The sequence below is a fragment of the Urocitellus parryii genome, unplaced genomic scaffold, assembly GCF_045843805.1.
Source record: "Urocitellus parryii isolate mUroPar1 unplaced genomic scaffold, mUroPar1.hap1 Scaffold_87, whole genome shotgun sequence".
In the NCBI taxonomy this organism is placed as follows: domain Eukaryota; kingdom Metazoa; phylum Chordata; class Mammalia; order Rodentia; family Sciuridae; genus Urocitellus; species Urocitellus parryii.
In genome coordinates, this window is record NW_027554208.1 from 486,875 (window position 1) to 631,053 (window position 144,179).

The window sequence follows — 144,179 nt, forward strand, 5'->3', positions numbered from 1 at the left end:
TATCCTTAAAAGGTGGAGTGAGGTTCTGGTATATGGTTGGAATAGTTTTGATGACAGCATAAGTTTTAGAGAGTTTTAAGAGAATACATAGACAATAGTCCCCTCTGACCATTAAATAGTGCTCCCTTAAGAAATTAAAGACATGTCCAAAGTCAAATAATTATATATAGGAATTTCTGGGGGAAAAATTATAATATATATATATATATATATTTTTTTTTTTTTGCCAGAACCCCCCACTCCCTTTCTCTTTGTGTATGTGTGAGTTGGCGTGTAATTTTAGTATTGAAGAAAATTGATGGCAACCATATGATACACACACACACACACACACACACACACACACACACGTATATATCAGTATAAGACAGAAAGAATATATGATGTCTGAGATTTATGAGAGCTGAATAGAACCTAATTCCCAGTGAAGTAAAAGTTTTGTTGGATATGATTTCCTTTTATGTCTCACAGTTACAGTTTTATGATGGTTCTAGTATAAGAAGACACCTCTTGTTTCATATGAGAATGAAATTTTCCCATCAACATTGGCCTGGGAGTGGATTTAGTTTCTGCTTCAAGATGAGTTGTCATGTTGAGTGATCTTGTAAATGTCAGACACTACATTTTGGATGAGGAAAATAATAGGCCATCTAGATGTCTCCAAAATACATGTGGAAATATAGAACATGCTACTTGCTTCCAATCGGCTCTTCAATTTTAGGGGCTTTAAATCGTGAGACTTTAAGCTCTTCAATTAGTGGAATTCTTGGTAAGTTGGAGTAGATTTACTGTCTTTTCTGGTTCTGGTTATGCTGTTACAGATTTAGGAACCAACCTCAAAATTTAGACATGTCCTACAGTTGACTTCATTTGCCTGGGAGGTTTTGTCATCCACATGTGCTTCCACGTTAAATATGTTTAACCCCCTTGACAATAGCAAAGCTTCTAAGAGATTAGACTATGTTTTCCATTTTTAATTGGTGGTGGTGGCCCCCAATTTCCTTCAGTCTAAAACCACGAATTTTCCCCCAGACACATCTACTCTCTGTGTGGATGTTTGACTCTTTGTAAAGAGCAGGCCTTTGTGAGAGTCCAAACTTTTGCGATCTGAGCTGACTTTCTAAAAGGTAAAGGTCTATACTCTACAAAGTTTTGAAAATTGTAATGGCATATCATGCCTGGAATTTTTTTCTGAGATGCAGCAATAGGAACTATTAATAAAGAGAGTGAGTGAGGTCAGAGAGGATTGAAGCTTGAGTGCTGTAATGCAATCATGAAATTGTCCTTCAATTGGAATAGGGAGGACAGTGGCAGGATTGTGATTCTGGCAGCACTTTGTGAAGGTAGGAGGAGAGTGCAGAAAAAAATAATAAGATATGGGACTAGTTCTTTATATATCCCAGAGAAAAATGCTCTAGCTGAGGTGCAGGTGGCCAGATTTTCTTCCATTGTGTAGGCTCTCTGTTCACGTTCATTATTATTTCCTTTGTAGTGAAAAAGTTTTTTAGATTGATTTCATACCATTTGTTGATTCTTGATTTTACTTCTTTTACTTTAGAAGTCTTGTTGAGGAAGTCAGTTCCTAGGCCAACATGATAGAGATTTGGGCCTACATTTTCTTCTATTAGGCACAGGGTCTCTGGTCTAATGCCTAAGTCATTGATCCACTTTGTGTTGACTTATGCAGGGTGAGAGATAGTCATTTAATTTCATTTTGCTACACATGGATTTCCAATTTTCACAGTACAATTTGTTGAAGAGGCTGTCTTTTCTCTAATATATGTTTTTGGTACCTTTATCTAGTATAACTGTATTTATGGTGTTTGTCTCTGTGTTTTCTGTTCTGTACCATTGTTGTGCGTGACTATTTTGGTGCCTGTACGATGCCATTTTTGCTACCATTGCTCTGTAGTGTAGTTTAAAGTCTGGTATTGTGATGCCTCCTGCTTCACTCTTTTTGCTATGGATTGCTTTGACTATTCTAGGTCTCTTATTTTTCCAAATGAATTTCATGACTCCTTTTTCTATTTCTATGAAGAATGTCTTTGGGATTTTTAATAGCAACTGCATTAAATATGTATAGTGTTTTTGGTAGTATGGCCATTTTGACAATGTTAATTCTTCCTATCCAAGAAAATGGGAGATCTTTGCATCTTCTAAGGTCTTCTTCAAGTTCTTTAGCATTCTGTAGTTTTCATTTAAAGTTCTTTTACCTCTTTTGTAAAGTTGATTCCCAAGTATTTTATTTTCTTTTGAGGTTACTGTGAATGGGATTGCTTTCCTATAGTACCATTTGATTCATCATTGATATATAGGATCACAGTTGATTTATGTATGTTAATTTTATATCCACAATTCAATTAACAATGAGCAAAGGAACTGAACACGTCTTTACATAACAAGAAATACAATTAGTCAAAAAGTATATGAAAACCTGTTCAACATCTCTAAGCAGTTAGAGAAATGCAAATTAAAACTATACTGAGATTTCATCTCACCTCAGTCAGAATGGTGATTATAAAGACTACAAGCAACAATAAATGTTGGCAAGGATGTAGGGGAAAAGGTATACTCATACATTGTTGTGGAACTGCAAATTGGTGCAGTCACTCTGGAGAGCAGTATGGAGAATCCTCAGAAAATGTGAAATGGAGCCACCATTGGCTCAGTTATCCCACTCCTTGTTTTATACCCAAAAGATTCAAAATCATCGTGCCATAGTGATGCAGCCATATCAGTGTTTATAGCAGCTCAATTCACAATAGCTAAACTATGGAACCAGGCTTGATGCCCTTCAACAAATGAATGGACCTAGAAAATGTAGTAATCATAAATAATGAAATACTACTCAGTCATAAGGAGAAATTAAATTATGACATTTGTTAGTAAATGGATGGGACTGGAAAATTTTATGCTAAGTGAAGTAAGGGAAACAAAAAAAGCCAAAGGCCAAATATTTTCTCTGATATGCAGATGCTAACTCACAATAAGTGTGGGGTGGTTTGGGGAAGAATAGAAGTGCTTTGGATTATACAAAGGTGAATGAAGGGAAGGGAGAGGGAATTTGAACAGGAAAGATAGTAAAATGAATTGGACCTTACTTTCCTATGTGTATACATGAATACATGACCAATGTAATTCCATGCCATGTTCAACCAAAATAATGGGAAGTTAAACTCCATATATGTATAATATGTCAAAATGCATCCTATTGTTATTTATAACTAATAATAATAAGAAGAACAACAACAACAAAAAGAGATGGAATTAAAAATGCTGACTCTTTTTTCATTAGAAGAGTCAGAACTGCATGAGATAAATATAGGTTCAAGGTAGGACCTAACACCACATCAGATCTGCCTCAAACCAATATTGTAGGTGCTCCTACTGCTTGTTAATAGGGGACAGCTTAAACTTTAATATGTAGTATGAGACTAAAGTACCCCATTGCCTCTGATTTTCACTGTTTTGGAGATAAGATGCCTAAGTTATATTCTTCTATTTCATGAACAAATGGGATGGAGAAGGAAAAGTAAGAAGTGTCTAAAGTGGGAAAAAATGGAATCTCTTAGGGGTTGCAAATACTGTTACAGAAGCAGTCCCATGTAGAGGTTCAGGTAGTCTCTTTAGTAACATCATGTGAAGGGAAGTTATCACACATAAGAATTCACTTTCTACAATAGCTACACATCCCAGAAAGTCCCAAACTATCTCTTGGTTTCCTGGCAGGAGATAGGAATGTTTTGGATAAAATTTGGGGATAAGTTTTTTCATCAGAGGAAATATTATGGCTTAAATATTTCACTTGAGTTCAAGAGAACAAAGCTTTATCTCTTGAGAATAAGAGTCTCAGCCAAGACTTTTAAAATATCTGGGTATCTTTTAGAGAAATACTGAATATCACAAACCAAAGAAAGAAGACCTCTATATATTGTATGTATTGAGGGCTAGATTGCAAAGGAAGATCAAAGTTTTTAGGTATATATCTAGTATTTGGATAGAATAAGTTGGGGCTTCTTTGGGACATAATAATCCAAGCATATGAATAATTTAGTAAAGTTGGATAAGTCCTAGGAGTTAGGCCCATTTAGGCTATATTAGAGAGTCAGAACACAAGTTACAACAGTAAAATGAGTGGTGTTTGAGGGTTTGGAAGGAAGGGTGGTATTGGGGTTTGGGATCAAAAAGAATCTAGGAATTATATAGTAATTTATGGATTGTAAGTTCTGGGCTAGCCCACGACCCATGCTGGCTTCATGAAAGAAGGTTTGAATTGTGAGAAACCAATAGGGAGTTAAAGAGACAAGACTCTGATTACCTTTAAATCCAGCTCCACGACAGCTCTTCCCAGCTCCAGCCTCAAGCCACCGAATGTGGTAGTGAGGTTTACTGAAGAGGCTATGGAGAGATAGAACACTCCAGGGAGTGGACTTTTATTGGGGAACAAAAAATCTGGGGAAAATCCCATCCAATGAAGATTAAGGGGGGCAGCATCCCAAGGTTAGGGGCTACAATTGGGTCTTCAGGGCAGTGGCCAGACACGCCTCTGCACAGACAAGCCCTGGGACCTGCAGAAGGGTGGGGAAATCTCTGACACAGCTGTGTCTAAGCACCTCTCACCCAGCCAGAGAAGTAACTCAAATCACGTGCGAGGATGGCCTCCCACATTCTGGATTAATTAGTAACTCTTTGTGGACTTTTTGTTTTCTCGTTTGTAGGAAAATTGGGTTGTTTAGGGGTGGGGATGAGAGATAAAATTAATGAGTCCTCTGACAAGGAGTCCTTTAATAATAGGTTTGAGAACTTCCTCTTCCATTGGTTCAAGCTTTTGAAACAATTAAGAGGGCAAACTGGAGTTTATCTTCATATCAAGGGTACTCTATTTCATATTAGGTCTTACATCTATCTGTCCCATAGCCCAAAGTGAGCAAGGAATGTGATGAAAGATTTTTTAAATTTATTTATTTATTCTAATTTGTTCCACATGACAGCAGAATTCATTTCAATTCATAGTACATATATGGAGCAAAATTTTTCATTTCTATGGTTGTATACAAGGTAGAGTGACACCATTCATGTCTTCATACATATACCTAGGGTAATGATGTTCATCTCATTCCACCATCTTTTCTACCCCCATGACCCCTGCCTTCCTCTCCCTCCCTTTTTCCCTATCCAAAGTTCCTCCATTCCTCCCATACTTCCCCCAACCCCCATATGAATCAGCCTCCACTTATCAGGGAAAATATCAGGCCATTTGTTTTTGAGATTGGCTTGCTTCACTTAGCATGATATTCTCCAACTCCATCAATTTACCTGAAAATGCCATGATTTTATTCTCTTTTAATGCTGAATAATATTTCATTGGATATATATATATATATATATATATATATATATATATATATATATCACCATTTCTTTATCCATTCATCTATTGAAGGGCATCTAAGTTGGTTCCACAGTTAAACTATTAGAAATTTTGCTACTATAAACATTGATATGGCTGTGTCAATATAGTATGTTGTTTTTAAGTCCTTTGGGTATAAACCAAGGAGTGGGATAGCTGGGTCAAATGGTGGTTCCATTCCACTTTTTCTAAGAAATCTCCATAATGTTTTCCAGAGTGGTTGCCCAAATTTGCATTCCCACCAGCAATGTATGAGTGTTCCTTTCCCCCCACATCCTCACTAAAACTAATTGTTGCTTGTATTTTTAATAAATGCCATTCTGACTGGGGTGAGATGAAATCTTAGAGTAGTTTTGATTTGCATTCCTCTAATTGCTAGAAATGTTGACCATTTTTTATTATATTTGTTGATCAATTGCATTTCTTCTTCTGAGAAGTGTCTTTTCAATTCCTTGGCCCATTTATTGATTGGGTCATTTAATTTTTTGGTGTTAAGTTTTTTGAGTTCTTTATATATCCTGGAGATTAGTGCTGTATCTGATGTGCATGCGGGAAAGATTTTCTCCCATTCTATAGGCTCCCTTTGCACATTATTTATTGTTTCTTTTGCTGAGAAGAAGTTTTTTAGTTTGAATTCATCCCATCTATTGATCTTTGATTTTATTTCTTGTGCTTTAAAGTCATGTTAAGGAAGCCAGTTCCTAAGCAGATATGATGAAAATTTAGGCCTACATTTTATTTTATTAGGTACATAATCCCTGATCTAATTCCTAGGTTCTTGATCTAATTTGAGTTGAATTTTGTGCATGGTGATAGAGAGATTTAATTTTATTTTGCTGCACATGGATTTTAAGGTTTTTTTTTAAAATCAACATTTGTTGAAGAGGCTATCTTTTCTCCAAAATATGTTTTTGGTGTCTTTGTCTAGTATGAGATAACTGTATTTATGTGGGTTTGTCTCTGTGTCCTCTATTCTGTTCCATTGATTCACAAGTCTATTTTGGTGCCAATACCATGCAGTTTTTGTTACTAGTTCTCTATAGTATAGTTTAAAGTCTGGTATTGTGATGCTACCCGCTTCACTCTTCTTGATGAGGATTGCTTTATCTATTCTGCATCTCTTATTTTTTCCAGATGAATTTCATGATTGCTTTTTCTATTTCTATGAGGAATGTCATTGGAATTTTGATTAGAATTGCGTTAAATTTGTATAGTGCTTTTGGTAGCATAATCGTTTTGACAATATTAATTCTGCCTATTCAAGAACAAGGAAGATAATTCCATCTTCTAAGGTCTTCTTTAATTTTTTTTTTTTAGTGTTCTGTAATTTTCACTGAGGCTATTGTATAGGGTAGTTTTCCTAGTTTATTTCAGAGAATCTGTCACTGATGTACAGAAATGCATTGGGGTTATTGGTGTTGATTTTATATCCTGCTACTTTGCTGAATTCATTTAGTAGTTCTAAAAGTTTTCTGGTGGAATTTTTCAGATCAAAGTATAGAATCATGTTGCCAGCAAATAGTGATAGTTATAGTTCTTCTTTTCCTATCTATATCCCTTTAATTTCTTTTGTCTAATTGCTCTGGCTACAGTTTCAAGAACTATGTTAAATAGAAGTGGTGAAAGACGAGATCCCTGTCTTGTTGGTGTAGATCAATTTTTCTCCATTTAGAATGATGTTGGCCTTGGGCTCAGCATAAATAGCTTTTATAATGTTGAGCTACGTTCCTAATATCTCTAGTTTTTCTGGTGTTTTGAACATGAAGGAGTGCTGTATTTTGTCAAATATTTTTTTCTCCATTTACTGAGATGATCATATGATTCTTTAAGTCCATTGATGTTATGAATTACGTTTATTGATTTCTGTATGTTGAAACAAACTTGCATCCCTGGATGAGCCCCACTTGATTGTGGTGCACTATCTTTTTTAATATGTTTTATATGTGATTTGCCAGGACTTATTGAGAATTTCTGCATCAATGTTCACTACAGATATTGGTCTGAAGATTTCTTTCCTTGATATACTGTTGTCTGGTTTGGAATCTGGGTGATATTGGCCTCATAGAATGATTTTGGAAGTGTTCCCTCATTTTCTATTTCATGGAATATTTTGATGAGTATTGGCATTAGTTCTTCTTTGAAGGTCTTGTAGAACTCAGTTGTGAATCCATCTCATTGTTGGCTTTTCTTGGTTGATAGGCTTTTGATGGTGTCTTCTTTCATTACTTGAAATTGATCTGTTTAACTTGTGTATATCATGATGATTCAGTTTGGATGAATTATATGACTATAGAAATTTGTCAATGTCTTCCATATTTTCTATTTTATTGGAGTACAAAATTTTCAAAATAGTTTCTAATTATCTTCTGTATTTCTGCAGTGTCTCTATATTTCCTCTTTCATAATATTTCCTTTTTCATCATGGATTTTAGTAATTTTAGTTTTCTCTCTCCTTCTCTTTGTTATTGTGGCTAAGGGTTTATCAATTTTATGTATTTTTTCAAAGAACCATCTTTTCTTTTTGTCATTTTTTAATTGTTTCTTTTGTTTCAACTTCAGTGATTTCAGCTCTCACTTTAATTATTTCCTGTCTTCTACTATGTTTGGTGCTGATATGTTCTTCTCTTTCTAGGGCTTTGAGTTAATGTTAGGTCATTTATTTGTTGACTTTTTTTCTTTTCAGGAATTAACTCTATGCAATGAACTTTCCTCTTAGTACTGTCTTCATAGTGTCCCAGAGATTTTGATATGTTGTATCTGTGTTCTCATTTACCTCTAAGAATTTTTTAAATTTCTCTTTGATGTCTTCTGAAATCCATTGTTCATTCAATAGCAATAATATGCTATAATATATGGTCTATTTTTTGAGAAGAATCCATGTGCTGCTGAAAAGAAAGTATATTTACATGCTGATGGATGAAATATTCTATATATGTATGTTAATTCTAAATTATTAATTGTATTATTGAGTTCTGTAGTTTTTTTGTTTAGTTTTGATTTGGAAAATCTATTCAGTAGTGAAAGATGTGTTTCAAAGTCATGCAGTATTATTGTGTTGTGGTCTATTTGACTTTTGAAATTGAGAAGAGTTTGTTTGATGAACATAGATGCACTATTATTTGTGGCATATATATTTGAAGTTGTTATGTCTTGTTAATGTATGGCTGCCTTAAGCAGTATGAAATATCCCTTTTGGTTAACTTTGGCTTGAAGTATACTTTATTTAATATGAGGATGGAAACCTGTGCTTGTTTCTGCAGTTCATGTGAGTGGTATGTCTTTTCCTATGAAAGGAGTCTCTGGAAGGCAGAATATTGTTGGGTTTGTTCTTCTTGTTGTTGTTGTTGTTATCCTATATGTCTTTTGATTTATGAGTTTAGGCCATTAACATTCAGGATTATTATTGAGACATCATTTGTATTCCCAGTCATTTTTGTTTATTTTATTTTTTATTTTTTTTAAAGAGAGAGTGAGAGACAGAGATAGAGATAGAGAGACAGAATTTTTTTTTAATCTTTATTTTTTAGTTTTCGGCGGGCACAACATCTTTGTTTGTATGTGGAACCCAGGCCGCACGCATGCCAGGCAAGCGCACTACCATTTGAGCCACATCCCCAGCCCCATTTTTGTTTATTTTTTATTTTTAACTTGACTTGGTTTCTTCTTTGATTTGTTTTTCCTTTAGTGTAATACATACCTTTGCTGATTTTCATTTTTGTTTTTCATCACCTCCTCATGGAATATTCTGCTGAGGATATTCTCTAGTGCATGCTTTTTTAGTTGTTAATCATTTTAATTTTTATCATGGAAGGTTTTTATTTCATTAACAAATCTAAAACTTAATTTTGCTGGATATAAGATTATTGGTTGGCATCCATTTTTTTTTCAGATATTGCTATATGCTATTCCAGGCTTTTCTAGCTTTGAGGGACTGGGTTGAGAAATCTGCAGAGATCCTAATTGGTTTTCCCTATATATAATCTGATTCCATTCTATGGTGGCTTTTAAAATTCTCTCCTTATTTTCTATGTTAGGCATTTTCATTATAATATGCCTTGGTGTAGATCTGTTGTGATTTCATGCATTTGGTGTCTTGTAAGCCTCTTGTATTTGATTTTCCAATTTATTTTTCATGTATGAAAAACTTTCTTATATTATTTTATTGTTCATTCCTTTGGTTCGTAACTGTATGCCTTCCTCTATCCCAATAATTCTTAAATTTGGTCTTTTCATGTTAGCCCATAATTTTTGAATATTATGCTCATGGTTTCTTACAACTTCATTGTGTGGTCAACTTTATTTTCAAGATTATATATTTAGTCTTCATTGTCTGAAATTCTGTCTTCCAAGTGATCTAATCTCTTGGTGATGCTTTCTGTTGAGTTTTTAATTTAGTTTATTGTTTCCTTCACTTCACAGATTTCTGTTTGTTTATTTGGTTTTCAGAATCTCTATCTCCTTATTGAAGTAATCATCTGCTTCTTATATTTGTTTATGTAGCTCTTTATTGAAATGATCTTTTGCTGCCTGTGTTTGTTCTCTGATATCATTCTTTAAATCACAGAACATTTGAACTATGTAAATCCTGAACTCGTTCTCTGACATTTCTTCTGCTTTGTTGGCCATGGATTCTAATAATATAGTACCTTGGTTCATTTGGGTAATTTCTTGCTTTTTTTTCCCCATGGTGTTCATGTGTCTTCTCTTCTAGCACTTTGGATCTGAGGTGTTACAGTTTTTACCCTATAAGACTATAGTCTTTGCAGAGTTCCAATAACTCTCCTTTAAGGGGGAGATGGATATCAATAGATTCCAATAAAAACAATATATAACTATAAATCAAATAGCTCCTATTAAGATGTTTACAGTTTTGTCACATTATAAGAAATGGTGAGTTCAATTATTATCTACAATATAAAGAGTAGGTTTGCAAAGGGTCTACTATTTCTGATGGTGGACAAAGAGAAAATTTGGGGTGGAGTGAAGGATATGTAAAGAAGGTAGGAGGTGAGGATATAGAATTATTTGATCTTAGAAAGTGTGAAAGAGGAATAAAAAGAAATTGGCTAGTGGCCAGAGAAAAGAGAGAAAGAGATTTGAGGGAGACAAGTAATGGGAAAATAATAGAATACAACAAACAAACAAACATAAAAATTAAGAAAAATTAAAAATGTTAAAGTAGAAGATGAAAGGATATATAAAACAACTGTAATATACTATTCAGACATCCCAGTCCTCAGTAGCCTAATGCATGAAAAGTACTAAGTTTCATAAATGTTGAGGACGTGAGGGTAGAAAAAGAGAGAGAAAAGAAAATATATCTTGAAGGAAAATTAAAGGATTGTTTCTGTTGGAGTTTGGTATCTTTTCTGTTTCTCTTCTCCTCTAGTAGGTGGGGTTGTCTATTGTTTGCTGGTATCTCCACCCTCAGGGTGGTGAAGGTTATTAGGGTGGGAGGGTTGGTTTGGGGGCAGAGCTCTTGGAAGTTGAGTTGTAGTTCCCTGATGAAAGACTGTACCCCAAGGATCTCCCATGGGGCCTGCTCCTGTGATGTGGGTGCCTGGTCTTATTTCCTTATATTACCTGTAGAGTTCACAATTCCCGGTATCTAATTTAGTCTCTAAACTGTATCTCACTTAACTCTTCTCTTCCTACTTCCCAGTCTGGGACCTCTCTCTCCAGAGGACATGTGGGCTGTGCTCTGGGGCCTGGCACCTGTTGTGAAGAACTGTTTTATATTGAGCAGATCAGGACCCGGCTTTGTGAGCTACATAGCTGTGCCAGGTTAGTGGCTGCAGGGGAGAGGGGGATGTTGGGGGACTATAGGTACCTTCATATTGCTTCTAAGCCCCTGCTGGTGTCCCCAGGCTGGAAGGGAGTTGCCCCAACTAAAGAGGGTAATGGTGTTAGAAAGGATAACCCAAATTGGCAACAAAAGTGTCCCAAGATAGAGTTGGCTGCTTTCAGAGATGGGGTGTGGTGGCAATCCAGGTGGTGGTGCTGGGTGTCTTGTTCAGAGATGCACTCAGTGGCATGCAGTGTTGTGGCTAGAGGCAGTCTCCAGACCTGTTTGGTGTCTCCAGGTGTAGGCTAGCTTGTTAAAGGGACTATGGCAATGGTTGCAGTGTCCCAAGATGGAGGTGACTAGAGGAGCCTCATGCTGGTAGATGGGGTTTCATATAGGACTGGGAGCTGGGGGTCCTGTGTGAACGAGCAGCCAGAGATCCTGTGCAGATTTTGAGGCCAGGGGACCTATGTGGACACAGCAGACACAAATGAAAAAAGGGAATTGGAAATGGGAAAATCATGTAAGATGTGTAACCTCAACAGTGCATTCCGCTGTTTAGAGGAGTTTTAAATCCCTGAAATCAAGGGCTCCCTTGAGATACACCAATTTCAGGAGATCTTGAGAAACCCAGAAACCCAGGGAGGTGTTTGCAGAAAACTAGTTTTCCCACTGCTCAGATCCCTGGTCATGGAGTGAGGAATGAAACCTCTCTAACCCGCTATCTTAGATGTCCATGGTGAAAGATTTTGAATGAAGGATTTCCAAGGGATTGAGCAGCTATGAAAAGGATAAGAAGGTGGAAGTGAGTTTTCAAAGCTGTTCTGGGTTGAAAACAAGTCAGAGTCATGGATTTCAGGATTTGTTCCTTTTTGGGGGGTGAGGTACCAGGATTGAACTCAGGCACTCAACCATGGAGCCACATCCTCAACACTCTTTTGTACTTTATTTAGAAACAGGGTCTCACTGAGTTACTTAGCACTTCGCTTCTGCTGAGACTGGCTTTGAACTCACAATCCTCCTGTCTCCATCTCCCAAGCTGCTGGGATGACAGACATGTGCCAATGGGCAGGCAGAATTTTTCTTAAGGTGAAGATGAAACATTAAAATTTCAATGAGAAAGTACCTCTCTAATAGATTAATTGGGTTGTATAACTTAATAAAATGCCATGTTGGTCATCAGAATTTCCAAAAGATGCAGAAAGGGATTTGGAAATGAGATGGTCAAGTAAGATGTATAACCTCGACAGACAGTGTATTCCACTGTTTAGTGGGGTTTAAATCTCTGGAATCAAGGGTTCTCTTGAGGTAAGCCAATTTCAGGAGATCTGGAGAAACACAGAAACCCAGGGAGGTGTTTGTGGTTTCACATAATGCTTCATGAGATTTTTGCCATTTTAAAATTTCAGCATTTTGGGAGGTGCTGAGCTGAGTGGATGTCACAGCAGCAGAGTATAGCATCAGCAGGGGGAGAGGAGATAAATGCCAGGGGAGTGAGAGTTGTACATGGGTTTTAGGCTAGTTTTCAGAAAACCATAGAGGCCTCATGAAAGAACAAAAACAATTCCTACTTACCACACAAATGCTGGTAAGACAGTATGCCTTAGAAATCATGTATTAATTCCGTACTCAGAGGGAACTAAGAAGACTTGCATGTTCCAAAGGCTTAGCTTAAACAGACAAGAACAGACATGATTCTTGTTTTTTTTTTTTTTTTAATTAAGCTAACCACTTATCATGCAACAACACACAAATGTCTGGAGCATCGTATTAGGAATTTTAACTCCTCACTGAGTTCTAAGTTTTTCAGCCAGGAAGGATACATGGAGTTAGGGAAGTGGTCATGAAATCCTCTGTATAGATGATGTGGCTCAAGGAGCATTTAGCACTTAGCCAGAGTCACAGCACTGTTGAGATAAGGAGAGACTTATTCAAAAAAGACAATTGCAATATGAGAATGTTCCAATCTGAGACATCTGCCCACATCTCAAAATCAAACAGAAAATGGCTATTCTTTTATAGGGAAGGGTACCCAGTTAGGGTAGAAACTTTGAGAGGAAATCAGGTGAGTGGGTGTGAACAGAGATCATAACAGAGGATTCCAGTAACTAGGAAGGGGAATATATCCTCTAGTCTTAGACTGGGAACAGAGCAGAATTCAGGGGTCTTTGGCAGGGAGAGAAGCTTATCGAAAATTTAATACAAGGCCATGTGGAAGAAATAGGCAACTGTGAACTCTTGGTCAGCAGTCATAGAGTAAAGGGAACCAAGAGATTAGTGACTATAATTCCTTTAAATTGGAAAAAAAAAAGAGAGAAAAGCTAAGAAAAAGGGGACAAAGTTTGTGACTTTACCACCTCATATGATTAGTTCAAAACAACTATATATAATTGAATCAAGAAATGGGAAGGGAATGAGAGTAAAGAATCATAGCAATCAAGAAGTATTCTGGAAGGTAAAATTATAATTACCGAGTGCTAGTTTACAAATTAAGTTCATCTTTACTTTCATAAAGTCCTGAAAAACACATATTTTATTGAAAAAATATCTGTGCAGAGGAAATAAGACCAATATAGGAATGTCAATAACAAGAAAACTATTGACATGTATTGAGAGTCAGTGGATCACTCATGAGATACAAAGTTGAGAAAATAATGAATTATGTTCCCAAGGAAGCAGCTAATCTAATATCTTTTTTAAAATATGGTGATGGAGTTTTTCAAAGAGAGTTCTAAATGTTCTGAAGGAAGAAAAATAGACAATTCTTGGATTCAGGGAATGTTTTACAGATGTGATGAAAGAAGGACAGTTTTTAATTACAAATGGAAATTTTTTTAAAATTATTTATTTATTTATTTATTTAATTGGTACTGGGGATTGGTACTGAGCCACATCCCCAGCCCTTTTTAATATTTTATTTAGAAGCAGGGTCTTACTGAGTTGACAGGGCCCTTGCCAGTTGCTGAGGCTGGCTTTTGAACTCATGATCCTCCTGCCTCAGCTTCCCAAGCCACTGGGATTACAGGTGTAATTCCCTTTAAAAGGGAATTTTGATAAGAGAAAAGAAGTAGGAATAAAGTTGAGTCTACATTCAAGAAAAAAGATTTTTATCTATTTATTTTAGGCATTGAAAAATCACTTAAGCAATTTTTTGTTTGTTTTTACTTTTTATTATTATCCAACAAAATGCAGAGAAGTAATCAGAGAATTACGCTTGTCACCAAAATTATTTCTTTTTCAAAAATAATTCCGTTCATTCCCAGCTAGATTCCTTGATGGCCCTGTGGATACTTGGTTATTTACACATGGATGCTCCACAAGTGCTCAAGATGAGGCTAGTCTTCACAGTTCTACCATGCTCTTTTTTTTAATCTAAGGTTTCTCACTTTACAGAGAATTTCAAGGATTCCAGTTCATGTGATAATGAACCTACCAATAAGTATAATTCTGAACCCAAAATACAGTTCCCATGAAAAAATTTTACACTATAGAAATGATTGCAATTTCACTACATATACCCAAGGGTTAAATCTATTACAAGTACCTATACAGCATTTCACAGAGGGCATGAAATTCTGTGAATGGGGCTTCCATAAATAAGGCCTAGTGGATCCCTCAAAAAGCATATTTTTTCTTCATCCTTTTACTATATCTATATATCCATACTATCAATAATTATTAATAAATATTACTAAATTTGGGTAAAAATAAAATGAAATCCTTCTTCCATGTTGTCTTAAGTGCAGAATGTGGTACCTTGTCTTTAAATGTTATTTTTCTTTTAGCCCATTTCTATAGTTTTTGCCTCTGTAGTCTTTCCTTTCTCAAAAGAGCACTTTAAAAATTAGTTATACTTCTGTAAATATGATTTAGACTCCTTAGGGAGAAAGCACTAGGAAAATGGAACATGTAGTACATTTATTCAGTAAATTGTTACATCAAATCATAATCTAGACAGATGTTTATTGAGTTTGCATAGTACAGAAACCATAAACATATCATCCTAAAATGAAATCTTATAAAAACAATTTAGGACTAAATTGGCCACCATTAATATTACCTTTTTAAAGCTGCTATACTACCTTTAAGCAAGTAGTGTCCATTTATATTTGCAATTCCAATTACATCACTTAGATTAAATTGCCTATAACTTAATGTTGTTATATTAGTGATTTTCCATAAAACATATGATACAGTGATATTCCTTCCCACTCACAAACACACTTACTACAACTTTCCAGCTTTAAAAATATTTCCAATTTATGATATCTGACTATAAACAGAGAGCTCTCTTTCTCCTCAAATTGAAATTATAGAAGAAATTTAAATATGTACTGTGTTATTAAAGAACTGTGAATATTATCATGACAAAACCACAGGCATGAGAATATCTTCCTAAAATTCATGGAATCATATAGACCATAAAACAAATTGAGCTGGTTTATTAGCAGCTTTTGTTTACCGAATACCTCAGAATAAATACACTTGTATCCATAGCAGTGACTGGAATAACTCAGGGTCTGATGCAGGAAGTTGACAATAAAAAATAAAGTGGGACAGAAATTACTAGGTTAACTAAATAAATGTGGAGTAATTTTTCAGTCCCTCCTCTAGACTTGCAGGGCTAATGCTTTAGGTTACTGCTAAAGAGATAGTTGAAATGGGAGATGTTGCTGACAAAGAAGAAGTGCATTGCCTTACAGGAACTCATGTAACCTAAACCACTGTCAAAGCAAAGAAACCCCATGGCCACAATATTATCTCATTAGGAGAAAATTTGCTTAGCTATACATATATGTATGTGGATATCATAGGAATCTATATTTGTCCTCAAAGAAAAAAAAATCATCCACAGATGAATAAACACAATTACATTATCAGTAATAATTAAATTAAATGGTTACTTACAAATATGAATAATTTGCCAATATAGCTAGGGAATGTATATGTAAATATATGTGTATATTTACATCTGATTAAACAATCAGCTCAAATAAAAACATATTTCATATTATTCTTGACTTATGAGATGAAAAATATAATATTTTACTTCTGTTTTTTAAAAAAACACACAACTTTTTAAACTTTTCAGAAAATGAGATTTCAATTTAATTTTTCCTAGGGCAACAAATTATGAATATAACCAATGCAAATTATAGGCTTTTTGTTAGTACTCAAAAATTACCCATAAAACAAAGAAATAATCGCCATATTTGGGTTTTGTCACAAGAGTCTTGTTAGAAATAACTTCAGCAAAATAGCTTTATGCAAAGGCAGGAATAATTTCTTGCTTTTTGTCTTGCTAAAATTTCTTTCAGGAGGAGATAGAACACCCTGTAGCTTTTAAAGCCACAAAAGTGCTGGGATTCCATTAGTGACCAATGAGTCAAACAAAATATAACTAAGACTCAAAGCCCAAATTATGGATCGACAAGGGAAAAATCAGTCTACAAGCAAATGGATTATAGAGATGAACTGTTTTATGTACACAGCTTTCAAAAGCCTTGGTAAAGACTTAAATAGGAAGATGGTATTCTTATGAGGATTAATTTTAAGCTTCAACCTCATCATTGAATATTCAAACAGAGTCTTTTATCATAAGACTATTTTTTGGATCAGTTTTAGATTCAAAGTAAAACTGCAATATAGTTAAAAGATAAATATCCTATATTCCCTACCCTCCCCCCATGCAGAGCTTTCCCTATTATAAGCATCCCCCACCAGAATATCATTTTATAAACCTTTTTAACTTGATAACAGGAAATGGAAAAAGCTAAGTTTTTCTACATTATATTTAGGATTCGATTTTTGAAGGATATTTTGCTTCTCTTCCTGAAAAGAAGTTAGAAATCAGAAATAGGGAAAGAATCAGAGAAGAAACAGCTAATGAAATGCTGAGATATATAACAGGAAGCTAAATCCTAATGATAGAAATTGTCATAAGATTTCCTAAAAACTGGAATACTTCCTAGTAAAAAAACTGTTGTTTCTTGCTTAGGTAAAAATCATTTTAATGATGAAGACTATTGAAATTATGGTCCTCTGGGTTTTCTCGGCTCTGCTGCCTATGTACTATGTGACTTTAAGAAAGTTTTTAACTTCTTTCTCCTTAGTTCCTTCAACTGCAAAGTAGTAGTGATACAAGGACCTACTTCATAAAGTTGTAAGGACTAAGTAAGCTGATACATTCTAAAATAGAAAACCAGAGCCTCTAAATATTTGGAAGACATCAATACTACTAATATTTCCATATTTTCTGTTGAAGTAAGCTTACAGATTCAAGCACATTTTTAGATGGTTGATTTCAGGGATACTTTGTAGTCACTTTGGTGAAGCATTTAATCTTCCATTGGTATCACTAGTGAGAGGGAAGATTCTCAGTCTCTGATTATTTTTGATGCCTCAATCATTTAGTGGCTGTTGTTCTTAGATTCATATAGACCATGGGTTTGTAACAGGAAGTTCATTCTGTATCCCTACATTAAACTTTAAGGGTTATCGCATAACTATTGTGTATTGACTCAACAGAATGAGTACAGCTATGTGATTCTCAGTCAAAATCCCACTCATATTTGGAATCAAAATTGTTCTCATAGTGTGGGGGAGAGTGAAGAAGTAGAGAATGGTGATGAAAGGCAAACAATCAATGGGCACAATGTACAGTTGCTTAGGAAGAATAATTCCATTTTCTTATGATACAGTAGGATGAAAACAGTTAATACTAATGCATCGTATATCTCAAAATGGCCAGAAGAGAAGATCCTGAATGCAGTCAACATGAAGAAATGTAAAAGTTTAAAGTGACAGGTATGCCAGTTAAGATGATTTGATATATATAAACTGAAACTTTATATTTTACACTATAAATATGTGTACCTGTCAATCAAAAAAAAAAATCCAGGCCTGAAATTTTCACACATGGCAAATTGAGAATTTGATATGGAAAGAGATAATTTGTGTCTTCCAGTTTTCTGTATTAAAGTATATTTCCAGAGGAAAATGAAAAAATGTAAAATTTTGCAGCACAGACATTTTCAAGAGTTGCTTTTTGTTGATGTCTGTTTATGTATAGAAGCATGACCCATCAGCAGTTTTGTATTGATTGTTCTGTTTTTTGCTGACAATGTCTGTGACTTAGCCAAAATGACTAAACGAATACATGCAGTAGAGATAGTTGACACTCAGCTAGATGTTTGTTTTTAAAAACATGTATGCTTTTTAAGATTTTTTTAGAGATAGTTTTGTCTGTTCTCTACCAATTTTAAAAGAGTGAGGAGAAAGTTAAATATGTAGTTAATAGTTATAATAATAATCATTCCGTAGAAGTTGCTTTTAGCATCCAAACCTTAAAATTACTGACTTTAGGGATAGCACTGGGAATATAGCTCACTATAAGAGCATCTGCCTAGAATGTATAAAGTCCTGACTTTGAACTCTAGCACCATTAAAAAAATAAAGAAAAAGAAAAAGGATACTGACATCTAAACTCTGATAAAGCCAAAATGTGTCATTATCTCCTACCTGACTTGAAGAATAATTATTATGTATTGATTAATATCCCAAGTACTAAAAAATGTAAACAAACCTTACCTACACCTTGAATTTTATGGCCTGGAAAGTTTGTATGTACTTATTTTTTTGTGAATTTTATGATGGATGGATGTATAGATAGATAAAACAGAACTAAAATAAATGAAACATTCAGGATGAAAAAGAAAATTAATGCAAAATGTATTCTGGAAAGATTTATTCACATACAAAAATTGAATCCCCAAGTTCAGTGCTTTGTATGGCATTTCACCCTGGTCCTTTCTATGTGTCATCTTGGAATAACCTCTAGAATATTGAACTCCTTGCATACAAATCTTTGAATGTTATTGTGGATGTTAAAAAACCTACTGTTAATTCTGGTCTAATGTTATGTTACCATTAAGTACTAAGTGTGATGTTGTGTACATTACTCTTGTAAAAAATGTAGGATCCAAACAAAGAAAATCCCTGAATTAAAACAAGTTTATGTGGGAGTACTAGGAGAGCAAAAGTTTAGAGCAAAACCAGTGCATAATTTTTGCTTTTTTCATTATATAAAATTGAATTTCTGATAGTTTTTCCTTAGGACACAACTAGAATATAGTTAGCCTGGAAAACATTTAAAGCACATATGGCCAAATGACCTGAAGTAATCAAGAAAGTATCTAATGGTATCTAGCCCTTACAAAATGACTATGTAAGAAATATTTAGCCTCATACAGTTATGAGGTATAAATCAGTTAAATATTCAAATACAAAGTCATTCTAGAAAATAATTTGGAAACATCTTATAAGGATACATACAACATTTGGCATAAGATCCAGTAATTACACTTCTGAGCATTTAGCATAGGAAAATAAAAACTTATGTTCACAGAAAAATCCACACATAAATGTCCTTAGAAGTTTTATTCGTAATAGCCAAATGGTGATAATGACCTAAATAGCCATCTACAAGTAACAGATAATCAATGGTATGTCCATACAGTAGAATACTCAGAACAGTATGCGGCCAATGGATGCCTGAAACCACAGATGGTACCAAGACCTTAACAAATTATGTTGTTCCCCTGCCTACACTGTAGCACTGCCACATCATATTAGAGTTAATCTGTTTTACCATGTTTTATACCCTAATGCTTCCTTTGTACCACTATTTTTGCACTTTGACACTACTACTAAAATGAAAGTTCTTTGAACACAAGCACTATAATATTATCACAATTAATCTTTTAATCAAGATAACAACTTAGTAATTAGTGAGCAAGTAGGATATACAGCATGGATACACTGGACACTGGGATGATTCACATCTGAGAGAGATGGAGGAGGACAGAAAAAGATATTATTACACTTCTCAGAATGGCATGCAATTTAAAATGAATGAATTGTTTATTTCTGGAATTTCTCATTTAATGGTTTGGATTGTGGTTGATGACAGGTAACTGAAATCATAGAAATCAAAGTGATGAATACTGTAATAAAAATAACAAATTATGGTTACATGTAAAAATGTGGATAGATCTCAAAGACACTGTGTTGACTGGAAAACCATTCAATCTTCAAAGCTTAAATACTCTATGATCCATTTCTTCAGTGTCCCTCAGGTGGCAGAATTAATAGTGATAGAAAACAAATTAGTAACTGCCCGGGAGTAAGGAGAAGAAAGTTACTATAGAGAAGTAACTCAAGGGAGTTATTTCCTGTTAAGTATCCTAATTGTGAGGGTACACAAATTGATACATGTGATAAAATATCATATAATTATATATCCTCCCTAACCAGGATTCACACAAAGTCTGCAGCTATGTCAGTATCAGTATACTAATGTACATTTCCCAGTTTTTATAATATGCTGTTGTAATGAAAGATGCTTATTATTGTGGGAAGGTGAATTAAAAGTACAAATGATCTCTTTATATAAATTTTAGTCTCTTGAAAGGATCGATTATTTGAAAATGAAAAGTATAAATATTTGAAATGTATCTACCCAAATAACTTTATCTTATAATAATGTGTCCGGGAACTCTTGTTTGTGGCTCTAGATTTTAGTATGAGTTGTTTTGTGACACAAGTTCTACTTTATGGCAATGAAACCAGGTCATAAGCATATGAATATTTCTATACTGTTCTATACTTCATGTGGAAGTGACAAATGTGGGTTAGAAGAGAGCAAATATTGAATAATGGCTGATGTTCTGCTCAGTTGCTCATACAATGAAACAGATACTTTGTAAAATGCTGGTGTGTGTGTGTGTGTGTGTATGTGTGTGTATATGTGTGCTTGTATCTGTCTAATCAACAAATATGTTGTGAAAATTAAATGAGATTACATATTTAAACTATTTTGCATATACTAAATAGCCATATGCATTCTCATTTTAAATGGAAGATTTATTTGCAATACAAAAAAATAATGTGTTATAAAGGAAGTGGAGCCCACTGAAATAATTTACCTCTACAAAATATCAAGTAGATTCTAGAGAAAACTTGTTCACTAAAAGAAGCCCTGTTTTGTTAGTTTTCTTTAAATTTGGTAGACTTCTCATTTATTACTTTCCTGAAAATCCTGGAAGCAGTACTGTTTCTCAGTGCAACCTTGAAGAAAGAAATACAAAAATAAGTGCAACTGCTAGGAAAAGAAAATATGTTCTTCTCTTGGAAAAATAATGACAGGCATTGTAATGCTATCCATTCACTCATTCAACGTTTATTTCTATAGTCGCTAGCCAATAGTCTAGACCCTGAAGTAATAGCAGTAAATAAAAACAAGATCTATTTCCTGCCCTCATGAGTTTTACACTCTTGGGGAACACATAATCAATAAAAAACGTCAATAAATAAAACTTAGTCATGTATTACATAATGACAGGGATATATTCTGAGACACACATCTTGAGGTGATTTCATCATTATAAAAACATCATAGAGGGTACTTGGACAAACTAAAGTGATCATAGTGTCAACAGGCTATCTAATTCTGTGGGACCAATTCATATATGCAGTCCGTCATTGATGGAAATATTGTTATGTGGCACATGAGTGTAAATGATACGTTTAATAATGATGATAAATGCAAATGAGAAAAGCAACCCAGGGCGGGGGAACAGAAATAATCTAAGAGGATAATGATTTTAGGATGTCAGAAAATCTTCTCTGAGAGAGTTACACTTGAGTTAAAATCTGAAGGATATATAGATAGAGAGTCCTGAAACACAGGTTCATCACAGAGATATCTAGGTACCTTGATTATGCAAAAGAAAGTTATTAGATTCACTATCATTTTATTTTTATATTTGTGATCTTATATTTTGTTACAGAATGACTAAACAATGAGGGGAGATTTTTTTTTCCAGAAAGCATACAATGTTCTTTCCTGTGGGTGCTGTTGGTTATGACAAAAAAAAATAATAATAATTGTGACAAGATTGATGTTCCGAAAGAATTTGCAATTTAATGGACTTACATTATTGACTAAAGAAGTACTAATAGTGAAACACTTCATAGAGAGTTTTAGTTGTCACATGTTAGACATTAAAAATATATTTGATCTTTTAATTTATGAGATACTTATTTACCTCAACTTTTTAAAAAATATGTTTTAAAGGTCAAACCATATCAATTTGTATAACTAATGCAGTTTTTTGTCCTTTTCCTGTTGTGTTTCCAAATTTAATACACAGACCCTGTTCCAAACATTTATGGATAAATGTTTAATGTAGTAGTATTAGTGCATAATATATTCCAGTTGCTTGCCAACATAACAATATTCTCATGACAAGAGTGAAGTCCCTTGGAAACATTAGACTGCCATTGTACTATCTGCATTTCAAAACACACTGAAAATTTACATGTGTATAAGATAAACTCATAAATGAACAACTTATACAACCATGCAAAAATAGGTTGCTCTTGAAGGACTGTAATAACTAGTAGTTGTATAAGTACATTTATATTGATGTTTGCTTTTAGTGTTGTTCTGTAGTTTTCCAGTATTGATTGAAATCTAACTAAAGCATATAAACCAGTGATATTTATGTTAATATTACATTATATTTAAACCTATTAATTGCTAAAACAATAAGTTTTAGAAGAAAGTTTAAATACAGTTTTGAGAGGTTACTTGAAATTTTTATCAAATCAAAATTTTCTGTTACTAGAATTTGGAATAAATAGTTAATTATCAGGAATCTGGAAATTCAACTGTGTTTTGATAGTCATTGTTATTGCCTGACATTTTTCCTATAGCTTCAAGTTCATGAAATTATACCTTTGGCTTTTAGGTAGACAATTGAATAATTTAATTGATCCAAAGCAAAACAGAAAATTCTTAAGTGAGTGCTTCAAAATTATAATTATTATATTAAAGTTAAGTTAATAGTTTGATTTTTATAATGATAAAAAGTGCTTAATCTATGAAACAATGTGCATATGTCTTTTGATTATTATGTCCTTTGATCATTCCCTGTTGTTTTTATGTATGAACAGTATACCTAGTTTCCTAATTAAATGCTACAGTTTGAAGACATAGTCTGTCTTTCCTACTCCTACATCTTTTAAAGTTTTATCACACTTGATCACCTTTGGTCTGTAAGAATTGCTTTTTAGATTATAAAAGCTAGAACTATATTCAATACTGTTACTAAAAAAAAAACAAACAAATTTAAATTACATTTACTCATTTGGCCTGAAATATATTGCTTTCTTGGGCTTTTGTCAGTAAAAATAACTCAAGTTATCAATTGTATGTAAATATACATTATGAATTACAGCTAAAATTTCTCTACATTTTATCTTTTGTTTTGAAATAATTTTGTTTTAACATATTTTTTTGTGCACAGATTCTACACTAGCTTTCACTTTATAGATAGGAAGCAAATTCAGACAGGTTACATTATTATTCAAATAAAGATGTTCCACATCTCCATCCGTTAATATGCACAGATTAGAAATGCTAAAATTAAATTATACACACACCCACACACACACTCCGACAGACTCACAGAAACACACTGGCAATGAAACAATCAACAAGTACATGAAAAAATGCTCACCATTGCTAGCAGTCAGAGAAATGCAAATCAAAACTACCCTAAGATACCATCTCACTCCAGTAAGACTGGCAGCCATTAGGAAGTCAAACAACAATAAGTGCTGGAGAGGATGCGGGGAAAAGGGCACTCTTGTTCATTGCTGGTGGGACTGCAAATTGGTGCAGCCAATTTGGAAAGCAGTATGGAGATTTCTTGGAAAGCTGGGAATGGAACCACCATTCGACCCAGCTATTCCCCTTCTCGGTCTATTCCCTAAAGCCCTAACAAGAGCATGCTACAGGGACACTGCTACATCGATGTTCATAGCAGCTCAATTCACGATAGCAAGACTGTGGAACCAGCCTAGATGCCCTTCAATAGATGAATGGATAAAAAAAATGTGGCATTTATATACTATGGAGTATTACTCTGCATTAAAAAATGACAAAATCATAGAATTTGGAGGGAAATGGATGGCATTAGAGCAGATTATGCTAAGTGAAGCTAGTCAATCTTTAAAAAACAAATACCAAATGACTCCTTTGATATAAGGGGAGTAAACAAGGACAGGGTAGGGACGAAGAGCTTGAGAAGAAGATTTACATTAAACAGGGATGAGAGGTGGGAGGGAAAGGGAGTGAGAAGGGAAATTGCATGGAAATGGAAGGCGATCCTCAGGGTTATACAAAATGTCATATAAGAGGAAAGGAGGGGTAAGACAAGATAATACAAATGGAAGAAATGATTTACAGTAGAAGGGGTAGAGAGAGAAAAGGGGAGGGGAGGGGAGGGGAGGGGAGGGGAGATAGTAGAGAATAGGACAGACAGCAGAATACATCAGACACTAGAAAGGCAATATGTCAATCAATGGAAGGGAAACTGATGTGATACAGCAATTTGTATACGGGGTAAAAGCGGGAGTTCATAATCCACGTAAATCAACCGTGTAATATGATGTATTAAGAACTATGTAATGTTATGAACGACCAATAAAAAAAAAATATACTGCAAAGGTGTATAGCAATGGGACTTCCAATTATTGCTGAGGGTAATACAAAATAGCATATAATTCTGTAGCAAAGTCAAGCTAACACTTAATATAGGGCTGAGCAATTCCATTTCCAGGTATTTGAAAAAACAAACAAAAAATATATTTTAGACAAGTACCTGAATGAAAATGCTTATAACTTTTTCTATTTGTCATTTCTCCAAATTAGATATAATCCAATTGTCTGACTCAAATGTCCTTAGCCCAGATGGTGGTACATAGATACAATGGAATACTACTCAGCAATAAAAAGGAGTGAACTATTGATACATAAAAATTGCATAAATCTTATGGTATTATGCTGAATGAAAAAAAGTGAGTACAAAAAGAGTACCTCAATGATTCCAGTTATATGCATTACCCAAAAGAAAAACTACAGAGATGGAGAGCATATTATTGACTGCTGCTAGGGAAAGATGCCACCATATAGAGAAAGCATGAAAGAATGTTTTGGAAAGATAAAACTCTTCTGTATGCTAAAATATCTTGGATATTATGGTGGCCACACAAATTTAGGCATATGTTAAAATTTAAAGAGATATATACATAAAGAAAAATCCAGTCAAAATGACTATGTACTAACAAAGAAATTAAATATATATGCACATATTTGCATGCATATGTATGTATCATACATATGTACATATGTACAAGATTATAATGCTAGTATTTAGTAAATTCAGGATTAATCATTGCTCTTGGATTCTGTGAATAGCTAAATTTACATGTAGGGAATTATTTGGGAACAAGTTGCACCTGTATGTAATGTGGACTTTGTATCTCATAAACCTCTAAAGAATGGAGTATGCAAAGGATAATGCTAGATATTCAATTAGTACACAGGTTCATGAAAAGAAAAAGTTTGCCAAAACATAAAATTAATAAAAATATACTTAAAGCCTGAGATGGTAAATAAACAGTCTATTATATTTTTCAGCAAGTTTCTTCTCCAAATAAGCTAGACAAAGATGAAAACAGTATGAGGTATATCAGTCATCACAACAACACTTACATGGGTATTATTTTATCTGAGAAAAGAAAAACTCATAGTACAGTGATCAAGAAAAGCAGAAAAGGAGGTCAGAGAAAATTATAGTTAAAATAAAACACATAGAGATATCTTGTCATTGAAATTTTTTCATTTTTTCCTTGCTCCCATGAATATCCTCAGTTGTCAAATGGATCTGGAAGACTTCTGTAACCATTTCTAAAGACAAGCATTTTCAACAGAAGCATTATATAAAGTCCATGAAAGAAAATTCCAAGCTTCTACTATTTTATTCTTTATGAATGTGACTTTAAGTGCAGCTAAGAATTTCATCTATGTGCAACATTAATGGGAAAATATCTACTTAAGAGAGATAATTAGATAAAAATGCATGCTTAAGAACCTGATTATTAGGCTCCCTACAGTTAATACAGAATTACATTTGGATGTTGCAATTGACTTAAATGTTCAGGGAAAAAAACAAAACCGGTTTCTGATGCTACTGACTTTCCCACTGCATTTTGTCTCTCATTAAATAAAAAAAAATTGTAGAAGGAGAAAAATAATGCAAGGAGTTAGGCTCAGCCTTTGACCTTTAGGAAAGTGTATCTAAAAATAGATTTGCATCACTACCAATAACTTGAAATAGCATGAAATAACTCTGCAGATCATGTTTGGTGAGTGGTTTAACAACTTTGCAGTTTAGTTTGCTCATCTGTACCAAGGGACACACAGTGTTAAATATTTCAGGCTCACAGCATGCTGGCTGCATGTTAAGCATTCGCAGTGTTCTGGTGAGGGAGGAATCACATTCTGTCCTCCTTTCCTACAACCCCTGTAATTTTTATCAGAAAATCCTATTGTCTTTTATTTCTAAACATATCTAGAATCTCACCATTTCTCACTCTTGAGCCATCTTTTCTTGAACTATCAGCATTTCTTACCTAGCTTCTCCTTGTGTTTGCCCTATTTGGGTTATTCTAGACATATAGCCAAAATGATCCCATCCAAATATAGATGATGTCACTCCAAATTCCAAATCTTGCCATGCATTCCCAGACTCTTTTGAATGAAGGTCAAATTCTTAATACAAACATTGTCAACGCGGATTAGTTATGAGTAGATAACACACACACACATACACATACACACACACACACACACACACACACACACACACACACATTATGTGTGTCTCTCCAAAGACAGCTTCTCAAATACCATTTTAAATTTTATAAAGAAATTGCTTAACCACAATTATTATTATCATTTTTATTATTATTTTATGTATTTATTTATTATATTTATTGTACCAGGGATTGCCCCAGGGGTGGTTACACATTGAGCCACATCCCCAGCACTCTTTTTTTTTCTTTGAGACAGGTTCTCCTTAAGTTGCTTAGGCCCTCCCTAAATTGCTGAGGCTGATTTTGAACTTTTGATTCTCCTGTCTCAGCCTACCAAGCCACTGGGAATACAGTTTTGCACCACTGTGCCAGACTCTTGCCTAAATTCTTGTAGGAAAAGGCATATATTTTTTATACAACAACAACAAAAAATGTGCAACATTCTGTAACGGACCTCTATATTCTTAAAAAGGACAAATAGCTAATGATATTCAAGCCAATTCTGCCTGTCATATTATGTCACTTGGTTTCACTTTATTATGTACATTACCAAGAAAGAGAGAAAATAAGCAAAATTTTCAATGCAAAAAAATAAAGGATGAGAGTTCAGGAGCCACATTTTATGAAAAATCTAGTATGAATCAGACTCTCAGAGTTATAGAATTTATAGAAAACTAGTTTTGCAGAGTATTTTTGAGAACACAGTATCTTTTTGTTATTTCTGTATATGTGTGGGTTCTCATTCTTTTTTATCATTGTCCTTTAAATATCTATTTAAATTTATGGACCATTAAATGTTGATTTTAGGAGCTATGGAATTAATATTAAGCTAAAAATTATAATAAAAAATAAAGATAGGTGCATTCATGCATTTTCCCTCCTAATGTATTTTTATTATGCACATAATATGTATTTTTAAAAGAATAATTGTGAGTCTACAGTAGATACAGGCCAAGGTAGACTTTTATAAAGCTATAATTCAATTTAAAAGGCTGTAATTAATCACATTTGATAGAATTTTTTTTGGTGATGAGTAAAGAGAATGAAGAATGTAATTTCTGTTTTGAATAGTTTTGCAGATAATAGTTTTTGTTGTAGCTGCTGCTTTTTAACAAATAATTATTCTCGAAGAAATGTGTTACCAACTACATGATGCATTTGCTCTCTCCTTAATGATATTATTTGTAATTGGGTTGGTGAGAACAGGGCTAGAGAGATGACAATTGTAGAAGTTAAAAGTGTGTCAACAAGAATCAGTATGAGCATCCTCATGAGCCAGGTCACAGAGACATGGGCAATTTGATGCTCAATTCATGGATATTTATATAAATGTGTCTGTCATTTAATGACTTTCTTAGAAAAAAACACAGCGTCTCCCCAAATACAGTTTATTTCCTTAACATGGGCCAAAAATAGTAATCTTCACTTCAAAATGTTGATAAGAGGATACAGATAATCAATGGGAAAAATTTGCCTATTATAAATAATATAGATTTTGTCTTTTTAAATATTACCAATTGTTTAAACAGATATGGATTGTTTTTACATTCAATCCCAATTCTGATTACAATACAATAATATAGAATACAAAAAATAAAATAATTAAAAATAAGGAAACTTTAACTGGTTATATTATATTTCAGTGCAGGAAATATATTTAAAGCAAGACATTGTAGTTAGGAAGTACTTTGGATGAAAACAAATAAAGAAACATCCTATCATGTATATGGAAGACACTGACTAGTCAAAGAAATCTTGAAAAAAAAATCTGGAAGTGTCATTATCCCTTATTTCAATATATACAACAGGGCTACTGTATCTAAAACAGAATGATTTGGACAACAAAGCCAACTCATAGACCGCTGGCATAGGACGGAGACAACAGAAATAAATCCATACATCTAAAACCAACTGATGTTCTACAAAGGTGCTAAAAATGTACACTGGAGAGACAATAAGTTATTCAGTAGATGATGCTGGGAGAAAAAAAAAATATATATATATATATTCATATGCAGAAGAATGAAATCTGACCCCTATCTCTTACCAATTGTAAAAATAAACTCAAAATGTATGAAGGACATAAATAAAACATAGAGGAAACATGAAAAATAGAGGAAAGGCTTCAAGATATTGTTATAAGCAATGATTTTTGGAGAATAGACTCTAAAAGCATGGAAACCATAACAAAATGATGGACAAGTGGCTTTCTATTAAACTTAGAGGATCCTTCACAGCAAATGAAGCTATCAGCAGGATGAAAACCACCTAGAGAAAGGGAGAAAACATTTGTAAACAATTCATCATTCAACGGAGGATTAATATCCATAATACATAAGGAATTCCAGCAACTCAATAGCTATAAAATAAAATAAAAATCTGATTAAAATGGGCAAGGGATCTGAATAGACATTTATTGAAAACAAAATAGTAATGGACAACTATAATGGAAAATTATTAGATGAAACAAATGCTCATTGTCCTTAGCTATAGGTAAAATGCAAATCAAAACCACAATTGAGCAATATTTCAGTCTATTCAGTCTATTTTTTTAAAAAAATTTAATTCATTTTGGTATCCAGTATTGAATCCAGGATTACTTTACGAGTGAGCTGCATTCCCAGCCCTATTTTTAAATTTTTGTTTTATTTTCTGTCTGGGGTTACATGTGTATGCCAACATGCCTGGCTATTAATTTTTTAAAAAGCAAAAAATAACAAATGTCAGCAAGGATTTGGAGGGAAAAATCTTATACACTTCTAGGGGGAATGTAATTAGTAGAGTCACCGAGGAAAACTATATGAAGTTTCTTCAAAGAACAAAATAGAGAACTAACATAGGACCCAACTTTTTCACTTGTGGATGCACATTTGAAGGAAACCAAGACAGTATTCAAAAAATAAATAGCTTAACTCCTATGTTTATTGCAGCTAAAATATGGAATAAACCAAAGTGTCCATCAATGAATGAGTGGATGAAGAAAGCCTGGTTCATTTATACATTCTGGAATATTAATCTTTTCTAAGAAAGAATGAAACCTGTCATTGTGGCAAAATTGATGAAACAGGAGGACATATCACGTTAAATGAAATAAGTCAAATACAGAAAGACAAATACCATATTTTTTTCCTCATATGTAGAAGCTCAAAAAAAAGTTTGATCTCAGAGTAGAAAAAAAATTGATCTCAAAGTAGAAAATAGTAGGATAGTAATTATCATAGGGTAAGAAGGACAGTGAGTAGGGTTATAGAGTAAGAGTAGATAATAGGTCTAAAATGATTTAGATAAGAGAAATAAATTCTGCTATTCTACAGAGCAGTAGGGTGACTATAGTTCACAATGCTCTATTATACATTTGATAAAGAAGTAGAAGAGAGGAGTTAGAAGACTACCAACATAAAGAGATAGCAAGGAGGTAGACATGTTAATTATTCTTGCTAGATCATTACATAATATTTATATTGAAATATGACACTATACTTCATAAAAAGGAATAATAAAAGTAATATGAATAAACAAGTAAATGAATAGGGACAAAGAAAATAATTAACTTCATAGAGATTTAAATTTTCAGGAGTTTGTAACTAATTAGTTCATTGCAAAGACAAAGAAATTTTCCCTTTTTAAAAAACTGACCAAAACCACTAAGACAATATGAAAATATTAAGGAAAACTATGGAATTCACTCTATATTTCATTAAATGCCAAATAAACAAACAAGGAACATTTTAGAAATATTTAAGTAATTTGGATACATCTTTAAATATTATTTTTACAAAAGTATTTAATCTGAATATTTTATCTTATTTCCTATGTGGTAATAATTATTATTTAACTTCTTATCTCAATAAAATTTCAAATTTCCCAGCATGCATACTTTCCAGTTAAAAATGTTAATAAGAAAAACAACATTAATCAGATTAGATACTGTCTTTCACAAGTAGCAAAGCAAAATAAACAAGTCTTACTAAGCATTCATATATAAGGCATACTAGGTTTCCAAGAGGATAAAATGGAAGGGAAAAAATATGAATTCTGCTACAAAGGGTAATATATAAGCGTGGGCTGTAATCTGAAAGCTCACAAAGTTTCATAAAGGACAGTTACTAAAGTCAGTCTTAAGAGAATAGACTGGCAGAGAGTGTGGTGAACACACATTCAGCTTGAGTGAATGGTAAAAATATATCTCAAAGGTAGAAAAATCGGGGTTTACTAAAATAGTAGTTGAATAAATGAATTAGGCTGGCTTTGTGACTTTGAGATGGTCAATGATTGGAGGTATACTGCAATAGCTCCCTCGAGACAAGATTGTTTGGACTGTAGAATGTCAGGTTTAAGTGCTTTAAAGTGATGCTGTTCTCAAAATTTGAAGTCACTTCAAAATTCTAAGGATTAAAGATTTATTGTAGTAACCATTAAAAAAAATGAAGTTGGTAATGTCATCTTCATTTTTGTCTTCCTTTATTTTTAATGTGAACAAGACACACCTAATATGGTAACAATAGTGGCACTAGCTGGAAAGAAAGAGAATATGCATGGGAGAATTCCTAAGGAAATACAGTCATTAGAACTCAGGAACTCGGAACACAGAATTACCCATTAATGAGTGGAAGTCCTCAAGTACAAGCAGTTTTGAGAATTGGGATATTAAGAAGATAGATAGTGTATCAGATAGGGGAGTTGGAGAATATTTTAATAACCTGTAGAACCTCAAATAGTAGAATATTAAAGTGGAAATATCGAGGAATTTCTGCAAATCCAGGAAATCAGATAGACTTTCCAGAAAGAGTCAAGTTGAAAGCTTAATGTAAGAGAACAGGTCACAGATGTGAGAGTCAAGGCTGTGGACCTCAGTAAGTCTCTAATGTAAAACTAAGGAGAATATTCCCAGAGGAAAACTTGGAGGATTTCTCTCATTTCTCATGGGAATCTGCAGAAAAAGGATTGAGTGGAGTTGCATATGAAATTTCAGGGAAGTAGTATTTTTAAAGAGAATAAATGACCAGTGTGCAACCTACTATAATAAATGTAAATATAATAAATGTAAATATAAATATAGTAAAATTGAAGAAACTTTAATGTTATTAATAACTATAATAAAATTAAATATCAAATAAAATAAAAGTAAAAATGTATGAGAAACAGGGAAAAAATGGATGAAGAATTAGAAGAACTCTGATAGGGGATTATATCTGGAGAAGTAAGAGTGCAAATGATGCATTATGAATTCTAGAATGTTTACAATTGAAGTCTTCAGTTAATCAGACAATACTTAAAATAATTTACATCCAGGCAGATATTAGAAATATCATGAAAGCTGGGCATGGTGGTGCACACCTGTGATCCCAGTAGCTCAGGAGGCTGAGATAGGAGGATCATAAGTTCAAAACTAGCCTCAGCAACCTAGCAAGACCCTAAGAACTCAATGAGTCCCTGTCTCCAAATAAAAATAAGCACCCTTGGATTCACTCCCCCCCTACCAAAAAAAGAAGAAGAAGAAGAAGAAGAAGAAGAAGAAGAAGAAGAAGAAGAAGAAGAAGAAGAAGAGAATAGCATGAACATGAAAACCTGGATTATACCCAGGAAGTGTGAAGGAGTGAGTGAAGGCTCTTGCTGCTGGATCTGAGTCATAGAGGGGACATAGAGAATGCCATGTTCTCTGAGAATCCTTGAGAGCAGAGCCACCTTCTACCTGCAAGACCAGGATGGACTAGGCTTCTCACAGCAAGTGCTGCTTCCAGAAATATAAATAGGCATCATCCTAAAGAAATGGAGGTGGATATGGGAATAAAGAAGGAGTTGGTATAGGCAGGCAATTCCCATGAGAGAAAAAGTTATCAAACAGCTGGAAAACAACACATCAGGGTGACTAAGAAGGAGACAATTGTGAGAAGTTTGGTGAGAAATCAGGATGATGATAAGAGATGAGGTGAAAAAGAAATTGTGGCCTTGCAAGTGCTGCTAAGAAATTATAACTTTCCCTTGAGTATAAGGAATAACAGGCCTCTAAGCAGAGGAATGATAATTATCCCAGTCAACAACAATATCCAACTTTCTATTTTGCAGTTTATGAAAAAAGAGAAAGAGCAAAATCAATTACCAATGGGGGGTCAACCATCTATGCTTATTTCTTCTCGTTTTGAAATTTCAAATGCCTTAAAGCATAGGAATTATGAACTTTATAAACATAATGAACCTCAAGTTCATGTTATTGTCTACTTTTAATTTAAAAAAAATGAGTTGTCTTTAAAGTTAAAATATAAACAACTTTATAACTGCTGGGATTATTGTTAATCCTACAAGGGACTTTATTTTTATAGCAGGCCCAAATCAGTATGACTCTGAGCCAGCCAATGGGAACAGAAAGGAATGTTGATTGAAAGAGAAGTCAGCACCTGCTGATGGCTTCCAATCAGTAAGATGCTAAAGTTAACTTTTCCCTGCCTCTGAAGATAGCATAATAATTTATCCAAGGCAGCAGACAAATTTCTATCCATCCACTAGACTATATCACAAATAAAAATTGATTGACTGTGGTACAAACTTACCAGTCACTTGGGGAATCACTTAACTATACAAGTATCTAACAAAAATAGCCGAAATAGCATTCTGTTTCCTATGTAATTATTTCATTTGCCACTGCTACAGAATTCTGAAAAAGCAACTTTAAATCTTACTGTATAACTAGAATAAATATATTAATGTACCTGCATTATGTATGTTTTTTTGATAACAGACAATATATGAATACCCATTAGTTTCAAGAATCACTGGCTGGGGAAATATATGGTATAAGAAAATAAAACCCAAACAAACAACTATATTTAAACTTACTGAAAGCTGGTTATTAGGGACATGGTTTCCTGAATTGAATTATCACATTTGGAATTCGTGACCCAAAACTGTTGCTTTTCTCAGTTGTGCAATTGACACCCACCAGCAGAGTGTATGTTGGGGGGAGAGATGCTTTCTTTAAGACTTGTTAATTTAACTTATGTAAATAATTGGCTTAAACATGAAGAGTGTAGAATTTTATCATTTGGATGGCTTTATTAACTGAAAAGTCAGGTGTCGAAATACTTTTAAATCCTGTTATTCTGTTCTCTGCTGGTGTAATGTGGGCAGATTCTCACTTGTTAATTATATTGTGTACAAAAAAGTAGAAAAACTCAATCAAAAGAAATAAAATAAACTCTCATTATTTCTTTGCAAGTAAGTATATATCTACAAAAATATATGGTCCTTGCTGTCACAAAACCAGCTTTGTCCTGGTCACAATACCACAGACACAAATTATTATGACAGAATTATTTCCTTTTCCAAGATACTGCTTTCTACTCTAAATAATCTTATTACTCTACCATTAAAACTAACCATTATGAAATTCTTACTTGAAGATAACTACCCAGAAACTCTCGAAAAATCAGAAAAACATTCATCCTTATAATTTCAGAAAGCAAATTTCCAAAATAATATATCAATTCTGTTTAATCTATAGCTTAAAATTGATATTTTTTAGATTATACATGATTGCAAATTCTACCTTTACCCTCTTTATCTTACTGTAAGAATGGTAAAGTGACCAACTTGATTTAAAACCACTGATTATCTCTAAAATTTATAATAATTTTTGCTTATGAGAAACTGTGGTATAGCAATAATATTTCATAGACCTGATTCTTTAAATATATTAGAGGTGTTACTTACATATCATTTAAGTATATTTTGTGCCTCCATCTTGGCTATGGATTTTAATCCCCCCAAGATGCTTCTAATATCCCTATTCTGATTTAGATTTATCAAATTAAATGTTGAATATCACTATACATGTTTATTAAACCATATGTATCACCTTATATCTCATTATCACCTGATTCTAATGTTCTTGAGAATCTTTAGGGCATTAAAAAAAGTGGATAAAAACACAGAATCGTACGTGAAGTACATAATTATGGTCCAGGGGTTTGGCTGTAGCTCACTGATAGAACACTTAGCTAGCATGTGTAGGCTCTGATTTCAATTATCAGTACTGAAAAAAATAAAATATGTTCATTCAGTAAGTGTTTTCATAAACAAATGAATGAGGACAAGTAAGCAGAGCATTCCTGGAAGATAGAGAACATATCCTGATTTTAAGTTGATATAAAGTGTCTTCAGAAAATAATTAAGATATGAACAAAAAATTCAATAAAATTAAAAGAAATAGGCATTTATGAATTAAGTGATGAAGAAATGGCAGGGACACAGAACTGGCAAATAGTCTGCAGCTCAGCTGTTGCTGATGAATGTGAGCAACTCCATTGCGGTCATCAATAAGGCTAACTCTTCCATGCAGACCTGAAATAGAGGCCAGGCCAGGTACATTCAAGACAAACAAGACATCCATCATGTTTCCAATACCCAGAGACTGAATATAAATAGTAACAACTGGAAAGAATTCAGTGTGGTATACTGTAAAATAAAATGGGTTGGACTTCTGATAAAAAGCATAAATTCTGCACACCAAAGAAAGCTATAGAACCATGCAAATGGAGAAGGGACCCCTGCACCCAGGAACCCTGACCTTCGAACACTGTCCACTCACCAAACCCAGCTTTATGAGTAAGTGGATTAGTTAGCAGCTGGAGAAGTGGTATGGGAAGAGAATTTTCCATGAAATTTCTTTTAAATTTCATGCTAAGACATAAGAAAGCTCCATATATGGAGGTAACCTTGTGAGTTAAGAAATAATTAACTGAGCTAAATTATAATACAATGTATGTTTATTTATTCTCGTTTTGAAATTTCAAATGCCTCAAAGCATAGGAATTATGTACTTTATAAACATACTGAACCTCAAGTTCATGTTATTGCTGCTCATAGATTGTAATTCTTTATAAACTATGTCTTTACATCCTCAATATATCTAATCATCACCGCTCAATACCCAATTCGGTCATTGAGAAATTGCACACGAAAGCTTATTTACTTAACAAATAAATTTCTATGTGTCAGAGACTGTACTAAACTCTGAACAAAAATTATCATCCAGAGAAACATGAGGCCTACTTTACTGAAGTTTAATGAGCATAATAGATATTTATTAGTCAAATATAGAATGATATAATTAGAATTTTTATTTGAAGTGATGGATAGTGAGTTCTGAGGGCTAAATCAAAAGATTCTGATCAAGTCTCAGAATCTGATCATGCCATTAAGGGGGAACTCACATATGAGTAGACGTTAAATTGAGGAAGGGATATAGTGGAGTGAAATTCAAGGCAGAGGGATGAACTGGCTAAATAGATTGAGACTGTAGGCAGCAATCTGGGTGTAATCCAGTGCAGGCAGTAAGGAGAAGAGTATTTGCAGAGGACACTGTGCCATCCTTCAGGAGGAGTATAGATCATAAAGGCTAAGCATTTTAAGCTTTAGCTCAAGTGACAGTTTTAAGCAGGGGTGTAACAAGACCGACTATAGCTGCACTTGAAGGTCATTTTCACTTCAGAGGCAAGTGGATTGGATAAGGAGGTCTTAGGACAGGGACATCAATTATATTGTCAATAGGAATGCTAAGAGATCACTAGGGTTCAATGATAATAAGTGTTATCTACACCCTTTTCTTCATTTCCCCAGACTTTTTAAACACTGAGTGACCTAAGTTTATATCTGGTAGCCTCTTCTTTATGAATATTTACTCCTAAATGAATTCCTCAAGTCTCATAGTTAAAATTAAAAAAAATACACATGTATATATTATCTAGATCCAGATTTTTCTCAAATTCCTATTCCCATATTGGACCCAACACTTGAACTCCAAAACTTATCTCCACTTTGATTTCTAGTAGGCACTTCAAATTTAGGATGCCCAATAATTCTTGATTGAAAACCCTCCATATTTTCTTTTCTTACAGTGTCTCCTACCTGCATAATTGGGAACCTCATTTTAAAGTTGCTCAAAATACTTTTGACAAATAGAATGCTTGACTACTCTTTTTTTCCCCTCCCAATGTATATCTAATTTATCAGTAAAAGTCATTCCCAGATGGCAAAATTCCCATTTTGCCATCTCCAATCTAACACCCTGGTCAAAGGCACTAATTTTTCTCACTTAGATTATAAGTTTCTTAAAGATTCTCAATTTGTGAAATTAAATCCCAACAAAAATCATTTTAAGTCATCTAATATTGTTTTCTGTTATCAAAACCAAAGCCAGTCAGTACCTTTACAATATTTTCAAATGGAATCTAATATCCTCTGCAGCAGATTATATTTCTAAATGTGGCTGGAACAAAATTACCATCCCGTATGCTTTTCAGCAGTGTCATATTAACACTCTCCCATTAAGATATCAAGTACAGGCCCCATATGTGTCACATGCCTGTAATACCAGAGATTCAGGAGTATCAAAAGTACCAGGCCAAGCAGGGCAATTTGTGGGTACTTTGTCCCAAGATTTAAAATAAAAATAGGTGGGGATGTATTTCAGTGATAGAGTCCACCCAGATCCAATCCCTAGTACAGATAAAGAAACCAAGGAAGGAAGGAAGGAAGGAAGGAGGGAGGGAGGGAGAGCAAAAGTAAGAGAGAAAGAAAAAGAGAGATTAAGAGATTGAGTTCATTTTTACACCAACTTGGCTCTGACTGACTCTGTGACTGCTTTGAGAGAGACAGAGAAAGATTATAGCAGAACTGATTCTATGCCAGCTCTAGACCTGGTCCTAACACCTTGCTATTTTTTTTTGTTTTTTTCCCTGCTTCTTCAAATGCTCAATTTTGAAACTCCTCTTATTTGGACAATCTCACTGAAGACCCAAGTCCTATCTTAGAACCTAAGTTCAATACACAGAAATAAGCCACATCTAAGCTCTTCTCTCTAACTACAAGCTCTTTCTCCAGACAGTTATCTCTACATCTGAATCTTACTCCCTTAGTTGATCTATTGAATTCACCTGTTTAAAGAAGTCGACCTTGACCATTTGAATAGAAGAAGAGAAATAGGGAAGAGTGAAGATGGCAGATTAGAGGAAGGATGCACTTCCCAGCAGATTCTTAGCAGAATACTGCTTCTCCTTGAGGTGAGTAACTCAGATTCAATATTGACAGTACAAGAAACCATAGAGACACAGAAAGTCAGGAACTTTGAACATAAGAAATAATATAAAAACCCAGAATTTTATATATATAAAATTTATATATATGATACATATATATAAATTAAATTGAATTATATTATATATAAATTGTATATAGACAAATATATGTGTGTATATATATTCGTGTATATATATGTGTGTGTGTATATATATATATATATATATATATATACATATATATAATCTGTGTGTGTGTATATATATACACACACACACACACACACATACATGCTTTGGAAACCTGTGGAATAGAGAGGGAAGCTGATCTTTTGAATATTTACTCCTAAATGAGTCAGTAGGGCAAGAGTTTCAGTTAAAAGTAACTAAAGTCAGTGAGTCTGCAGGTGGATAGTTCTGTAGAAACCAGGCTGGAAAAGGAACAAGTGCTGCAGAGTAGTGAGCAGAGACAGAAGATAAGAACCTCATAAAGAAAATTGCCGGTGAATCCAGTACTTGCCTATATTATCCCCAGAGTGTGCCTGAACCAGAGAGACTAAAATAGGTGGCAAAGAAAATTGTGCCTGGAGCATAGCGCCTCCTGATACCAAGGAAAGAGAGCTCCCTTTGTTACTGGTGTTCAATAAGAGCTACCTGTAATAACCACACAAGAAAGAGCGAACCCCAGTGCCCATACCCAATAATTCATATTCATTACAGTGAATGTGAAACCTGTGGAGGTTTAGTCTATATACCTTAAAAGTGGCTTTTCCAAGAGATTCCTGAGATCCAGGTGTCTAGCAGAGATTAACATCTTCTTAACAACAGGGAGCGTTGATCAAATCCCAAATACCCACTCACAGTGTCCCAAAGGTCAGCCAAAACCAAACTCCAGCTACAAGAAGATTAATTTAGAACTCTGTGCCACGCTCACTATAGGAATACAGCATTCACCCATACCTCCCTTGGTATGGTGGCTCTGTGAGAGAATGGAAGGTGCATTGAAGGAGGGCTACAAGTTCATTCTTGTTTTTCTAATCCCTTTATACATTTTCTGAAAGGTGATATCATGCTATTGTGAGATCTTCTGGCAAGGGTATGGGTTTTCTTTAGTAATTTCCTATCAACCATCCCATTATCAAGAAGAGCAGATGGGCTTCTAGTTAAAGAAGGGGGGGGGAGCCAGAGACACATCTACTTTTACTATTCCACTTACAAAAGCATGAAAGCCACAGAAACTCCAGGAAATCATTAGAGCTTTACTGTGAAGAAATTTCAGTATTAATGAGCTAGATATGAGGAAAGCAGTATGTAGAAGTCCACAAATTGTTCATTATCACCTGTTTCATCCTTTTGGAGGAATTCAGATCTACATTGTAGAAATGTGCTTGGTATTACTTATGGAAAGGGAAATCTGCAACAATAAAAATAACACGAAATCTGAGATTTATTTTTATTTTATTATTTTTAAATTAAATTTATTTTAACAGGTATATAAAAGCAAAAAAATTGTACATGTTAATGTAACACCATGTGACATTTTTATACACGTGTATGACATGTATACATTGAACAATCAGATTAAACATAACTATTCCTCAAACATGTGCATCTTTTTTAATGTTAAAAGCATTCTAAATTTTTTCTTTACACAGTACACAGTCACAGATTGTAGTCATCCTATTGTGCCATGGTGCACTGGAAATGTAGCTTTAAGTGAGATAGATTCATTTTGAGACTTCATGAACAATCAGGCCACAGAGGCAGGGACTCAATATCCACCCTGTCTTCTACCTCTGCCATAGCCTAGGGTATTGGATGTGTCTTTGTGTTCTAAGCTGGAAGATACCTTCAGCACTTTTGCTCACAGCACACTCTCCCTTGTTTATTCATATTTCTTCAATGGAGTATAGAAAATGAAGATTCTGGTAGACAGTCACACTGTCAGCTAAATCTTGCTTGGGGAATAAGGAGGGGAATATTGTATTACTTAAAAAGGTGAGAACTGGATCTTGGGGAATATTAGTCTTTGTTTTAACTATGGTCTGGAAGACTATGATGAAAATTTCCCTAGGAAATCTTGCTGTACTAGGGCAAATATTTCTTAATATCAAATTGTCTTAGTTTAGAACGTTAAAGGAGGCAAATTTTTGGACTTATAGGCTAACAGATTATGCAGGCTTGATATGCTTTTTTTTTTTACAAGGTTTCCTTTACACACACACACACACACACACACACACTCACACATGTTTGTACAAACAAGGTGGGGGGGAGAGAGAGAACTAGATGGTTTGTTTAAAGAAAAATAAAAACCATAGGTAAATTTTCAATCCTATTTTAAACAAATGCCATTGTTAATAGAGAGAGATTTAAAAATACATCTGTGAACTACATACCACATGTAACTGCCATCTTCTGAAGCCAAGCTGGCATCCAAAAATAAAATAGGAAAGGATTATTATGCTCTTAACATACTACATTCAACTGTAATCTTAACAAACCAGAACAGTTGCCAAAAAGAAAATAAGACTATCACAATCTATATGAATTTGGCAAACTGTGATAACTAGATGCTAAAATGATAAAGGGGGGAAAATGGGCATCTTTCCCTTAAGCACACAGAAGTTACCATTTTATACAACCAGAGCTAAAAGTTCTGTCTCTAGCCTTCTTCAACAGCTCTTCTCTCACTTGCATAGGGGGACTCTGCCAGCCTGCCTCTCTACAGGAAATAGGCATATGCATTGCTTCCTCACTCCCCAGAATGCTCACCTATTTAGAGGAAGCACTGTGAAAGTGCTGAGATGAGGCTTAGCATGCTACAAGCAGGCTGTTCATGAGCTAAGGTGCTGAATTGAAATCTTAAGCTGCACCTCACTCTCTTCAATCAAAAATCCAAAGAGGTAAAAGAAAATGAGATCTAGTTTCAAGATGATAAAGCAGCATCAAAGATTTTAAACACAATTTATAATTTGACTTACGAATAAGGACTTTGACAACAAATTAAACATTTTGTTGAAATTTGTAAGGAGCAGGTTGTTAGCACACATGTGGATGATGTGGGCAATGAATGTGAAATATTTCAGGATCTCACAGATCCCTGAATAAGAAAATAAAAACAGAAGCAACAGCAGAAAATAGAAACCACGTAAAAGGGGTCAATGCCTTGATGATTTTAAGAATGTTCGTTTCTTTGGAAACATTCTCTATAAATATGGGCTTGAGAACTATAAAAAAGAAGACATTGTATTAAAAAAAACAGAGAGATGCAAAAGGGAATTGGTGAGCAGGGAAAAGAGACAAGTAGGAAGGAAAGATGGAAGGAATGAATGATGTGAGGCAGGGAGGAAAAAGAGGCAAGAGGGAAATAAAATACAAAATAAACATTACATCTTTGGAGGCGATAACATTTTGAAGAAAATAAATGACTGTTTTGATAACACATTTAGTAAGTTTCTTTACAATGGACAGGAATATTTTTTTTTTAATTAGAAAGAAAATACCATTAATGACAAGTGTAGTAGTCAGCTTTTTCTTTCCATAAAAAATGCCCCAAATAAATCAAATTAAAAAGGATAAATACTTATTTTCATTCACAGTTCCAGAGATTTCAGGTTACGGTTAGTTGGCCTGTTGCTTTGGGGCATGTGACAAGGCAGTATATTATGGCAGTGGTCTGTGGCAGAGGAAACTGCCAATGTCATGGGACCCAGGAAGGAGAAAGAGAAAAGACACCAGGGTTCCAGTACCTGTTTCAAGGTGATGCTTTCAATGGCCTAACTTCATTCTAGTAGGTCCCATTTCCTAATGGTTCCACAACCTCCCAATAGAACCATCGGTTGGGGACCAAGTCTTTAATAATGAGTGTTTGGGTAGCAATAAGGAAGGTGAAAGACATTCAACTTAAGAAGAAAGGAATAGAAATTATGCCTGAGAAGGTACTAGAAACTGTTTCTACTAATCATGAGTGTTCAGTGAAAGAAACCAAGAATAATAGGAGTAAATTCAGCAATTACAAATAACAACATGTATAAATCATTTATAATTTGTTTAGTGTTCTATTCTGTTCCTGTTGCTGTACCAAAGCATCATATTGGGTAATTTATATATAATACATATACATTTTTCATAATTCAGGAAAATTGGAAGTCCAAGATCCAGATGCTAGCAGGACCTCCCATAAGATTCTGATCTGCATCTGGGAAGCATGTACCACTGTAGTATACTGATTTTTGTTCTTTTGATAAATACCAAGGAATACAATATCTGGGTCATATGGTTTTCCATTCCTGTTCTTTTGAGGAATCTCCAGACTTCTTTCTAAACCAATTGTACTAATTTTCATTCCCACCAACAATATATAAGTGTGCTTCCCCCCTACCCACATACTCAAGAGCAGTTATTTTAATTTGTGGTTTTAGTGATTGATATTCAAGTTGGAGTGAGATAAAATCTTAGTGTAATTTTGACTTAAATTTCTCTGATTGCTGAACATAAAGATGTTGAACATTTTAATTTGTTTTTCTTGTTTTGAGAAATGTCTGTATAGATCATGTTCCCACTTATTGACTGAATTATTCGGGGGTTTTGTTGGTGTTAAGTTTTTTTAGTTATATATATATATATATATATATATATATATATGTATATGTATATACATATAATATAATTATATATATATATATATGTGTGTGTGTGTGTGTGTGTTTGAATATATAAATATATATATAAATATATATATATATATATATATATATGACATTAGTCTCCTACTGGAAGAAGAAATGGAAAATATAATTTTCCCATTCTGTAGTCTCCTTCTCCACACTTTTGTTTCCTATGGTATGCAGAGGCTTTTTAATTTAATGTCATCCTACATTGAATCTGGGTTTTATTTCTTGAGCTTTATGAATATTATTAAGGAAGTCAATATCTGTGTCATTATGTTGAAGTGTTGACCCTATGTTTTCTTCTAGCAGTTGTAGGGTTTCTCGTCTTATTCCTAAGTCTTGGACCACTTTGAGTTGATTTTTGTACATGGTGACAGAGAGAGAGAGAGATCTAGTTCCATTCTTCTATATACTGATATTCAGTTTTCCCAACAAAACTTGCTTAAAGGGCTAGCTTTTCTATAATGTATGTTTTGTCAAAGATAAGATGACTGTATTTATTTGGATTTGTCTCTCTATCTTCTATTCTATCCCCTTGGTCTGTCCACCTGTTTTTATGCTAATACAATGCTGTTTTTGTTAGGATAATTCTGTAGTATAATTTGAGGTCAGATATTGTCACACCTCCAGCATTGTTCTTATTTCTCAGTGTTGATTTTGCTATTCTGGATACATTCATCTTCCATATGAATTTTAGGACTCTTTTTAACAGTTTTGTGAAGAATAACATTGACTAAAAGAATATTCATAAACCCTTAGCAAAACTAAGCAAAAGAGACAGAATAACCAAATCAACAAAATTAGAGACAAAAACAGAAATATGACCATAGACATTTCTGAAATTGGGAGGCTCATTTGGGATTATTCAGAAAACTAATTTTCCAATGAATTGAAAAATCTATAAGATATTGTCAAATATCAAACGAGGTAAAGACCTATCAAGGAAAGAAATGTACAGGACAATATCCCCAATACAGATGCAGAAATCCTCCAAAAATATTAATGCACATTAAAAAACACATGAAGAAGATTGAGCACCATCCCAGGGATACTCAGTTGGTTCAACATGTACATATCAATAAATATAATTTATTACATACATAGAATTAAGGTCAAAAATCACATCATTATCTCAATATATACATCAAAAGCCTTTTTCAAAATTAAGCACCTATTCATAATATAAAAAGTGAAGAAACTAGGGTTAGAAGAAGGAACTTACCCCAATATCAGAAAGGTTAGACACAACAAGTCTAACTCCAACATCATACTGAACAGAGAACTGAAAGTATTTCTTCTAAAATGAAGAACAAGACAAAGATGTCCACTATCATCTATTTAATACAATTTTTGAAACTCCTACTCAATGTAATTTTTGAAACATTCAACTGAGCACTCAGGAAACAGAGTTTAAAGGATACAAAAAGGAAATGAAGACATCAAATTATCTCTATTTGCTGATAACATGATTCTAAAGTTAGAAGGCCTAAAATTCTGCCAAAGGACTTCTAGAGCTGACAACAAATTTAGCAAAGTAGTACAATATACAATCAAAACAAAGAATCAATGGCTTTCCAATATTCTAATGATGAATATGTTGAGAAAGAAATCAGGAAAATAATTCCATTCACAATATTCTCAAAAAGTAAATAAATAAAATAAAGTACTTAGAAAAAAATCTAGCCAATAAGGTGAAAATTCTCTATAATGAAAATTGCAGAACACAGCAGAAAGAAATCAAAGAGGATCTTGGAATATGGAAAACCTCCAATGTTCTTGGAATAGGGTGAATTAATAGTGTCAAAATGGCTGTGTTATTAAAAGCAATATACAGATTCAATACAATCCCCATCAAAATACCAATGATGTGTTTGTATGCAACATTTTCAAGGAAACTATGATTAGTTTTCAAAATAACATTTATAACTTTCATGTAAGCTAAAGAAAACAAACATCATATCTCCAGAGAAAGTCTTAAAAGAAGGTAGAAAAAAATTAGCATAAAATGAGAAAGAAGGTTGACAAAAATGTGTTAAATGCTTAACCATAAACATAAATGCATTGACAATGTTGACATTTACCTCATCCCTGTGCGCATAGAAAATGGTAGCAGTTAAGAAATTCTTCACCATATTGAGGTCTGAAAAATTGTTTATAGGATTGCCTTTCCCCATATAGTTAAGATAACACTTGTGTATGACCCCCTTGTCTGTTTATGACAAGTCTATGCACAGACCCTTCGAACTTCCATTATCTGTCACATAAATGATGAGCTCAACTAATTTTCCCCCACAAAACTAGTTAGACATAGATATAAACATTTACTGGTGGACTAATTGAGACGAACATGATTAGGAATCAACCTCAATTCTAAAACCATCCCATTTGTATTCTATCTACTGTCCTTAAAAGTCCAAGGGAATACCACCCTTGGAGGCCTTTTCATCTTTGGAGCTGAAATTCTTATTCCTGTCACAGGTTCCTGAATAAGATAGATTTTTTTTCATTACTTTTTTTCTTTGATAATTTGGTGCCATTTTTTGAATGGAGCTAGAGGGCCACTTTTGAAATCCCATCTCCATTTGGGTACCCGGTCTTTCCCACTTTTTGTGCCCCATTTTGGCATCCTACGCTGCATACATTGCCTGATTCTTATGCTATGAATATTTGTCCATGGCCACATGGTAAAGACTAGATTTTGCTTATATCTTTCAGTGACTTTTTAAAAATTTTAGTTGTCAATTTTTACTTAACCTTGTTATAAGGAAAACTAATTCATACTTCAACACCCTTCAAAATACTTGTGAATTTTATGTGTTACCCCTACAACAACAATTTAGTTTGTTACCTTCATTTGGCAGAATTTTGCTCCCCAGCAAAATTTAGTCTTTCTCCCCCAGCAAACTCATGCAAATGATCCATGCATTCCCTCCCCGACCCTTTGCTCACCAACAAATCCTACTTTTTCTACTGTTTCTGTTGATCCCTTTCAGCCCTTAAGTTTTCTCTTCCTGCCTCTATTAAATATCCTGATTCTCAATTTCTTATCTTGATCTATAAAACTGGTCATTTTCCATCTGTTATTAAAGGTCAGTGACTTGGGCACCCAGCTGAATAAGTTCTTAAGCCTAGGTCTAATTTGATTTACACAATACTTTCAAAGACTTTCCAGACTCCCATAAGAATAGGGTAAAATGTAGAAATTAATTCAAATTAGTCATCAGGATATATTTTCCAAGGCTGCCTTATTTATATCCACTTGTAGCTGCTAGAGGGCCTGAGAAATGGACAATCAAAGATATCAAAATACCTCTGAGACTTACATGTAGACTAAAGCCATAGGACAGAACAAGCATTTATTGAATAAAGAAGCAATCAATGCAACAATAGTCGAATACAACTCGAATCATGAATTTATATTATAATATGTTTGAAAGAATTACTCTGGCATTATATTTGATGACTGAATTGCTTCTGCCATTGTTGGTTTTATAAAGAGCTTATGGGAAAAATTTAGAGATATTATTCAAACACAGAACACAAATTAATGAGATGTTCCTGTCTCTAAAATATTGACATTAGTTCAATACCATAAGGGCTCTATTGCAGAAGAAGTCAATTTAACACAATACAAACACAGGCCTTTAACTTAAACAATTAGGAGGAGATACATGAGGACAATCTTCCCCCTACAAAACTCCTTTATATAAGGATACTTGCAGACATTGTAATGAAAAGGAACATAGGACCTGACCTTGTAAAAAGGAGGAAGAGTCCAAAAATCTGTAATCTCTATAATTTCTCATTGAACAACCATCCCCCATGCAAGCATAATTTCAATGATAAAGTAGAATAATACTCCCCATAAATGGATACCCCTCCTTCTTCATAGTATACACAAAGGTAACATATTTTTCCTCTGTTTTCCCTAGATCGTCCCTTGGAGTAGGCAAGCCACATTTAAGTGGGAACTGATAGTGGGTCTACCTTATCACCTGACTTTATCTAAATACCCTTTGGTCTCACTAGGACCACTCATTAACCTGTGTAGCTTTATGTTTAACTCTACCATTACAGTAAAATGGAAAAAAAAATATTTACTTTTAAATTGGAATATTAGTGTTTTTTAGTTTCCTTAATGTTCCTAATTTTATACTACACCTTTGAATTTGAATTGCTCTCATGGCCTATAAGACAATTGTTTCTCCTGTCAACTCTCCCCCAAATTCCTGTTTTCACAACAACTACAGGGATATCCATCAAAAAATGAAACTCACTCCCTAACCTCTTTAGGTCCTTACCCAAGGAATAAGCAATTATCTTTAAAGCTAAAATAAACTGTTTGGCTGACAAAAAAAATGTTAAGAGTTTCCTTTCAAGCATACTTTCCTCTGCTCAAAATCCTTTTGAGATAAGAAACTCTATTTGAGGAATTTAGGTGTACCAACTGCTACCACCGGAGGCTGAAAGTTAATTGGAAACAAGTTAGCTGTTCCCCCCACATGCAGATGGTCTTTATAGACTCCAAAAGAGCTTCCCAATCTCTCTCTCTCTCTCCATTCCTTGCCCTAAATGTGGCCCACTTTTCACAGCATTATACTTGGTGCACAAGAAATCTTAAAGCTCTCCTTTACAAATACTGGTAAGATGCTTCAGCAATGATTGATTCTAAGCAGGGAATCTCAATATTTCCTATCTTCCAGAAACATAATTGTGCTAAAAATATAAAAAAATATAAAGGCGATGTGTTAGGTTTCCATTGTTGTGACAAAATATTCCAGATAAATAAGTTAAAAGGAGAAAGGATGTATTTTGGTTAACAGGTACAGAGATTTCAATCCAAGGTCAACTGACTCTGCTCCTTTGTGACCTGTGGTGAGATAAAACATGGTGGGAAGTATTTGATAGAGAAATGATGCTCACTTCATGAAAACCAGAAAGCATCAAGAAAGGATGATGATCCCAAAATTCCCTTCAAAGGCACACACTCTAATGATCTAATAACCTTCTTCTGAGTTCTCACCTCCTAAAGGTTCTACCACTTCACAATAGTACAGAGGATTAGACCAAGCCTTGAGCACAAGGACTTAGGGGAAGCATTTAAGATCCAAACCTTAACTGGTAAGATAGGAACAATTGTTCCTCTATATGAACTAGAAAGTCAAAATTTTAGAATTGAAGATATACTCTATTAATGACTCTCTGGGAGTGTGTGTGTGTGTGTGTGTGTGTGTGTGTGTGTGTGTGTATGTTATTATGTGGAATATCATGCTGCCTTTGGATAGTATTATCAGATTAGATTATAAAATCCCTTAAAGGAGATCTATTCTGATTTGTTTAGGGATAAATACATACTCATATAAACTGAATATTCTTTAAATTCTCAGGAATTAAGGAAATAATTTTAGTTGTGCAATATATATGTATATGCATATATACACCCTAAGTATATATGTATTTATAGACTTATTTCTATAAATTATAGAAACTAATAATCAAAATGTTTCAAGAATTCAAGTTCACATAATTTGAATAAGTAGCAAAAAATCTCATTTAATATTATTCCTTTAATAAAAACTGCTATGTATTCTGAGTTCAGTGTTTAGCATTCATTTCTATCCTACTTGGGTAGTTTGCTTCTTAACTCATATAGGTTTACTAACTGAACAATTTGTCATTACCCATAATAGATATCTAAGATGATGAAAAATGTCAATTTGTACATAATCAAATTGAATCATGATTTGATAGTTTTTTAATTTAATAGTATTTCTGTTTTGATTTATGTGACTCAGCTTGAGTAGTTTTCAACATATTTAGGTAACTTAAAACCCTAGACTTATGCTAAATGAATTGGTAAAGAATAATCATAGGTACTGTTTACAATATTGCTAATATGTTAATGTTCTATTTTCTAGACATTTTCTTCTATTTTTTTAAAACTATCCATAATCATGGCAATTTAATAGATCATTTATATAAAGAGAAAGATAACATCTTTTTCTTTCATGACCTTTCTAGAATCCAGAAAATATATGAACACTTATTTTCCTGATAATTATTGTTATTCTTATTGTCAGTAAAACTCTTACTATGAATGCATATTTTAAAACTTTGGCTATGTGCCCCAGGCTTTAAGTAGGATGTTTTATTTAAGAATGATCCTCATTTTATCAGGTCAACCGGTTACTTTTATAGAGTGCCCAAGATGGCCTTAACTTTCTACTTAGTGTGACATAACTTTAGACAGACTTATTCTTGACTTTGGCCCCAATCTTCCTTTACATAGAACATTTTCTTTAGAAAACTTATAATTTTAAATCTCTTCTCTGTCCTTTTGTGATATATGTAAGTCTTTTCAAAAGACTCTTGCCAGTTTTATAACCCACAAATATCTTGTCTCAAGGACCTGGGAACAATCCCTTTGAAATGTATTCAAGAAAGAGAGAACCCCTAACTCCCAGTTCTGTAGGAGGAGAGGAGCCTAACTACGACTGGCACCTTGCTCCAAGTTGTAAAACTCCCTCCTGCTACAAAGATGTAAGAAAAGTTGTCTTTTCCTTTGGATAAATCCAATTAGCAAGCACAGATGGACTGCTATCCTCCCACTCTAGCTCCTAAAAGCTCTACAGCCTTTTGTCTGAGTCAAGTTGAAGACAGATTTTAGTTCAAGCCTTTCCTCTTTCACAATAGCCTTAAATAAATCCCTCTCTGTCTTCAGTGCAATTTTTGCTTTGCCAGGAGCTAAGATCCATTATGGAGTCAATGCTTGCAAAGTCCTCTCCGAAAAACTTACCTACTACCTCACTCCCAGAGTTCCCAGCCAGGAACCTTAGGATGTTTGGAGGACTTGAAGAAGAAAGCAATTCATCTAACCTCTCTGTATCACAAGTGAGGTACTGGGAGTTCTAGGCTTGGTTTTCTAGCCTTAATCTTGTGAGATTTCATATGAAAACTTCCAGCAAAGCAAACTCCAAAATACCTATGTGGAAAAATCTCCATTCTTGCTGTACCTATGTCAATAACTGGGCCAAATAATAATAACTGCTTAATTTTGTGATCAGGAATAATCTTTCTTTGAGATCATCTTTTATCAAAAGTAGAGGATACCATGGAAGAAACTTTTATTTCTTAATAGAGAATTATAGCATTTAGAAAACTTCATCTTCTCTGGTAGATTTAATTGACTCCCTCTCCTGCTATGGAAACTCTCCTTTTGTTACTTAACCTACAAATTGGACTGTATCCTGTCATAACTGCAAAAAGTGGCAACTCTGTAAAACTAAATGAAGATCACCCCAAAGAGAAGAAGCAAAGGCTATTTATTCAGAGCTTGCTATATTAAGGAATAAAGGATTGTCATTTGCATTTGACAGAAACTCAAAGGCAGGAAAATAAATGGAAGAACTTTGTAGTAGGAACAAAAGAAGGGCTTCAGAATTGACCTGAGTAGAGACTGTTGTCATGGGAAAGCTGTAGGCAGGTAACTAGAAATAGGTCATCTGTGTAGTTGGCATGTTGAAAGCAAAGACAAAAATTAGGGAAACTGAAAAATGTTAATTAAGTCTTGCTGTTTATTTGGACTGATTATTATAGAGATTATTGTTTGACTTCCTAGACTGGTTGCTAGAAATAATAGTCTGAAATCCTATAAATTTGACTTGTAGATAGTAAACTTACTTTATTTCCTGGGAAAGAATCTAAAGTAATATATAGTGGTTTCCTGGACTGGTTTTGGCAGATTGTGGGTCATATTTCCATATATATATATATATATATATATATATATATATATATATATGATCTGGCCATTGCTCATTTGTATATTCAGTCTTTTAACCATTATTGAATTTTCAATCTTTTTTTGTGTGGATTGTTGTTGTTTTCAATAACATGCTATAACTCTTCAAACTACAATTTCCATTTTTTCTTCCTTTCTGAATCTGCTATACTATGAACTAAAACCTGATTATCTAGGTGTTTATAAGGAGTCTGGGTTGCCTTGTACCTGGTATTTCTCCACAAGTTCAGAACACCCAGTTAGAGCCAAATAAAGTTTTTGTCCATGTAATTTTTTTCAAAAAATGATTTTCCCTGATGACCAAAGGAAAAAGATCTCCCACTTGCTATAGCATTCCCTTGGAAAATTTAGTATTGTAAAACTATTCTCTGTAAAACACATGACACATACACACACACACACACACACACACACAAAGGATTTGTGAGTTTTTGTAAATTTGGCATCTCAAGAATGTCATTATTAAGGGTCTTTACCTATCACTTTGAAATGTGAATATCTAGAAAAAGGGTATTCTCTCTCTGTCTCTGGGGGAGTTCATACTAGGCACCTGGTTTCAAGATATAATACCGTACTGATACAAAGTTTAGCATTTCCTTTGGGGAAAAAAAAACAATTAGAATGTTGTAACAGGTTGAATCTTCTTGGTCTTTAAAAGGATGAGATTGTTTTCTCCATTTTCAATCTATTTAATGGATTGTCTATGATGTGAATCACAGTCTGGTTTAATGTTTACTCAATAGTAAAACTGTTTTCTTTATTTACTATATTTACTTAGAATATTCTTGGAATGGGTAGGTTATTTTATTTTATTTATTTCTTCAACAATGCATACCTTGAAAGACTTATCACCACAATGGATAATACATGGGCCAGAATTCTCCTTAGATAAGTCACTGCCTGGGACACTAACAAAGTATAGTAAAATGCTAAGATCATACATGTTGTTTTATAAGTGTAAACAAGACAGTGGACAACCTCAATAGCATCCACATCTTAGCTTTCAGAAACTCAAAAGCAGTACTGCAAAAATTAAGGTTTTCCGTCCCTTAGCCTGTTGGAATCTGGTGGGCTTGATATCTTCAGGGCTTACATATTAGCTCTTTATTTTAATATGACCATTTCTATTACTGTTTCTCTTTTTCATTATGGTTATCTTTCTTTTAGGATGTCTGATTGGTAGGATTCTGAAATAATTAGCCTTTACCACTGCCCCTTAAAAGATGGTTCAACTGATTTTACAGGAATAAAAAGTCTTCAGTAAACACCCTCGTAGGTGCTGTCCCACTCCACAAGAGAGGTTTATGAATGCCATTGTTTTGCAACAGAAGCATGCAGATTGTTGAACCTCACCTGTTTGTTGTCCTGGAAAGCATCAGAAATTAAGAAATGTCTCCCTGCTTTGGTTTACCAGGAATAAACTGATGAAGAGAAGACCTTTCCTTATGTGACTCAAATGAGACTTGCAGATGGTCCCCTTTCTTTATTTATGTCGGTTCCAGCAGACCAGGAATTCTCATTCTTTATTTCTTAAATATTATCTACTGTCACCCCAGTGTTGGCTAGGTGGAAAGACACACATTTCCTGTTGTTGTACTGTATTAGATTTCCTGGATTTCAAAAACCATCCCAAGTATAAAAGGGTATAACTTGCTATACTTCTCTTACAAATATGTAAGGTGAAAACACCATGTACATAGATATTGTGATCTTCAAATATGGAAAGTTCTTTCTATTGCAATGGACTGAATAAAATCAATGTGGACAAAACAAAATCTATTTTTGTTTTTGTTTTTGTTTCTGATGAGGTTTAACTCTATCATTAAATAAGAAGTTTCAAGATTGTTCTTAATCCAGATTCATAATGTCAAAAAAATAAACAAACAAATTGAAATACAAAAGGAAAAATTATGACAAAGAAATATCAAATGCCCCAAAGTTAAAATCATGATTTCAGTATTAATGTTAAAAAAATCAAAGCATTATATATTAATTTGGATAAAAATTGACAAAAAATCAAACTTCATAGTAAAAGTTGAAAAAACATAAAATTATCAGATAAAAATCTCAAGATTTTTTTTGAGATTTGCCTTAGAAAATCATCACATTCTAATCTCATATTGGATAATAATATTTTCTAACTTTGGACAGTAGGTTAACAAATGCTAAAGTTCAAATCATGAGGTCCTTAGTTTTTAAAAATGATGAAACTATACAGTGTAGTAATTTCAAGTGAGGCACAAAAATTATGCTTGGATTATAAATATAATTGACTTATAAAATTTTGTTTTTGGAATGAGTATTATTTGTGTTTAGGAGAATGTGTCATTTTCAAAATAGACATGATTTGGTTGGTCTGTTCCGTGTAGAAAGTCCCCTGGCTGTTTCAGAAAGAGCCTGAAACACAAGGACCCCTGTTTTGAATGAGGCTCTTATTGTATTGTTAGAAAATGTTATAGAAAAAGTGAACACTGTGCTTTCTGAAGAGCTGAATGTTGTCTAGGGTAGCACCTCATTAACTAAACTCTTGCTCCTCCTACTGTCTACAGAATACACTGGGTCCATGTGTGTTTTCCAGGGATTGATTTTTACAGCATTGTGGGAGTCTGTTACATATTCTTTTTTCCATGACAAAGAAAGAAGTCCTTGTAATTAGTTTTCCAACTAGATTAAAACAGTAAAGAACAAACACTATCATAAATTCACAGAAAACTTCTATTCAGTGTTCTGGAAATAAGTTCTATAATTTAGTACATATTAAAATAAAGGAAACAACCACTACTTTCTTACAATTAAAAATTATACATTCTCTGATCATGATTAAATAAAGTTAAAATAGTATCAATACTCTAAATAAAATCATCATGGGTAAGTAGATTTGAAAATTCTAATAGGTAAGTAAGGGATTAGGCTTCAAAATCAGTCAGTATAAATTTGTACAAAATAATTGGAGGAGTGCAAATATAGTGACTTAAAAATAAAACAACTATCTGTTGTTCATGCTATAATAATGATACAAGGTGACCTGAGTGAGAGGGTGACAATTTAATAAAATTTAAATTTAAATACTGCTAGTTCATATTTCTCTTCTCCAGGCTTTTTTTTCCCCCAAAATGCAGTTAGGTATCTTTCTTCTCTGATAAGCAAAATTATAATGACATAGAATCTCTATAAGCCCTATCTCACAGTTGAATTTCTAGGATAAATATTATTTACAGCCATAATGTTGCCTTGGAAAATGGAAATATACCTATAAACGTATCCTGGAAGATATGATTATTTTTTACCAGAGTACAAATTCATTGAACATTGAAATATAGAAGGAATAGCATAGCAAGTACTTAAGGGTTGTTAGAGGGTGGTAAAATAGTATGTTGACCTACTCATGTTAAAGATGGAAATTTTGGATACTGTGTAAAATCAAACTCATGCCAAATGATGATAAGCATGTCCTGCAAGACTGTGAAGTAGAAGGAAAATGGAGATAAGACACTAATTCTTCAGGTTTATGACAGTAAATTAATAGACTGTTTATAACTAGCAAAGCATGAACTAAATACATCAAGACGTTATTTAGAAGTATGTGATAACCATCAAAACAAAAGCAAAAATGAAATCCTTCCACTCTTGGCTCAGTGCCTGCTATACAAAAGGACTCTCTCATTCTGAAGGAAAACCTACAATTTTCTGAAAACCACAATTAGTTAATGGAAATAAATCCATAAAGAGACATGTTCTGATAAAATTTTAAAAGACCTAGGATGAAGAAAAAAGTATACATCTATAAAGTAATAGTGAAAAGAAAAATAAGCATAAAGAATCACATTGGTACAAACTTTGTCACCAACCCTCACGACTAAAAGGAAAATGAGACTGCCTCAACCTAATGAATGAAAGTAATCTCAAAGAATTTTATATTCTTAAATTCTCTAATCAAGTGATATTTTATTGGGAATTATGCTGTTTTTCCAAACTGCTAGTTTGATAAAGAAGAAAAAAAATGGTTTCATATTGAAGAATAATTTTTAGTTTCTCAATAGCAATTATTGAATAATTACATTGTTGGGGAATGAAACTTAGAGGGTGGTGGAAAGGGACTGAAATATTTATACCACAACCAAGAAAATGAATAAAGCTGTGAAGCAAGAACTAAAAACAATACAATAGTATTGAACTGGAGCAAGCGCGCCAAGAAAGAACTGTTCAAAGATTCATACATATATAAACATAAGAAACAGCATCCAGAAAAAAGGTATTATAATTTATTCAGATGTACCTCTGAGGCTCAGTGGTATTTACCATTATTTCTCTAAATGCCAGGCTCCACAATGAGCAATAGAAAAATAATAATGATTCTATCAGCATGTACTTATGTAAAAATTCCATTAAACTATATTTGAAATATACAGGACCATGGAGAATTGCCACATTAGTGCACATTAAGCTATATATTTTTTAAATATAAAATGTATTTTCTACAAAGTTCTTCTATTCTTAAACTCAATTGCATCTTAGACACGTTTATCATATCCCCCTATATGCTACATTTTTTTCTCTGGCAGTTATGGAACTACTTCAAAGGCATAAATAAAAGTAGTGAACTATGGCACCTTAATATTCTGGCTATTACCTCATCTATATTTTCCAAATGTTTGTGACTACAGTTAAGCTCGTTTCTTCTGAAGTGTTTAATTCCAGAATTGGTACTTGTTCTATTATTTCTAATTAAATGTTCATACCTATGAATGCTAAGAAGTGTTTTTGGACACATCTTCCTAGTTTAACCCATTTGTAATAGAATTAATTGAAATTAATTCCACATTAATATCAGTGAGAGAGGCTGAATGCATATGCAAGAGACCTCCCCTGGGAATACACATTTATAAATGCATTTTCTACAGAGCTAAAGATCCAAGGAGAAAGCCCTGGAATGAAAAATCTTTTATATACCTTCATAATTACATTTAACAGATTCCTTTAAGGAATTTTTAAAATTATATTTGAATTTACAAAATAATTGTACATATTTATGTAATACAGTATAATAATTTGATACATCTATACAATGTATAAACATTAAATCAAGGCAATTAGCCTTTCCCTTTCCTTAAACACTTGCTATATTTTTGAATTTGCATTATCTAAACTCCTCTTTTTTTAGTTCTTTATGAAATATATTTAAAAATTTATAAATGATATTGACTCTGCTCTGTTGTAGAGTGCTAGACTTATTTCTCAGATACTAACTGTATTTTGATACATGTTACCCAACTTCCCTTTATCCTCCCTCCTTCCTATGCTTCTTAGCCTATAACAATTGCTGTTTGTTTGTCAGCTTTCTGTAACTGTAACAAATATCCAAGATAATCATCTTACAAAGAGAAAAGCTTTAGTTTGGCTCCCAGTTCTGGAGGTTTCAGCCCATGATCCCTTGATTCTGTTATTTTAATTTGAGATGAGATAGCACATTGTGTCAGAAGCATGTGGCAAAACCAGTGATCTCATGGCTAGGGAGCAAAAGAAAAAGGGGAAATGCTTCCTATAATCCCTTTGAAGGCACACCTCCAATGATGTAAAACCTCACAGAGACTCCACAAAAAGTTTCCACCACTTCCCTAAAACAATGAGCTGAGGATCAAGTCTTTAACACATAGGCATTGAGGGACATTTCAGATTCAGGCTACAGGTTTCTGGCCCTAACCCCCAATGGTAATATCCATCTCAAAATGCAAAATACATTCTTCCATTACCAGAGTCCCAAGATCTTAACTTTCCATCATTGCTCAGAAGTCTAAGTCCAAATTCTCTGAGACTCAAGGCAAACTCAGCTGTGATCCCGGTATGTTACAAACTTCCAAGATACAATAACACAGGGTAAATATACCCTTTCAAAATGCAAGGACTAGTGGGATGTAATGAGGGATTTGAGCAAAGCAATGCTGAAATCCAGCCAGACAAGCAGCAAAGTCTACAGGCCCATGTCCAGCATCCAGGGTGCTTTGTGGTGGGACCTGAGTTCCCAAGGGCTTGGGAAGCCCTGCCTTGGCAGCTTCACTGGTTTCATCCCACAGACTGTATACAGTGCCTGAGGTTCTATTGGCAGATGTTCAATAGAATTCAAAATTCAAAATTATTGGATTTTGAATTTTCTGAGGTCTTCACTGTAGCTTCAGCTTGACTCTACAAGCTCTCTATATCACTCTGTCAGGGGCTGTACAGAGGGACTTTGATTCTGCCTCATATTGCCTGGCCTCCCAGGCTTTCCTGTGAAATCTCATTGGAAACCTCCAGGTGTCCATAACTCTTTCATTCTGCATGCCTGCAAAACCAACAGTGTAGCAGAAGCCAAGGTCTGCCACCAGCATGATACAACTGAACCTGCTTGATCCAGGGCCACAGCAGCATCCGAATGACTCCTCAGCTTAGGTGGTACTGGGTAATCTGTGCACCCCAAGGCTTTCTTCTCAAGTGAGAGTCTTTGAAACAAATTTGCACATTTATACCTTTGAGCCTATGATGGGTGGGCCTGACTGATTTCTGAGATAACAGCATCTTTCCTATTTTTTTCAGTGCAAAACTACTGCCTTGTATTTATGGACACTAATCACTGAATCCTCCTCAGACACAAAGACCATGGAAACAGCTTTAAACATTCTACTTTTCTTGTCAGACTGCCAGTCTTCTAAATCTCTCTACTATGCTCCCTTTTGTTTCCAATTCTCACAAAATTGGGCTAAAAAATAGCCGGTCATGCCCATACCACTGTTCGAATGCTATCCCTTCTTTGGAATTTTCCTTGCCAGATAATCATCCGTCACCTCTAAACTCAGCCTCTGACAGTCTCAAGGCATGGACAAAATGCATGTAAATTCATTGCCACATTATAATAAGTCCAGGCTATGCAATGAATACAATTCCAATCGAATCCTTTCTTTGTGAAATCTCAGCAGCATAGCTTATCCTGCCCACAATTCTTTGAGCATTCTGGTCTTCTAAACCTCATCAGAATTGCCTGTTAATCACTTCTTCGAACATTCTAGGCTTTTTCTGGTTTGCTCCTATAAACTTTTCAAATCTTCCCATAAACCAGCTTTAAAGTATTGTGAAGCACATCATCAGGTATCATCATAGCAACAACCCTGCTTCATGGCATCAATTTTGTTAGCTTTCTTTCACCATCACAAATACCTGAGATAATCAATTTCTAAAGAGAAAAGACATGTTTTAGCTCACACGTGCTGTCCATGATCAGTTGGCCATGTTGCTTTTGAGATACGATATGGCACAAACCACTAACCTAAGAGGAAGGGGAAAGGGCTTAGACCCCAACAACCCATTGGAGACCACACATCAATGATCTAAAACCTCCTACGAGGCTGTACCTCTTAATGTTTCCACTCCCTCCCAGTAGTGTCAAACTTGAGTCAAGGCTTTAAAACATGGAATTTTGGCAGACATTCCAGACACAAATTACAAAATTGTTTTACTCTCTTCTTCTATGAGATCAACTTTAAAATTTCCCTAGATGAGCAAAAGCATGCATAATTTCAGGCACAATGGAATATTAAAAATCCATAATAAAGAAAAACTATAGTTTGTGGCAAAAATGAATGAAATTGGAGAACATAACATTATGTGATATAAACTATTTAAAAACTTTGAATAATACAGAAACAGGCATATTGGAAGACACTAATCAATTTATATATGTTTATAAACCTCATACATAAAAACAGTATGTTAATCAAAAATTAAAATATTAATTAATTGGTTTAATCCATTAGAAGACAATAGGGAATTAACAATGGAATGAAGAATTTTGTGGCCAAGATTTTAAACAATAAAGAATCAAAAGATAGTAATGCTGGCATTTTTAGTTGCTTTTCCCTTAGAATCATCTGGTAATTTCATAAGATAAAACTGATACATGAAAAATTCAACAGAAGTTTCAACAGCTTAATGGAGATAAGGAAAAATATGTTATCTAGGGACTAACAAGCAGAGGAAGTTTTAATCCCTCTGTGATTTAAGACTACAAAATACTAATCTCTGGAGGTAAGAGTAGATCATAAATATACTGGTACTTTAAAGAACTGTAGCCCTTATTCAGATAATCCAAACCTTTATGAACAGATTAAAATGAGCTAGAAGACTTCAGCAATCCTTTTGTGCTGGGAAAACAATGACTAGTGGTGCAAACCCCACCAGACCAGTACTTTGAGACCTCCTATGAAATACATGACATCAATCATGGCAAACCAAACATGTCATACCTCATGTAAATTAAATGCAAATCATAATTACTTCATCCTTAATTGTAAAAATGTGATCAGACTACACATACACCATCATAGAAAGATAACATCAACCAAAGTCTCTAGAACTACAATTAAAATTTTCTGTTATTGTAGAAGTTGCACTGTTCATGAGTAACCACAAGCCACAGTAGCTGTTCACTATTTGAAAAGTAGCTACTATAACTTAATTTCTAATTCAATTTAATTTTACTTATTTTAAGTTTAAATAGCCATGTCTAGTTAATGAATACTGTACTGGACCATGCATTTTTCTTGTCAAATAATATTCAACACTCAATTAAATGTTATTAGATACAGCAGTTGATAAGGAAAAAATGATAAGAGGAAAAAACTGAAAATAATAGAAATGAAGTACTACATGATACAAATTCTGGAGATTTTGGGTTCATGTATCCTTGGTTTTTAAAGGAATTTAGAGAGAAACAGGTAAGTACATGGAAGAAGCAGGATGGGGAAGAGACTTCAAGTGAAGACCTCCTGTGAGCCTAGTACCACAGAAAAATTGTGCATGGAAATTGCACTAAAGAATTTTTTCCACCACAAAGAAGAGCTAACCCTTGTGAATCTTTTGTTGAATATGAGCTACTTTAAAAGTACAAAATTTTCCATGGAAGTTTGACCTTCTCCATATCTGAATAAAATAATCTCAAGGAGTTGTATTGTTGCTTTAGTCCACTTTTATGCTGCTGTGACCAAAAGACCTGACAAGAACAATTTTAGAGGAGGAAAATTTTATTTGGGGGCTCACTATTTCAGAAGTATCTGTCCACAGATAACCAACTCTGTTCCTTGGGGTCTGAAATAAGGCAGAACATCATGGTGGGAGTATACAAAGGGGGAAAACATCTGGGGACATGGCATTAAGAAGCAGAGGAAACTAAGATCAGGTCACAAAATATATACCCCAAAGTCATGCTCCCAATGACCTACCTCCTCCAGCTATATCCTACTTGCCTACAGTTACCACCCAGTTAATTCCTGTAAGTGGATTAATACACTGATTAAGTTAAGGCTCTCATAGCCTAATCATTCCATCTTTAAACTTTCTTGCATTATCTCTCATGAGCTTTGAGGGAACACATAATATTTAAACCATAACAAATATGAATAATAAAGATTAAAGAAGAGAGTAACTGGAGGTTGGGTGCATAGAATTAAAAAATTGATATCCCAATGCCAGCAGCATTCTATACAAAAAGAATAGATGCACACTCTTATAGCAAATTTGAAAGTAATGCATATCAAAAGTGCAATACTCAGATGAGTAGCATCTGCAACACCTGAGAAGTGGTTGGAAATGCATAAACACTAATAAACATTCTCAGTCTTATCTCTCTCTTGATAAACCAGTATAGGTAAAATAGTGAATTCCATTGTCTGACGTTCCCAAAAGTCTTTATGCTCTTTCCTCCCCCCCTTGATTATTGATTACGCTAATATCTCATTATGCACAAAGTGATTTTTAATTCATTGTTGGCTTTTTTAACATATTATTTTGTTCTTTTGTCTCACTTAGAATTTCTTCATATGCACATGAGCCACTTCATCTATTTCAAGTAAGAATTTGAAGCTTAACCTGTGATTAGAAGGTCTGGAAGACCAAATTATAGGAAGGTGCACCTGTTACTTGGAAAACTTGAAAGTGCAAGAATCTGAAGGGAGTCACCACAGGTGACAATAGCTTCTGAGAAACCACATCCTTCTTAAGGAGATGCCTATAAAATCCTGCAAAAAAATCATCATCCATCATATTTAAATGCCACATGCCTACTTAAGCTTTCCCCAAGCATAACGGGTAGTTTTTCCACTCTTATTTCCATCACATGCAGATGATTTCTAGCTCTAGCTGAAACCCTACTGACAAGCACACTTAGAAAGTAATTTCCAGGTTTTCAAACTTTCAACACAGAAAAAATTTTAAAATGTGTATCCAAACAAGAATGTACACACATTCTTCAGATCATACTTCTTTTTCGCTGTTCGCCTAAATGATTTACTTTTCAACTTCTATAGCCTAAGTATAGGTTGAAAACAATTAGGATCTTGTGAATCATCTCCTAAAGCAAACTTCAGTCAAGGTGGAATCTAGAGGGAAGAAATGCCCTTTATTGTGTTTACAAATGAAGTTTGTTTCTTTTTAATTCTAATTCTGCAGCTGTTAGTCATGTCACAAGGACAGATATCTTAGTCTCTGCAGCAAGCTGCTTTGAACATCTATACATCTTGATAAATGTAGCATTATGCCTACCATCATCTTCATCAATATCCTGCCCTGCCTTCTCTGAGAAAGAGAACTTTTGATTCAAAAGGTAGACTGGGTCTATTTGGTTCAGAGATTTGTTGAGAATAACTAAACTCATACTCTCTTAAAAGAGCTATAAATATTTTACTTTACATGGTGTCCTCTTTTAGATAAAAGAAAGAACTGTTTCTTTCTGTACTGATACATTTCTCCCTTGCTTTTCTAGTGATAGGTCAGTAAAAATTTATTTCTTTTCCCTGTTATGGTTTACCAAGTCAAGGGCATTTCATGAGGAAGGGATGGTTTGCCTCTCTTCTGTTATCCCAAATAATCTAAATTATGTCTCAGAGGACATAATTTTGCTACCATGGAGCTAGACTTTTAAATGAAATTGGAACTGCTCCATATTTTCCCCCATCAAAATCTGTTTTTCAAACAAAGTGTGTGGGGTGACATGGAATTTACTTGAACCAGCTTTATTTGCTTTCCTGTGCAACACCAAAAAATCACATTCAATTTTAAAACTTAATGAGTTAGTAAAAAAGGCATGCACTTTTATCTTCCTTGGTTTGTTTTTAATCTGCATTGAAAGAGTTGTCTTCATCATCCATTGTGTCTTATTAAATCTTATCCTGAATTTTGGAGCCAATGTTTCTTAATAAAAAATGTACTTTTAAAAGTATTGGCCTACCATCCCCCAAAACCAAAGGCTGAATGTCCTATGTGATAAGTGGATGCTGATCCATAATGTTGGAGGTGGGGCATGGGAAAAATGGAGAAATTGTGATTGGACAAAGGGGAGGGTGGGTAGGGGATGGGCTATGGGGGCAGGAAAGATGGTGGAATGAGATGGACATCATTCTTAGGTACATGTGTGACTGCACATATGGTATGTGTCTACTTTGTGTAGAACCAAAGAAATGAAAAGTTGTGCTGTAATTGTGTACAATGAATCAAAATGCTGTCATATATATCTAATTAGAATGAATGAATGAATAAACAAACAAACAAATAAATAAATAAATAGAATCACTGGCCTAACTTCATATATTCCTTTCAGATCCTGTAAGAAAGATTCAGCACTTTAAAATATTAATATATTTCTGATGCCCTTAGTTTAAATAACATCTGACTTATTTTCCTGGGGCTCTTTTTAATAAAGTACCACAAACGTGGGTGGCTTAAAATCATAACAGTGTATTATCTTGCTGAGCAAGGTGGTAAACACCTGTAATCTCAGAAACACAGTAGGCTGAGACCAGAGGATCTTAGGTATGAAACTAGCCTTCACAATTTATGGTGATACTGTCTCAAAAATAAAACAAATTAGATTAAATTAAAAGGCTATGGGTGTAGTTCAGAGGTAGATTGCCCTGGGTTCAATCTCCAGTACAAAAAGAAACAAACAGTATCCCTGTAGTGTGCTCTTTTAAGGTCTTCAGGGAATAGTCCGAGAAGGGCAATAGCTGGGTCAAATGGTGGTTCCATTCCCAGCTTTCCCAGGAATTTCCAAACTGCTTTCCAAATTGGCTGCACCCGTTTGCAGTCCCACCAGCAGTGTACAAGAGTACCCTTTTCCCCACATCCTCGCCAGCACTTGTTGTTGTTTGACTTCATAGTGGCTGCCAATCTTACTGGGGTGAGGTGGTATCTTAGGGTGGTTTTGATTTGCATTTCTTTGACTGCTAGAGATAGTGAGCATTTTTTCATGTACTTGTTGATTGACTGTATGTCCTCCTCTGTTAAAATATCTGTAGATTTTCATTAATTGATAATGATATAAATTGTGTAAAATTAATTAAAACATAGAGCTTAGTAAAGCAGCAAGTATGGAGTAACTTACCCAATTAAAAAAAAAAAGAAACAAACAACAAAAAATATAAATGTATCATCTCACAGTTCTTGAGAATAGGAATACAAAATTATGCCCAGCAGGGTTGGTTTCTTCTGGAGCTTTAAGGGAGAATCTGTTTCTTGTCTCTTTAATTTCTACTGGTTTTCTATCAATCTTTGTTTTAGATTCACTACCCTGATCCTTCCTTCAAAATCCTATTGTGTGTGTATGTGTGTGTGTGTGTGTGTGTGTGTTTTTCTCTGTCCAAGTTTCCCCCTTTGTTAAGGACATAGTCACATTGCTAAGTTTCCACTTTAATAACCTCATGATAATTTGGTCATCTGCAAAGACCAAAAGTTTAGGATAGATTTCTGAGTGAAAATTATTCCCCTAGCCATCTTTCAGTTTAATTCTTTCATCCAGGATGAAACTTAAAAATACTGTTTAATTTTAAGATGGAAACAAAATGCCTACAAAGAGACAGACTAAATATAACAATACTACATAATTATATAACTATATTAATTAGATAGCTCAATTCAAAAAAGAAAGGTACATCCTCCCACCATATCTAAAAATAAAATTTTAGTGCCTCCATAGAAACCATAAATGTGGCCATGTGGCAACCTATGACAGTGAATTAGAGATAAAAATCTCTGGAAAGGGGGACACAGAAAGGGCTGTCCTCTCTTAAAGGAGATTTAAAAATCTCTATGCACCACTCTTGTGCTAGTGTTGAAATCTTGGCTCCTTCAAAATGCTTCTGCATATGAGAAACAATTAATTGAACTACAGAAGAATACATAATTAACATTGTAATAAAGGTCAGTTGAGGAGATCATAAATGTGAGAAAATGATTAGACCAAACAGAAAAGAAAAGTAACCCCCAAAGAAATAGAAATATTTCAATAAAGAAATGGAGTGATAGTAGATGCTTTTCTTACCTGCTCTGATTTTATTTTTCCCATCTGCAAAGAAGAGACAATTATACTACCTATTTCATCAGGCTATTTTCAACAGGTGCCAATAATCTAATACTATTTAGCTCATAATATTTGCCCATAAAACAGTGGACTGAGCAATGCATAACACAGATAGAGCCCAAAATACTACATGTGATTAAAAAATTATAACTGCAAACTGTTATATAATCTGTATGTAAAATCTAAATGTAAAAGAGAAAGTATTGTAGAAATTTGAGTTAAAGCTATATTGATAGCTATAAGAAAATATATAATTTTAGATATTTCTATTGTAAATGAAATGATAGAAAAGTAATTTACAAATATAGAAGTTCAAATAATAATAATAAAACAAGGCAAAAGAAGTTTTTAAAAATGGTTTGAAGAACTAACATTGAAACATGATGATTTGCAAAATGGAACACAGAAGACAGAAGAAAATATTGAGAAGAATAAAAATTTTAAAAAGGAAAATTATAAATCTAGATGCAAGAATACCAAACAAAACCCTTCCAAGTCAAATTCAACAGCACAGCATGAAGATCATACACCAAGATCAAGTTGGTTTTGAATCTGGGAGGCAAGAATGTTTTTATATACACAGATCAAAAAACATAATATATAAATAGAATCATGGATGAAAATCAAACTATACTGAAATCTATTTTATTTAAATGCAGTTAAATTGGATGATTCTTAAACTAATAAAGAAAAAAAATAAAAAAAACACTAAATAGACAAGATGTGAAGTATGCATAGTCATAATAAAATCTTTGTTCAGGAGACACCTCTAATGAGTCAGGAATAAAGGGACAGAGAGGGTCAAGCAGATACCTGTAGACACAGCATTACAGGATTAAAGACAAAGCAAAGCAATGGTGCAACTGCCCTGATGGTATTGGTCCTGGAGGTCCAGGATCAGCATGGAAGTCAGTGTGGCATGAGCTTGATTGGTCAAAGTAGAGGACAACAGGAAATGAAGTCAGAGAAGTAGAAACACTACAGTAGTGCTCTAGGATGATGCAGGACAGGTCACAGAGGGTGCAATCGCTCAAATCAAGTAAAGAAAGGAGTTCAAAATGGAGGAGGTGATTGTCTAATTTTACCCAAAGCTCTCCTGATTTTACAACTGACACCCTGTGTCCAGGAAAACACCTAGTCCTAGAGAAATCAGAACATTTTGTCACTTAGTGATGAAGCCTGTTAATTACCCTTAGAGTTGGCAACATGGAAGTCTTCCCTGACCTTCATGAGTGCATAAGAAAAGTGGTGGAGAAAGCCTGTGATTTTATGCATTCAGGAAAACATAGAAGTATCAGACAAGGTTCATGAAGAATATTTATACAAATCTTTCAGAGGTAATCTATAATGAAATAGAAATTGGAAAAATAGAACAAGAGTTTTTTTTTTTTGTGTGTGTGTATACACACACACACACAATATATATATATATATGTATGTATTTCCCATCCCACGACCTCCATGCAATGATTTCCTTCATTTATCAGGTGTGGTAAACATACAACTTTTTAACATTCTCGACAAGTGATTGTCAAAATTGAAGAATATTGGAAAATCTACTAACAATGTATAATTGCACTCTGAAGTCCCCCTTTTCTTTCTAAAAATTTGGCTTCTGTATTCTCTTCTAGGCTCATTTATACTATCACATTTTCCATAAAAAAATTCTAGCATACTCTCTACTTCTTCTGTTTTTAGGTTTCCTACGTCTCACATTACATCACATTCTTGGATTCCTAGTCAACATTCTATTTCTTCCTGCTTTGTCCAGAATATTATTATGTAGGTATTAGGTATTTGCTAAATGCTTACTAGTTTGACTACATTTGGGGATGCAACTCTACCACATCTGTAATGGTTTTGCATAAGATTTTGTAAGTGAAAGAAACCTCAGTTTTAAGAGTAATTTATGAAAATATATACTGTGTTCTGGGTGACTTAATTAATTTACAACATAAAATCCTGTAAAAAACATACCCATGTTTTCCCTGCAGAGTCCTCTGACTAGGTACAGCATATGGATTTCCTGCTCTGCTGTGGTTGAGACATGCTTTCCTGCCAATACCCATTTCATAATTATTTATCACAAAGTAATAGAAATGCAGCACTTCTTCTCTCCTTTCTGCTGTGGTGTCTGAATAGTCAAGGCACAATTGCAATGCTCTCTTCTTTTCCTAGAGGTGTAATTTAAATTCTGAGATACTCAGGATGAGAAATTAGAATGCCTTTTGCTTAATTTGTAAAACCTGACAGCTTAATTCCAAATACTCTGGACATTTAATTAATGAGAAGTGAATCAACCCTTCAATATTAAAAAGAAAATCTATAATTTGGGCTCTTTGAGTGAACAGAGTGAAATGTCAAATTATTTTAGGTCCACAGAAGGTATTTTTCATAACTTTTATGATGTAAATGTTTCATAATAATGTCAAAATTTCTGCTATATTAGGCCAGCATGCAACTGATCCAGTACAAATTGCCTATGACAGTAAATTATATTGATGTCTTACCACAGAGATAAACTAGTCTGTGAAAAGTGGGCCATGCCCCAGCAGCAGCAAAAGAAAGATATTTGGGAAATAGTGTGCCATGCTACTTACCACTCTTGGAATTGCTTGCCTGTAGCAGCCACTGTGAGGTATACCTGCTTAACCTTGAGTAACAGGAGTAGAAAGATCTAAATTATAACTGACAGTTGGGTTTTGTATGGTAATTCTCTATTTGCTCCAGCTTCTCTTTTTACTCAGCCGTCAGATATATACAGTGTATTCATTAAAGGACCTCTAAGCTGTAAATTCTGTAGGATCAAATGCCTGGCCAAGACAGGAAATGAAAATGTTGACAAAAGTAATTTCCACAAGTTGCTGCCTTTACACTATTTTCCAGCAAATATATAGTTCTTCAAATGCCAGGACTGATTAATAGCTACAAATCATTTGATGATGAATCACATTATAAGACTGTGTGCCTATTTCTGCAATTATAGAATTCTGTAGACATCACCAAGTCTTTGGTTTGCAAATTATGGCAGCTATTTCTACAATTACATATTTAAAGTATTTAGAAAAGGAAGGAAGTTGGAAATATTAAAGATGGAAATTGTTTCTTCCTATGAGTGAACAAATGAAAATATTTATTTGAGATAAGATTATATTGAAGGTGACTTTTCAAATAAATAAGATATAAAATGTAGAATAATTTTGTTACATTGTATTATACTAAACAGGGCAGTGTAAGATGTGATAGAAATGATATAAGGCATATTTTGAACCAACTAAAGGATAATACTCATGTTTGAAGTTCTTTCAGTTGGTTTCTGGAGAAAGAAGTGAATTTTTCATTTCTAGAGGAATTTTGAAAATTTGTGCATATTTATGAGTTACCATGGGGTGTGCTTATACATGTTCTGGTGCTCTATTGCTCAGCAGGGTGACTATAGATAACAATAATGCACTGTGTACTTCAAATAAGCCGTAAGAGTGTTTTGAATGTTTCACCACACACAAAAAAATGACAAATGAGGACCTTGCTGGAGGCATCTAAGCAAAGATATAGCCATTGGAATAAAGCAATTATTTTGAACCTTGCTGTCAATATTTCTATATTATACAATATTTTAAAAAGTGTTTCTTAATAAAAACATAAGATAACATTGCTGATTTTCCAATTAAAAGAAAGGAATACATAAAACACTACTTATCATTGATATCTATAGTGTGTTACACTATTTTATATTAAAAACTAGTTGTCATGACCTTCACAAATTGGTGTTTTATGCTACTTATGTTTCAAAGTACACTTAAAAAAACCACCAAACTAAATATCCTATCTTAAGTATCTTTTTGTCTCCTGATTCTATCAAAATAAAACATTACTACATAACATAAAGATGCGTTTAAAAAAAAAAAACTTTTATGTCTCCCTTTCTGGAATACATCTTTTTGAGGTATAAAGCATAACTCTTTCAGAATAAAATTAATGTCTTAGGAAGACAACAAAATCAAGGAGAAGGTAAGAAAAGACCTAATTGTCAGCATCAGCATTATCACTAAATTGCTTATTTCCCAAGAACCTGGAGGGACTCTTAAGATGGGCATCCCCACTAGTTCTGGTTCGAGAATAAATGAAGACTCTTCACTTTTAAACCCCAAAGTCATAGTTCTGGATGCCTACTGCTTCTCAGGGCTACCTCCCACCAGACAGGTTCCTGTCACCTCTACCAATCAGAACTGGAGATCCCAGTACTCAGTGTAATCATCACCAATGACTACCTGCAGTTTGGACACTGTTTCAGTCATCTTCTCATTGCTGTGACCAAAATACCTGTCAAGAACAATTTAGAGGAGGAAAAGTTTATTTGGATTTACAGTTTCATCACTTGGATAGCCAACACCATTACTTTGGGCCCAAGGTGAGGCGAAACATCATGGCAAAAGGATGTGATGGAGGAAAGCTGTTTACGTCATAGCAGCTAGAAAGTAGAACAGAGACTGTGGGCAGGGCTGTGGGGGACAGGGACAAAGAGTAAACCCTCCAGAAACCTACCTCCTCTAGTCACATTCAGTCTGCCTATACTTACCACCCAGTACAGTAGTCCTTTCATTAACCCATCAGTTAGGTTATAAGTCTTATAATCTAATCACTCCATTTCTGAACATTCCTGCATTGCTTCACATAGGAGCTTTTGGGGAACACCTCACATCCAAACTACAACAGATACTAATTCTAGTTTGTAGAGTATGTTAGATATAAAGTCAAAATATAAGTTGGAAGAATGTGACCATCTCTGACTCTGCTTTTGCAGTTATCTTTATATTGTACCTTTTGAAAGGTTATACATGGCCAAGGTCTCCTTCATTTTATTATCTCTATGACATAAATATAATTATATAATATAATTATATAAATACAAGTGACTAATGTATAATAGGAAAAATAATTGTGTTATTGAAATATTAAAATCAGATAGAGTTGAGTTAAATTTGCATGTCCCTTTACTTAGTGTGACAGATAATTATAGATTTCTCATCTGTAAGTGAACTTCTAGGGTTATCTCATATATATAGATATATGACACATATTTATGTATGTATGTATGTATGTATGTATGTATATATATATATTCCATTTATATATATTTCTAATATATGTATTTAATTGTAAAGAGTGCCTAGAAATGATTAGAGCCAAGAAGAGCTTATGGAGATACGACAATATGACAACAAATCCTGGAACAGTAAAAGAACATTAAATAAGAACTTAAGGAAAACTGAATATAGGATAAATTTTAGTTAATGATAATGTATCAATATTGAGTTGGTGGCCATTTCTTGCTTTTTCCACCTCTGAAGATGTGGAGAAGCTGATGTGTGGATGCAGAATGTAATGAGAGTAGTTCTTGGTCAAACCAGGAGATGAAGTGTGGAAAAGGCTATTCCCAGCTGATCTGGGATTGAAAGCTTCACAAGGTACACAGCATCTAAATTCCCGCAGTTCTCTGAAAGCAGGCCATGGCACAGAAGAGCTGTATGGACAGCAGCATTGATCTCCCCTACAGAGACCTGGCCTCTGAGGGTACCAGGTACAGAGTCATCATGGAAGACAGAGAAAAGATGAATATCAAGAAAAACAATGATGTTACAAAGATGGTCTTTGTGAGGCTGAGAGTGATTCTTAGGCCCAGGAAACAAATTCAGGATCCTGATAGGTGGAAGAAGATGCTAGACACAAATAGGGTAGTAACATACTTTATTCAGAGGTGGCAAAAGCCTCCAGCCTCCAGCTTTAGCTTCAGTCTCCAGACAGTTCTATTTATCCCCCCAAGCCATTTGTATAGGGTTTTGTTTTTAATATGCAGGCCAAACAAACAAGGCACACTACCCACAGGTTACATACGTGGGTGCATGGGGTGCATGTTCACAGGTAAATGTTTATGACATTGAGTACATATGCTGAACCAGAGTTTTCTAATCTTGATTACACACTGACCATAACATAGCCAACTCATGGTCTTTGTTACACACTAAAAACATAACATAGCTCACTGGAAGCCTTGGTGAGGGAGCCTAACTATAACCCTTTTGGGCCTGCCCCAACACTCTCCCATTTGAGTATAGAACAAATGCCCCCTCCCAGGAAGATGGTCCTTACAGTACCTCATGACCCACCTCCTTTTCCAGCCAAGGATCCTACATTCTCCTAATCAAAGTCTTGCTGTGTTACTCAGGCTGGTCTTAAACTTTTGGACTTCAGTCATCTCCCTACTTTAGCATCTGAAGTGGAGGGAACTACAGGCATACACCTCCATACTGACTTTAAATTACATACTTTAAATGGATGAATTGTATGGGATGTAAATTATCTCTCAATAAAGCTTAGAAATAAATAAAGTATCAATATGTACCAAACTAATGTCTAATGTTGACAATATGGGTTTAGGGTATATGGGAACTTTATGCCATCTTTGCAATGTTTTTACAATTCTAAACATATTATAAAAATTTATTAAAAAGACTGCATAGGATAAATCAGGTAATTATTTTGTATACTTTTGTAAGCGTATATATATATATATATATATATATATATATATAAAAGTATATATATAAAACAAATACCTTTTATATATAATAATTTAAATATATATCATAAATAACACATATTTTTAATTGACTACTCATAAAACGTGGATTTCTGAAACATTTCTATTCTCAACATTTCAATGTGTATGTGTTCATGAGATAGAATAGATACTGAAAAATTTTGCTTCCGTTTTAAATTTTAATTTTTTATAACAGCTTTATCTAGGCTTTCTTGAGTTTCTGAATCTTCATAAATTAAACAGCTATGGATTACATAAATCTGTACTAAATACTGCCTAAGTGATTGTCTGATGATGATAACCCATTTATATTCTAATAAGGTGATAGTTTTAGTAACAACAGACAAAAGGCCTCACCTAAAGGCCAGTATGCATAACTCAGCTTAATTGGCTATTAGTAAGTTCATCCTATTGATATTGTTAGTTTAAAATCCTTCTTTTCTATGTAACAGTTAATTACCATCAGACATTAAGGCTAATTTTATCTCATATTTTCTTTCTTAGGCATCAAATTGTTACTTTACATCATTGGTTTTTAATTTACTCATCTAATTAATGGGGGGTAAATCTACAATATTGGAATCAAAACATATCCATTTAACTCTAGAGCTGGACATCCCTATCCTAAGTTTAGTACACCATGTTGGTTGATTTCCCATTACTATTGCAAAGCAGTTGAAATATTTAAATTATAAAGAAACATGAATTTTGCCTTATGGTCCTGAAGTTTTGAGTCCAAGATCAAGTATTCTCAAGCTTTGGGCCTCTGATAAGGGCAGCAAATCAGGACAGAAGCATATGGAGTTAGGAAGCGAAGAGAAAGAGATGAATAGCAAGAGGCTCACAATCTCCTTTGGGGAATGCCTACCATGACCTGAGCACCTTCCCATTAGGCCTCACCTGCAAAATGGTCCACCACCTCCCACCTGCCACTAGACCCCACCTCACCTACCACTACTAGTTTCACCCTGGGAACCAACCATTTAACACATAACCCTTTGGGGAACATTCAACATTCTAAACTAGCAACCACCCAGAGTATAAATAGCCTTCTCACATTCACCTGCCTCTCCCAAGCAACATCATGTATTTTGGAATTATAATTGTGAGATATTGACATATCTGTGGGAGCTTTCATTTTATCTCCTGAAATTTAGCAACTAATGAAATTCCACATTTTTTGAGAGGATAAATAATTACCTCAAATAAGGTGACAGCCCAGATACTTTCCTGTCCTTCAACAACTCATTCCCAGATCCATTGTATGACTGAGTTCTAGTATATTCATAGCCATTAGGTAATTTCTCCATTTTATTTCCACTTCATTCTATAACTCAAGGATGAACTGATCTGTTTCCTAGATTTTTGCCTGAAATTCAAAATTATTACTGATAACATAAAAACTAAATTCTTGAACTACACCACATTAAAGTTAGATTACTGACTAAATATTTCGATTACTAGGCAAATACTTGATGTATCTGGCAAACATTTATGCTTTCATTGTGACATATCAGAACCTGTTGAAATTTTAAAGTAGATAAACTTATCTGAACTCATTTGTGCTTTATCTTTGTGTGATTTCCTTCATTTTTCTCATGGTGCATTAAACTACTGAACTCCACTGTTTGAGAGACATTAGAATGGACGAATATTTGCACATTGATTTTCCAATAAATTAATCTCACAATGACGTTGCTTTACTAATTCTTTTTGAATCATGAAGAACATTAGTTTTAACACTTTAGTACTGTGGGATTTGGAGGTTTTCCAAAACAGTGCTGAAGTAGTTTCTATGATGTCTATAGTTACATGAAATTGTGTTGTCACTAAAAATTTTACTGGCACAGAAAGAAACACATCCTTTGCTGTAAAAATCAGTATGTAAAGAAGATCAATATATTGAAAAGTTAATGTAGCAAAGTTGTATGTAATGAAATTAACTGTTTTCATAGCCATAGTAGAAATGAAATTATGAAAGGTAATTCCTGGGGAGATGGTATCATGCAGTCTGAAGATGGAGGCTTTACTTACCTCTAGAATAGGGTTAACAGGGCTTTATTTCCTGTTAGGTCCTTACAGTAATTAGGTGATGTTTGGGAAAGGGGAAGTAATAAACTATACAAGCTTTGCAAAATAATGGGAAAAATTCTTACAGTAGGGTAGTTTTTCCAACAGCAGGAATGGCAATGTAGCTGTTAGTTTCTGTGGGTGGTAATGAGTGAAACTGCTCTTAGGTGTAATGCCCTGGAGACAGTGAATGGGGACTAAGCTTGTGGGAACCTAATAGAATGGACATCTTGTACCACAGTGAAAGACTCCATGGCCTAAAATTCTAATAATAGAGAAGATAAGCCACACCCAAAATATGTGGAGAATTTGCATCCAATAGAGTGTGAAGCATGCTACATTCAGCCATGTAATTGTATCACAGAAGCAGCAAAAGTACTGAAGGCAACAATTCTGATGCCTTTCCTTTGTTCTAGAATCATAGAAACCTAGGAATCATTGACCATCGTTTAACAGTCAGAAAAATTGAAATAATACCAATAATACCTGGAATTAAAAAACATGTTTTATTTGATTGATTTTTGTATGAAACCAGATTTCACACAATCTTGAGCATTAAATAAAAGAGTATTAATTCTGACTTTTCAACAGTTATAGTGCAATTCATACTCATTTTCTAAGTTTATGTCATTTTTTTCCATATTTTGTTGCAATTTATCTTTATACTTTTAATGGGGCCATACACCTTACATTTTTATGAAAAAGTTCTTGAATATATATTTCAGAATAAATAAAGAATCTTACTTTTCTTTCCCTAGGTAGCGAATTGCTTGGATTTCTATTTTATATATCTCTTTATTTTTTTTACAATTCACAATTTTACCTTCCCCCCTTCTCTCTCTCTCTCTCTCTCTCTCTCTCTGAAAAATAAAATAGATATCTGAATTTCATTTGTTCTCAAAAAATAGTTTAGGCCTGGAGAAAGTAATCTGTATTCACTTCCAACAGTACTTGTGCACATTTATCACATTGGTAACAGAAAATTAAATTTCCGAAGAAGAGTTTTAGTTTTTCTTTAAAATGCAATCCATATGGATTTAGTGTTTTTATTTTTGAGCATTTAGAGCTGCTCCTCACTAATACTTTGGTTTTGTTCTTGGCATTTACCACAAGTAGTCCATTAAAGCAAGTTGTTTTTCTCCCACTATGGTCCATTATATAATCCTTTTTTTTTCATTTTAAAAAGTACAGTAACAAAAAAAAAACTCACATTCCAAAACTGTGAATTCTTAGATGATTCTTTATTGAGCTCATGCATCAGTTAACCTGCAGAGGTGTAGATTGCAAATGTATTTAATCATAGTCATCAGTATTATCACTTATGGGACCTCCATGAGTATCTTGTATTGATAGAAGTGATGCAGACACACACTTAGGGGAGTTGAGACCTACTGAAATCTAGAATCATAATTCAAAATTTTAACATTATTTTTGGACTTTTGTACAGAAATAAAATTTTATGCTACAGACCAGAAGATGAGGGAAATATAATCCAACTTCCTCTCTTCTGTTCTTATTGATCCTATCTTTATTATAAGTGAGATTGATTTACATATACTAATACTACTCTGATTTTAATCAGTGCAAATAAATATATTTAAATATTTGAGTTTCTGATTTCTCCAGTACAAATATTATTTCCAAATCAATAAACCTTAAATCTCACACTCTGTTTTGCAAACATTCAAAAATATTTTAAATGTCTCAGCTGAGGAATCAGCATTGATCTACATTAAATCTAAGAAAATATATTACCTTCTTCTAAACTTCTTAAATTAGATTCTGAGCATTTAGTGATTATTAAATAAATTATGTTTTATGGCTTTTGTTTTCATGAATATAAATTATAACTTCAAAGAATCCATGTTTTATCAAAATAGATTTTCATGCTATCCTTGAATAATTACATTTACATTGCTTTACTGGGTTAAACAAAGATATATATTAAATTATAAAACTTATGAAGTTCAGTCAAACAAATGGAATTAGAAGATAATGCTTGTACTACTCTGTACAAGTTTCCTTGTGTTATTAAAATCTGTATTTTATATTTCTTTTTTTTTCATCCAGAGAATGTTATATACATATTGTGAGATAAAGAATGAGTAACTTATATGGATATCATTTAAAAAGGAGAACGTGGGGCTTGGGTTGTGGCTCAGTGGTAGAAGGCTTGCTTAGTATGTGTGAGGCACTGCCTTTGGTATTCAGCACCACATAAAAATAAATGAATGCAATAAAGGCCCATCAACATCTTAAAAAAATTTAAAAGAACTTTTTACACTGGACAAAACACTAAGAGATGTAAGTTTAATAATGTTAAATACTAACACTGAAAAATTGAATTTGATTTGGAAATAGTAACCTGAACATATAATTGTTTTCTTTAAATCTGTTTTATTAACTTTGTTCTTTGAAAATGCCAAAACCAAAAAGGGACAAATTGAAGACCAAATTGTGGTCTCTGAACACCTGACACCTGAAGTAGACCAAAGTTTCTCAAGTAAGTGGCTTACTCCAGGCTTAAGATGAGAAGTATACTAGATGAGCCTGGATCATGTTGTCATGTAGGAAAGAAGAGCCATTTAGAGACATTGAGGATCACAGACATGATCTTAGGTGCCACTCTCAATGACTCAAGGATAGGAAGGTTTGATCATAAAGAACTTCAGTGAGTTGAAATATGTGACAATTGCTTATATCCTGATACCATTGTAAAATTAAAGGAAATAATAATTGACCTGCATGATAGGATGCTGGGGAACCCAATGACTATTTTGAGAAAGACAAGGTTAAGAATTTGCCCTGCCTTTCAAATAAAAAGTATATTTCTGGAATATTTATTCTGGAACAGAGTTTCTCTTTAAAAGAGTATATTCAGTCTTAACAAAGAAGAAATGGTGGCATTAGAATGTCACCATTTGCAACCACTAATAAAATCATGTGTATAGGCAATGATCAGTAAAGAAGAACAACTACACCTACAGGTATTCTGCTGAAAAGATACTAGAGCACCTACAGCACATTCTTGCCAAAAATCTATCTTGAATTCATCAAACATCTACATCTAACTACAAATTAACACAGCAAGATGTCAAATGTCATCATACTGTAGTCAGTAGAATCCAGATGACGGGATACTGTAGAGAAAAATGATCTGATGTTCCAACACAAAAATTGCAAGTAAGAAACACACACAAAAAAGGTGGAGGGTCATGAATTAGCACTCATGATATGTAGCTGCTAGCCATATATAGCTATTTAAATGTAGATTAATAAAATTATATAAACTTAAAATGGAGTTTGTCATTCACTCTACCGTATGTCAGGGCACAATAGTTCTCACTCGTGGAGAACACTGATACAGTACTTTTTCCTCATCACAGAGAGTTTTATTTGGGGTAGAAGTGTTATTGATTAAAATAAATTTCAGAATTGTATCAATCAAACACATTATGTGGATTTTACTTGAATCCTATTTCAATAACCAAAGACAAACATACTCATATGAATCAAGCAAGAACATTTTAGCATGGGATTGGTAATTCATTATACTAAGGAATCATTGTTAGATTTATTATTACACAAAGGACTATGTTATATTTATAAATGATTCTTAACATTTAGAAATGGATACACAAATATTTGCAGATGAAATAATGCAATGTTTAAGTTTGCTTCCAAATTGATACAATTGAGAGGGACTATATGTGAGACATTTTTACCCATGTACTGATCATTACTGAAGTTGAATATTTAGCATTGAGGGTCAATATGTCAATATGTTTGCTTGAAATCAGCTATAATAAAAAAAGTTTTAAAAATTCTGTTTTATTCAGGTAAGTTTGTACAAGGCACATAGGTTATAAATACAAGTTCAAAGACAAAAACAGTAATGTTAACTATAAGAAAGCTTTTAAATGATGATAGTTATCAAACATGAGCTATTTAGACAGTGTGGCTATATTTATAAGTATGATGTACTATTTTATCTAATATGCCAATATGAGTAACATACCAGAAATAAATTCATTTGAAGTTATTTAGACTTGTTTTTGAAGAAAATATTAAAATATGCAAGAAAATAGATTTTTCAAATTCCTTCTAAGTGTAATGTAAGCAAAAATTTTCAAACATTCAGTTGCATTAAAAACATTGTTTAAAATGTAGATTTACAGTTCTGCTCCAGTTTAATTCAAAGGATCTGAGCTCAGAGTTTAAGAATCTTCCCACTTAAGAGGCTTCTGAAGTTCATGTCTTTTTTTTTAATAAAAAAAAAATCTGAAAAATGTTACTTTTCTAAGCATCATCCTTGCTTTTTCTTTTTTTTTGTTTTTTTTTAGAGAGAGAGAGAGAGAGAGAGAGAGAGAGAGAGAATTTTAATATTTATTTTTTAGTTATCAGCGGACACAACATCTTTGTTGGTATGTGGTGCTGAGGATCGAACCTGGGCCGCACGCATGTCAGGCGAGCGCGCTACCACTTGAGCCACACCCCCAGCCCCAGCATTGCTTTTTCAAAGTGCCTCCTGCAGCAAATAGAATATGTGACCCAAACCTAGAAAATTGACTAATTTAGCAGTTGTCCCAGACCATATTTACTTCTTTTAGCACTCTGTACTCTGGGACCCATCCCTAGAAGCCTAAAGTTCTGTTAAGAAGCCAACAATATCATTTTCTCATGACTTCAATTGACACCATTTACTTTGCCTCACTAGTTCCTAAAATGAGGGGGCTTATCTGGGTAACTATTCTCTTTGTGCTCTCTTTTGACAGAGTTCTTTCTAAATGATTGTTAGAAGCCTGACACATGTCAATCCAAGTGTTACAGAAAAATAGATTGTTTTTTTATTACTTCAGTCAATGTAAAACACTTAGGTTTAAATACAAAAGTTTTGTAGTAATATAACATCTATACAATGTTGCATTTGCTTTATTTTCCTTTTGCTGATAAGTACATAGTGGGGAAAATTAAAGCATGATCACATTCACAGCTCTTCAAACCCACTCAAAACTTTTTGAGACTCCCAGTTTCGCTACTTGGAATGTGTCCGTGATCTAATTATTCATCTTCTCATTTGTATGAATGACAATGTCAGACTTACAAAGGATGATGGTCATCATTAATAATCCTTGCTAAGCCACCTATTTATTGATTGAAGAGTCAAAGAAGCATGTTACTGCCTCATGCTCTATTGACAAGGGGATTAGAGGTCATATCAGAAGAAGAGAGTGATGTACTAGTAAAAAGCAAGAGACCTAGAGAATGAACTGTCATTCATAAATCTCCTGGAGCAGCTTCTGTATTTGTAGAACTTGGTAAAAATGGAGAAGGCCACATGAGGAAAGACACACGATCCTGTATTCCTAAAGCATAATAGTAAGTTTGATGTCATCATCTCCATTTCCAAACTTTTTCACTGGTCTCCCTACCACCTTTTTTTTTTTTTCATTCCTTATATTCATTCTATGTACTGATGACAAAGTAATATTTTGAAAGCTATTTTCTTCTTAATGTCACTAGAATGAAACTCTCCAGTTCATTCCCATTTATCTATGAATGAAAACTCCCAAATTGCTTGTATTGCTGAGTAAGACCCCTTTAGGATCCCTTTCATAACATGGTTCCTAAAACCAGTTTATCAGCATTCTTCCCCGCCATTTCACAGAAAGCCTTTTGCTTTATTCAAACTTAGATATACTTTTCAAACTTCACATAGTTCACTCAGAATGGTTTTTATCATCACCTGGGGACTCCATTCAATGTAATATCTTCTCTGATGCTCTCTCAGGCTACACCACCCTAGGAGGACGCATCGCTTGATGATCTTTTAAATCTCTGTCATATCCCTGATATAACCTCCATCAAATTGTGCCTTTTACTCTAGCTCTTGACAAGTGAACATACTGACACATTTTCACTGTGTAGTTGGGACAAACTGGTGACAGTTAAACTTGTCCTTGAAAGATAGATAATCATTTGAGAAATGAGGAAAACACGTGGAGTTTCAAGGAAGGATGCAGAGACAGAAATGGCAAATCCCAGTATGATAGGCAAACTGTAACAAAAATTGTTACACTTAAATATTTTTCTATAGAAACCAAAGTGCAGACACTTTGGAAGAAAATATTGGTGTTGAGGGGCCCAAAGGAAGATATTACTATGAAACATGTGCACTAGAAAAAAAAATTGATCTTCATGACCCCTGCTCATACTCTGTAGATCCTTATCTCTTTTCATCTTCATCTTGATACATAATCTATAAACTTGATAATAAATTTGTGCTCAATATGTATTTGAAAGCATAATAATCCCGATAAACACAGTTCTTTGGTGTTTTAATTTCATTGTCTATAGATATATACCCAGATGTGGGATAGCTGGGTCATATGGTAGATCTATTTTTAGCTTTGTGAGGAGCTACCATATCACTGTTCATAATTAGCCAAACTTGCATTTATACCAACAGTGTATAAGATTTCCTTGTGTTCTACATCCCTTTTAACAAGATAAATTTTTATAATAACCATTATATTAGGATGAGATGGAACCTCATTGTAATTTTGGTTTGCATTTTTCTGATGGCTACTGATATTGAACAGTTTTTTTATATGTTTGGTGACATATTTATTCTTTTTAAATATATATGTATATATTTAACTGACAAAAGAGCATAAAATTGTATGTGTCAGTAGAATATCATGTAATGTTTCAATACATGCATACATTGCATGCTTATGTCATGCTAAACATATTTATATTATCTAACATTTATCATTTTCTTATGGTAAAACTCCCCATATTTTTTCTTCTCCTTAAAAGATAAAGTGCAAATTGTTATCTATAGTCACCCTACTGTGCAATAGCATAACAGATACTCTTGCTGCTATTTAACTGTAACTCAGAAGCCATTCATCAGTATTTCCCCATCCCAATTCTTACCCATTCTCCCTGGCCTCTGAAAACTACCATTCTACTCTCTCATTCTCTGGTAACTTTTTTAGATTGCACTATGAATGAGATCATGTAGTATTTGTCTCTCTGTGCTTTGGTTATTTCATTTAATATAATTATTACCAGCTCTACCCATGTTGTTACAATTGAGAGGATTAAAATCTATTTATGGCTAAATTGTATTACATTTTTTACAAATAAAACATGTTCTTTGTTCATTCATCAGTTGATGGGCAATTAGGTTGTTTCCATTTTTTGGCTATTGTGAATAGTGCTCTCAGTTAACATAGTAATGCAGATGTCTCTTCAACATACTTATTATCTTTAAGTGTAGGCCTACTTGTGGGATTGCTGGATCAATTGGCATTTTAATTTTTAATTTTTTGAAGAAACTCCATACAATTTTCCATAATGGCTATACTACTTTACATTATCATTAACAGTATACCTTTCTAAAGTGTCTGTTCTTAGCAAATTTACCAAAAATAAGTGTTTTTTTTAGATCTGTGTAATTAATTCTAGGTCCGCTGCTCTGTTCTTTTGACCTGTGTGTCTGTATTTATGTCAGTATCATGCTCTTTTGATTGCTGCAGCTTTGTAGCATATTTTGAAGTCAAATAATATAATGCCTCATGCCTTGTCCTTTTTTGCATTGAGATAGCTTTGGATATTCAGGACATTTTGTGGTTCCATACAGATTTTATGATTGTTTTTCTAGTTTTGTAAAAAATTGTTATTGTTATCATGGCAGGGATTGCACTGAATTTCTAGATCATTATTGGTAATATGGCTATTTCAACAACATTAATTCTTCCAATCTATGAACATAGACTATCTTTTCCATTTTTTTGTGTCCTTTTGAATTTTTTAATCAATGTTTTATGGTTTTTATTGTATAACTCTTTCACTTCTTTGGTCATATTTACTCCTGTACATTTTTTTCTCCTTCTTTGCCATTGTAAATGGTGTGGCTTCCTTGATGCCTATTACAGATAGTTTTCTTTCAGAATATAGCAGTGCTGATTCTTTATGTTCACTTTCTATTCAGCAATAACTAAATTGATTTCTTACTTCTCAAAGAGTTTTGTTGGAACCTTTGGAGTTTTCTGTATAGAAGATAAGCTCATCTCTAAATAGAGATAATTTGATTTAATTTTCCCTAATTTGGAAGTTCTTTATTTCTTTACCTTGCCTGACTTCTCTGTAAGAATGTCCAGAATTTTGTTGCATAAAATGTGTAAATGTAGACAATCCTAGTCTTTGCCAAATCTAGAGTGAAATATCACATTTTTTCTTCATTCACTATGCTTTTAGTATTTGTCTAGTATTTTATTGAACAATTGGCTTATTTTATATATGTAATATATAATTAATATATTTATTAAATATATGTATGTAATGTATATTTAATGTTGAGATGTGTTCCTTCCATACCTAATTAATTCAGAGATTTTGATCATGCAGGGCTGTTGAGTTTTATAAAATGCCTTTTTCTACATCTATTGAAATGATGATATGGTGTTTGTCTATATTCGATTAATGTGATGAATCACATCTATTGATGTTCATATGTTGAACCATCTTTTCATACCTGGGAAGAATCTATGTGGTCATAGTTCATAATCTTTTAAATGTGCTGTTAGATTTATTTTTTCTAGTATTTTGTTGAGTATCTTTGCAGCTATGTTCACAATGATTTTAACCGATAGATTTGTTGTGTTTTTGACTGGTTTTGATATTAGCATAATGCTTGTCTCATAGAATGTTTGAAATAATTCCCTCTTCAATTTTGTTGAAATAATTTAAGAAGAATTGGTATGAGGTGTGTGAGTGTGTGTGTGTGTGTGTGTGTGTGTGTGTATGTGTGTGTTTGGTAGATGGTAGAGGTGAAGTTATCTGGTTCTGAATATGTCTTTGATGGGAAACATTTTACAACTAATTCAGTCCAGTTGCTCATTATTCATCTGTCAATGTTTGCTATTTATTCATGATTCAATCTGAACATTGTGTGTTTAGAAATTTTCCCATTTCTTTTAAGCAATCAAATTTGTACATCATAATAATCTCTAATGGTCCTGTATATCTGTGCTGTGAATTAATGTCTTATTATTCATTTTTGACTATTTGAGGTTTTTTTTTTTTTTTTTTTTGAGGCAAGCATGTAAAGCAGGGTTTATTTGAAAAGGGAAAACAGACTTCTCCTGGGAAGGAGAAGGGGGCCATAGCTGGTATCCTGGTATCCCAAGAAGTGAGGTCTTCTGCCCTTTTTATAAGTCCTAGGCTTCCTTTGTTCTACCCTCTTCCCCTTACTCTCTCCTTACTGCATACCCAGGAAATGCTCGGTGGGATGGCCAAAAGGTGGGAAACAGGTGGGCTGAAGAGGGAGGGAGAGCATGGTACAGTCAAGGACACATTAACAACCTTATAGCTCCCTGTTGGGAGGTTACCTTGGCAACTGGTTGGAGCAGGGGCAGGTTCTTTTTTTTTATTTTTTTTATTGGTCGTTCATAACATTACATAGTTCTTAATACATCATATTACACGGTTGATTCACGTGGATTATGAACTCCCGCTTTTACCCCGTATACAGATTGCTGTATCACATCAGTTTCCCTTCCATTGATTGACTTATTGCCTTTCTAGTGTCTGATGTATTCTGCTGTCTGTCCTATTCTCTACTATACCCCCTCCTCTCCCCTCCCCTCCCCTCCCCTTTTCTCTCTCTACCCCTTCTACTGTAAATCATTTCTTCCCTTTGTATTATCTTGTCTTACCCCTCCTTTCCTCTTATATGTCATTTTGTATAACCCTGAGGATCGCCTTCCATTTCCATGCAATTTCCCTTCTCACTCCCTTTCCCTCCCACCTCTCATCCCTGTTTAATGTATATCTTCTTCTCAAGCTCTTCGTCCCTACCCTGTCCTTGTTTACTCCCCTTATATCAAAGGAGTCATTTGGTATTTGTTTTTTAAAGATTGACTAGCTTCGCTTAGCATAATCTGCTCTAATGCCATCCATTTCCCTCCAAATTCTATGATATTGTCATTTTTTAATGCAGAGTAATACTCCATAGTATATAAATGCCACTCAGTCTATTCCCTAAAGCCCTAACAAGAGCATGCTACAGGGACACTGCTACATCGATGTTCATAGCAGCTCAATTCACGATAGCAAGACTGTGGAACCAGCCTAGATGCCCTTCAATAGACTATTTGAGTTTTATTAACATTTTTTCTACTTTGCTAAGTTTATCTAATAATTTGTTGATTTTGTTTATCTTTTTTTAAGACCCAACTTTTCATTTTATTTACTTATTTTAGTCTCTCTCTCTCTCTTTTTTTTTAATTTCAACTCTTCCTTATTTCTTTTCTTCTTCTTTTGGGGGTTTGGTCTTTTTCTTATTTCTCTAGCAGTAGGTTGTTTAAGTTCCTCTGATCCTTGATATAGCTAATGATTGCCATAAACTTGTCTGTCAATACTATTTTACTGTCTATTGGTTTTAGTGTTTTGTGTTTCTATAGTTGTTTCAAGAAAATTTTTAACTTACCTCCTGATTTCTACCTTGATTTGCTTAATTTCCATGTATTTGTGGAGCTTCTTAAGATTTTCTTTTTGATTTCTAGGGTTTTCTTTTTGTATTGTAGCAAAAGGTCACTCAACATGTTTTTAAATATTTGTTTGTTTGTTGATCCTTATTTTTTTGCTGTGAGGTTTTATTTTTTATTTATTTTTATTTTTTAAATAGTTTCACATGACAGTACAATGATCTTGACATATCATACATTTGAATCAAATGGGGTATAATTTCTCATTTTTCTGAGTGTACAGATTCAGAATCAACCAATCATATTATCTGTCCTGGAGAACATTCCATATGCTCATGAGAAAAAATGTGTATTCTTTGGCTCTTGCATGCAGTGTTCTGCAGATGTCCAGTAGGTCCACTCAGTTTGGGTTCCAATTTAACTCTGCTGTTCCTTTGTTGGTTTTTCTGTATGGATAATCTGCCCATTGCTCAGAGTAGGGTGCTAAAGTCCTAAACTTATGGTATTGGACTCTATTTCCATTTAAGTTTACTTTTGTTTTATTTCCATTTAAGTTTAATTTTGCTTTATATATTTGGTTTCTACAATATTTAGAACTATTGTTTCCTCCTTCTGAATTAACTTTCTTCCTTTATCATTACCAACTTACTTTCTATGTTTCTTTTTACTACTATAGATATGAAGTCTATCTCACATGAAATAAATATGCCAACTCCTACTTTATTTTGGGTTCCATTTGCATGGAAGAGCTTATTCTACCTCTTCATTTCCAGTCTAAATTATCTGAGATAACGTGAGTTTCTTATAAGTCACATACAGTTGGGTTTTCTGTTTCACATGTAACCATTTGGTCATTCTAAGTCTTTAATTGGGAAAATTATTCCATTTATATTTAAGGTAATTGATAGATAACTTGTTTTCAAGTTTTATTTTATGTCTTGTCTTTATTTTTTTCTTGTGGTATTCCTTTGTGGTAAAGCAATTTTCTCAAAGTACCTTTTGATTCCTTGGTTATTTCTTTTCTTTTGTCTGTTAAAGGTTTTTGTTTTGTTACCATGAGGCTACCAAAATTGTATTTTGAATATCATAATATTTTTGAAATGATTGAAAAGTAATATGATCATAGAGATTAGAAAAAATAAAAGAATAAAGCCCAAAAATTATGCTAAGAAAAGATGCTACAGTTGTATGCTATTCCCTCACACCTTTGTAATATTTAATGTCTCATTTTACATCTTTTGATTTGCCTACTTTGTAAATATTAATGAAATTATATTATTTTAATCTGTCTATTATTTTAGTTTTTATACTAAAGACACATATCATCTTTTTCTATTTGTTCTAATTAGTTATATATGATAGAATGTATTTTGACATATTATACATACAGAAGTATAATTTATAATTATTCTGGTTGTAGATGATGTAGAATTATATTGGTCAGGTAATCACATATTCATACAGAATAGTAATGTAAAATTTATTTCACTATATTTCCTATTCCCATTTCCCCTCCTTTTCCTTCATTCTCCTTTGTCTAAACCAAGAACTTTTATTTTTCCCTAATCCACTCCCCTTACTGTGAAATTAGCATCTGCATATCAGAAGAAACATTTTGTCTTTGGTGTTTTGCTATAGGCTCATTTCACTTAGCATGATATTCTTTAATTCCATCCATTTATTGACAAATGCCATAATTTCATTTCTCTTTATGACTGAGTGGTATTCCATTGTGTATATATGCTACATTTTCTTTATCCATTCATCTGTTGAAAGGCATCCAAGCTTGCTCCATAGTTTAGCTATTGTGTATTGACCTACTATAAACATTGATATGCCTGCATCACTGTAGTATGCTAATTTCAATTCCTTTGGGTATAAACTGAGGAGTGGAATAGCTGGGTCAAATGGTGGCTCCATTCCAAGTGTTCTTGGGAATTTACATACTGCTTTCCAGAATGGTTACAACAATTTTTAGTCCCACCAGAAATGTATATGTACCTTTTTTCCCACATCCTCGTCAACATTTATTTTTGCTTGTATTTTATTTTTATTATTTGTTCTAATCAGTTATACATGACAGCAGAATGCTCTTTGATTCATTGTACACAAATGGAGCACAAAAAGGAGGATCAAACTATTTGTGCAATCATACATGTACCTAGGATAATGATGTCCATCTCATTCCACCATTTTTCCTACCCCCTTACCCCCTCCTCTTTCCTCCCTCCCCTTTGGCCAATCCAAAGTTCCTCCAGTCATCCCATGAAATCCATTATGGGTTAGCATCCACTTATCAGAGAAAACATTCAGCCTTTGGATTTTGGGGATTGGCTTACTTTGCTTAGCATAATATTTTCCATCTCCATCCATTTACCTGAAAGTGCCATAAATTTATTCTTTTTTTCCTGATGAGTAATATTTCACTGTGAATATATACCACAGTTTCTGTATCCATTCATCTATTGAAAGGCATCTAGATTGGTTCCACAGTTTGGCTATTGTGAATTGTATTGCTTGTATTGTTGATAATCACCATTCTGACTGGAGTGAGATGAAATCTCATTGTAGTTTTCATTTGCATTTCTCTAACTGCTAGAAATGTTGAACATTTTTTCATATATTTGTTGATCAATCATATCTCTTCTTCTGTGACATGTATGTTCAGATCCTTAGTCCATTTATTGATTGGGTTATTTGTGTGTGTGTTTACACTCCATGTTTACCATAAGAAAGCATTATGACATTATCTGTACAATTACATTTATAAGTAATTTTTTTTTACTCTCCCATTTTATCTTATTACTCATGAATCTCTCTCAGTTTGAAGAAGTCCTTTGTAGGGTGTGGTTTGGTGAAGATAAATTCTATCAGCTTCTATTTTTTCTGAAAATGTATATATCTCTTCTCTATTTCTAAAGAATACCTTTTCAGAGTATAATAATTTTGGTTAGTAGATTTCTTTTCTATTTTTTTTCCTTTAGTACTCTGAAAAATCTCATGTTACTCTCTCCTGTCTTATAAGGTTTCTGTTGAGAAATCTGCCATCATATAATTGTCATGCTTTTATATTATTTTTTTTCTATCTTCTTATTTCCTTGAGAATCTTCTCTTTGAAATTTGACAGTTCAATTATAAAATGTCTTGATTGAGAGTTGGTTGAATTGAATCTGACAGGTGACCTTTGACTTTCTTCTATCATCTGAATATTTGTATCATTCTCTAGGTTTGGAAAGATTTCCATTATCATTTCTTTAAGTTTTCTATCCCTTTGACATCCTACAATTCCTTTTGAACTCCAATAACCCAGACATTTGTCTTATAATGCAATCCCAAATTTCCCACAAGCTTTTATCATTCCTCTCTCTATATATTTTCTTTTTTCTCTGCCTGCTGTATATGTCCAAATATCCTATCTTCAAGCTCATTAATTCTTTTTTCTTCTTGATGTATTTTGTTATTGATGCCTTCTACTGAGTTTTTAATTTTTCTTAGTGTTTTTTTTTCAGCTCAAGGATTTCTGCTTGAATGTTGTAATTGCTTTTATCTCTATGTTAACTTTCTTATTAGAGCAATGAGAAATTTTTCTGTTTTCTTGAAACTCAATGTGTTTCTTTAAAATGGTTGTTTTAATTCTCCATTGAAAAGATCACCCAAGGTGATGACTATTTGCTCAGTTTCTGATGCCTTAATCTGACTGCATGGTAAGGTGATAGCTTCCTGAAAATTGCTCCTACTTATTGTTGTGTTATATAATCTGAAACTTGAAGGATTTGGTATTTATTGAAGTCCTAATAATTTGGCTTTGTGCCTATCTTTACAGAAATTCTAAGGAAGCTGCTTATTTTCCATAAGCCTGTAGCTACTTCCACTAATGTAGCATGAGATTGTGCCTTAAGTTCTTGTTTTCCATCAGTCAGCTTTGGGAGTATTATAACTGTTTCAGTGCTATAGAATGATACAAACTCAGTTTCTCTAAAATGTGAAGTTTGTGTGCTATTTAACATGAACTGGAAGTGTACCTAAAAGAGTATTCTGTTTCTGCCAGCCTTTTTCTCAGACCATTCTAGCCCCCGATGATATGACCACAATCATCAGCCTCTTGTCAGTCACTCCAGGATTTTGTCAGTCTCTGGGAAGAAAAGAGACCAGTCCCAGACTCCTATGAGGCACCTTGGTACTCTTCTCCCTTTTCTTTTCCAAAGAACACAGTTCCTGTCTCCACATTGTGCTGCCTGCAATTGATGTACAAATGTGGTAGCCAATCCCACCAATACCCCACCACCAGTCACACTCAAAGCACACAACCTTTGAGGAACAGTGCAGCACTGAGGCAGAACCAGGCCTGTATTGCTATGGGATGCCTACTGATGAAATGGACTCACAAACCCAGACCATTGCATCCAGTCACAGTGATACTAACCAGCATAGAAAATTGGTAGACTATGCTATGTGTCTCCATTTGGCACCAGAACTGGTTCAGAAGCTCCACTACAGACACTGATATGAGGTTGGAAATCATTATGATGCTCCCAGTAATAACAGTAATAGTTTTCATCAGCACCAAGTTTCATGGCAAATTTCTGTGCTTACTATGCTGCCCTACCTCCAACAAATGCAGTGTTGCTCTATGCTGACTGAGGTTGGGGTGGTGTTATTGAAGATAGTCTTTTGGCTGCCAAGGCTGATGTTAAGATAGGATGCACCTGAATCTCAAAGGTATAAGGACCTGCACATTCTCAAGGCTTCACCCTTTAGAGATTCTTCAGCAGGCAGTCATGCAAAGTAAAGCACAAGTTTGTACAACTGGGGCATATATCTCCATCTTTGATCAGGGAAGATCTAGAGGCTTTATCTCTGGGTGACCTGGGGATACCTATGGTACCTAAGACTGGGGAATGGATGATAGAGATAATTAATTTGCCACCAAGGCTGTTGTTAAGCTGGGCTACACCTGTTTTCGTAAGTCATAGGATCTTTTTCAGTCTGTAGAAAGAAGTATCTATTGTGCCTGAAGCCCACTCCAAGGTAACAATGATGTCAGTCCATTAAACAAAACTGACCACCCCCCACCCCGCCCAGTACAAAAAAGTCTACCTGACCACCTTATATTGAGGTAGGCCTAAACTCTTCATCTGCAAGATTTTTCCTGGGTATTGAGGCCTTTGGTTTTACCTGGTTCTGAGTATTACCATGGTGGTGTATTACTGATGTCCAAGGAAAAGACCTATGTTAACTTTTCTGCTCTGCTTCTTAGTAAATGAAGTCTCTCTCCATCTAAACATTTATATATACATATTTTTTTAGTTGTTGATAGACCTTTATTTTTTTATTTATTCATATACAATTTATACAGAATTGAACCCAAAGCCTCACACATGACAAAAAGTGCTACAACTGAGCCCCAGCCCTGAATATTTATATTTTTAATATAGAAGTTCTCTAATAATATAAAGAAGAAAAAAATTCCATAAGTATTGATGAAAGTGTTAATACAAAAAATATTACACACACACACACACACACACACACACATATGACAGTAATTGAATTTTGGGACAAAAATCGCTGCCCTATCCTTATCTATCCTTAGCTGTCTGTAGACATTGTCCTATTCATTGTACGTGTGTGTTGGGTGTGAGTGTATGTGTGTGTACATAAATATATTCAATATATATATATATATATATATATATGATAAAATATAAAATATGGCTTTCTGGTAGAAAAAAAATGAAGAAGACAGTTGAAGAATATGCAATAAATAAACACATAATAAGAATATTTATCAATACTGAAAAAATTGTTTAGGTACCAAATTAGTTTATGTTGGTCAACATGACAATTTCAAAAGACTAATAACTATTCATTTCCTTGTGAAATTGTTAATTTTTATTTTAAGTTAACTTACTAATTGATAAAAACTAATCTTAAAAGATTAAACTCTGTATGATTTTATTTACACTCGTCACACATGTGGCAGGCCCTGAGTTCACTCCTCAGTACCACATAAATGAAATATAAAGGTATTGTGTCCACCTACAACTAAAAAAGTATTTAATAAATAAATAAATAAATACATAAATAAAACTATTATGGTAGAGGAAAATCTCAGTGGCACCTTATAAAATTTTAAAATTACAAAATAAAAAAAGCATTTTCAAAATTTTAGACAGAAAAAAATAGCATAAAAGAACAAAGAACTAACCCTATAGTTTGACTTAGTACTGAAAACCAAAAGAAAGTAAAACGATGTTTATAAAGGGTGGAACATTTTTATCTCCAAATTAAATCATCATCTAATATTCTTATTATAAACAAGGTATTTAAATATATATAATGCCAGATATGTAAGAATGTAAGTAATAGATCATCAGTATCACTCCCTATTAAGTTAAATACTTGAGAACAATCAAACAAGAATCAAAGAGCTGGAACTTAGGCAAAGAAAATATTGTGGTTGTCAATATTTCAGTTAAACATGAGTTAAATCTACAGAGGTCATAAAATGGTCAAACTCTGAGCTCAATAAAAATGGGAATTATTCAAGTGAAACATATATTATACAATGATAATTTATTTTTAGTAACAATAAATATTAATAACCTAACATTTACATTTAGAGCCAGAAATGACTGAATTATTTGAAGAGAAACTGAATAGAAATATAGAGTTTGAGTTTATTTAAAATCTAAAGAATATACCAGTTAAAACTATCAAATACATATTTTGAAACATTGAATTTTCCTCAAATACCATTTACACAAAGCAAGCACAGAGTTAGATAGATTTTTTGAAGTTTTGTGTAGAAGAAATGCTATCCCTACAACAAAGAAATCTGAATAATGTTTTTGACTTGCCTCTTTTTATTGATAAAACCCTCTGTCTTCCTCCCCAGTGGTGATGGTCCTGAGTATCTTAGAATATTCTACAATGAGTTGAGTTATCCATCAACTGACAGACTTTGGAAGGCAAACCTTTCCAATGACAGGTATAAGAACCATGACATAAAATCTTCTTTGGAATGTAAACTGTGGATATAGAAGAGAAAATTTAGGCTCTTCAACTTTAGGTGTTTAAAGATGAAATGTTGTGTTAATTAGTTTGACCAAGTTATCCATACCCTCAATTCTTATAATTATTAATTTCAAAGTGCTGTGAATAAAACCCACGGCCTCATGCATGCGAGGAAAGGGCTCTACCACTGAGATACATCTTTAGCCCCATTGATCAAGTTAGTATAGAATTGACTAGATTAAATGTTTACCTATTCCTCATACAAAAGTAATTGAAGTAAACTAATAAATACATAAATTGTATGATAAAATAAATGCTCATTAATTTTTGCCAACTTTGTGTATTCAGCTATACAAAAATCACAAATTACACTTTTAGCGTTTATCAGTTAAGTTTATAATAAAAATTAAAATATGATTCCCTGGGATTTTTGAGATTCTTTTTCTCCTTTAATATGGGTAAATACATATATATTAGCAGATTTTGACAATCACTACATTAATCTACTTTTTAAAAGGATAGCTTTGACTTTTTTTTTTTTGCTGTGTTAATTGTTCCTCAATGTTCCCCACATGAAGAAAGTTGAAGTTTTTTTTTTTCAAAGAAATATCAGACACAGGAGCATGATTATGATCCTCAGTCTTGACACAAGTATTTTTCTCTCTTTTGTTTTGGGTTAATGAAGCTCTGAAACTTTTGCAGCTTACAAAATAATGCCATTATGTTTAATCCATCCTGCTTTGTTTTGTGTTATTTTAAAATCATGGTGCTTGGAATTAATTCATTAATTATCTTATGTTTTTAATAGCTGAATAGATGAAAAATATTTTCTCAAACTTAAGTTCATGATAGAGAAAAACACATTAAGAAAACACTGAATAACATTAGTCTATGAATAGAGATTGGGCAGGCATTTCATTTGTTCTCACAATTTTTCTCAAAGTAAAAATGCTGATCTTAAAGTCTGTAATAGACTATTACTACCATACTCTCAATAGACTATTTAACACCATAAACATCTACATTTGTTGTTGAAATATTTCTTGTCAGAAGTGATTTGGAATATCCTTCTTCCTTTTAGACTAAATGTGTTCATTCATTACATATGTTTTCATTTCTGAGAAAAATTCAACAATTGGTTAAGGGACTTCTGGGATTCATGTCACACTTGAATTAGGAGTACACAGTGCTCTGTTCTTTTTCATATGTAGACTTAGTTTATTATTTATAGCAGTGTACTTTTTTTTCTCTTAAAGGAAAATAAATGTAATACACAGCAGGATTTAGGACATAGTCAAGAAATACCGATTTTTAGTTATTTTTTAAAAATGTTATGAAATGTGTGATTGCTTTTTTGATAATGTACCTTCATGTCTTTATGGAAACTCATTCTTCATTTCACTTTGTTGTGCTCTTTTTATTGATATATGTTCAGAAAAAAACATCTGACAAGTGTACATGAAAATGGGTTATATAACAAGACAGAAAATACAGAAACTGTCCAGAAAATGGTAAAGAAAGAAAAGCACAGTGCAAGACATCAAAGTTAACTCTAAATTCAATCTTTTTTTTTTTTACATTTTTTTTTATTGTTGGTCGTTCAAAACATTACATAGTTCTTCATACATCATATTTCACAGTTTGATTCAAATGAGTTATGAACTCCCAATTTTATCCCGTATACAGATTGCTGTATCACATCAGTTACCCTTCCATTGATTGACATATTGCCTTTCTAGTGTCTGATGTATTCTGCTGTCTGTATTATTCTCTACTATCCCCCCTCCCCTCCCCTCCCCTCCCCTTTTCTCTCTCTACCCCTTCTACTGTAAATCACTTCTTCCATTTGAATTATCTTGTCTTACCCCTCCTTTCCTCTTATATGTCATTTTGTATAACCCTGAGGATCGCCTTCCATTTCCATGCGATTCCCCTTCTCGTTTCCTTTCCCTCCCACCTCTCAACCCTGTTAATGAAAATCTTCGTCTCAAGCTCTTCGTCCCTACCCTGTCCTTGTTTCCTCCCCTTATATCAGAGGAGTCATTTGGTATTTGTTTTTTAAAGATTGAATAGCTTCACTTAGCATAATCTGCTCTAATGCCATCCATTTCCCTCCAAGTTCTATGATTTTGTCATTTTTAAATGCAGAGTAATACTCCATTGTGTATAAATGCCACATTTTTTTAATCCATTCATCTATTGAAGGGCATCTAGGCTGATTCCACAATCTTGCTATCGTGAATTGTGCTGCTATGAACATCGATGTAGCAGTGTCCCTGTAGCATGCTCTTATTAGGTCTTTAGGGAATAGACCGAGAAGGGGAATAGCTGGGTCAAATGGTGGTTCCATTCCCAGCTTTCCAAGAAATCTCCATACTGCTTTCCAAATTGGCTGCACCAATTTGCAGTCCCACCAGCAATGAACAAGAGTGCCCTTTTCCCCACATCCTCTCCAGCACTTATTGTTGTTTGACTTCCTAATGGCTGCCAATCTTACTGGAGTGAGATGGTATCTTAGGGTAGTTTTGATTTGCATTTCTCTGACTGCTAGCGATGGTGAGCATTTTTTCATGTACTTATTGATTGATTGTATGTCCTCTTCTGAGAAGTGTCTGTTCAGGTCCTTTGCCCATTTATTGATTGGGTTACTTGTTGTCTTATTGTCTAATTTTTTGAGTTCTTTATATAATCTGGTTATTAGGGCTCTATCTGAAGTGTGTGGAGTAAAGATTTGTTCCCAGGATGTAGGCTCCCTGTTTATCTCTCTTATTGTTTCTTTTGCTGAGAAAAAACTTTTTAGTTTGAGTAAGTCCCATTTGTTGATTCTAGTTGTTAACTCTTGCGCTATGGGTGTCCTATTGAGGAATTTGGAGCCTGCTCCCACAGTATGTAGATCAATCTTAGAAAACCTGACAAAACTCCATGTGTCAAATTCTATTTCAAAAGTTTACTTTAATATAAAGTGAAGCTAGAATTTTAGTCAAACCATACTAGTACATATTTTCCTGAAACAATGGAATTTTCTGTCAAATTCTGTGAACAAAGTGTAGAGACAACAATTTGGTAAGAAAATAAAAATAAATTCAGTGTTTGGATGTGAAAGCTAGATATTCAAAAGATTAAATTTTTTTTAAGATCAGTATCTCCATAATCCTTCAATTTATTAGTATTTTCAATATATCAGTTTTTAATTATAATCTTGAATAAATATGATTATAACCAAATTTGATTAAAATTTTAGTATGAAGGATGTTATTTGCATGATAGAAAGATTTTTAAAAAGCATTCAAGTAGCTGATTAAGCAAGTTTAAATTTTTCCTGGCATACAACCCAAACCAAATGCCAATGTGTGAATGTTATGATTTCAATGAGTAATACTCATAGAAAAATCCAAAATTTCTACATTATATAATTAGACTTTTGATCTTTTGATTTTTTTTACTACAATAGACAATGGAGGTGATAGAGGACTAGTTTTGGGTGAAATTGGAGAGAAAATGAGTTTGTAGTCCATAAAATCTGGTTGGTGTGATGCAACTATATATATATATAGATGGCCTGGGCAACTAAAGAAAACTGTCTGAATTAGAGAGGAGAGAAGATTAGTGTATTCTTGGATAAGAATGAGAGAGTCAAACTGAGTAGAGAACCAGATATGGGAAAATGTAAATGCAACATTATAATATTATATAAAAATGCTGCTATATAAAGGAGAAAATACAGATAGACCAAAGGAGCAGAATAAAAAGCCAGGAATAAATCCATACATTCATGGTCACTTGATTTTTGAGAAAGATGCCAAAACACATAATAGAGAAAGAACAGTTACTTCAATCAACGATGCTAGCAAACTTGAGAGCCACATGCACAAGAATGAAATTTAATCTTCATCTCACATCATATACAAAAATATACTCCAAATGGATTAAAGATTTAAACATAAGATCTGAAACCATAAAACTACTAAAAAAATAGAGGTAAACTATACAACATTGCTCTTTGCAATAACTTTTTGCAATAACTCTGCCCAGGTAGCAGAGGCAAAAGTAGGCAAATGGGATCCCATCAAACTAAAAAACTTTGAATGGATAAGGAAACAATCAATGAAGCAAAAATAAAGTATGGGTGAATGTAATGTAATGTAAAGTAATGGGAGAATGTATTTGCAAATGATATAACAGATAGAGCTTAATTTCTAAAATATATAAGGAACTCAACAGTAAGAAAGCAAGTAACTTAGTTTAGAAAATGAGCAAAGTACCTGAGTAAGTGCTTCTCAGTGATCCTTAAGATGTAAGAAATATACAAAGTTGCCCCATCTGTTGCCTCAGTTTATTGCCTAGAGTTTCCAGGCAGCAGGACAAAGGGGAAACTAGGCTAAACCAAAACATTTTCTAAATTATTTGCAGATGGGATTAGGTTTCAAGGGAAGTCAAGGAGAATACCATTTATGTGACATATCACAAAAACAGCCACACACAGAATTTAAAAAATCTGGATAGGACTGTCCTAAGTCTTCACCTGAGTATTGACTGATAATGCATACAAGCAAACTATGAACCACAAAAAGAACTGCCTTATAGGCAACAAAAACAAAATGAAATCTTATTCATCAGAGCTCACACAAGCCCAGTAATGATTTCTGTTCCTACCAGCTATAATAATAATTCAAAATAATTTAATTTAAAAAAAGTAAACCTCTTAATTCTCAGGACATTGGCTAGAATTTTAAGAAGGTTCTATTGGTATGCAACCAACCTTAAAAGAAGGACAGAAAGATGAAATGATTTCTAAGTAACTTAACCTAGAACAAAGATCAAAAATATTTATAAAAAAGTACCTACCACACAATTCACAATGCCAGGCATTAAATAAAAATATAAATAAATAATAAATAAACAAATGAAAATAGGCAATCATTCATAAAGCAAGAAAATACAACCCATACATGGGTGAAAAGTGAACAACCAAAACCACCTAAGATCTGGCATTAGTGGAAAGATACATTAAAATAATTATTATATCTGCATTATATATGAATTCTGTATGTTTCCAGTGCTAGGAAGAGGGATATGAGACACAATACAGACCCACTTTGAATATTTAAACCTGGAAATGACAATGCTAGGGATTAGCACATTGAAGAGAAAGCAGCAGAAAATTGCCAAAATTTAATACAATGAGAAATAAAAGACAAAAACAAAGCTTGACAGAACACCAGGTAGTCTCACACAAGCATAATTGGAATGTGAAAAGAAGCTGAGAGAGTATAAAAGAGGCCCGAAAAGTTTTGTGAAAGAATTCTGGCCAACAATCTCTAAATCTGAGGAAATATCTGAACTGACAGATCCAAACCTTCAGAGGTTTGGAAATACTGAGTGATTCACCTATTAATGTTCCTCAACCGGCCTGTGATAGATTAAGGATAGAACTCACAACCATGTCTGGGAATCCAGGCAACTTGGTACTGTTTCATGTGAAATCATCCTTTATTATGAACCAGATACAATCTATGTGTTGTTTATACTCCATCTTCCTATTTAAAAATAAGAGAGCCCAGGCAGGAGAATGGGGGGTTGGGGGGGTTATGAAAAGCAATTGTACAGTGAAGAAGTCCATAAGATATTTTTCCTGTGAAAGAATTTAAACATCAAAGAAATATTACAAAAACATTTTATGTTAATAGATGATATCATTTTTCAAAGCTTTTAGGACACCTGTAACAGATTTTTAAGTTCATGGATTCTGGGGCCAGGTTGGCTTGGGTTCAAATCTCAGCCTCCTCTAACTATTGAGTGATGCTAAGTTTATGCTTTCTATTGACTCCGTTTTTTTCTCCATTCATAGGAGGATAATAATTTTGTCTATATTTCTAAGTTTATATAATAAATTAATTAATATTTGTAAAACAATGAGATAAGCACTAAATAGATATGATCAATGACAAGTGGATGGTTTGGTATCCTATTTAATGCTCTCAAAAATTTTCCCTCTTGACTGTGACATGTTTTACACATTTTACTCAAAAGCCTTCTTCTCCTTTGTCTGATTCTGATCTCTTCATCAATGCCTCCACCTCCAAACATATCTGATGCCGGCTTTCCTACATAAACTTAGCCTCAGTCATGGTACTCTTTCTCCTTCTTACACTTCACATGGTATTCTTTTTAAAAAGGTCTGTATACTCTTCTTTTCCATCTTTGTGACTTAACTTCATAGACTCTTACAAACTAAGACCTTACCCTCACCATCACTCTCCTAATGAAACTGTCCTGCTAAACACCGCAAATATGCAACTGGCAGCTTTGTCGAATCTGCAGCATAAAGCCCCTAATGAAAGCCCCATGATCCCTCTTTTGGAATTCTGTTTCCTTGAATTTTTTATGTCTTTCTTAGGAAAGACTTTTTCAGTTATTAGTGACTAAAATTTTGACTTATGTATCCACTCAATCAATTTAAATGTCTAGATCATATAGCTCCAGATACTGCTGAACACAGGTCCCAACTGGTAATAAGGAATGACGCTCTCACTTTCTATGTTGGCTTCATTCAGGCAGATCTTCCCTTGTGGTTGTAAGTTGTCCATCAGCAGCTCCACAGTTATGCCTAATCCTCACAGAAATTCAGGAATAAAAGAAAGAGAAATAAAATGAAAAAAAAAGTCCTTTTTCCCCTAATCAGTTCTTTCTAGAACACTATCATCAGTCTGCCTTCACTCACATGCATATCTCTAAAAATTCTCATGATGCCCAGGAATATACGAAAATGCTAAAACACATGTCCCAAAATTACCTGATTCAATCTCACAACTTGAGTTTCTCTAAACTCTTTACTCTTTTAACAAAATTTTCTTAGGCATGAGTTTTGTGGTTGCTTCCTTAACACAAAGGCAGAACCAACTGATTCAGGAGTTGCAATCATCCTTGATAAACAGGAAACAGAAAGAGAAAGAGAGATTAGGAATATGTTATTTATATTGCATTCCAATTATCCCACTCACTACTCTGACTTCCATAGCTTCTATCAGGAATCCTATTATTCTCTTGATTAGTCTTCTTGATATCTTTTCCTGCTACATATTCCTGTTGTTTTTATATCTCCCGAAACATTGTTTTAAACAAGTTGTTCTCACTGCTCACAAATCTTCAAAAGCTTCATTGTCTATCAGAATCTTATCATCCTAGATCGAACATTCAGATCTTTTAATAATATGGTCTTAAGTGATTATCCAGTATTTGATCATGGTGTCCAACTTCCTGCTTGTGATCTTTTTGTGAATAGCCTTTTTTCTAATCCATATTAAAGCAAAGATCCTCCAAGTGACTTGTCACAAGACACTTGAGCCTCCAAGGTTTTTGCAGTAAGGACAGATAAAAATGTACCTCCACATATTATTCGATAGGTTGTATTGTTGAATGGCTCAGTGCAAGGAACTTTGGGTTCCTCAGATTAAATGCATTCCACAAGTGCAAAGCATTGTGTCCATGGAGCCAAAAATAGCTGTGGGTTAATAACTTCCCTGGGTACCTAATTGAAATACCTGGGTGCCATCCAGCAGACAATATCCATTGCTGTGTTTTAATTTACCACATGAAATTAAACCTTCGTTCTTTACCTTTGAAGTGTCTTTATAAATTTAATGCCACCACATTTTGTTGTACATTTAGATAGGTAGATTTTTCATTAAAAATCATACACATTATAATACATCCTCTTTGGCAAGTTCTGAACTGGCTTATAGTATGGTCACAATATAGCTAAACAAATCCTTTAGGAAGAGAGAAAAACCAACTGGGGCTTTTGTGTTATTTCTCTTCTAAAGAAGCTCTTTTTTTCCCCCCGCAGCTCTGTTTTTGGAGTGAGGTTGGCAATGTTTTCCAACTTACATCTTAAAATAAACTACAGCATGAACCCAAAACAACATCTTTTATTTATACACAGAAAATCTTCTTGATTTCATTATGTAATTTTAAGGAATCTTGTCTCTTGGGCCTGAGGAGGTGGTCTGTGCCTTCTTGGGGACTCTGATCAACACAGATAATGCTTCCTGTCTGTCTGTGGCATTCCTGTCAGCCAACATCTGTTTGCCTCTTTAGAATCCCAGTGACTCACATTACTACATTTCCACAGCTCAGTCTGATTTTCTAGTCAATTGGACCCTGCAACAAGCCTTCTTTGGGCTTTTGTTCAGGTATCTGTGACTCTTGTTTTAGGAGCCTTTTGTTGTTGTTGTTTTTTCTTTTGGGACTGGCAATTGAAAACAGACACATTTTAACAGTGAACCACATCCCCAGCCCTTCTTGCTTTTCGAGACAGGGTCTTGCTCAGTTACTTAGAGCACTGTTAAATTGCTGACACTGGCCTTTACTTGTACTTGTGATTGATCCTCTTGCTTCAGCCACTGGGATCACAGGTGTGCACACCTCTGCCCCAGCTTTTCTCATACTTCCAGAATACTCTATATCTAGTCAAGACAGATTGTCCTCACTTTTCTAAGTACCTCTCTCACTTTCCTTCTTTTTCTGCTAGTTTCTACTCATCCTCCAAAGTCCATCAGTAGAATAGCATCCCTTCTCTGAGCTCATGGAACTTTTCACTTATTAGAATCTATTGAGTCTTTATGTATGTTACCTTCTGTTTTGACTTCTTTACTTAGAGCGGTATGTCTTCTCTCTAATGTGAAATTATAAGCTCCTTGGGGATCCGAGGCTATGGTTACCACACTGATCACAAAAGTTGATTTTATATCATCCTGTTACTTTAACTCCAGAGATAATGACTATCATATATTTCTTTCTCATTACATTGCCATACAAATTCATTTTTTCCTAATCTCTTATATAGAGGTGTGAAGATGTAGAATATTAAAAATTGAATTCATTTATTAGTTCAGTAAATATGTGCCTTCATGATCTTTTTCATGAAGTATTAATTACAACTGTTCAACATTTCCTTGACATATTATTTTTTATTTAAATCATAAAGAACAAGAGTTCCCTCTTTCCTACTTTTCTATTCATTAGTCTTTTATAAATTGTTCTCACATTCAACCAATTGAAAAATATTTCTCTTAGGCATCAATAATAGTCATGGCCTAGTTATTCACACCTTATAAAATTTACACCACTGTGTGGGATGTGTTTTTCTATCACTATCTCTTTAACATATTAGCTGTATTTTCAGTGTTTAACTTTATATATGAAAAGGCACAAAATACAATGTCAGAAAAAATTTTCCTGTTGTCTAAATTGAAATCTGTTATTTTCTCAACACAGTAAATATAATATTATATGGTTCAAGGCATGAATCAAAATAAGTGAGTATAAAATTAGAGCATATATTATTTTAAATTTAAATGATTACTGTAATAATGAGTAAAAGGTGTTATTGTTATTTTTACTCTCCATATTGTTGTCAGGTCACACAGCTTGGGTGTATTGGTCAGGGATACACAACTCATAGGTTAGATAGAAGATAGATACATAGATGATAGGTGAGAAGCCCTACGATGTACCATATGTAAACTGGGGATGGAACACCCATCTCTTCTTGCCCTTGAACATCAAAACATCAGGTCATCCAGCTTTTAGATTCTAGGACTTATTTCAGCACCTTTCACTCTAGTTCTTAGGCTCCCTTGTTTCCCCAGTTTGAGCATATGAGGGGACTGGTCTGGTGTAGCAGCCAATTGGGCTGTGCAATGCAAATGTGACTTGCTTCTCACTCCGCCTGTGATCCCACACAGCACCTGAGATGGGTGTGACTTGCCAAGATGTCAATCAGTCTGCTCACCACAAGACATCACAAAGCAATACTCCACCTTCGAAACCGTTTTTCCCTGCCTTATTTGGTAAAGACCATTCCATTGAACCTTCCTTGTGTGTGTTCCCCCTATAAAATAAAAAGAATTCAGGTGCACACACTTTTCCAGTGCTGCCCAACATGGAGCTAACCCTTGGGGTCACTGAGCAGTCCCACCCTGGATCTTAGAAACTCACATTCATGTTTTGCCTGTTTTTTTGTTTGTTTGTTTTGTTTTGTTTTCTCAGTTATTGCTGCATCCAGCTCCTTTGAACCCACATCAACTCACAAGCCCGGCCAGCTGGCAACACCAAATCAGTGATCTCTTTTACACAATAGAAAGTGCATCACAAGAAAGAAACACACATTCTATATTTTCAGAAAAAATGATTTTAATTATTCCTTTCCTACAATGTATATGTTTCCCATATACACTCATTAATAGATTCTGAAAATGAAAAATTTATTTGTTTACCATTACCCATGTTTAAATTCATACAAAATTGTAATACATACACAATCACACCACTGTAAAATTATATATAAATTTTTTTTAAATCTGTGATGAATTTTAAAGTTCTAAGTGAAACCAACAGTTGAAACAACAGATTGTTCATATTTGAGCAGAACATTTATTTAAATGTATAGCAGCATCTATATGTCTAAAAAATTCAGTATCTATACATCTAATAAATTTAATTAGGTTGCTGTGATGCATGATCCCATTCTCTAATTATGACTAAAAGATACATTCTGAAAACTGCTGGAAGTGTTTCCAACTGACAATCTGTAGTTGCCAACCGTCATAGAAATGGCCCTTAACTTGAGAGAGCTGCCTAAACAACATTGTGTTCCACTCTCCCAGGAAATCTTGCATCCCAAGATGCATCCACTGTAGTATATAAAGGGCTGTTTTCACACCAAAATGCAGTATAACTTTAAAGTTCCGGTATAGCTCCAAAGCTCCTTGTCAAGTTGGCTGGGACTTTTGTTATGACCTCATCGCACCCAGCTCCTCACTCTGCCCAGGCTTCTTCCCAAAAATACATTTGGGGAACCCAACAGTCAATGACGACAAATACCCTCTTTACCACTGGGCATTATGTAATAAGACAAAAATGAACAAAAGGTGTGTTTCTTTCCCACAAACAGCATGGAGAAGTGTTTTCAAATTATGGAGCACAAAATTATTTTTGTGGGACATGATTAACTTTTGAAATTAGGAAGAAAATTAATAATGTCAATGGTTTTATCTGGCAGTAAAAGGCAATAATTGTTTTGTTACAGTTTCATAGATTGATTTTTTCTAGGAAAACTCAAACTAAGTTTGTGAAAAAAAATTAAATGAATTAAACAATCATAAGACAATAATTATATTAATAAGCCATCCTATACTTTATTTTTATGAATTGCGAATCTATTTTGCAATTATCTAAGTGAATACCAAAAGAATGGTGTTTTTAAAGGAAAGGACTGTGTCCTGTTTTTACTATTACAGATGTATATTGAGGTTCTGTCATGTGCTGGGCACTGTGTTTACCACTATTCTTGTTTACTATTGTAATCCCAAGAGCTAGCCTCCGGCCTCAAAGATCACATTCCCTTGACAACTACTTCTTCAAGCACAAGTGAGTTGGGACTCAAAATCAGGACTTCTGATTTTAATGGCCATTTCTGCCACATAGGAGTTATAGAACACTGCCCTTCATTTTCTTGCTCTTAAGGATGCATAACCCTAAATGAAGACTGAAGATATTAACAGATTTATCACAATATGTACTATGTGTCTTCAATGAGTTATTCACCCAAAGAGGCAATATAAACAACAAATAAGAATACTTTAAAATTTTTATTGTTATCACATTTATGTGATCTAGAATAAAATACTAAATCACATATTATTAGATGCTGACAAAGTCCTAATGTTTCCCTCATTTCGACTGTATTTTAAGCATACGTTTTTCTGACTCTAGGCCTCTGACATCCCTTTCTTTAGAACATTTTCCTTAGAAAAGATGTCATTGTAAATTGACATAAGTCTATCCTAAAGCTGCTCAATTTCACAATTCAGGAATATCTTTCCTAAAGACCTGGGAGCCATTCCTTTGTAATGTATTCAAGGAAAGTACAGCCCAGCTCTTAGTCTGTAGGGGAAGGTAGGAGCCTAATTTCAGTAATACCTTTTGAAACTGTTTCCTGTCATGAAGACATGAGAAAGTTCATTTTTTCCTTTGGGTAAAGCCAATTAGCAAACTCATGCCAGTGTTTAAAAGGTCTCCTATGCTTACTTCAGTAGAGTTGTATTCAGATGGTGTCCTGGCCTCTCCAATTCTATTGCAATAGAATAAAGTTTTCCTTGACTGTTTAACTTTTTATGGTACAAGTTTTGCTCTGACAGTGTTAAGTAAAATTTTATTACTAAAAGCTACCCTTTCTAAAATGTTTTAATATGTGTAAGGAAAGGAGCCAAAAGAAAAATACAGCGGAGAAATCAATGGGAAACTAAAAAGCTGGTAGAAGCTAGTTGAAAAATATTTTCATTAAATAATGTCTATTACCCATGAAGTTCCAGATGTAGGGAAGGTAAGTGCTCTTTGAGAAATTATGGTACCTCAGGATACCACAATTTTTTGCTAAGAGGCTCAGATTGAGAATGTGTACACTCGATGATCCAGAGGCTATATATTTCCTAGACATATATGAAAAAATAAATTACAAAAAGGAAGTAATACTCCTTCCAAAATTGTATGAATGTCAAAAAATATAGCCAACCGCCTGAGTGTTATTGTGACTTTCTGTCTAACCCAGGCAGAATCATCATTCCTTCTGTCAAAACACACTGAAAGTAATGTGTGAAGAATTGGAGGGACTCTTTCATATTTCCAGTGATTAATTAACACCACGATGGTCCTCATACTCAGCTACCTTTCTCAGAGAAGTCAGGCAAATTGAAGTATTATATAAAGGATGCAAAGAATTAATAACTTCTGGAAAGAGTGGTCACTTTTAAGTCATGCTACAAAGTTATTGCAGTTTGCAAGAAGGTTGACTACAATGAATATTCTCACCATAAATAGCTGTGTGTATAATTATTTCTTCCTTTCCAAACATTGGCATTCAGGACTTAAGAAACTTAAATTTTTACCAAGAATAAGATATTTACCAATAGTAAGTTTAGTTCTATGTATGCCTCCACATTAACAAGAAACTTAAAACATATAAACATGCACAGAATAAGAATCTAAAATCACCTATAACCCATAATTTAGTGGTAGTCACTGCTAATATTTTGGTACAGGTTTAATTCCAGGTTTGTATAGAACATGGAGCTTAGCTTTAGGATTTAGTTTATACAATAATGAAAGCATTATTTTCACTAGCATATCAATATAATTACATTTAATTCTCATAAAAGCTTTATAAAATAGACATTATTCTTATCCATGTTTCACAATCAAAGAAAAACAAATACAGAAAGTTAGGCAACTGGTTTAAAGTCATAGAGTTAAAACAACTTAAAGCAGGACAAATTTATTTTGCTTCATGGTTTAGGAGGTTTTAGTCGATAGTCCTCTGGCACCATTGCTTTGGACCTGAGGTAGAAAGCACATGCAAGAGGAGAGATGGTGACTTCATGATAGCCAAGAAACAGAAAGAGAGAGAGAGAAGGAGGGAGGGAGAAAGGAACCAAGGATAAGTATGTACTTCCAGGGCAAGCCCTCAGTGATCTAGTTCTTCCCACTAGACTACATCCTACAGTTTCTTTCACCTCCCAATAGTGTCATCACATTGTTAATCTATCAATTGGTAAATCCACTCAAGATCCAATCTCCTCCTAAGAGTCCCTTCTCTGAACACTGCTTTATTGAGGAAAGCCTTCAACACAGGAGGAACCTTTGGGGGGCATTACAGATATAAATCATATATATAGTCATATCTTTGTGCCTATTTTTCAACTTATTTCTTAGGATACCCTTCCTTAATAGTTCTGATTAGTCCAAGAGTATGTCCATTTAAAAAAATTCAATGCCTATTATTAAATCATCCTTGAAACACATTTTACCAATTTTATTCCCTCTTAGACTGTAATAGAGACACAGCATGTCTGCCCTCTCACAACAGATTGTTTTCTACTTCATCCCATAACTACTGAGTCAAAGCATTTAGACCCAAATAACACATATTGAAAATAAAAATATTATTATAAATTTCTTATTTATTATTCAGAAAACATTACATGAACCTTTATTTAAAACAAAACATTACACAAACTTCATTTTCTGAATATTTTATTGCACTCTAAGAAGAAATCAACTTCATCTTAGTTTAATTTTATTTATTTTACTAATTTAGGACATATTTATTGCAAGCTACTCTGCTAGGTACAATGAATAGCACAAAGATAAATAACACTATTTTTACACTTAATTATCTTGTCATCTAAGGGAGAAGTTATCCATGTAAACAGTTTATGTATAAGAGAGAATGAAATCTTTGTTAATAACATATATAAGTAGAGTATTATTATGATAAAAACATTTCATTAATTCTGACTGAACTGATTGAGAAGACTCATGTGGAGTTGTCTTTACTATGGAGACCTAAATGAGAAAGAACATGCAGGAAAGTAGAAGAAAGATTGGAAGGCATTTCTGAGACAGAGACAATGATAAAGCAATAATAAGGTGAAATTGTGGGAAGATCTGATCTTATTCATGATTTGGGTTTTATTTAGTAGAAGATGGCTTTATTTTTTCAGATATAAATGTAAATTTTATCATCTATTCATGCAAACAAGTTGTTCTAGCAGCTTTCTAATCAACAGTGCCCCCAAGAGGACCAGGTGTTTCCACAAAAAAATTATGATCCATGAAAAAATACTATTAACTAGACATTAAAAGAGAAAGTATATGTTACACTTATTTTATGTCCAGTATTGCTGTAGGCATTGGTGAGAAAGTGACCTGCTTAGACCCTTCTTTCAGAGACCTTACATGCTAAGAAAAGAAGATTTAAAAAAATAGAACAAAGGTAAAAGAAAAAAAAGATTAATAGTAAGGGCTGAATTCTAAAAATAAAGCCAGAAGTCGGAATAGATAAAAGGCAGTCAGCCAACTAAAAACCCAAGGAACATATTGCAAGCAGAAGGAAGAGGACTTGCAGTCAGAAGAAACTTTTTGTAAGGGAAGGCTAAGTGGCTGAAAATCACAATTGCCACCTTAATCTATATGAAACTTACAACCTTTAGCCTACATTTCAAGATTATTTGAAACTTGGTCATTCTTTTTTTTTTTTTAATTGTCTACTCGGGAAACACATGAAGCAAATAAAAGAATATCATTTTACTTTTTTTTTACTTCTATCTGCTAAGTAGCTATTCTTTCCCAGGTATTAAGTACTCTCCTGCTTATCCCCAGATGCCCAGTAATCAATGTCCTTCATCCCTCTTCCTCCTCCCTCTCTATTCCAGACTTACATACCAACCCTCTGCATTATTCAACAAAATCATAAAAGGGTTCAAGAACTCATTAATTATGATACTCCAGGTAAATTTATACATTACAAGAGGATGTTTGTCTTAGGATTTTTTCCTCTTGTGAAAAAATTATGAAAGAAGCTTTCTTCCATGTAACTTCTTTTCAATTACTATGATAAATCAGTGGTGTGTTAGTTTATATTACTTTAACAAAGCACCTGAGTTAATCAAGTTAAAAGGAAGGAGAGTTTATTTTGGCTGACAGTGTAATAGGTTTCAGCCCATGGTTTCTTGGATCAAGGTGGGAATATGGAATGGAGGAGGCTGTTCACCTCTTGGCAGCCAGAAAGCCAAGAGCAACTAAGACACAGGAAGGAATTGAGGTCTCAATATTCTCTTCAAAGGCACACCCCCAATAACCTGACTTCCTTCCATTTAATATCCAAACTACAGCAAGTAGCTTAATGTATTTTCTTTTTTCTGGTTATGAGAATTGAACCCAGGAGGGACTTAGCCACTGAGTAACATCCCCAGACCTTCTATTTTGAGACAGGCTCTTGCTAAGTTGCTTAGGGACTTGCTAAGTTGCTGAGTCTAGTTTTGAACTTGTGTTCCTCCTGCCTCAGCCTCCCATGCCACTGGGATAATAGGCATGTGCCACCATGCCTGATCTTAAAGCATTTTAAATTTTTTCTTTTTTCCCCTGGGGTATCATTCATTTTTTTTAAAAAAAAATACACATTGTGGAATACTATCAGTGTACCTTTATTTAATTAAGTGAATTTTATTTGTCTAAATATAATAATAGTAGTAGTAGTAGTAGTTCTATTGCATAAACATTTAGAAATACTTCCATTTTTCTAACTATTTTGGCGAAAAAAAATGTTGCTGTTCTTTTCCACACTAATGGGCCCTGAACTATATAATCATTCATCAAATGTGTGATCATGGAATAATTCTACTAGTGAAAAATTTAGGAACTGTGGTAGAGGCTTATACTGGTTTATACAAACATCAGCCTTAAGGGAAAGGAGAAAAATGAGCTAAAGATTTCTCAGCTAGCTTATTGTACAGCAACCTTTGCCATTTGAAACTCATCCTTAGAGTTTTGAGATACTCCTACCAAGGTTGTAAAATGAATACTGAACGTTTGTTCTTGTCTGTCTTGGGGAAGGAAGTTCTTTGGGGGTTTCACATTATATGCAGATTGTCACTCGATGTATTGCTTTAATTATTTTGTTGTTTTAATCAATGTGCACATGTGCTTAGAGAGATCTGAGGAGCATAATATAATGAACGCCAAAAATAACAAGCAGGAAAACCTCTGGGTCTTCTCCAATTTCAAAATATAATGTAATCTCTAAACCAAATGAAAGTGTCCCTGGTCCAATTCGTTCAAGGGAACATGATCAATTTATCTCCTCCCAAAGAGAAATAAAGGGAAGGAAAATGTAAACGTGGTTGGAGCCTCAAAAATATTCAGAAATACTCTGAACTCATCAAATAAATGTCACTTTCACCTGAGAAAAATACTTGGAAAAAATATTTCAGACATATACAGCAGAAATAGAAAGCATTAAAAAGAATCAAATGGAAATTTTGAACAGAGCTAATAACATCTAAAATTAAGTATGGTTACAGTGGAAAAACATGGTGATGGTGACAATAGCAAAATATAAATATTAGTATAGAAAGCAAGCATGAAGATGGGTCAGTAGAGACAAATAATCTGAAGAAAAGAGTAAAACAACTGCAATAAAATGAACACAGCTATGGGTACTGTTGGGTGCAGAGCAGGCTGAACTGTGTTGTCTACAGGGCAGGCTGAACAGATGTTGGCTGCAAGATAGCCCATGCACTCAAACCCCCCTCTATCTGGTCCTTTATCACCTGTTTGTGACAAGTCCCGCTCAAGGCTGAGCACTCAACCCCCCTTGGGCCAACAAGGCAGCTTGCAGACCCAGAGGCCCCATTAGATTTGGGCTATAAAAACTCCCTCCTGCCAGGCCCTTCTCTCTCTTGCTCTCTTTCTCTTGCTCTTTCTCTCTTGCTCTCTCTCTCTCTTGCTCTTTATCTTTCTTGCGTGCACTCTCTGTCTCTCTCTTGCTCTTGCTCTCTCCCTGTTCATCTCTTCTCTTCTTCTTTCTCTCTCTCTCTCTCTCTCTCTCTCTCTCTCTTTCTCTCTCTCTCTTTCCTTCCTTCTTTTCTCTTTGTTGCACTGCTGCAATAAAGATCTTTTGGTCACTCCGAGTGTTGTGGTCACTTTCTTTCAGGTACCTGAAAAATGATATTTTTTTCAAAAACTAGTATTTTAAAAATATTATTCAAAATATTATTAATATTATTCAAAATATTAGTAATATTTTGAATAGTTTTTTTCAAAAATAGTATTTTTTTCAAAAGATCTAATGAATGTGTGATTGGAGTTTTAGAAGAAAATTAAAGAGAGATTGAGGCAGAAAAAATGTCCAGTAATAACACCGTTTAAGAATAAAGATGAGAAATTGAGGAAGGTGGGTGAGAGGAAAGCTGCATTTCCAGTTGCTCCATGGCTTAGGATTCAAGCAGCAGGGATACTGCTTCTCAGTGAAATGAGTGAAGAAGGCTATTTACTGAAATTCAATATCAGATAGTCAGATTCTCTAAGAGACTCAGAAATTCAGGAACATTGAACAAAGAATAAGAAATAGTACGTTGGAGCCAAGCAGGTTGCAGTGGCAGCAGAAATTCCAGTTCAGTGCAGAGGGGAAGGATAACATAAAGGGACAGAGCAACACATGGAAAAGAGTTAGCCTGGGAAATCCCGGAGAACAGAAAAGCAGCCTGAACTTAGATGATTCAGATGTTGCATAATGAATTGGCCTTTGCTAAGTGCTCTTTCTCAAGTGGCCAGCAGAGATATGAAGAGGGGATCTATCTTGAGGAGCCCATGCTACAGCTTGCTACTGTGGGAGCCAAGGAAATCCCAGCAATTGCCTACTATGTGACTAGGATACACCTAGCAGAATATGCCTGAAACAGACAGAGAGAAGATTATACCCAGAGAGATTCAAGTCAGAGATATGCAGAGGAGTGAGGCTTGCTCTTCCTTTGAGTCTGATGGCTCACATTACCAGCTGAAGAGGGTGCAGAAACTAGCAAGCATGATTACACTCAGGGACTAATCCTGGGACATTGTAATCATGGTTAGTGCAGCATGAGACCTGAGGATTTGTCCCCTGCACCACTGAGTAGAATTCTTAGGAAGCTTCTGAGACTCAGACTCCCAGCAGAGATTAGCAACTGCCCAGCCCTAGGGGTGTTATGATCTAATCTCTCCAGAGTAGATACCACCCACCAAAATCCCTAAGGCTTGACTAAAGCTAAGTCACAGCTGCTGGTACTCCCCATGTAGAACTCTGCAGCAGCCCCACCATGGGAGGGCATAGATCTGGTTTCTCTGTACAAAACTTCAATCAATAGTACTTCCCATTCCTTCCTACCTTATACTGGTGCTAATGGAAGTTGAGAGAGATTTCAACCAGCTGCAGTTTTAGGCCACTCCTGCTGGTAGCTCAGTGAGCAACCCGAAAAAAAGGAAGAGTTTAACAATTCCCATCACATGCACACTTACACTCTCTTCCTTTCTCTTTGTGGGTAGTAAGAAGAATTGTAAAGAGTCAGGCAGAGGCAGTTATAACCCATCCTCATGGATAGTTTTGATGACCTCAATGGAGACAAGTCCTTCACTGAATATTTTTTCCTTTTATTTTTTTCTTGTGGTGCTCTTGCTGTGCTGATTGATTCTTGTTTGTACATACACATATTTGTTTCTTTTTAGCATTTAGTTTAAGAACATAATATTCCGTGATCAATTAGATTTCATCTAGGGATGCAAGATTGGTTCAATAGTTGTAAATCAGTAAATGTAATTTACCACATAAATACAAACAAGGACAAGAATCATATGGTCATCTAAATAGATGCATAAATCCTTAAAGTATCATTCTTCAAGGGGCCTACTTTTCTATATTTAAAGTATTCATTCTCTATGTATAAAGTATAAACCTACAAATCTCAGGTGGCATATAAAGTCCAGCCTGTTGAGAGCCGAGGCCCACTCAGAGTGATGCTTGGCATTTGCCAGAGGGAATGGTTGAAAGGTGATGCCAGCGAACCATTGAGATGATGATTTGAGTTAAGCTGTACATAATTGCTGTGATGCTGGATTGATTGTATTGTATATTTGACCTTTACTGTCGGGCAATAGGGCGGATCTTGTTGCCTTGGGCGCCAGCTACTTTGGAGTTCCTGTGAGTTCTTGCAGGGGTTGGGGGAGATTGGACAAAGACTGGTGGAGGGAGTGGGTTTCCGTGTGGTATGTGCAGTGCCGGTAAAAGTTGGGGAATAAAGAGTGGCTGTTTGAATCTACAAGGCTTTGTGGCAGCTCGGTTATTTGTGCCCAGCCACACTGCGGCACCAGCGTCCTCCCAGCAGAATAAGGATATCCACAATCTGTCCCAAACTACTCTTCCTAGCTTCACCTTTCATAATCCCTGCTCACACACTCTGTGCTTCAACTGAAGCAATTAATCTTCTAATAGAACTGAACTTTTCCACGTCCATGCCTTGCTGGTTGCTTTTCCCTTTTCCTGCTAACCTCCCCAAACAGCTTTTCTTTTCATATTCTACCAATATTCAAATTTGAGCCCACTCAGCTCATAGTAATCTCTCTGAAACTTAAGAGCATTTATTATAATTTAAAAACACAACAAATCTCTATATGTAAATATCATTTTATGGAACTTTTAGTGTTTTGTCAAAAGGGAAGAAAATAAGCACTTCAAAGTATTTACTATGCATTAGGCACTCTGTTAAACACTTTCTATAATTAATCTAATTAAGCCAGGATTATTATGTAATTATTTTTTACTTTCATTTAATTTTCCAAGTGTTTATGGTTCATCTCATCTCCAACTGGATTATAAATGTTTGACCAGGATGCAAGAAAAGACCACTGACTCCAATTAAAATCAAATTAAAGCAAGCTTATTATTTTGACCGGCAGGGCTGCCTCTCCCTCCCAAAATTGTGGGAACAAGACAGCCACCCCACCTTTCCTACAGCCCAGCTTTATAGCCCAGAAAGTTACACAAAGGGGGGTTACAGATTACAGAACTCTGACAAGCATCACATTAATGGTAGTTTACTTTTTTTGCTGGCCCCAACATCAGAATTTATGAGGACCATTAGAGCCTCAGAGAGGGTCATTTTCTGGCCAGGGAAGGCCAATATTTTTGAGGTGTCACTAAATTTCAGAGAGGGCTGCTATCTGGTCAGAGAGCCAGGCATGGATGAGTTCAAGGCACGGGAAGGCTTCCAAGCAGGTTCAGAATTTGCAGTAATTTATAGTAAAGCTGAAATTATCTTTTCATGGCTTTGTGGCAAGATGGCTCCCAATTTTAAGAAAATATCAGGTTGGGTCTATCATAAATCCCCTACAGGCATAAATCTTTATACATTCAATAAGAATTCATTAAATTCCTACTAAGTGCTTCCAACTTGGCTTATATTGAGGATACAAAAACCAGAATTTTTGCACTTTATGTACTAAATTATATAGCTGTTATGCTCAGTAGATTTATAAACAAATACACTATTCTGTCCCAAAACATACTATCTTGCAATGTTGTAAATATTCAATGTTATTTGATTTAAAAGATAAAATTTAAATTGCACTAAATGAAGAAACTAAGACAAGAGTGTATAAAATATATATAAAAAATAAGTACTATAAGCTAAAAAGTGTTTTCCCCACCTTAAAAGATTTGAATTTTTTTCAAATTCTTAGTTCGTTCGTCTACTATGTAGATGACCATAAAATGTGAACTACAGCTTCTTCTACTAATATAAAATAAGAAAAAAGTTTTAGAACATGAAAACCAAAAATATTAAATATCCAGGCAAAAGCAAAATGATAAATAAAATCAGACAGAAAACAATTTCTTTAAAAAAATTATAATGCCTAATCCCTTGAATGAAGACATTTAAGTCTTTTTTTGTTTCACATCTAGACAAAACCTTTGTTTCCTTTTTCTCTGAAGAGTATGAGCAACCAGTTGCCCCCTTTCACAGTAAAAATATGCTATCCTTGGTGTATAAAGATATAATTGCTATAATAATCTATATTAATAAAATAACTATACAAATCTAAACATTAGGATTAATTCTGTTTGGGTTTCTTTTTTTCCTCCAGTCAAGGCAATAAATTAAAGTCTTTTATCTAATGATTAAGGTAAGAAAATTGGATGAGATGAAGGGAGAAATTCATGTTTATGGAACACAAACTATGTTGTGTGAAATGTTAACAATGATTAAGAGACTGAACTAGTAATTTGCAACTATCCCATGTGCCAGGTGCAGGATGTATCATTCCCAGCTACTAAGAGGACCGAGGCAGAAACACTCTTTCAGCCCAGGAGTTCTAGTCCTGCCGGTGCAATGTAGCAAAATCCCATCTTTAAATAATTATATAACTACAGATACCATTCTATAAATTAATTGATATCATATGTGTACATGTGTGTATATGTGTGTGTACATCTATACATTTTGCAGTATACTGTATAGGACTTAACTATATATGTGGGAGTGACTAATAAACAGTCTTTCATTATGATGATGAAACCCAGAAAATAAAAAAAAAAAAACTATCAATGCTGTATTTAAGAAAGATGGAAGGTAGTGATACTGATAAGCATGAGTTGTCCAACTTCTAAATTATAGGAAACAATATGACAAGTGCATAAATTATCTCACCTTTGTTTTTCTTTGATGTTATTAAATGTACAATTAGTCTTCTGATTCTGATCACAGGCTTTTTTCTTTCTTTTTGTAATACATTACCTATCACCTTTTATAAGCAAATTTTCTAAAAGAATATCTTAAAATTCAGGAAGATCCTGAGTTCAAAGCTAGCCTCAGCAACAGTGAGGCACTAAGCAACTCAGTGAGACCCTGTCTCTAAATAAAAATTCAAAATAGGGCTAGGGATGTGGCTCAGTGGCCCAGTGGCCCTAGGTTCAATCCCTGGTATCCACCATACCTGCCCCCACCCCAAAAAAGAATGCTTTAAAATTCTCCTTCTGAAATAATCTATGTTGTTGTATACAAGGCTTAGAATATGACTTATGATGGCAGAATTTTCCAGACCAACATAGTAAAATTCTCAGATCAAGACAGTTGGACTGGGGTTGTAGCTATGTGGTAGAGTGCTTACCTAGCATGTGTGAGGCACTGATTTTGAAAATCAGGGGGCTGGAGATGTGGCTCAGCGGTAGCGCGCTCACCTGGCATGCGTGCGGCCCGGGTTCGATCCTCAGCACCACATACCAACAAAGATGTTGTGTCCGCCGAGAACTAAAAAATAAATATTAAAAAAATTCTCTCTCTCTCTCCTCTCTCACTCTCTCTTTAAAAAAAAAAAGAAAATCAGCAGCACATTAAAAAAAAGACATTAGGACTCAGAGAAAGTTGCAGAAAACAGAAATAAAAAAAAAAACAAATTAATGTGTGTGTGTGTGTGTGTGTGTGTGTGTGTGAGAGAGAGAGAGAGAGAGAGAGAGAGGGAGAGAGAGAGAGAGAGAGAGAAACTTACAGACTGACCAGAGAGAGAGAGAGAGAGAGAGAGAAATGGTTATGAAATATTCACTCTTGACAGTAACAAGAGGAGTAAATACAGCATTCTTTAAAACAATCTCATTACCAATAAATAGTTCTACAAAGAAAAGTAAGAGGAAAAAAATGGAAATAACAGGTCAACGAAAAGCAAAGAGGCTGTGATCATGTATCTGAATGCCATGAGCATAGCCATGAGTATTTCACCAAACCTGAAGTTATTTTGAATTGTAAAGATTATTTTTTCTCTCAAAAGAACATATCTAGTATAATCAAAAGTTTAAGAAATTAAGGAAAGCTGATTGTAAGAATCCCAGAATTGGGCTGGGGATGTGGCTCAAGCAATAACATGCTCGCCTGGCATGCACGGGGTGCTGGGTTCGATATTCAGTACCACATAAAAATGAAATAAAGCTGTTGTGTCCACCGAAAAACTGAAAAATAAATATTAAAAAATTCTCTCTCTTTCTCTCTCTCCCTCTTAAAAAAAAAAAAAAAAAAAAGAATCCCGGAATCATGTGCAACTGAGCTGCTCTCTCAGCCCCAAGAAACCTTTTGAGAGGCAGTGCAGGTATCTGTAGGCTGTGCCAGCACGAACGTTCCAGGAGTCTCTAATTATAATTGTCCGCTGTGTATTAATCTTCATGTCAAGTTTTAATTAATGGCTGATGGAGTCAGAGCAGGCACCAGCTGCCACTCCCCTGCTGGGAGGCAGGGGACACCCACAGGATGCTTGACCTGATAATCACCGCTAAGTGGCCTTTATCTGCATATCCCCACCTCTCCAACTCAGACCTCTCCTCCTCAAAGCTCAATGTTTTTTTCTACTATGCTATACCACCTAGGGTTTGAGGGATTGTGTGTGTGTGTGTGTGTGTGTGTGTGTGCGTGTGCGCACACTTGGTTTGTGGAGAAGGGTATAACCTTCATCTCAACTCAAGCTACTAACTAGTTCTATGATCTTTTTTTGTAACTTAACCTCCCTGAGCTTTGTTTTCCTCTCCCATCAAATGGGAAGTGCATTTGGCCTCAAGTAAATAAAATAAAATAAAAGGCTTACATAATAAGCTCATTAATTATCCCACAAAAGAAGTCCTCCATGAGAGTGTTTCAATAGTTGGTTTATTCAGAACCCAGGAGGCAGTTCCCTTCATTGTTCTATTCTTGACTTCTGTCCTCAAGCCTGTCTCCTCATAGTCATAAGGTGGCTAATCACCTCCCAGGATGGCACTCTCATTCAATAAGACCCCAAGACATGAAGAAGTCTTAGCTTTGCTTTGGGTCACTTTTTCAGAACAAAGTGACCTTGCCCAGTATATTTCAGCAGCTTTCTGTTAATGCCTCTCACTGTACAGAATAGTTACATGCCAAACTGACGCCAACCACGTGGCAAAGAAGTTACAATTATCGTGGCTGACTGAGATCAGTACTCTCAATCCTGGCTACCCATTAGAATTTCCTGGTGTACTTTTAAAAAATACCAGTGCTCAGATTGCTCTCCTGGACCAATGTAATCTCTGGAAGTAAGGCCCAATTACTACTACTTTAAAAAACCTTTGCAAGTGAGTCAAATATGCAGCCAGGGGAATGAACCACTGGCTGAGACTAACCAAGATCAAGCCCCCAAAGTGTAGCCTCCCATATGCTGGCTGCTCAGAAGTGGATGAACAGATTGAGGTCTGAAAGGGAAGAGGAAGTAGTGGTGAATGGTTAGCTAGTCAATATCCACAAGTCAATATCCAGGATGAGGGCTATTTCCAAAGACCCATGTCCCATGTTATCACCAGAAGTAGGGTTGAAATTTGTGGAAGTATTTTTCCTCCAGAGGTATTTCTTCCCAGGACTGGCCCTGCCTTTGGACTGGAAGACTCTGGCTACCCTAGGCAGTTATTTCTAAATCTGGCCACATGTCATATTCTCCTGATGTGCTTGTTAAAAATCATGATCCCTGGGCTATGGTGTGGTTCAGTAGTAGAGCACTCGCCTGGCATGCGTGAGGCTCAGGGTTCCATCCCCAGAACTCCCAATGAAACAACAAAAATATTAGTCCTTTCTGGGCCTACCTATCATAGAGCCCAAACACACACACATACACACACACCCACATTAGTTGCTCAAGTGGGTCTTAGGCAGCCTGCCCATAGTGGTGTTTTGAATTCACTGCTTCAAAAAAGTCCCTCATGGCCTTGAAATGGGCCTGGAACTCCATCATCAGGTCTTCTTTCCTAAGTCACCATTTCTATTACCAACTCCCTGACCCCAATTAACTCACCACATTCTTGATTTTTAAGGAAAGATAGTTGGAAAGATGCTGTGCCTCTCTTGCCTTTAGTTCTTTTTCTTAAAATGAGGGTAATAATGGTTGCCTCATTTGTAATCACAAAGGGCCCATGAAACAGAAGAAAGTTGTTTGTCACCACAACATGCAAAGGGCAGGTGAGAAAATACCTGTGCCCTGGGAGACTGGAGGTCCATACTCCAGTTTTGTCCCCAGGTCACCTGGGGTCAGACCTTTCTGTTCTCATAACCCCTAAGCCCCTATGATAATTTCACTGACTCACGAAAGGCTTGGTTTGTGGGTGGACTCTTCTGTTTTGCGGCATTCTGAGTAACAAGAAGCCCCTCTTCTGCAGAAATCTCTTGGCACTTTAGCAAGTCGCCTTGCCCTGATGGATAGGACAGAAGTCATCCTGGTTTCAGAAGCAAGGGCAGAGGGGAAAGGCTGGACTGGGGAGTTCTTCTCAGGGGAGAAAGGCTAGGGTGGTGGTGGGGTCCAGGATGAGGGCTATTTCCAAAGACCAACATCCCAGGCCTCGGGATTTCTGCTAAGAGTCTGCAAGACACTTAGCTTCATTCACTGGCATTTCCAACGTCCCTGCTCCAGAGGAAGATTTTTTACTCTTTGTCTCCATGTGATCTATGGAACACCTACTATGTGCCAAATTTTTGAGGGGTTCACAAGGTCTATGGATCCCAGCCATAGCCCCCAGGCTCTGCAGCCTCCCTCAAGTCCCTGGATCTCCCATTTTTCGACTTCTCTTTGCTCCACATCTGGCTCTGGGTCAAATGTGGATCTCCTTTCAGCCTGAGACTATCCATATGTAGAGCCAGAACCAGAGGCAGTCCAACAAGGAGCTCATCCATCAGATGAGTCCAGGCAGGGGCTGGGAAAGACCACAGGGTGTCAGACCACCCAGGACGCCGAATGAAGAGAGGAGCTTCTGGATCTCCTGGCCAGGTGGTTGGTTCTGGCCCAAACATCCAAGGAGTGTGAGGATCCAAGAAGGAGCATGAGGAATCCTGAGTCTAGTTCTCAGAGGACCAATAATGCTCTGTGTGACCTCAAACATTCCCTGCCTCTCTCTGGGCCTCAGTTTCCTCATCTGTAGCATGAACAAGTTGAATTCAAATGCCAGAGTCATGGAATCTCGGGGTCGAAAGTACCTTTCGAGGTCATCTAGCTGCAGCCTCCACCCAGGGGTCAGCTGAGCTCTGCTGGCACACCTCTACTGATGGGAGGCTCCTTCCTTCCACTGGCATTCTGGGATCAGTCATTCCAAGTGGTCTTCCTGTGGCTTCCACCAACAGGTTCAAACTAGCTCTGTCTCCTGTGGCTACACACGGCCTGTGCCCTGTGACAGCCCTTCAGATGGTCAATCCCAAGTTGACTCTATTCCAAGCCAAATGGTCCCTTCTGCTCAGACTGTTCTCACAGAGCCTGCTCCGTGGTCCCTCACTGGTTGAGGCCTGTCACTGGACAAAGTCTCCCAGGTATGGTCTTGGCAAGGACTCAGTGGGCCAGAACATCACCTTGCTCCTTCCAGACACAATAGGTCTTATAGCTTGTCACCTTTTTAATATTTAGTTTCTAGTTGTAGTTGGACACAATACCTTTATTTTTATTTATTTATCGTTATGTGGTGCTGAGGATCGGACCCAGCACCTCGCACGTGCTAGGTGAGTGCTCTTCCGCTGAGCCACAACCCCAGCCCCAGCTTGTCACCTTTTGGGGGGTCTATTTGGGGGTCTCTTCTAGCTTAATAGCTCCACGGAGAATGGTTTTCTGATTTCTGTCTGTTATCCCAGTGCGTGGTTTAGGGATGTGTTCAGACCTGTATTTGGAAGGTAAGCAACTCCTGGTTCAATCCCTGGAACAATAACAACAATAACAACCAAAAGAGACCTATGAGAGCTGGAGGCCTGTGGGTGCATGTGTGAGCACACGTGTAGGTGTGCATATGCTTTCACCCAGAAGCAGCCTGGACTGCACATGTGTACTGGGCCATGGAAGGCCCCAGACTACCCAAATACATTCAGGCAGCTCCAATACCTGCATTCCTGCTATATTTGTCACACAGTGAGGACCCAGAATAGGGGCCTGGTAACACTGGTGACCATCAGTTCCCAAGTCCTGAAGAGGCTGGTATCTACAGATGCAGCCTGGGGACCCAGAGTGTCCCTTGCAATTCTATGTGCGACTTGCCCATATTGTTTATGTCTTGAAGAGGTGGCTGTGTCCCATCTTGTGGCAGGGGTGATGTGGAGATGTGTCTGAAGCTGTAGGAAATTACTGTGTCCACCAGTTGGCAGGTGTGTTCCTGGCTGGGAAGAGGAAGTAGGATGGAGGTGGAGCCCTGTCACTTGACAGGGGTATTCCCAGCTGTCTGCATTGTGGGGGCGGGAAGCTGCCCTGGCAGGCGACTGGGGGGATCCTGTCCATGCCTGCTCTGACATGGCTAATCGATGTGTGTCTGTGTGTGTGTGTCCTTGGGCCACTCAACTGTCGTCAGCCCCAGTCACTACAAGGGAAGTCAGCTTTGCCAGAACTCAAGGTCATAAGAAGGATACTTCAATTATTCCAATGTCATCTGTCTGGGTCCCAATGGAGAGGACAGACACAGGCTTCAGGGATGGCTGTAGAGAGTGCATGCCAGAGAAGAACAGGGCAGATGAAGGGAAGAAGAGGGAGGGACAGAAAGGGAGCCCATTGGCCATCTTGATCAGAGGGAGCCAACAGAGGCTGTCCAGACACACAGTCACAAATGGGGCATTCCAGAGCCAAGTGACACAGCTGCTGGAGTGGCAGGTGCAAGTGTGTGTTTAGGAGTCAGATGGTCCTGGTTCTGGCCTGGTTCTGCTGCTTCCTGGCCACTTGGCCCTTTTCTCATCTGTGAAATGGGGTGGCTGGGCACAGGTGTGGCTGTGGCACACACCAGGAAATCCAAGGCCCCTTCCTGCCTTTCCCTCACTCTGAAGCTCTCTGAGAGAGGCAGAGAGTGGCTGGCCATTGCCTTTTGGGGACCTCTATCACGCTTGTCTGCATTCTGGTCCAGAGTTCTGATTCTCTTGGCTCGGTCCCCTTGAATGGGAAGCCTAGTTGACATAGAACGAAGGAAGGGACCAGAGTCTCTGTGAGTGACTCCTTGGTCGTTTGGCTCACACTTGGTGATCACTGTCATTCCCCACATGTAGGATCTTTCTAGAAACCCAGCCAAAAGAGGCTCTTTCTTCTTCCATCCCTTCCCCAGAGGGGAAAATGAGTGTTGGAACCAATGAGGAAAATGAGGCTGTGTTCAGTGATTTCTCTCAGGTCACACAGCTGTGGGACAGACACAGGATTCGAATCCACCAGACCACATCCATTGTCCCTGGCTGTGACACACTCACTCCTCAGGATTTCCAAAACATTCCCAGTGTTTTCCTGCTTCTGTGTTTTTTCCTTAATACAATTTTTGGCCTGGAATATTCATTCACCCAGTGCTGCCCTGACCCCCCACTTCCACCCCTTCTCTCCTCCTGGGCCTGTGCAAATCCCTCTTATTCTTCAGAACTGCAACGCCTCTTCTGATTGCTGGAATCTGGGGGGACTTTCTGGGCTCCCAGGGAGCTTTGCTTCTCTCTTGTGTCACTAGACTCCATGAAGATCACTGAGTCAAACCATCTCTGTGCTCAGAGAAGAAACCCAGGAGAGCCAGGGAAAAGATGGGGCTCAAGTGCACACTTGCTCTTCTTCCCAACCTTCTGACCACTGTTTTAGTCTCTTACCTGTTGAAGGTCCTCAGGTCTCTAGGACCCCTCCCTCCTCTGCCTCCCTCCCCCACCTCCCCTTCTCTCACCTCCTCAGCTCTCCTTTCCTTTTCCTACCCCTTCCTTTCTTCTTTCTCTCCTTTTGGAAGTTCATCTATGATCAAGGCCTTAAGGAAAGTATTTCAGGGGTCGGATATACTAGGGATGGAACCCAGGATTTCTATAGATCTGAGCTAATACATTTCCAGTTCTTTTTATTATTTATTTATTTATTTATTTATTTTTATTTTGGGATGGGGCCTCTCTAAATTGCTGAGGCTGGCCTCAAACTTGTGATCCTCCTGCCTAGGCCTCCTGAGTTGTTAATGAGATTTTGAAGCACACCCACATTTGGGCTCCAGCCAAGATAAATTAAAACAGAGCTTCTGGGTCTAGGGCCCAGGCAATGGCATTTTATAAGGTCTCCAGGTGATTCCAATGTGAAACCAGGATTGAGAATCTCCTCTTTGGGGAAACTTTATAAGGATAGACCCTGAAGATATGTTCAAGTCACCTAGGATAGTTTTTGCCTTAAATGTCTGTCCCCCTATCAAACTCTGGGGTTTGCTGATCATTTTGGCAAGTCTGGCCATTGAGCGAATGGGGTACCTCCCAGCCCTGAGAGGCCAGCTGTGCCCCCCCTCTTCCCTCCCTTCCTTCCTGCTGCCCATCTTTGAAGGAGGAGGGGTGCTGATGCAGAAGAGGCGAGGGGGCTGAGGGCACAGCTGGGATTCCAACCACCTCCAACCACAAAGATCCATATCAAGCCATCTCTTCCCCCCTCCCCCAAGCTAGGCTTTACAGAAGCACCCCACTTTCTGAAAGCAGCCCAGAGGCCCCAGGTTGATACAGGGAAAGGGGCTCTGCATGTGGACATTAAGGAGAAGCGGAGGGAACCCCAAGCTGTCCCTTGTTTGGGGGATGTGTGGCAAGCTCTCTGTGTCCCTTGAATCTGATCATCCCTAAGTCCACACAGCCTCCCTGGCCAAGGAAAGAAGGCATAGGGGGCCATGATGGAAGGTGGGTTTCTTCACCATGGGCCAAATGTCACTCTTCCCTCTAAAACAGCGACTTCCCAGGAGCAGATCCAGCTGAACTGGTTCCCCTTCCTCCTGCCAAGATGGACCTGGGTATCTACCATGGAGTGCAGGCATTCTCTTCCAGAAACACCCCTCCACCAGCCTCCTTTCTTACCTTGGCTAGGCAAATCCAGATGACCAACTAAAAAATTCCATCTGATGCTGCTGGGTTACCAAGTGTGGAGAGCAAGGAAGGCCTGAGAAGTAGGGTCACACTTTGAGAGGACTCTTGGCCCAGGAAGATTTCACAAAGCCAAGGGCTGCTGGGATTGGAGACTAGAGAAACCACAGTTCATCCAGGGTCTGCTCAGAGCCTGCAAGGAAATGCATAGGCCAGGCCTGATCTGGGATTCAGGAAGATTCCTGGGGCCTAAATGGGCAAGCTGTTGCCAGAGGGATAGGGCAGGAGCAGAAACAGAAGGTGACAGGCAGATTCACATCTTTATCCTGAAAGCCGCTGGGGGGTACAGATGTATAGATGCTCCTGGACTTACAATGGCCAGGTCCCAATAAACGCACTGTAAGTGGAAAAGAATCCTAAGTCAAATATACACTCACTGGGCCTCCATAACATTGTAGCTTAGCAACACAGCACACTGTAGAGGATCAGTTGTTTCCTCTCGTGATCATGTGACTGAGCAGAGGCTTCTGCTCACTGGCCCTGCCCAGCATCATGAAAGGTATTGTATTGCATACCACCATCCCAGAAAAAGATCACAATTTGAAGTGCAGTTTCTACCAAATATGTATCAGGTTTGCACCATCATAAAGCCAAAAAAAGCATTAGTTGAATCATCATAAGTTGGGAACTATCTAAACTTGAAGGACAGTAGGTAAGTGAGATGACAAATTGGAGATATATGTCTGGGTGTGGTGGTGACCATCTGTAATCTCAGTGACCTGGGAGGCTGATGTAGGTGGATTGCAAGTTTAACCCAGCCTCAGCAACTTAATGAGACCTGGTCTCTAAATATAAAAAATAAAAAGGGAAGGGTCAGGGATGTGGTTCAATTCCTGGTCCCATATTATATATATATATATATATATATATATATATATATATATATATATATATATATATATATATATTTTTTTTTTTTGCCTTCATGGTTTTCTTGGTTGGAGGCTGTCTTCGGGCATGAAGGGTTGAAGACCTGAAGATGAAGTACAATTTGCAGACTGGCACAATAGTCTCAGTTCATAAGGTTGGTGAGACAGCCATGAAAGAACTAGAATTTTTTTTTTTTTGTAGCAGAGATTGTACCCAGGGGTGCTTAACCACTGAACCACATCCCCAACCCTTATTTATTTTTTATTTTTAAATTTTGAGACACAGTCTCACTAAGTTTATGAAGTTGCCCTTGAACTTTAGATCCTCCTGCCTCAGCCTCCTGAGCCACTGCACCTGGATTAATGAAGCAGTTTGAATGTCAAGGTGAGGAAGAGTGGACAATCATTTGGATATTTATGACACAGTTTCATTTGCTCACTTAACACGTTCTAATGGCTCCCAGCATTCTTAGGATACAGGCTAAATTCCCTCCAATAGCCAGTAAGGCCTAGGTGCTCAGGTGCCTAGCGATTTCTACAGGCTCATCTCCTACCAGGTAAGACCCTATCCCCCAATTTATAGCTTTGCCTCTCTATTTCCACAGTGTCATGTGATCAAGTTTCTCAATTGCTGAACGTTCTCTTTTACTTCTGGCCTTTGTACATACTCTTACCTCTGTGAGAGGACTTCAATGATCCACATACAGGATTTGATTAATCGCTTCCATCCTTCCCTTCCTTCCTTCCTTCCTTCCTTCCTTCCTTCCTTCCTTCCTTTCCTCTTTCCTTTTTTGGTAATGGGAATTCAACTCAGGGATACTCTACCACTAAGCTACATCCCCAGTCCTTTGTATTTTGTATTTTGAGACAAGAGTCTCACTAAGTTTCTGAGGCTGGTCTCAAACTTGCAATCCTCCTGCCTCAGCCTCCTGAGTCACTGAGATTACATAATAAACCATTGTGCCTGGCCTGATACTCCTCTTCTGTGTTCCCTCAGCCCCTGGTATTACACACATCTCAACTTCTTGTCAACTGATCAGTGATTTTCTGGTTACTTATTGAATGAGACTAGAAACTGAAGTGGGTGCAGGGATTGTGACTTGCTCACTGCTGTCCCCCATCTCCTCAGGCAGTAACTGGTACCACCTGTTCATATATGTTGAAGGGACAAAGTTAGGTGAGGAATATCAAATATGATGTCCAGCTGATGGGTAGTGACATTATTCCTAGAGTTCAAGGATGAATTGTGTTTTAGGAGTGGGGCTGTGGGGGAGGGGAAAGAAGAGCTTTGCTTTAGAACCAGTTGAGCTGGAGGTGTCTGAGGGTCACCCTAGAGGACACGTGCAGCAGGCTGTCCACTCTGTGGGCCAGGAGCTCAAAAGGAGCAGTTTGGACTGGAATGGGCTGCCGAGAGATAGGAGCTAAAACTGTGGGAATGAATTTGAAACTTGATGTTTTTGATTCCTAAGTCAACATCCAGCCAAGAACCAGTGTATTTTGAAACACTGGTGGCCAAGGACATGACAGGAAGAGATGGAGGGAGGCAGTGGGAGGTGGCGCCCTCACTCTGTGGGGTTCAGGGGTATCCCTCCTCTGGAACTGCCCCAGCTGTCACACATCTCTGTGGGGAGAGAGGGCCTGACTGGGGAGTAGGCTTGGGAAGGAAGGCTGGACAGAGTAGAGGTCCTGCTGGCCTCTCTCTGTAGTCCCCACCCCTCCAGGTGCTCCCAGTTCTCCCTGGAGCCTTCCCCTGGCTGCAGCCCATGGAACCTGGTTGGCGTTGTGTTCCCCCATCTCCACAGGCTCATGACACCCCTTTCCCTCCTGTCTCTTCCCTGCCCTAGGCCAGCCTCGGTAACTCAATGTGCCTTCTCTCTCCTCAGCCGGGCCAGGAACCATGCCAGGTGCTGTGCTTCCTGGCCTGGGTGTGACTCAGGCTTCCCTCCCCAGATCCCCCGCCCTCAGCCCCAGAGTCATGCCATATGCTGAGTAACAGAGGAACTGAGGGCAGTGCAGACTCATGAGCCGGAGGGCCACGGAGGCAGGCCCAGGCCCCGACTCCTGATGCCAGCCAGGTGGCATCAGTGAGGGGGACAAGGAGCAGGGTCAGAGCTAGAGGTACTGTGGACAAACTGTCAAGACTGGGGACTGCTCGGAGGCCTGGCAGGCTAACATCAGCACAACATGACCATGCCTCACAAACCAAGGAGTCCATAAGTACGTACTATGTTGCAAGGTCAAGCTTATTTTGCAGCAGGCCAAGTCTTCTCATGTTCAGACTCTGAGTTCTCCACTGCAGATGAAGGAGACATTTGAGATCCATGGGCTAACATCAAGTCCTGGTGCCACCTCTCCCTTGCTGGACAACTTGGAGCAAGGAAGTCACTTTGCTTGTGGAAACCTCAGTTTGCTCATCTGTACAATGGGGACAAGAATAATCCCTTCCTCCCAGGGTTGTTGGGAAGATGAGATGAAGAAGCACATGGGGAGTCTTTGTGAACAGTCAGGGGCTGTCATAGGAGGGTGTTATATTTATCTACATAGCTTGGATGGAGAAGAAACAGGTGGCTTTTTGTTTCTCTGTCATCTGAGGGCCCATTCCCCAGTTTCTTCCACTTGATACAGTGGGATTTCTTGAGGCCTTGGCCCATGGAGGGTCAGGACTCAGAATGCTGGGTTCCTGTGTGGCTAGAGGATTTTCTGCAAGTAGCTGGACTCTTTGGAGCCCCAGAGAGGTGTACAAGGAGGGGCAGAGAAAGGACAATCTTTCTCCTCCACTTCCCCTCCCAACTGCTCTCCCTCCTTGTGGCTGACATGATCAAAGCAGAGGTTCACACAAAGGTGAGGCCCAGAGGCCCAGCAAGGCCCTTCCCAGATGTGGCGTGGGGAGGGGGTTGAAGAACAAATGTGGTCACGTGGAGGGCTGGTGCGTGTGTGATGGAGAACAGGGCTGGGTGGGCAGGTGGTGGAGTGAGTTCCTTGGTTGCTGATGGTTTGCTCTTTTCTCTCAGTTGCTGGGAGGCCTTGGTCTTCACACCCCCCCCTGTGCTCCCTGCAGAGCTGTGCCCACGGCCCCCACTCAGGCCCAGTAGGAAAGAACAGCAGGCCACCTACCTGGCTGGCCACAGAGTGCATTAGCAGGCCACCCATCTGAGCAACTGGCAACACTCCGCCTCCCAAGTGCCCCCTTGCCTCTCGGTGGCATGTGCACCCACGGGGCCCCTCGATTCCTGGGCCGACAATTGGAGAAGTCTTCTGCTGCCCCTGATGGCACAAGTGTCTGATGTGTCCCACTGCCTGGGTTTTGCCCTCCCCTTGTGTGCATAAAAAGCGGCCTGTGCTAGGGGGCAGGGGTGTCGTCCTCCTGGCCCAGGACAGGGACTCCTGTGTGGCAGGAGGGCTGTGCCCTGGCCTGGGCTGGCTGGAGAAGAAGGGCTCAGCTCTGCAGCTCTAAGGCCTCCTGCAAGGTAAGATGGGAACAGAAATAGTTGCTTTGTTTTAGAGAAGAGGAAGAAAGATGCTGTCTCTCCTGGGTTCACTCCAGTATCCCAGGAGCTTGTCTGCCAACTCGACCAGTAAATGTGCCTTCCAAACCATGCCCAGGCCAGCCCACCCTATGCCCCACTTCCCATCCTTGGTGGAGATCTTGGGGGAGATGCCTCTGACTATTGTTTCCAGAGACGACTCACTCAGGTCAGGCCTAGGACAGGCTAGGGTCCTCAGCCCCCACACCCTATAGGGAGGCACAGGCTGTCCCAGACAAACAGTCCTTCCAGCCTTTGTTCTTGGCTGGGCAGGAAGCCACAAGGACACCAGGGCTGGGTGAAAGGCAAGCATTGGGTAGACAGTTTCCCTTTTGATTTCCCTTGGGAAGGGTTTTCAATGAGAGGAGACCGAGGTAAGGAGCAGACACTTGGCTCAGGATCATGGCAGAGTTAGAATGGCACCATAACATGGAATGGACCCTAGAGTTGATTTAGTTACTCACTTGAATTTTGAGGAATGGGTTTGTCTTGATCAGGGTTGTGTCGTCATACATGAGATCCATGCCTGGCACAAAGTAAGTGTTCAATAAATATTTGTTGGGTGTATGACTCTCTCTGCATTCCAATCTGATTTTCTACTCACATCACCTAAAGCTGACAATTCTCCTGGTGCTCTGGACTGAGAGTTTTATTATATCCCTCCTCCCTCTGCCCTTCCTTTCTTCCTTCTTCAACTCCTTCCCTCCCTATTTTCTTTTTTCTTTTCCTTTTCTTGCTCTTTCTTTCTTTTAGCACTGGGGATTGAACCCAGGGTTGCTCTTCCACTGAGCCACATCCCCAGCACTCTTTATTTTTTTATTTTGAGACAGGGCCTCAAAAAGTTTCTGAGGCTGGTCTCCAACTTGCAATCCTGCTGCCTCAGCCTCCCCAGTCACAGGCCTCTGTCACTATGTTTGACTAGCCACATTACTCACTAGCTACATTGCTTTCTAGCTAAAGGAAGGCAGGACTTGGTTTCTTTCTTTGTAAAATGGAAATAGTTGTTTCCATCTATATGTTGTTGAGAGTTATTTTCCTGAGGTACCTTTGGGAGTTGTCCTGGTGCATAGTTTAAATATTGTTCTTTCCCCTTTCTTCTCTCCGAGTCTTCTGTTCCATCAACCTTAGACGTTCCTTATTATTTCCTTTGATCCTCACAACAAGCACTATCAGATGTGGTGTTGGCAAGATCCCCATTTTACAGATGTTGAAACTGAGGCCAGATGAGAGCCATTGTGGTCACACAGAATGGGTGAGTCGGGGTCTGAACAGCATTCTTTCTGGTTCCTCGTGTTTTTCCTCTGATGTAATACTTGCCCCTTCCCACAGATGATAGCTTCTGTCTGACTCTAGCCTTGGGATGTCAGGCTCTTCTCTATATTTCTAGGGCGTTGCTTTCTTCAGCTATCTGATGGGAACAATTATCCCACATGCCACACCCTTGATGACAACCAGATTGGATTGACCACTGGTTGCCATCCCTCTGAGTGACTCATAGACCATGTGCCTTGGACTGCCATCCTCCAGGCATTCTTGGGGAGGTAGCTGAAACCCCCACCCTTTTGTGCTCTTTCCAGGAAATATATCTGAAAGCAAGGGAGTGAGAGGGACATTATTAGAGGGATAACGTTAGGTCAACTGTTGCTTATTAAAACAGCAGTAAATCATTTTAAAAACTATTAGCAACAAATGACTTTTGACACAGTACAACCCATGAGGACACACCAGTGCACTGCGGCTCCTTAGGAAGAACTTCTGGTGTTTCTGATTGCTCTTTGGGGAATGTGTGAAGTCCCATGCAATTGCAAGCATTGTTCTTATAATTAGCATTGTTCTTATTCTGGGAGGGAGGGTATCCTGTAAAGATTAACACCAGAGGCTCAGAAGCCAAACTACTTGGGTTAAAATGCTGGCTCAGCCACTTCCTGGCTGTATAACAGCAGGCAAGTTACTTGTTAGCTTGAGACCTCAGTTTCTCCATCTGCTAAATAAGAATAATAACAGTATCCATTTACCAGGATTGTGTGAGAATCAAATGAGATAAGTTAAAAGTGCTTACCACAGTGGCTAGTTCAATGGTTCACAGACTACAACTGCCAGGCAAGTCTGTTTTGCTGCCTGTGTTTACAAATAAAGTTTTATTGGACACAGCCATATTGATTAGCTTACCCATCATCCATGGCTGGTTTGTGCTACACCAGAGAAGAGTGGTTGCAACATTAACTCTATAGCCTGTGAAGCATAAGATGTTTATTCTCTGGTCCCAGGCAGAAAGTGTTAGACCAGGACGCAAGAAAAGACCACTGACTCCAATTAAAATCAAATTAAAGCAAGCTTATTATTTTGACTGGCCGGGCTGCCTTTCCCTCCCAAAACGGCGGGAACAAAACAGCACCCCACCTTTCCTACAGCCCAGCTTTATAGCCCAGAAAGTTACACAAAAGGGGGGTTACAGATAACAGAACTCTGACAAGCATCACACTAATGGTAGTTTACATTTTTTGCTGGCCCCAAAATCAGAATTCATGAGGACCATTAGAGCCTCAGAGAGGGTCGTTGTCTGGCCAGGGAAGGCCAATATTTATGAGGTGTCACTAAAGTTTCAGAGAGGGCTGCTATCTGGTCAGAGAGCCAGGCATGGGTGAGTTCAAGGCACAGGCAGGCATCCCAAGCAGGTTCAGAATTTGCAGTAATTTATAGTAAAGCCGAAATTAGCTTTTCATGGCTTTGTGGAAAGATGGCTCCCAATTTTAATAAAAGATCAGGTTGGGTCTATCAAAAGAAAGTCTGCCAACCCTTGTGCTAGTTCATAGGTGAATTACCCAGTAAATATTAGCTGCTGTTACTCCACTTCATTTAATTCTTCCAACAGCTCATTCATTGTGAACATGAGGATCCAACTCCAGAGAGGGTAAGTGACTGGTCCAAGGTCACACAGCTAGGATGGTTCAGAACTGGGAGTTGAACTTTCAGCTCCAAAACTTTCTAGAATGTGATACTGACTGCTGCAGTCTGACTGGGTACAAATAACCAAGTTGCCACAAAGCTTTGTAGATTCAAACAGCAACTCTTTATTCCCCAATTCTCACTGGCACTTCACACACCACAAGGGAACCCACTCTTTCCACCGGGCTCCATCCAATCTCCCCCAACTTCCAGGGAACTCACAGAAACTCCAAAGTAGTGGGCGCCCTAGGCAGCAAGAGCCACCCTATTGCCCGACAGTAAAGGTCAAATATACAATACAATCAATCCAGCATCACAGCAATTATATACAGCTTAACTCAAATCATCATCTCAATGGTTCGCTGGCATCACCTTTTAACCATTCCCTCTGGCAAATGTCAGGCATCATTCTGAATGGGTTGCTGCTCTCAACAACTGACTAGGGATTCTCCCATGCTTGGAGTCCTTGGGCTTTGAGTTCTTCCTAAATTAGGCCTTAGGAGGAATGGGCTTAGCTCCCTAGGCAATGAAGGCCCACTGCCAAGTCCAGGGACACCTCCTTCCTCTCTGTGCCCAAGGCTCTACCCAGCCAGCAGGCACAGAACAGCTTTTTTACACCATTTAGGCCTTTCAACAGCCTTGTCTGCCTTCCTCTCCTTGGGCCCATGGCCTTGCTAGGCTGGGCTGCAGTGGCTGCCTCCCCGGGTCATTGACGTTTCTGTTCCACACTCAGGACTCTGTGATCTGCTTATTGGCCTTGCCCTTGTCCTTATAATGGACTGGTCTGAGGCCTTTTCCATTTCCTTTGGTGTGTTCTCCTGTCCTATAGCTACTATGACAGAATTATGTTGTTCTCCCTATCCTTAATCCTCTCAAACTGCCTAGTTATCTTTAATTTCCTATCCATTTCCCATACCAGGGAGTTAAGTGGAGCTAAGTCAGGCCAGTAGTGACAGATTAGTGGGGGAAAGCTCAGAGATGCTCACCCTGGGTCCCTGGAGCCCAGAGAGGTAGTTTGGGCCCCTGGAGCCTGCGGAGGCTGGCAGGATATGGGGACCACAAGATATCCCAGACATTACTGCTCTACTACACTCAAGCTGCCATGAGATTTGGCAACATCTTATCACCAGGGACTTGGATATGATATCAGTTTCCTTGGCTGTTACTAGAGGTTGAGCCCTGATCTGAGTCCCACCAGAACTACCTCACTGTCTTCAGCTCCTTCCCTTCCCTTCCCTTTATCCTCTTGAACTTCCCCTACCCCATCAAGAGTCTTGTTCTCTCTACAGAACACATTGAGGATGGGTACCAATGGTCTCACATGAAACATCACTTTGGCTGTGAGACCTCCATTGACAGGCCCAAGCCTCTGCCTTCCCCTTCTTCCCACCTTCCTGAGCACTATAGTTACCTTCTACTACAGAGTAGGCTCTCAACCACACTCAGTTTTGCCCTCTCCCTTGTCTTATAGATGGGAACATTTTTTCTCAAAATATGCTTTGGGAACCAGCCCATTTGTAATGGTGACACTTCCTGTTTTTTTTCATTTATTCCCTAAATCTGAAATAGCTTCTCACTTCCATTTAACTAAGTTCCATTCTCCCTTCTTGTAACCCTTCCTGGATAAAATCTCTCACAGGTACCTTGTCAGAATTAAGAGGCCAGAAGGTAAATGGTTTTAAAAGCATTATCAGGGCTGGGGATGTGGGTCAAGCAGTAGCGTGCTCACCTGGCATGCGTGGGGCACTGGGTTCGATCCTCAGCACCACATAAAAATAAAACAAAGATCTTGTGTCCACCGAAAACTGAAAAATAAGTATTAAAAATTCTCTCTCTCCTCTCTCTTTCTTCTCTCTCTCTCTCTCTCTCTCTCTCTCTCTCTCTCTCTCTCTCTCTTATAATAAAAAGCATTATCATCTATCAGTAAGGAGATGTCCTCATAGTCAAAAATGACCCACGAGGATTTAGTTGGCATTTGACACTCACCTTCTATTTCAAGGATGGTTTGTCTCAGAATGTGAGTTTTCTAAAGACTGAGGATTGGCTGGATCCTGGGAGATTCCCACTGGGACAGCACTTCCTCACAAGAAGTGTCTGGAAACAGCAGCAATCTGGTCCCATCTGTAGAGAATGGCAGGGCCCAGGCTCTGTGTCCCCATTTGACTTAAGTGAATGCCTGCTGGAAGTCAGGATCATGCGTTACTTGACACTTCAAATCTCCCATCAGTGAGACTCATCAGAATATTTATGATCAAAGGAATACTAGACCAGGAGTTAGGCAGACCTGATGAGACTCCCCTGTCCAGCTTATTTGGTCATTCCATTTGGTCTCTAGAAGTCTTGATATGAGATTATATGTGCAGAGTAGTTAAGGCTGTTCCTGGAACACAGTAGATGCTCAGCACATCAGGCTCTTAGTACTGCTCCTGCCTCCATTGCTTCCCCATCATCCCCACCCCATCAAGCCCCGTCCAGATCTAAATACTTTCAGAGCAGCCCAGATCCCCAAAGGGGGCTGGGCCATGACTGCAGGAGACCCTGGGACTCCTTCTGGGCTGTGCAGTGGGCCTGGGGAACTAGGGTCACAGGAGCTTAGATTGGCCCAGGCCTTGAAGCCAAGAATCAGGGCTTTAGCACAAGTAGTTGGGTCTAAGAGTAAGAAGGATGTGGTCAGTGTGGAGGGGCTTGGCTGCCATCCCCAAAGATCCATCTTAACTTAGCTGAGTCCCTGGTCCTGTCTATCATGTGATATTGGGGCTGAGGTGGCTATAACAATGATCTCCAAAGTAACTCCCAGCTTGACCACTTCATGGGTGTGAAAAGATTGAGGAGAGAGAGAGTTGGGGGAGCCAAGGTCTCCAGCTTTGACACCCCAGCAGGGGGCAATGCCACCAGAGCCTGGTGCCAGACCCTCTGAGGAATGAGGTACCACAGGGATCTTTCAGGTGAAGCAAGGGCTGAGCAGGAAGCCATCCTGTTGGCAGCATGTTGCAATGGAATGGAGGCAGAGGCCACCAGTGACCAATCAGTTTCTTGTGTTTGCATTCATAACAGCTTCCCCTTGGCAGGAGCAAGAGTCACCACACAAGGGCCAGGGGAGCCTCACCTCTGTGCAAGCTCCCAAGGCCAGGCAGTGCTCCCTGGGGACCCCAGGTAGCCTAAGTGTATTCTGTTTAGCAACTGAGGCCTCTTACCTCTCCATCATTATACTTCTCTCTTTTCAGAACTGTTCTGAATTGTCACGGAAACCAAAACTGTAGTCTCCCCATGTTTTCTGAGCCAGGCCTGCTGATGAGGCCTATTTCCAGCCAGTGTTGGTAGACGGGGCCTATTATGGTTTGGATGTGACATGTTCCCAAAAGCTTATGTTTGAGACAATGCAAGAAGGTTTGGAGGAGAAATAATTGGGTTATGAGAGTGTGAACCTCATCAGTGAATTAATCCCTGATGGGATTAACTGAGTAGTGACTGGAAGCAGGTGGGGTATGGCTGGAGGAGGTGGGGCATTGAAGGTGTGGCTACGGGCTTTATATTTTATATCTAGAGACTGAAGCTTCTTTCTTTCAGCTTTCTGATTATCATGTGAGATAGTTACCTCCATTACACTATTCCATCATTATGTCCTGCTTTACCTCGAGCCCCAAGGAATGGAGTCTTCTGTTGATGGGTTGAGACATACAAAATTGTAAGCCCTCAAATCAACTTTTCCTCTTTTACAGCTGTTCTGATTGGGTCTTTCTGTCACAGCAGCAAAAAAAGTTAACTAAAACAGGGACCATTCCTTACCTTCTCTCCCTCATATGGCCTCTCAAGCCAAGACTTGAACAATGTCTACCTGCCTGCCAGTCTTCCATCTTTCCTTCCTTCCTTCTTTCCTTCCTTCCTGCCTTCCTTCCAGTACTGGGGATTGAACCAAGGAGTGCTCTACCTCTGAGTTATTTTCCCAGTTCTTTGAATTATTATTTTTAAGACAGAGTCTCCCTAAATTGACCAGGCTGGCCTTGAATTGTGATCTTCCTCCCTCAGCCTCCCCAGTAATCAGGATAACAGGAGTTTGCCATCACACCTGGCTGAAAGATAAATTGTTGATCTTTCTGGCTCTGGCTGACTCTAGCCCAGTGCAAGTACCCTAGGTGTACCCCTTGTGTCCTCCTTGAGCCTCAGTTTTCTTGTCAATAATCTGACTGGAGGGAATAGGACTGTGTTGAGCTCCAAGGGCCCCTCCAATTGTGAAATTCCCAGAGTTGGAAGTTGCATTCCATGTCTGGCTTTCTTTTCCTGGTTCTGTAGAGAATGCTGAGCCTGAGTCTCTTGCCCTTCTTTTAGAGGGACCTGCAGCCATTCTGATATCACTTTCCAGTTCCCTACACATCCTTAGCCCGCCTATACATTCCTCACTTCTGGGGGATCCTGGACCTCTTAAGGGTGTGTGTGCACCACACATGCTCATGCTCATACCCCAGTGTGCCCTCCACCCTCATCCACATATGTAAATGGAGAAAGAAAGTGCTAATATGTCTTGACCTTTGTCCATCCACATGGTTTCCCCAAAATGGTGGTAAACACATACCTGGGGCCCAAATTCACAGTCATCAGGCAGACTATATGTGGAACTTAGGCTTTCTTATTTCCCTGTCTGTAAAAACTTTCACTTCATTAGGACTTTATGAGATTTCATTCATCCATTCAGCAAATATGCATGGAAAATTTACTACGGGCCAGGCACCATTCTAAATGCTAGAATGAAATGAGATAACACATATAAAGTGCTAAGTCCTAGACCAGGCATTTTGCAAGATCCAGTCAAAGTAAATTTTCCCTCCTTTATCCACATAGTTATAGCCAACATCCACTGATCACCTACTATGCATCAGGCACTGTTTTATGCAATTTTATTTGTATATTTCTCACAATTCTTTGAAGTAGTCACTATGATTATCCCCATTTTCCAGATGAGAACACTGAAGCACAGTCTGGTGAAGTGATTAGTTCCAGGACACATGGCTAGTAAATGGTAGTCTGGCCCAAAGTCAATGCTCTTAACCACTCTAAAAAAAATCTATCTCTCTGACTAGTGCTTACAGGTTTTTTCTTCAATTAGGACTCAACTCACAGTTCCACATGTATAAGAGAAATGTACACATACAGATGCACACATTGTGCACACATTCATGCTGTAAGTGTTATTGCTCATGCTCAGTGACCCTGGCCCTGTGCTGGTCCCATGAACATGAAAAGGTCCATCCTCCATCTATGTGGGATGCTCCTTTTCCCACTAGACCACAGCTTTGAACTCCCAGGGCCACCCCCTCATCCCAGGGACACACAAGCACATCCACACTTCTTCCTCTGCTCCCATGGCCAGATTAGGGGGAAGAAAAGAGAAGGAATGTTATCTGCAATTGGAGGCTGTGATGTGTGGTGGGCAAGGTAAGCAGGAGGAGGGAGCGGGGAGGGGGGATAGCTGTGACCACAGACAAAGGGCTGGGTGAGGGAGCCTGCATCAGCAGCAGCAGGAGGAGGAGGGAGAGCGAGCCCCAGATCTTGATAAACCATGCAAGGTTGGAGAGGGTGGATTTGAGGATTGGACTTGCAAGAACTTTCTCAAGCCATAAATTTTCACTGGCTGCCTGAAGCCCAGAGCCTGGAGGCCAGAGGCCGGAAACCTGAGCAAGCCCTGAGAAAGCCAATCTCAGGATCAGCAGGGTCAGGTCCAGGCCCCAGTGGTAGGAGGAGCCATTGGGCTGCCCAATCTTTTGGGATTCAGCACTATGCCCCCAGCACCTGGAGTGAGAGTGGCACCCTGCTCTGGAGGTTACCAAGGAGTGCCAGCTCCCTGTGTTGGTCTGCATTTTTCTGCTATTGTGGGCACTCATGTGTCTGTGTGTCTGTATATGCAGTGGAGTAGCTGAGCAGTTAAGAATGAATGTACAAGCCAGGCATGGGGTGCATGCCTGTAATCCCAGTGACTCAGGAGGCTAAGGCAGGAGGATCACAAGTTTGAGGCCAGCCTCAGCAACTTAGTGAGACCCTGTCTCAAAAAGTGTGTGTGGGGGTGTTGGGGATGTAGCTTAATGGTGAAGCACCACTAGGTTCAATCCTGAGTACTGCAAAAGAAGAAAAAGAGGAAAAGGAAGAAATGTCCACATCTGGCTCCACAGCTTACCAGCTGTATGACCTGAGAATGCTGTATATCCTTCCTGACCCTCTGTCTTATCTACAAATAGTGATAAGTATTGCTACCTTATAGGATTGGAAGGATGGTCTGATGTATTGCATGTGGGCCTGACACACAATAAATGCTTAATAATTGAAGTGTTATTTTCACTACACTGAACCCACCCACCCAAGAGACCCCCAGACTCAGTTCAGCTTCCAAAAGGAATGGCTGCCACCCTCACACCTCCTCTATGGTCTTGTGTCTTTATCAGTGAGCATGACTAGCACTCTACCATTCCTGCACATTCTCACCACCCAACAAGGGCCCAATTTGCAGCCCAAGATCCCACCTGAGGTAGCACACACAGAGGATGCAAGCACGCATTCCCACAAAGCATTCATGAATCTACCTACACACATCTGCACATACCTGCATGCACAGGTGCATTCACATTCCTGCATGGGTCATGCATATGAATCCATGCATGATTGCTCAGGATCATATACACTAGCTGTAACACACACACACACACACACACACACACACACACACACACACAAATATATTTTTGGCACTTGGGATTAAACCCAGGGTGCTTAACCACTGAGGCACATCCCCAGCCCTTTTTATATTTTATTTAGAGATAGAGTGTCTCTGAGTTTCTTAGGGCCTTGCCAAGTTGCTGAGGCTGGCTTAGAACTTGCAATTTTCCTGCCTCAGCCTCCTGAGCTGCTGGGATTACAGGCATGAGCCACCATGCCCTGCTAAACATATATATTTCTAATTGTGATCTTCAACAACTTGCTGCTCCTCTTGGAGTTCAGTTTTCTTACTTGTAGAACAAGTGTAACATTGATCCTTGCTTTAGCCACTTGACCTGTATCTTGAGTACATCCAATTCAATATTGCGTGTGGAGTATACTTGGAAATTTCTATGCAAATATTACCACTACTCCTGTCCACTCTGCCACCAAATTAACAGACAAATCCATTCCCTATACCCCATTCCACTGCTGCTCCTTTAGCCCAAGCCACCTTCTTGTCTCATCTGGATCCCTGTTTGCACCTTTGCCCCACTACAGATCTCTGTCCACCCTGCAATGATGTGTTTTAAAAAAATAGTTCTAATCAGTTATATGTGACAGTTGAAAGCTCTTCGATTCAGTTGAAAGCTCTTCGATTCATGGAGTAGAATTTTTCACTTCTCTGGTTGTGCATGAAGTAGAGTCACACCATTCGTGCAGTCGTACATGTACCTAGGGCAATGATGTCCTTTTCATTCCACCATCTTTCCTAGCCCTTTGCCCTCTACCCCCTGCCCTTTGCCCCATCCAAAGTTCCTCCACTCCTCCCATTCCCCCCACATGAATTAGCATCCACTTATCAGAGAACACATTCAGCACCTGGTTTTTTGAGATTGCCTTATTTTGCTGAGCATGATATTCTCCAACTTCATCCATTTACCTCCATATGCCATGATTCTATTCTCTTTTAATGCTGAGTAACATTCTATGGTGTATATATGCCACAGTTTCCTTATATGTTCATCTATTTAAGGGCATCTAGTGCTTCTGTTAGCTTGTTGCCCATGGTATTTCTCCCCTGCTTAAACCCTTGATGGTTCCTTGGCTTCTAGTTTCCCAGTGTTTCAGAAGAGCAGTGAGCACAGTGGTCAGGCTCTGGAGCCCAACTGTATCCTGCTTCCTAATTTGAATTTGCACTGGGACTGTGGGCAAATCACTTTACTTCTTTGAGTCTCAGTGTTCTCATTTGAGAAATGAGGCTAATAATAGACCCTGCTCTTAAGGTGATTTCAAATATTAAATGAGCTACTACTAAAATGGGACTTGGCACCTCCTTATAATTGTTAAGACACAGAACTCATTCTAGAACATGCCTATCTGTCTTCCATGGACGCTTCCAGCTACAGTTTGAACAGCACTTCCTCTAGAAAGCCACCCTGAATCCCTGCCTACATTAGCCTGCTCAGAAGAAAGCACCCCAAGCTTGGTCTAATAGTGCTGCCCTAGCCTTAACTTTTTGTTCCATCTGTCTCCCACACTCCCCTGGAAGCTTCATGAGGCCATGTTTATTTCTGCCCCCAGGGCCCAGCACATAGTATATGCTCTCTGTGTCCTTGATGGATGGATTTGCTTGCCTTCTGATACTGGGCATCAAAACCAGGGCCATGCACCTGCTAGGCCAGCATTCTACCACTGAGCTACATCCCAGCCCTGGATGGATGGACTTTCTAACATATGTCTTGCACCCTCAACAGAGGACAAAGTTTTTGAAGGAGGAGATTAAGGATAGGCAAGGTAGAGGCTGGGGCCCAGTGTTCAGGTGATAGCTACATGTAAAAGAAGACCAAGGAGTTTGGAAAAGAGACAGTAAGGGCATCTGTATTCCTCATCTTGGCTCAGAGCTTAGATTTTTGTACTAAAGGTGAATCTTTATTTTACTAAGCTCCAGCCTGGTTCCCTAAAAAAGAAAGGTTTCCAATGGAAGATAGGAATAGAACTTATTTTTTGTGGTTCTGGGAATTGAACCCCGGGCCTTGCACGTGCTAGGCAAGTGCACCACCATTGAGCTGCATCCTAAGCCATTTTTATCATTATATTTTGAGATAGAGCCTCACTAATTGCCCAGGCTAGCCTCAAGTGTGTGATCCTCCTGCCTCAGCCTCCTGAGTAGTTGAGATTATAGGCAGGGGGCCACCATGTCAAGCTGAATTTGGAACACTTCTAGGGTGTCTACTGTATGTCAGAAAGAATGTTAGTGTGTGTTATTCTCATATTGCTCTTTGGAGTCTGTGGGTAACTAAAATTCATGCTGTCCCAGACCAGCTACAGGGAGTCTATTACTGGTCCTGATATCCAAGAACAGTACTGGTTACAACTTCCCATGTATTTCCTCCAAGGTAAGACCAAGTACAGATGTGGAAATCCAAAGGCTGAAATGAACCTAAATCAACAAATGTTGAGACAAAAACTCCGGGGAGCAGCCAGGGGGTGCAGTGGTGCATGCCTATAATCCCAGCTGCTTGGGAAGCTGAGGCAGGAAAATCACAAGTTCAAAGCCAGCCTCAGCAAATTAGTGAGGCCCCAAGCACCTTAGCAAGACCCTGTCTCTAGATAAGATATAAAAAGTACCAGGGATGTGGCTCAGTGGTTAAGCTCCCCTGGGTTCAAAAAAAGAAAGAAAGAAAGAGAGAGAGAGAAAGAAATTTCAGGAAGCAGGTCATGCACTGAGTAGAGAAGAAAGAGTGGTGCATGGAGAAGAAAGAATAAGAAGGAGGAGATAAGAGCGTATATAGAGAGGAAATAGGAAGGGTCAGTGTATGGTGCTTCTTTCTGGCACCTTCTCAGGCTGTGTCCACTCTGATAATGCTATAGTGAGGCTGCATAAATACATCACAAGTGACTTCTATTCAACCACGGGCCCATATGCATGGAGAGCAAAATGAGGGGACCAGGAATCTGAGGCTTAGAGCCAACTTATTGTTCTATGTTCTCAGGCCTGGTGAGCCAGGGCTGTGGGCACTGGCTGGTGGTCACCTGAGGGCAGGCGCTGGTGCTCTGGTCAGCAGCAGGAGGTGGACACACTGCTGCCTATGGTAGACCTTCCTACTTTTTGTGTTCATTCTGGAAGAAGCTCTTCCATCCCTGGCCCTGTGTTGCCCCTTCCCTTCAGGATACTGAAAAGTGCCAGCCACCAGCTCCTAAATTCATGTCTCTGGGGGTATGCAGAGCATTCATTGACAGGCAGTTCTTGGTTTCTTTGAGTACCTTGTAGCCTTTTCATCTTGCCACACCTATTTTCCAGGCCAGGGATTGATGTAGACACCCTGCACACAGGCCTTGTTTCCTTCTCAGAATCACTAATAAAGAAGGTCTCAGGAACTTCATATATTTTATTTTGTTTTTAAAAGTCTATCACAAGTAACCAGGTGTAGTGGGGCATCCTGTAATCCCAGCTACGTGGGAGGCTGAGTGAAGCAGGAGGATCACAAGTTCAAGGTCAGCCTTAGTAAATTAGTGATATCCTGTCTCAAAATAAAAATAAAAAGGGCTGGGAACGTGGCTCAGTGTCAAAATGCCCTGGGGTTCAATCTCTAGTACTGCAAAGAAAGCTCTATCATAATATATTAATTTTTTAACAGTGCTGGGGATGGAACCCAGGGTCTTGTACATGTTAGGTAAGGACTCTGCCCCTGAACTACACCCCCACTCGAGCAGTTTCACTGCAGACTCGAAGAGTGATTCTCTAAGAAGAAAAGTGACTTTCACAGAGTCACCCATGCAGGAAGCAGCAGATCAGGGACTTCAGCCAAGATCTGTCAACTAACAGAGTTCATGGCTCCAATCCACTATCTCCTTCAGAGCAAAGGCCAAGGAGTCAGAGGAGCAGATGTCCCATGCCTGGAAGTCCCCGGGTCATATCTCACAGTGATGTCATGGACAGAAGTAGCCTCAAGGGTGATTTGTTCCTAATTGAGTTCCTCATTTAAAAGATGAGGCCAACAGAACCTAATAAGGGAGAGGGTTTTACTTGTCAGGGCCATAAGCCTATTAAGTGACACGACAGAGTCTGGAACATAGAAATATCTCAGATACCGACACCAGAGTGTGAGTTCACAGGTGCCAAGAAAGCCTTCGACATTTGCATACCACAATGTTGGTACTTGAGGCTCATTTTGGTATTTTTTTCGTGGAGTAAAGAGACCGCATGTTGGGATTTGGGATGGGCCTGGGACATTCATGCTGACATCTTAGACTCAAGATGGCTCCTACAGTTTCATCAAAAAGCAGAAGCTCAGAGGGGGGCAGAGAAGGCATGTCAAGAGTTCCTGCAGTGCCACTCAGATGGAAAAGGGCACCTGTGTGTGCATCAGTTCCCTGGCATCAAACAGAATGAATGGTCCAGTACCTTGGTCTCAGAGGACTTAGACAGATGGACCCAAGGTGGCTGACCTAGTTGAGGCAACCCTTGCTTTGCCTGTAAACCATGAGCACTGGGCCTCCTGGGAATTTTGCTTTGAGCTCCACCAATAAGGCAGAAGTGTCCTGAAGTCCCTGCAAATCTCTGCCAGATGTCCCCAACCCAGCTCACATACCCAAAGACACATATTCCCAACTGGGTGCAGGGGAAAAGGTGGGCAAGAGGGCCTGTGAGGGACCTCAGGACTTACTGCCACAGTGGGCATGTCCCCTGCCTCAGGACCCACCAGGAGGGGAAGCTGGCACTCCACAACCACTCTGCCCCAGAGCAGAGGCAACCAGGAGATTTTCCTGGTTAGGCCAGTCCAAGCCAACCCCCTATGGGCCTGAGGAGGGGACAACCCTATGGACCAGCTCCTCCCAGCCCCCCACTTACATCTTTATTACATTCCTGGAAACCATCCAGGCCACATTCCGCCTGACAGGCTGCTGGGAAGACCCACAGAGCACTATGGCAATGCTGGTTGGGCCAGGCCTGACGGCCAGCAAGAGCAAGAGCCGCAGGGCTAGGGAGCCTCCCTTCTAGAGCCAGCCTGGATTCCTCAAACGCCTCCAACACCAGCCAGCCCCCACTCCATCTAGAATGCTCCTGCCCCCAGTCCACTCACCCCCGCCCAGCCAGCAAACCCATGCACACGGTGCCCTCTGCAGGGCTTGATGTACTGCCAACTCCAATGCCCAGATCCCCAGGCCCTAAAGCCTCTGAGGAGGACTTGGTGCTGCCTCTCCTGAGCAGTCCAGAGCTAGAGCTTTCTAGCTTTGGTTAGTTTTCTCTCCCTTTTGGAAAATGTAGTTCTTCATCAGGCCCCCAGTGAGTTACAAAGAGCAAAAATCAAAATGTTTCTCAGAGTGTTTCCATATTTATAATTTGGTAGAGAATATTTCATTATTTGTGGAACCAAAAAGCACATCCATAGACCTTCTAAATCCTCAGAAAATGAGATCATCACCCCCACCTTTAGCAGCCCTCCCCAATATCCATTCCCAGTGAAAGCAATGCACCTTCTTGTTTGATGCCTGCACCCCTGGAGGCCCACAGGGCTGTAGGAGAGGCCACAGCACAGAAGGGAGCACAGCTTCGAGCCCCTCCAGCTCCCTCACTCATCTCCCTGTTTGGGAGTCCCCCAATTCCCCCTCACTCCCTTCCTTCCTCCCTCTTTCTTCTCCTATCCATCTCTTCCTTCTCATTTTAGCCACAGAAACCTTCCATGAAGCAAAACCCCATGTGAAAGCTCAATGGTCAATCAGGTCACCAGGTGTCATTCTGGTTGAGAAGAAATGGGACTCAACAGTCCCACCTTCTGGGCTCCCACTTGTGCTTCAGGGGCCCTGGAAACCTCCTGAACACTCCAAGGAATGGAGTTTGAAAAACACCGGGGTTGGCCAGGTGTGGTGGCACACGCCTGTAATACCAGCAACTGGGGAGGTGAGGCAGGAGGATTGTGAGGCTTTGGGGATGTGGCTCAGTGGTCAAGTGTCCCTGAGTTCAATCCCTGCTACACACACACACACACACACACACACACACACACACACAATGTGATTGTCAGCTCTGGCAGTCAAACAATAGGTGCCTTTCCTTGCTCTTAAAACATACCCTTCTTTCCTGCTCATCTCCCCTCCCTTCTTCCTTTCTGTCTTTGGCCTTCCCCGCTCCTTTCTCCCCTCTTTGCCCCTCACACTATGCATGGGCCTCACTTACAGAGCCTTAGGTCTTGTCTGGCTCTGCTTTTTCTGCCTCAGGTGAGTGGCAGGGGCCTTTTGCCAGCTCTGGGCTATAATTTGGAGTCCCTGGTTGGCCGGACAGTGCTTGCCAGTCACATGAGCAAAGGCCCTGGAGCCAGGCATCCCTACCCAGACCTTTAAACTGTAATCAAGGCAAGAGTGGGGGCACCAATTCCAAAAGAGAACTGGAGAATTTCTGTTGTTGTCTGGAGGGACTAGGGAAGGTCAAGCACAATGTCAGATGCAGACACATCCTTGAGTTAAATATCCCTCCCCACTTGCTCCATGGTGTGGGACCGGATAATTGAGGGAATTAAGGAACAGAATCCTGATTACATACCAGAGTCCTCAAACCTGCCATCCTGCCATAGAACCCTCCAGAAATAACCGCCCTGTTTAGGCTACAGACAAGGGAAGCATGGATAGTTCAAGGCTGAGGGTCAAGGTCTGAGTCCAGAGCCTTCTCTGGCTTCCTTTTCCCCAGCAGGGCTCCAGAGTGACCTAAACTGTCTTCTTTCCTTGGATGCTATGTTCCAGGTACAGTGCTAGACACTGGAAATATAGTTGCAAATGAATAAGCACATATCTCTGTCTCATGTTGCTGACTTTCAAGACAGTGAGGATGGAGAGTAAACCAAATGGTTAAGTAGAAAATACTATCAGACACTGAAAATGGAATCAACAAGGGGCATGGGGAAGTAAGGCAGGGGTAACATAGGGTCAGGAGGGTCTCATCAAAAAGGTGACATTTAAGCAAATACTCAAAGGACCTGAGGGAGAAACTTGAGTATATACCCAGGGGAAGAACACTTCAGGCCAAGGCCCTGGGGTGAGCACATGCTGATGTGTTTGATAAACAGCCAGTATGGCTGCAGAGAGCCATAGGAAGGGTGGGAGGAGATGAAGACTGAGAGATAAAGGGAGGAGGAGACCCTATAGAGCAATATGAGTAATTCAAAGAAGTTTAGCTTTTGTTCTGAGTGAGATGGAAGGATTTATAGGAGGAAGGGATATGGGATCTGATAGAATTGTGTTAAGACGCTCTTTCTAGTTGCTGAGGTCCCGGGGCACTGGGAACATAAGGTAATGATCCAGGCTGGGGAGAATGAGGACTCAGCAGATGGGTGGTATCTAGATATAGTTTGAGATCAAAGCTAAAGAATATGAGGTGGGCACGAGGGACAAGAAGCCCTGGACCAAGGTGTGTGTGACAAATCCTAGAGTAAGGCCAGAGGCTACTGAGCCAGGGCCTGACCCTCCAGGAAGTTGCAGTCCAGTGGGGCCTATAGATCCAACAGGATGTGTTGCTGGCACACAATCCCAGGGGGCTGCACAGCATAGGGGGAACACTCTGACCATGAAATACTATAGGGCTGGACATTGACCAAAACACAGTTGAAGGAGACTGAAGAGTCCTAGATAAGGCAAAAGAAGCGCATGTCTAGTCTGGGGAAGATCAGGCTGATTTGTGTATTGAAGTCAGAGTTTGCTCTTCACTTGGGGCTAGATGGAAACTGAAGCTAGCCCCCTGGGGTGGAATGTTATGGTTTGGATGTGAGGTGTCCCCCAAAAGTTCATGTGTGTGACAATGCAAGAAGGTTCAGAGGAGAAATGATTGGGTTGTGGGAGTCTTAACCCAATCAGTGAATTAATCCCCTGACAGGATTAACACAGATAGTAACTAAAGGTAGGTAGGGTGTGGCTGGAGGAGGTGGACACTGGGGGCATGCCTCTGGGGTATATATTTTGTATCTGGTGAGTGTGGTCTCTCTCCTTGCCTCCTGATCATCATGTGAGTTGCCTTCTCCTACAGCAATAGGTCACGTAGACCCTGGGAGTCAAGGCCAGTGGCCTGGGCACTGGACTAGCAGCTTGGGCTAGTTTTCCTATCAAATCCATCTCCCCTATCAGATCCCTCTTCCCCTTCCCCTGGCCAATCCACCCCACTTCCTCATTGTAGGGAGGGAAGGGATGGGAAGCACAGGGCTGTACCAAGTCCTGAGAGAGGAAGGAGCCAAAGTTACTTGGCTCATGTATGCTGCAGGACCCTAGCTCTGTGCTCCTCAGGCCACAGGGATGTGAAGGGCTCATGGGTCATACATCATCTAGTCTACCAGTGCATGCAGAGGGCCTGTGGATCACCATCTGTAATCATACTTGTAACAGAATATATTGGTAGCTCCAGATTTCAGAAGACCTGGTACCAACCACGGCAACAACCATAGCTATCATTTATTAAATTTTTTTATTTGTTACCAGGATTGAACCTAAGGGTGCTTAATCAATGAGCCCTATCCCCAGCCCTTTGTAATTTTAATTTTGAGACAGAGTCTCACTAGGTTGCTTACAGCCTCACTAAATTGCTGAGGCTGACCTCAAATCTGCAATCCTCCCTCCTCAGCCTTCAGAACACATGGGATTACAGGCTTTTGCACCACCGTACCCAGCTATTGAGCTTTTCTGTATGCAGGCACTGTGCTAGATACTTTCTGTGTATTATCTCATTTAAAAGACATGATAAACCAGTGAGGTATATGGTAGCAGTATGCCCATGTCAGAGAGGAGGCAGCTCCCACCCAGAAACGTTGAGTTCCCTACCCACTCTATGTAGCTAGGAAGAAGCAGACCTGGGATTTGAACCCACGGAGAAACATACACCTATTTTGACTGTGGGTGATTTAACCATGAACTCAGAGTGGCATAACCAACATCCTTTGACTGGTGGTGCTAGGGAAAAAGAAAAGAGGACAGGAGCCCCTCTTCCTAGGACTCTCCTTCCCTCACTTTCCCCAACCACCCCGACCCACCTGCCCTCCCTCCTCACTTCACCTCTTCCTCTTTGCTGATTCCAAGGAGGCAACTGGGGCTGGGGTAAGGGCTCTCCATCTGCCAGGTCTAGAGAGGCAAGGCCTGGGGCTGGGGTATCCAGGAGGGGAAACTATTTGGCTTGAAGATCCAGGGCAGAGGGGGAGTGGAACAGGGGGCTGTCCCGGGGAAGGAGGATCATGCTCCAGACTTGGGCAAAGCCCCTCAAATTGTAGCAAGGGTCTGACCTGGCTCCAAACCACTGTGGTCTGGCTCATTCTTGTTAGCAAGGAATGAGGAATTTGAAAATTACTGGAAGGATTGAGGGAAACAAGGAATTTCTTCATCTACACTCAGGGCAGGTTTGGGGTGTAGGGAGGCCTCCACAAAGGCCCCATGCCACTGTCCTCAACTCTAAATCCACCCTTGCTAACCTTACATTCCCTAGTCCTGTCAGCCTGTGATGGCTGCCATGATAGGACACTACTTGCGAGGAGCTCAGCAGGATTGAGAGGGTACTCCACAAAGGAGCTCCCAGAATCAGGTCAGTTGGGGCTCAGCAAAGTGGGACTGAGCTGAGGGCTACTTTGGGGACAGCAGAATAAAGGTACATTCTTATGCAACATTGCTGGAGCCATTCCATTGGATCTCAAGTTCAAAGCTAGCCTCAGCAAAAGTGAGGTGCTAAGAAAACTCAGTGAGACCCTGTCTTTAAATAAAATACAAAATAGGGCTGGGGATGGGGCGCAGGGGTCAAGTGCAAAAAAAAAAATTCAGGGAAACTTGCTCAGCTCAGCCCTCAAGGATGTGTGCCTCCTGTCCCTCTGAGAGGGGGGCTAAATACATGCTGATTAACCA